This window comes from Eschscholzia californica, unplaced genomic scaffold (genome assembly GCF_041429995.1).
Source record: "Eschscholzia californica isolate CP2 unplaced genomic scaffold, dmEscCali1.0.p SCAF_6, whole genome shotgun sequence".
Classification (NCBI taxonomy): Eukaryota; Viridiplantae; Streptophyta; class Magnoliopsida; order Ranunculales; family Papaveraceae; genus Eschscholzia; species Eschscholzia californica.
Window position 1 is genome coordinate 12566463 of NW_028238483.1, and position 144179 is coordinate 12710641.

A 144179-nucleotide genomic window follows, 5' to 3' on the forward strand; every position below is an offset into this window, starting at 1 on the left:
AAGACGCAATCTTGAATTCACTTCTTTACTCTTGTAGTATTCAGTCCCAGTTAGGTTTTCTTGATCTTTGATTTCAAGATAAACTTTATAGGGTTTTAGCTCTGATACCATGAAAGCAAAACTTGAGCTTTATTTATTAATTGATTCTGTTTATACATTCAGATTACAGAGAGAGAGAGAGAGTTAGTTAAGGAGCTAATTATCTTAGTAACTAACTTTATCTACTTAACCGACTAATTACATACACACGTGCCACTCAATGCATATGAAATGCGTGTCGATAGAATTCTTGAGCTGAGCCCTTTCTAATTTAGAAGCCCATGAGACAACCCTATTACAAAAGTAGGTAATTCTGTTAACACCCATCTCCTTCTCCTTTCTCTTCTTCTATCTTACAAGTTCTAACTCCATGAAATTCTAACAATATTAAATCTAACGTGGTTAGTTCAACAATCTACTGCTATATTATGAACTTAATTTTAAACAATTCAAAAATATGCTAATTAAATAAGAACCCAATACTAAAACATACATTCTTTTATCACAGTTGTCCACTGGTCAAGTACTCAAGTTAAATCAAGCTGATTATTGTGCTCTTTTTTTTTGTTGAAAGGCAATACATTAACATAAAGAGTCTATTACAATAAACAAAGTAGAAAAATAAAACTCTAATGAGTAACGTAGTAAAACAAAATAACAGAACTGAAGAAGTGCATAATATAACTTCCATTTGTAAAGCAATCTTTATTCTGTAGCATACGAGTGTGGCAGCTCTTCTCGAGAATGATATGATATTTGATCTTGAGAGTCCGTCTGGTTGATTTACCGATGAAACTTGTACCTAACTTCCTGTAACACTTAAGATGGGTTAAACATACACCCAAAGTTTCAAAAAGAAACGAGGATGTCTGCAAGATGGAATCAAAAGATGATTCTGGGTTATCCCGCCAGTTTTCTCCATATAAAGAGACCATATCCGATCGAATTCTACAAAGTAGAAACAGGTCAGACACCTGGTAAATGGGATCTCCGTCATAGCCCGAGTATAAATACCCAGCTAATCCGACAAATGATCGCAATAAAATTGCGAAAAGGGGTGGAAGCGAACATGTTATGGAACTTGGATTAAAAGTTAAATCTATTTGGTAACCAAAGACACCTGTAATCAACAAAAAGTGAGTTGGATGATAAGTAACATAAACTTCACGACAAAGATGGAGATTAATATTCGAAATAGTGTGTCGACCGGGGTCGAAAGGAAAGTGAAGATGAATGTTTTTTATTACCGGTCTGATTGATAGGCAAAGGTGGCTAGCAATTGAACGATTAATGTTCCTAGACTGATAATGGTTAAAGATGGATGAAACTAAAATGGATAGCCCATCAAAATGATCGTAAGTAGTTCGACAACATGGAAACACCATATAACTAGGAAAAGATATATGATCGAAGTGGACATAAAGGTTCAACATGGTAGATTGACGGAATCGAGATCAGGATATACCATTGGGGTACATGACCTTAGAGGTCTGTTAAGATTAAAGAAAAATATTAAAATTAGGGTTTGTTCATTAATTGAGTTGAGATGGAGAAAAAACCTCATTTGATGAGCTATAAGCTCGACCACTAGTAGATAATATCTAATAATCGAGTCTCGGGATTCATGAGTGAAAACAACAGTAAATCAGGCATGCAAAGGGTGGAAAGAGGTCTGCCTCTAAGATTGATTTAAAGATTATGAGTGATTATAGTGAGAAATATTACTTGATTATAAGAGAAAACTAAGCTACTATAGAAGGATGTAGAAAGATTGAAACTAAAGCCTAGAAGAGACAATCACAAGAGTAATATAAAAGGAAGAGATAAGAGATTTTCCCTGTTTTCAGTGCTATGTAGATTTGTCCTTCTGTACTTTTGCTTATTTCCCCCTTGATAAAACCTCTCTTGATGTAACCTAGTAAATCCTAGAAATTAGGGAAAATTTTTCAATGGACTATGGTTGATGAGGGAAATCGTGGGGGGATATTTTTGGTGGTTAGTATGAGTTTTAGTAAAGGGAGTTGAGTGATTCCAAGTTGATCGATGAGTTATTCTGCATGTGCTTCACCGAGAAGATGATGGATTCGGTGACTGCGTGAAGAAAGAATCTCTATTCATAGTTTGGTTGGGAGATCGATTTGATTCTAGATACTAATTATAGAACCTCGTACTAGGAAGGATGAGGTATTTGGACTTGAAAACCAGTCAAGATCTATGAGATTAGAAAAAGAGTACAAAGGAGAGGATTACTTTTCTCTCCTAAAAAAACTCTTAGTCTATTTAGCCCGAGTTTAAAGTTCTTTTTTTGTTATAAAATTAATACTGAATAGGAAAGTGATGATGATCTGTGTTGCTAGGATTGAAGATTTTTGTGTATAATTTAAGGCACAAAGTATAGATGGATAATCCTGATTATTGTGCTCTTAGTTGGAGAACTTAACAAGCACACAAACTGTTTGAGAAAACAAAATTGAATGTGAGTTTTTAAGGGAATGTCCAAACTTGTTAATTGCAATGTATTTTTCACCTCAGACTTGGTCAAAATAAATTGCCCAAGTATGATTAGAGGCAATGCTCTAACTTGAGGGTGTTTATCACCCACCTCTACTTTTTCACTTTTTCTGGCAAATGTCATCGGTTGGCGATCTCCCGCCGATGATTTTACTTTTTTTTTCTCTTCCTCTTCCTCTTCCTTCTCCTATTCTCTTTCTTCTCTCTTTCTAAACCCCCTGGCGATGGGACTCCGAAGGCAAGGGCGGAGCCAGGGGGAGGCTACCCATGGTTGTAGTCAGGGTGTATTTGTAGTATAAATAAAATGATTGAACATAGTTAGGGAGATAGCCAGGTGGTCTTATGCTTGCTCTACCATCCATGATGTCCTGCGTTCAAGTCCTCACTCTCTCATTTCCAATTTTGATTTTTGTTTGTTAAGTGAATTCCGAATTGACCCTTACTTATACTGTATTTTCACTTTTAGTCTAAAGTTGTACTCCCCCTACTTTTGAACATAATTCTTTTTTAACCTTTTTTTTATGCTGAATCAAGTTTTACTCCACTTTTTAGGTGTCAGCTGGGTTATGTCTTAGTTATTTCTTTGTCCCTAAATTACTAATGATCACATACGTTATAAACTATTAAGGTTAATTCTTCTTTAAGTTTTTTATGTTTGAAGTATTGCTGAAAGCTACATATTCGGAAAAAATTTGGTTTTTAAATACTACTTGTTAGTGCATCAACGTCAGAAATGAAATTTTTGCACTCTGAGCACTTTTAGGCTAGTCCGAAGTAATTTTAAATTCTAGCTTCACTCTTGTTCGGAGGTATGAAAAAGCTCTCTAAAAGAGATTTTTTTTTATTGTGGTCGTCGGCCACCCTACATTACACAGTTAGGTCAAACATTAGTTAGGTCATTGCCTACTTTACACAAATTTCCTTCAACAATTTTAAGAATTGCCAAGTTTGTCTTCAACAAGTTTGGGGATTACCTATAAAATCTCCAAACTGAATATGCACTTAGTAGGCAGTAGCTTATTTAAGAAAACCGCGGTATAAAATTTACTAGAGAAATGATAGAGAACAAGAAAGTTCATACATACTCTAGACATACATCCTATGTGGCTTGCCGTAATTCGTTGTCTAGTGAATTAGAATCATCAAAAACACGAATCACGGCAAGCCACATAGGATGTATGTCTAGAGTATGTCTGGATTTTCTTGTTATCTATCGTTGTTGAATTTACTATTTAATCTAATACTAGTCTTTACAGTAAAGAAAATCTTATTGGGCCCGACCAAAACTGGCCCCACGTGGGTAAGTTGATGATGTCATGATGGTTGTGCGAACTTGGCCTTGTCAAGCCACTCGGGCCACTTTTTGTCGCGTCATTTTTTTTTTTTTTAAAACAAAGAGACATTTGGTCAATGATGTTCGAATTAAAAGACTTAACAAATATTTGTTTATCCTATTTTGACCCGGGGACCAATTAACCATTTTCCTCCATACAAGTATCTAACAATTAGATTTGGTTCTAGTCGTGTCCGACAGTTCGATTTGACATCTAATTTTTCTCAAATTTTATGTTTCTACCCTATCACATGTTTTCATTTAATTTTTTTTATTTGTCCACATCATCTCTTAATCTTTTCAACCTTACTCTCTCATTCCTTTCATAAAAAAAAACCTTACTCTCTCATTACACGTAATCTTTCCCTCTCCTCCACGTGGCCTTTTTCTCTAAGTTCAACTAAAGAGGCCAATGACTTTCTGCAAACAGCCTAGATTTTTAGAAGTATTTTCTTTGAACTGTTCTCTCACATTCTTTTTCCTCTTTTCTCTCTCTGTTCATCGAAGGGGTTCTCCCTTTCGTCTCAACAAAGAAAGGGGTTGAGGGATAGATGGAGAGAGAGAAAGGGAGAGAGAGAAAGGGAGAGAGAGAAAGAGAGAGAGAGAGAGAGAGAGAGAGAGAGAGAGAGTGAGAGGAAGAAGAAGAATGAGAGAAGAGTTAATACTATTATTTCAAATTTCAAAGTTGTTGACAGAAAGTCACAGGCCACTGACCTTATGTCAGTGACTGTCTTAGATTGAAGAAGGCAAGCTAGAGGAAAAGGAAAGATGAGGTGAAGGAATGAAATAATGAAATTGAGGAGTGAGAGAGTGAAGTGGAGGACTGAAAGAAATCATTTTTTCAACAAAAAAAAAAGTTGTCGTCAACAATGAAATGAAGGGTTATTTATAGGCTTAAAAGCCTAAAAGTAAAAGTCTAAAAATACCAAAACTCTTTAATAACTGAAACTTAGAAACTGCTAAAACTAGAAAAAATAAAAAAAAATCCTCCCGTAAGTCATATTAAAAGCACTTTTTGGGGTCAATCTTTTGAGACCTTTTGTCTCTTAGTTACGTGTCCTAGACCGTCTTTTGATACACTAATTTTGGTATATTATAAGCCTTAATTCGAGATCGTAACCTTGAAGCTTCAACAATGTTCGTTAAAGCTTCATTGTAAAAGTTACGATTGTTTTAATGAAACAATGTGTAACGCCCCAAGCCTTAGCAGTTATAAAGTGGTATCAGAGCCGAGGACGGCTCTTCGCTGAGGGTGGGGCATTGTAATAGTCCCGCATTGCTCACAAGAGTGTCCAGAGACTGGGCTATATGTGTAAGCTCAAGCTTAGTAAGTACCAAGGCCTTTTGGGTGGGCTTGTGGTGCCTTCGCCAAGAACAAAACCCCGTACGCGTGTGGGCTTGGGCCTGGGTGGTTAAAGCGGGGACAATATCGGCAACTGCTAAGGCTTGGGGCGTTACAAAATATCTATCTTTTCAAAAACTACTTAAAAAGAAGGGTCATGATTTACAAAAGAAAATTGGACGACCGAGATTTATAAACCAAAGTTACGACATGACACCAAAATCTATGTCATTTGTTATATAGATGTACATATTGAATGTAGTGACTCATGGAGTCCATACCAAAACCATAACTGACAAGGTGGGAATTTAAAAGACTTACCTTCTGTTCATGCTTCCCCATGTTGAACAATCAAAACCAAGAGTAGGTTTCGATTGATTATTCACTTTTGAGATAAAATTTCGAAACTCCCTTAAGCCCTAAAAGTAACCGACCCTTGAGTATAATAATTTTCATTAAAACCAAGTTTCATATAATCGGTACAAAAATATAAAGGGTTTATTTGGTCTTGGCCCGCTAAAGATGACCAGTCGCGAAATGACTCTTAAATCTCTTTTCTGTCAGAGACACCTGCAGACGACCTTCATACGAACACAACAAATTTTATTTGCTTCTACCACCACCACCACCACCAAAAGACCTTCATATCTCTTCTCTTCTTTTGTCTCTCAAGGAGTAAGAGCAAAACACGCTAGCTAGGACATCAAGTTGTCATACTTCCTCCTGGTCTTTAAAAGACCCGAAATCAATCTTATCATTTACTATTTCACTCCTCTGAATTTCCATAAAAATTGAGGATTTCTAATTTTATGTTAGTTTTCTATTTTTCCTAATTTCATTTGTGAACATGAAGAAACGTGAAGAAGATTGGTTTCGGGGATTCAAATTGAAATCGACGTACTTTTGTTGGATTCCAATTTTCAGGTTCACATTTTTCACTTCTTGATGCACCCGAAAAGGTTGCACACCCAAGCGGAGGTATCAAGTAGTAATCCGGCAAAGCCGGGATCGATCCAAGGATAGGAAGGTAGTTTGGATGTCGAAGGGTCTTATCCCCCGGTCTAGATATCAAATGCTAACTTAGACTAAAAAAGAAGAAACAAGATAATGGAGGGTTTTGATTAAATAAGTAAATAAGAGAAGAACTAAGTAAAGCTAACTAGATAATCTAATGTAAATGGGCGAGAGAGATCCGAGAGAAGAGTCGAAGGAAACAAGAGTCAGGAGGCAACAAGAGTCGGGAGATAAATAAGTGAGAGAGGTGTCGAACCGAAAATCCGATAATTATAAACCTACAACTATATATGATCCGATCTAATGTTCAAAGTAAAACCGATGTTCGACTCCTAAGGTGATGTCTATAAGCACTACGTATATCCGGAGATCATACTTAGTTAAACAAACACGTTAATCGGTTGATCCCGAGTCAACGAAAGTGTTGTCTAATCGCCTAACTATGTGAAGTGCATGACAAGACACATGAAATTTGGATCTAGACTACGATCGATATCGATCACTTTGCCTAATCGATTAACTATGCGAAGTACTTGATAAGACACATGAAAAAACGATTGAAACAAGTAATCAAGATAAGAAAACATCAATTTATTATCAAAACATTAAATCATCACATAGATAATCACAAATTCATCACATTTCATCTCATTAACGACACACTTGATTTAGCTAACATAGTGAATAAGTAATAAATGAAAAGAAGATGATGAGAGGATCTCCCTTTTCCGATAAGGCGCATGGCTAAGATCGTCGGAAAATATGAGTAACTAGGTGCAGGCGATCTTCCCTTAGTAAAATTCTGGATTTCCCTTTAACAGTGCATAATGGGTGTCCCCAAACAAAATTCAGAGTTCCCCATAGAAACATAGTCATCTTCTTCATTTAGAAATCACCACCATTAAAGCTTCACCCAAGCTTTCTCTCTTTAGGAAATCAACACCAAACAACAATCAAACACAAGAGATATAAAGGCAAGAAGGACCCTACTAAAACCCCTAAGATTTCCGGCCAAAAGAGTGGCCGGAAAAACCTAGAAAACCCGGCCATGGTTGAAGAAGGTTGTTGTCCCATGAAGTCCGGCCATGGTAATGCTCTTCCCGAGCCTAGGTGCGACCTTCCCGATCATCCATAGTGTTGTCCCGTGCGGCTGAAGACCGAGCAGCTGCTGCCGGCGTGAGATCCGAGCTGCTCTAATGGCAGCTCGTGTTGCTGCAAGAACGGCCGGTTGCTGCTGTGCTCCTTCTTCGTCCCGAGCTCTCTGTGGTGCCGGCCAACTTGGCCGACACTCCTCCTTCTCTCCTTCAAGCTCTCTCTCTCTCTCTAACTTTTGAACCAAGAACACCAAAACCCTAACTCTTTCTCTCTCCTTTGATCCCCCAAATCAGACTTAGCCCTCCCATAGAAGATGACCCCCCTTTTGTCTAAAAGACTTCAACTTAATTAAACCCTTGACCAAGACTTGGTCTTTCAGAATTGACTTTGTCATCTTCAAGGAGGGTGCTCATAAAATTCACTATTTCTTCTTCGTTTCAAGTTTGGGTTTTGGGATTCCAAAGGGGTGCCTTCATCTTGTCTCTACATTTATAACCATGGGGGTGCCTTCATAGAATCCTTGTTTCAAAACCGAACCTCGGCTTCTTTCATTCGCAACTTCTCCGTCCGAACTCCGAATCAACTTCCGTTTGTTGTTTGACTTCTGATTTTGACCAAAATGACCAAAATACCCCTGGTGTTCTTTTTTTCCCTTTTGCCACATAAGATGAAAATGTGATAATTCGCTCTCTTTATTCCGAATTACACGCCAAACCCCAAATAAACTACCTAGCAATAAAAACACATAAGTAATTAAAAATAAAACCCGAAAAGAACTAACTAATCAAAGTTAAGTGACCTAAATGTGGCATTTTCACGCCACATCACTTCTCCAGCAACACCTTTTCTTAATCTACACACAACTATATAAATTACTTCGAAACCCATCTTGCTTATTATTTTTTTTGGATATTGACTACAATGGTCATTACAAAGGCATTGATACCTTGATACGATGTGATAAGCATGATAACTGTCTAATTACTACTGCTAAGGTCCGACGAACTTAAATGAGACCTAAAATCCCACAAAAACTACTTTATTTACACTTAAGTTCAATATTCTTCAATTTGCGCTTCCATCCGATCGAACCTGGGACATCCGCATTGCGGAATAGATGCACTTACTAATGGGGCTACTAGTTTATGGCCCATCTTGCTTTTGCAACTCTCCTTTTTCCTCTCTAAGTTGTAACAGGTTACAGGACGGCAAGAAGTCATAATAGAAAAACTACAAACAATTTTACCAACACGATTGCAGTAAAATAGGAAACATTTGTTTCTCTTTACTAATCGAAATTTCCCTTATTCTTGACTGTCTTTTTTATTGTGTAGAAATTAGTCACTACTTTAGTTCTAATTAGGGTTTCAAAATTTTATTGTAAAGTTTTGGTTGCACTACAGTATCTTATGATGATAAGAACTGGTAATAACTCTCTAGTTTGTTAATGTAGCTTCTGTGGTAACAAAAAAAAAAAGAAGAAATTTTCGTTAACCTCCTAAATGTCTCTTAACTTCGAAAAAGTATTCCCTCCCTTCTTTATTTTGTAGAGGGAAGGAGGACAATAACATTTGATATCTCTCTATAATGTAGAGGAAAGGATAAAATATTCTCCTACAAATGGCTTTGATTATTTGAGTGCAATAAGGTTTGATATCTCTCTAAATATGTAGAGGAAAGGAAGGATGTGGAAGCTTAAGGTGGCCCATGGAGAAGGTCCATTTAGTAAATGGCTAATTACTACAAATAATTTTGTGGGAAGGCAAACTTGGGAATTCGACCCAAATGCAGGGACTCCTGAAGAACGAGCTCAAGTTGAGAAAGTCCGCCAAGAGTTCTATCAAAATCGTTTCGAAGTCAAACCTTGTGGTGATGCTTTACTACGTCTGCAGGTTAGACCATCCAATTCTAGCACCATATTTCTTATAAATTTTGCAGCACTACCTTTTTACATTTAAAGAGATATGGCGGACATTATAATGTCACCACATCTCCGCAATTGGTTAGAGACCGTTGAAAGATTTCTAATAACTGTTCGTTGATTTGAGATGTTTCAAATTCCACCAATGTCTTTGTTATTTGTTTGAAACAATTTATATGCCTACCAATGTCTCTGTTATTTGTTTCAGCAATTCGAATGTTCTCTAATGTATTTGTTATTCGTTTGGGATACGAGATCACGAATTTTTGGAGACACTTTAACTTCATAGACATTAATGAATATTTCAATAGTTTTTTGAGTCAATTTAGATAGGTTTTGGAGATGGGATGTCTTCCATAGTATGGGACAATAAAACAATAATAATAACAGTCTATTGTTAATAATAATAATGATAAAATACCTAACAAAAGAAAATATAGTAATGATATAGTTATTGTAATAGTATTAGTTATTGTAATAATAGTTATAATAATAATAATAATAAAATATCTAACAAATTTTTCCCAATATGTAACAATATAATAGTAAAGATCTACTGATTGTTTATAAATGTCCACATATATCCAAGAAAGTCAAAAGAACATATCTTCAAAATTCATTATAATATGTTACTTAACATGAAACATTAATAATAGCCCTATAGTGACAAATATCCATAAGTTATGCACAAATGTTCACAATGTTGACGAAAGTCTGTGGATACATTTTTGAAATACCAGTAAAAATATAATAAATCGTAAAATAATATAATTATAATAATAAATATTCATGAATTGTCGATAGCTGTCCACGAACGGTCAAGAAGATATTATTGAAATTTCAGTAGAAATATGTTATTTCATACGATAATAATATAATAATGATAATATTAATAATAATAATAATAATAATAATAATAATAATAATAATAATAATAATAATAATAATAATAATAATAATAATAATAATAATAATAATAATAATAATAATAATATACCAATACCTATTTTGATTAAGTAAATAATAATAATAATAATAATAATAATAAATGTCTTAAGAAACTGTCTACTACACATTTTGTCTATAGAATCAATGTCTATAAAAATATTTTGTCTATGAATTCAATATCTTGAAATGTCTTGACATATATGTACATGAATTTTGTCCTTGAATGTTCAATGACTATATCCATTACACTTATTATTCTCGTGAGGGTTCAATTAAGATGAAATAGTGTGCACTAGATACAATAGTTGCTATAAAATTTTAAATTGTTCCTATAAATGACGCTGTAAACGATTTCTCTAAAAGCGTCCTTAAAAGTTTTGAAATTCCATCTGGATGTCCTTTTGTGTTGGGAGCAGCTCACTTCTCTTCTTGAATGAACCAGTTTTCAGCAAGGTCTCTCGTCAACTCTTAGTAAACCTTGACTGAGCCGATTTTAAAGACACATAAGGTCTGTTTTGAATTTGTATGTGTGGTATCTGGCAATCTTTCCCTGTAGTGTAATTATTAGAAGGATTTTTAGTTTTTTGATATTCAAAATAGGTAAAAAAAAAACGACAAATATTTAATAATTTTTATTTAGATCAAAACAATATTTGGAAGAGTATTTCTCTTTTACTTTAAATGTATGTAACGTTTTTGATAGATGTCGGGTTTCGATAAAACTTATATATTTAGAATGTATTTCTCATGACCTTTAAAATGAGATCCACTTTCAATACTTTTTCGCAAAAGCAAACGCAGAAAAACGGTATTATTTTTTTTTTTTTAATTTTGCAAACAAGGTTTAATTTTGCAAACTAAGTTTCGAATCTCGCAAAGTAGATTTGAAGATGCAAAATGTGGTTTAAATCTCACAAATTCAGTTTGCGGAAGCTCGAAAACTAGGTTAGCAAAAGCTCACAAATAGGGTTCCCCAAATTCGTGACGTCGTTCGCAAGTGCGAGCACATCGAAAACTAGAAAAAAAAAAATCCAACGAAAAACATCAATACATTAAGTATCATCATCAAAGTCCTAGCTTTTAAGGTCACTAATAATATTATTACGAAGATCATGAAAACTCTAAATATTTCTACTTTCTCTCTCGAGACAAATTAGTAACTATGACATAAACAACTCTCCCACTATAGAAGTGAAAACCTTGAGTTTCTTATTTGACTATTCTTGGTTTTGATTCATTGGTTGGAGTGAGACTTTAGTTGTTTTGTTTCAATTATGGAGTCGAAGTTGTTCATACTCATGTCGAAAAAAGGTGAAATTATCAAAGTTCAGGTTTGAAATACAACAGGCTTGGAACAATAACCTTTTTTTCTCTTTCTTGCATGGGTGTCCGAAAATTTGATGAGTTACAAAGTTTTTTGTATTCATGGGTGTTTCTTTGTTTGATTTATCCGAGATGGGTAAGTAATAAACTGATTTAGGTGAATGCCTAAGATGGGTTTTACTAGTTGAACTTTGTGTATGTCTAAGGAAAGTAGTTTTTTAGTGAGGTAAACTTAAACTTGCTTGTTAGAACTAAAGGACACGGAAGCTATCGAACCTACCTAGAAATTGATCCGATTATGAAGATTAATCGAAAAGCTAAGCCAAAATCAAATATGCGAACAAAATTTAACGAGGTTCGGCTTTAAAGCCTACGTCCTCGGGCGAACAAGAAATCTTTATTGAAGGATAGATGAAGACGACTAACACAATCCGCAAGTTCGTCCCAAGATGGTACCGTATAGTAATAACCCTCTATACTAAATCTTCGACGACCGAGAAATTTAACACCGCTCAAAAACTATGAAAAATTTCTCTCACTCTTGCTCTCTCTCTAGCTCTCTAAAGAAGAGTTGTTGTTTGTGTTGGTGTGTTGATTACAAAGCACTCAACCCCTATTTATATATATTATAAGCCAAAAAATTGGAAACTGCCTATTGAGCCAAAAAATTGGAAACCATCCCAATTTTTGGAAACTGCCTATAGCTGCCTCTTAAACCTCCTCTTCAATTTTTTAGAAACTGCCTCTTACAATTCTCCACCTCGTACACAATTTGATATACTTCAAATTTTGGACGAACACCAGGATACTCCTTGTAAGATATATCTGCTTCTTGTAACTTCATCCGACTGCACCATATGTCCATGGCTGCCTACGTACCCTTTTATAGGATCAAGCCTACCGTAGTTCTACCAACCCTTCACATAAAGATTATCTTGTCGCCATTACGCCCTTTCGGGCAACTTAACACGAGCCGATTTGTAGCAATTCCAGGCAATGCTGAAACTTGCTACACGTCACCACTTTAGTCAACATGTCCGCGGGATTCTCATCTGTGTGTACCTTCATAAGAGAAACATCACCTTCCTCTATGACATCTCGTACAAAGTGATACTTGACATCGATATGCTTAGTACGAGCATGATGAACCTGATTCTTCGCCAAGTGGATCGCACTTTGACTATCACACCATACATCCACGCACTCCTGCTTAATCCCTAGATCATCCAGAAGACCCCACAACCACAATGCTTCCTTCACACCCTCGGCCATAGCCATATACTCGGCCTCCGTAGTAGATAACGCAACTGTAGATTGTAACATCGATCGCCAACTAACTGGAGCACCATGTACCCTAAATACATAACCAGTAGTAGATCGTCTTCTATCTAGATCGCCAGCATAATCTGAGTCAACATAACCGCTTACCTGACATGTGTCTCCACCAAAGCACAAACCCGTATCAACGGTACCCTTCAAGTACCTCAAGACCCACTTCACAGCTTCCCAATGTGTCTTCCCCGGGTTTGCCATAAACCTGCTAACCACACTGACCGCCTGTGAAATATCTGGACGAGTACACACCATAGCGTACATCAAACTGCCAACTGCACTAGCATACGGTACACGATCCATATGATCCTTCTCCACCGTAGTAGTGGGAGATTGTTTTCCCGAGAGTCTGAAGTGTGGTGCCAAAGGTGTTGACACCGCCTTCGCATTCTGCATCCCAAATCGAGAAACTACTCGTTCGATGTAACCTTTCTGTTTCAAGTACAGTTTCTTACTTGACCGCTCTCTCTTAATCTCCATTCCTAGTATCTTCTTTGCAGCGCCCATGTCTTTCATCTCAAACTCTTGACTGAGTTGAGATTTCAACTTATTTATCTCCACCATGCTTCGAGAAGCAATAAGCATGTCATCCACATACAAAAGGAGATAAATAAAGTCACCTTCGCGAAGCTTTTTGATGTATACACAACAATCATAGTCACTTCTGCGAAAACCATGCTTTAGCATGAAAAAATCAAATCGTTTGTACCATTGGCGAGGGGATTGTTTTAATCCGTAAAGAGATTTTCTCAAACGACATACTTGATTTTCTTTACCCTCAACCTTGTATCCCTCAGGTTGAGCCATATAAATTTCTTCTTCCAAATCACCGTGCAAGAAGGCAGTTTTAACATCGAGTTGTTCCAGCTCAAGATCACTGTGAGCAACAATACTCAATAGCACCCGAATAGAAGTATGTTTCACGACCGGTGAGAAAATCTCATTGTAGTCGACCCCTTCTTTCTGTGCATAACCCTTGGCCACTAGTCTTGCCTTATACCTTGTACCCTTGATCTCGGAAGAATCCTCTTTCTTCTCGTACACCCATTTACAACCAATAACATACTTACCTTCGGGCAATGGGACAACCTCCCATGTCTGGTTCTTGTGAAGAGACTCCATCTCTTCTTGCATAGCAACCAACCAACTCTCTCTTTCCTCCGCGGTAATAGCTTGTTTGAAGGTGACCGGCTCGTCGTCTTCCACCGAGAGTGCATATTCAACCAGATTTGCCTGCCCGTAATGCCTAAGAGGTTTGTCTGACCCTAACCTCTGTACCGGCTTATATAACCGTTTCGGCCTAGTGTGTACCGAAACATCCTGCTGTTGTTGTTGTAAAACTTGTGTACCTTCCCCTTGAACCTCCTCATGATCGGGTTCATCAATTTCCTCATCTTGAGTATTATCCCGATGCTCCACCTGATCATGATTCCTAGAAACCCGTTGGTCTTCGGCTTCTACTTCCACTACTTGAGCTTTAGTAGACCCAACATCACCACAACTAGGCACCGTAGCTTTCGCCATAGCTACAATAGATGACTCATCAAATACCACATCTCTGCTGATTACAAACTTCTTGTCTTCCGTACACCATAGCCGATAACCCTTGACTCCTGTAGCATATCCTAAGAAAATTGCCTTTTTTGCTCTATTGTCAAGTTTGTTACCTTTAACATGGTAATAGGCCGTACAACCGAAAACCTTAAGTCTCTCGTAATCTGCATGTTCACCTGACCACACCTCGTAAGGTATGCCGCCATCTAAAGAAGAATGTGGAGATCTATTCACAATATAACAAGCTGTAGCAACAGATTCTGCCCACCATTCTACGCCTAATCCCGAATTGGAGCGCATACATCTAGCCTTCTCAAGTAGTGTACGGTTCAATCTCTCTGCGACTCCATTCTGCTGAGGTGTGTTTACTACTGTCCAGTGCCTCACAATGCCTTCCTGATTACAAAACTCCTTGAATGCCCCATCCGTGTACTCGGTCCCATTATCCGATCTTAACGTCTTCAGCTTTCGACCAGTTTTGTTCTCAACCATTGCTTTCCACACCAGGAATGTGTTGAATACCTCATTCTTATGCTTCAGAAAATAAAGCCAGACAAATCTCGAATGATCATCAACGAATGTAACAAAATACCTGGAACCACCCTTGGAAGGTAACTTTGCCGGTCCCCAGACATCGGTATGTACGTAGTCTAATACCTCTTTGCTCTTGTACTTACTTGAAGAGAACGTTACCCTGTGTGCCTTCCCGAACACACAATGCTCACAAAACTCCATGCAAGGCTTCTTCATGTCCTTCAACAAGCCTTTCCCGCACATCAAAGATAGACCCTTTTCTGACATATGCCCAAGGCGCATATGCCAAAGCCTCGTACTAGCCGTTGGATCCCTTCCACTGATTCCTACTGCTACATCTCCAGTAATTGTTGTCCCCAAAAGTTTGTATAAATTACCGTAACGAGTACCTCTCATTACCACCAAAGAACCCTTAACGACTTTTATGGAGCCATTCTCTATAATTATCTTACAGCCGTTCCGCTCCAACACACCAACGGAAATTAGATTTTTCCGCAAATCGGGTATGTGTCTTACATCCGTCAATGTTCTCACCACTCCATCGTGCATCTTGATCCGTATTGTTCCGAATCCCACAGTTTTACATATACTATCATCACCCAGTATAACTGTACCACCATCTATACTCCTATAGGTAGTAAACCACTCCCTATTTGGGCACATATGGTGTGACGCCCCTGAATCAAGCATCCACTTATCGAAGATCTTCTCAGACACCTCTGTCACCGAGAAACATTCGTCCGCCTCTTCTGACACATATCCCGCCTCTTGCATCTCTTGTTTCTCCTTGTAGCCTTCGTTCTTTTGCTTCAACTTTCTCTTTGGACAAGCCGCTTTAAAGTGGCCAAGCTCACCACAACTAAAGCACGTTTTCTTGAAAGAGCCTCTAGATTTGGATCTAGATTTCCCGCCCTTTCCCTTTCCTCTTTCATTACTCCTCCCCCTTGTTACAAACAACCCTTGTGCTTGTTCCTTGTCTACTCCACCCGACGCCATACTGCTAGTAGCAACCTTACGAAGGTCATCCGCTAATAGCGAATTTCTCGTCTCTTCCATGCTTAGACTATCACCAACAAGCATCAAAGTTTGAACAAGGTTTTCATAAGATTTTGGCAATGAAAGTAACAATATGAGGGCTTGGTCCTCATCCTCAACCTTAACATCAATATCCTTCAAATCTGAGATAATCCTGTCAAACCTATTTACATATTCCTGAATAGAAGAACCTTCTTCCATTCTACATGTGAATAATTTGGATTTTAAGTAGACTCGATTCGTTAAAGTTTTCGTCATGAAACTGCTTTCTAGCTTTAACCACACACCCGCCGCCGTTGTTTCTCCGTCTACTAGGAACGCCACGTCCCTCTCAAGACACAACATAATGGTAGCCCGTGCTTCGAGATCTAACTCCTCCCAATCCTCATCTGACATATCTCCTGGTTTCATTCCCGTCAACGTCTTGTGTAATTTCTGCGAGATTAGCAGATTCTTCATCTGCATCCGCCAATAAGAAAAATCGTTTTTCCCATTGAACTTCTCTGTCTCATATTTCCCTGATTTGACCGTACCACTTCTCGATCCCATCTTCTCTTCGTTCAATCTCAACAAGGCTCTGGTACCAATTGTTAAAACTGAAAGTCGCGGAAGCTATCGAACCTACCTAGAAATTGATCCGATTATGAAGATTAATCGAAAAGCTAAGCCAAAATCAAATATGCGAACAAAATTTAACGAGGTTCGGCTTTAAAGCCTACGTCCTCGGGCGAACAAGAAATCTTTATTGAAGGATAGATGAAGACGACTAACACAATCCGCAAGTTCGTCCCAAGATGGTACCGTATAGTAATAACCCTCTATACTAAATCTTCGACGACCGAGAAATTTAACACCGCTCAAAAACTATGAAAAATTTCTCTCACTCTTGCTCTCTCTCTAGCTCTCTAAAGAAGAGTTGTTGTTTGTGTTGGTGTGTTGATTACAAAGCACTCAACCCCTATTTATATATATTATAAGCCAAAAAATTGGAAACTGCCTATTGAGCCAAAAAATTGGAAACCATCCCAATTTTTGGAAACTGCCTATAGCTGCCTCTTAAACCTCCTCTTCAATTTTTTAGAAACTGCCTCTTACATTGCTTGCCCTCTTTTTCCTGCTTCATCTCTGAAGGAAGAGAAACAAAAGAGGAAGGAGAGAGAGAGGCATGAAGGGAAATGGTGATAATGGCCGGAATTAATAGTGGAGGTGTCGGCGGAGATAATGGTGGAGGTTGTTGGGGTCCCTCCTTATAATAAAAGGACTCCTAGTTGAAATACGATTTCTCTTATTCTTTATTTGGAGAAAAAATAGAAACTTCTAGGCCATGTTTGGCGCGCGGGAATGGAATGTGATTCCTCAGGAATTACATTCCCGTAACGTCATCCCCAGAAATCACATTCCCGTAGTTTGATGTTTGGTTTAACCATGAATGAGAATTTGATTCCTGACATATTCCTAATTAGGTGTTTGGTTCGTATAGGAATAGGAATGTAAATATTTGTAAAAGTTCACTTTTACCTTTACTTAAACTACATAAAATACATATCAACTTTTTTTTTTTGCGTGAAATATACACATCAACTTTGTTATATATTAAAATTCAAATCAGCATTATTTTTTCAAATTAGTAGATATGAAACAATAACACGATACATCAAAGGGTTAAAATTTAAAGATAATAAATAAATGTCTTAATAAAAATTTGTCTAAAATAAAATTTTGTTCGTAAACCTAAATAGGAATTTATCTAAAATTAAATTTTGTTCATAAACATAAATAGTACTTATTAATACCAGATCCTACAAAAAAATAAAATTGGTTATTCAATATTTTGTTAAGGATATATTTGTCAATAAATATTAATATATGTGATTCCGGCGAACAGGAATCACAAACCCACCTGCCCCTTGGGTTTGTTATTACCCCTTTTTGTGGGAATCACATTCCCGGGCCCACACCATTCCCGCGAGCCAAACAATGATCTGGAATGTGATTCCCGGGAATCACATTCCATTCCCACGCCATTCCCGCGCGCCAAACACGACCCTATTTTTCAAGCCTAAAAAGGAATTTCTATTTTTATTGGTAAACCTCCCTATTTATCATTAAAAAAGGGAATGAAAAGGAAGAGATTATTCACAACTTTCTAAACAAAGGGAAGTCAGAGAAAGAGAGATTTCTGAAGTGGTTCTTTCAAGCAAGATTGAGAGAAAAGAATATTGAAGATCAGATGTATGATCTCAGAAGCTAAACTGCCTAAAAGCTTATGGGGTGAGGCAATGCATACTGGATGTTATCTGATCAATTTATCACCTTCAGCACCATTAGATGGAGATGTAGCTAAGAGAGTATGGGCTGGGAAAGAAGTCAGTTATGGACACCTAAGGGCGTTTGGTTGCAGAGCTTTTGTGCATATACCTAAAGATTAAAGAATAAAGCTTGATGATAAAGCCAAACAATGCATCTTTTTAGGGTATGCATATGAGAAATTTGGTTACAGGTTATGGGATCTAGTCGATAAGAAGATTATTAGAAGTAAAGATGCGGTCTTTCTTAAAGATCAAATTATTGACGACTTCGGGAAAGTTGAGAAACATGAGAATCATAGTAATGATCTCATTGATCTAGATCCACATATGTCTTCTAAAGTTATGCATGATAATGCAGGTGAAGAACAAAATCATGAAGATGAAGCTCATGAAGATGTTCCTATGGGTGATGATGTTAAGCAAGGAATGGAAGTTCAACATAAACCACCAGCTGAATTGAGAAGATCGACTAAAGAGAGAGCACCGTTTACCAAGTATCCTCCACACGAGTATGTGATGGTTACAGATAGTAGAGAACCGCAGTGTTATGAAGAAGCCATAGATGATGTACACAAGGAGTGGTTGAAAGCTATGCAAGATGAGATTGAATCCTTGCATAAGAATAACACTTTTAAGTTGGTTTAAAACCCTAAGAACAAGAAAATTATTAAAAATAAGTGGGTGTTAAAAATCAAGACCGAAGAAAGAAATTTACAATCACGGTACAAGGCACGCCTAGTGGTGAAAGGATTTGGGCAGAACAAGGGTATTGGTTTTGATGGGATTTTCTCCCCGGTGGTGAAGATGTCCTCTATACGGTTAGTATTGAGATTGGCTGCAAGTATGGACCTAGAAATTGAACAAGTAGATGTCAAGACCGCTTTCCTTCATGGTGACTTGGAGGAAGATGTGTATATGCAACAACCAACAGGGGTTGAAGTTAAAGGTAAGGAACACTTGGCTTGTAAGTTAGAGAAGAGTTTATATGGGCTGAAACAAGCACCAAGACAGTGGTACAAAAAGTTTGAATCATTCATGGACGATCAAGGGTATCACAGGATGACTTCAGATCATTGTGTTTTCGTTCATAAAGTTCCTGATGGAGATATTATTATACTTCTGCTTTATGTTGATGATATGTTGATTGTTGGTCAGGATGCTGATAAAATTAGCAGGTTAAAGAAGAAACTAAACAAATATTTCAATATGAAAGACTTGGGTCCAGCAAAACAAATTATTGACATGCATATATCTCGTGACAGAAAAGCTGAAAAACTTTGGTTATCACAAGAAAGATACATTGAGAAGGTTCTAGAAAGGTTCAAGATGGACAAGACAAAACCAGTGAGTTGTCCATTAGCCAGTCACTTCAAGTTGACTCGTGATTAGTGTCCATTAACTAGAAGTGAGAAAGAAGAAATGGAGAAAATTCCTTATGCTTCAGCTGTAGGAAGCTTGATGTATGCAGTGGTGTGTACGAGATCGGACATTGCATTTGCAGTTGGAGTAGTAAGCAGATTTTTTGCCAATCCAGGCAAAGAATCTTAAAGGTACTTCTAAAGCTCGTATATATTTTGGTAATGATAAGCCAGTATTAGTCGGTTACACAGATGCAGACATGGCAAGAAATGTAGACTCCAAAAGGTCCACATCAGACTACCTATTTACATTTTCAAGGGGAGCAGTGTCATGGAAATCTAAAGTACAGAAGTGTGTAGCTTTATCTACTACAGAGGCAAAATATATTGCCATCACAAAATGTTGCAAGGAGATGTTATGGCCGAAGGGACTATTAGAAGAACTTGGTATGAAACAGGATAATTATGTTATTCATTGTGATAGTCAGAGTGCCATCTACCTCAGTAAGAATTCTAGTTTCCATTCCAAGTCTAAGCATATAAATGTGAGATACCAGTGGATCCAGAATCTTCTTGAAGAAAAGGTGTTGAAGATCGAGAAAATCCATACTGACCACAATGGTTTAGATATGATGACAAAACCATTACCCAAAGGAAACATGAGCTATGCAGCAGGGTTGCAGGTTTGGGTGTGGTAAGTCCCTCTTCATAAGTCGGGAGAGGGAGTTTGTTGGGGTCCCTCCTTATAATAAAAGGACTCCTAGTTGAAATATGATTTCCCTTAATTCTTATTTGGAGAAAAAATAGAAACTTCTACTTTTCAAGCCTAAAAAGGACTCTTATTTCTATTGGTAAACCTCCATATTTATCATTATAAAAGGGAATGGAAGGGAAGAGATTATTCATAACTTTCAGAACAAAGAGAAGTCAGAGAAAGAGTGATTTCTGAAGTGGTTCTTTCAAGAGATTGAAAGAGAAGAATATTGGTTTGAAGAAAAGAAGATTATTAATCTTGTGAAGAAATTTAGGTTGTGGTTATCTTCTTCAGCCTTCGGTAATCTAGGATTTGTTCAAATTTTAAGGAGTAAGAGATTTCTATTTCATTGTTTCTTTGTTCAGTTTATCCACCATAATTTTGGTGAAGAGTTGTTATCTAAGAGTGTTTCTACACATCTTGAAGAATTGGTTAATCCCCTATTGCTTTGGGAAGATTGTAACCCATTATCATCATTATAGTTGAAGATTTCTGGACCAGGTCCCATGGTTTTTTACCTTCTATCTTGGAGGGGTTTTTTGCCACGTTAAATTATCTTGGTGTCTCTGATTTTACATTCGCATCGTTTATCTTCATATTCATGAACAAGTTAGTTAGGTTATTTTTCCTAACAGAGGTATTGCCGCTGTTAATGGTGTTAGTGGGAAGGCAAGGATGGGTGGTGTTCAGAGGAAACAAGAAAAATTACAATATTTTTATTTCCACTAAAAAGTTTGACTCCGGAAAATTAATTATTTCCTAGAAACATTGACCTTAATTTATCTGTGGATGTAAGTCGAGATAATGAGGTGTATCATCGACTGAACCATGTATCGTGTGAACTATTTCAGTTTATCTCTCTGATTATTACATAACTGTGAAATTAACATGGTTGCATAGCAGGTCTCAATTTCAATCTTGTTTCATATTTAGCTTTCATATTTAGAGAGATGAAGTGGTGGGAAACCGTAGAGGATTTGAAGGATGAATTCATTGTCGAATGAACACCAAGTTAAGAACTATTAAGGATCATGTTTCTACTAATGGTCAGATAAAACATTAAACAGAAATAATTACACCAAGTTTAAATAAGATTATACTCTTATTTGTTGTGACAAAAACAAGAAATCCAGAAAAAACTATAAAGAAAGTAAACAATCATGCAAAACACAAGAGATTTACGTGGGTCGATCAGTTTGTTAAACATACTCCATGGTGAACATCGGCGCGATGATTCCCACTATGATAAGAAAACAACTTAAACAAGAGATTCATGAGAGTTATTTTTATTAGATATCCCTAGGATTTTAGTTTATATAGCCACTAAAATCCTAATCCCACATATCCACCGCCTCATCGATACTTTCTTCTAATTTTAAATTACACGTGGACGCTAACATTAATAACCACTTATAAGCCATCCCTTGCATACCAGCTCTGCTGAACGGGTCCAAAATTTCATGCCGAAGGCTGCGTGTTAGTGGGTTGCAGACTACGTTAAATGTCGACCCGTATTCCCACCTTCAACAATTCTCCATCTTTACTTGAATACGCCACCATCATATGATCAAAGCCTCTTTGTCGTTACCGTAACAACACTGTAATGGGTTGCTCTCTAGAGGGCCCTTAACAGTTGTAGATCCCGATCAAGTCTAAACAATGCTTAAACTTGATCTCCCTTCTTTAATGTCATCTAGGCACTTATGGAAGGTTGAGAAGAAGAACTCTTCTTCTTTGACTAGATAGATAGGATGGGAGCCTTATTTCTAAAATCTCTCTCTCCACTTGAAGTTGTAGAGATCGATTTTCTTTAGAGAAAATTCCACACGTTTTTTGTTTTATAATGGTCCTTACATAGAGAACCCTAATTGGAATCATAATCAAATTAGGATTCAATAAAGACCACAGAAAAGATAAGACTCAGAATCCTATTCTGAGTTCGATTCCTAGATGGGAGTTCTGTCCATCTGAGATTCCTCTTTGTTATGGCCAGCCAGGGTAGCCCCTTGGTGGGCTTGGTCTGATCGGCCCATTACTCCAGCTGGCCATCATATGGCCGACCCCTGTAGCTTGACTCGGGCCTCCTTTTCGGATCCGGTTCTTCTTATCTTTGTCCGGATCCTATCCGACCTTTTTAGGCCTATTTAGTGGGATCTAATCCAACCTTTTGCCTTATTCCCTCTAATCAACTCTCTCCGATCAAGCCACAACTCTTTGGTGTAACTCGTTGTAGGATCCGACCTATGTTAACCGCAAATCACTGAAGATCTGACGATCGTAGTTGGCTTCTAGCTAAGCATTACGATCCCTAATTCGACCAAACTAGATGACCTTCTGGATAAAGTCATCATAATCCTATTTAAAAAATTGAGCACATTGTCATCTTGGTCGAAGGACACACCTTCATAAGGACATCTCCTTCAGAACGAAAGGACATATCCTTCACCTTCTCGTTCAACCTTTTAGCAAATCCTGATGAACTTGCAAAACTCGTATCTTGATCTACCATAGATTAAAATCATTACTCTTATCAAACTTTTTTATCTAGTACTTTTCCATCATCAAACATAACCAACCTCTAGTCCTAGTTTGTTATGAAGAAATTAAGAAACCCAAGTAAAGTAATAAAGAAAGTAAACAATCACACAAGAGATTTACGTGATTTGGTTTGTTAAACCTACTCCACGGTGAACAATGACGCGATGATTTTCGCTATGATAAGAAACAAATTTACGCAAATATTCGTGAGAATTTTTCGTATAAGATATGTTTAATGTTTTAGTTTACATTGCCACTAAAACGCTGATCCTACCGACCAACCTCTTGACTGCCTTTCTATTTCTAGTTCTGACATACAAATGGATACCACTAACATTAATAACCACATTAACACAAGTCCTGCCTCGCCATACCACAGATATTTTCAAATCAATTTTCTCTCTCTTCTTTACAAGTTTGGAAACCAAATCAATTTTCTCTATCTTACTATGTAAATTCTTTTTTCGATACAAATCAATTTTCTCTCACTGAACTTTCACATTTGGAAAGAGTATATTTTCTGGGATCAATTTAGCGTGATTTGGGGGTTAATATACAAAACATATATATCACTTTCTCTCACTTAACATTCAGATTTGAAAATAGTATATTTTTCTGGGAACATTAAAGCAGCATTTGTTTTCGTTTTACCTCGTACATAAATACACATTGAATACAAATTATGAAACAAATACGTAAATTATCTGTTATTTAAGACGAGGAAACCACCATTTGTCATGTATACAACGTAACTTATCAAATGTATGTGGGTCTTGTTCAATAAATTACACAAAATTTCTTTTACATTACACATCGTTTACATTCTGTTACAAAAAAAAAACGTACAAAATCTTCTGTGGTTCAAAAATGGTGCTCATCATGTACTCTCCATTTGTAGTCTTAAGCAGGACAAACAACAATTACACTATATTGTCGAAGAGCATATCCAAATGCTTTTGCACCACCAGAAAACAACTGACCAACTTCAGTAAATATTTTATCCGAGCCGTCAGGTTTTAGTTTCGTTGACTTACCTTGATTTGATGATTTTGTTTGACTGTTATATCAAATCTACACAAATAAATACACATACATTAAAAAAGAAATCATATATTGTATTATAAACTACATGTACAGTTCCGTAAATTATATATAATTTATGTCAAATTTTGACACTAATTGAAGGTTTTGAGTAGTTTGGAAAGCTTAACAAGGCTACTGTTTTGTGTGAAAGTATGCGTAATGGTAAATAAATAATACATAATTTATGTGCACTTCTGGTAAATGTTCTGTTAAAAAAAATGACGAGAAATGTTGGATAAATTTTTCATACTGTATGAACTTTTGGTAAAATGTTTTTGATATCATTGATAAAGTACGTATAATTTGTATGATAAATACACATATATATCATTCAGTAATAATAACAACTTACTGAAAATTTTGTGTAATATAGTGTAAAGTTTGGGAATGTATCGTACATTACCTATATTGTATATTCTGTTATGAGAAACCGTACGGATAATCAACAGGTTCCAAAGTTGTACGGATGGATAAATCTGATCAGAAGAAATATCATAAACCACAGAAGATTAAACATAAATCTAAAGAAATATGATATTATCATTGAATGCAAACATAAAATATCAAATATGAAGGAATCGTTGAATAAGGAATAAACATCAAGATCTAAAATAGTTATGAAAATTTTAGAGAGAGAAAATAAACATCATACATTAGAAGTTAATGAATTAGTAAACAGATCTTATAGAATTTGATCATAAATCTGATATGATCCATAATAGAGCAACATAATCTGATAATTTAACATGAGAAACAATATTAGATCTTAACAATGGTGATTATAATGAATTTCACAGTGTCAAACCTGATAAAGGATGAATGTTTGCACAATAATCTAATGAAGATGAAACAAGATTTCTCAGTTTAATGAAGATTTATTAAGTGAATCGATTTTAGTGAGAGAAAATAAATTGTTTCCGTTACTGAAGATAATGAAGCTAACATTACTTTGAATAGAAACGTGACTGGAGAAAGAATGTGAGAGATAAGAATGGAGAAAGATAATAAAGGATTTTGTTAGTAAATCAGTTATAATATATGAGGAAGGTTATATTAGGTATAATGAATTAATATATATTCTAGGGATTTGTGTTTTCTCTCTAGATGTATACCAATGGACTAGATATCCATTTACAATATTATTTTGGATTTCAAACCCTTAATGGGATTAGAGTGGACTAAATTTCATATTAGGTCCATTTTTTTTGGCTATAGGCTCAAAAATATTAAAAAAATGCATGTAAATTTATGTTAAAAAAAATGAGAGACTTTTATCTTGAAAAAGAATCCTCATAACTTGCGTTCTTTAAATAAGTTAGGAGAGTACATAGGTAACATAGCCGAGAAGGTAGAGAGAGACTTCAAAAAAAAAAAAAAAAAAGGTAGAGAGAGAAAAAAATATTGGTTTAAGAAAAAAATATTGTCACAAAAAAGTGAACATATCAAGATAAAGAGAGCACAAGATAATACTCCTAAAATGCTTAAATTCGAGAGACATATTTATTTGGGGTCTATGCACACACGTGCCTCCCAAACCCCAACTTCGGTACTCCATGTATATATATATATATATATATATATATATATATGTATACCAAAAATTGTACCAATCTACTTATGTCCCCTCCCATGAATCCATACCTGTTCAAGTAAAAGTTATTAAAATTCCTTTATTTGTTAGATGAGACACGAAAAAATATACATATTTATTACTTTGTTGTTGAATGTTAATTATATATTGTACGAAATTACAGCAATTGAGACAAAATAAAGATAAATATGATTTAAGCATACCACAAGTAAAGATTGGTGATAATGAAAACTTAACTTATGAGGCGACAACAACCACATTAAGAAGAGGGGCTCGATTCTTCTCAACGTTACAGTTAGACGATGGCCATTGGGGTGCTGAGATTGGGGGGCCATTGTTTTTCACTCCTCCCTTGGTAAGTTATCATCTTACCATCTTAATCGCCTCAAATGACGTTTTATTCAAATGACAATTTTTTTTGTACTTTCTAGCAAAATCTGTACGTAAATTGACAAAAGTTAAAAATGCATATAGGTTTTTGTTCTGTATATTTCCGGAACTCTTTATACTATGTTATCATCAGAACACATCAAGGAGACTCTACGCTATATGTACTATCATCAGGTATGTACAAAACTCAAATACGAGAGTCTCATTATTTGTTTTTCTTGTTGAATCTAAGTAAAGATAGACACCTCTTCACCTTTATTTATATAAATTAGAGAGTTAACAACTGTAAAGTAAGATTTAGAGATAAATATAAATTAAAAAGATAGACAATACTGGAAATCTGAGGTGACTGGGATTGGAGTGAATTAGGAAGCGTCCAAATCCACTCAAATCGGTCGATGTACCAATCGCCCTTGCCAAACCCTATGGGACTCTTAAAGTTCTAGCAAAAAGTTTTTAACCAACAACATGCACGCCCTAAGGAAAATGTGATGTGTGTGGAATTAAAGTGACTTAGAAATTCTAATTGATCGAGCTTACCATCCGTGTGGGACTATTCTAGAGACCCACCGGTAATATGATTCCTATCAATAAGCTAATTGAATTTCTCAACGTATTTTGTAGAATGAAGACGGCGGTTTTGGATTTCATATTGAAGGGCATAGTACTATGTTTTGTACCACCCTTAACTACATTTGTATGCGTATACTAGGAGAAGGGCCAGATGGTGGTCAGGACCATGCCTGTGAAAGAGCGAGCAAATGGATCGTTGATCATGGCGGTGTAACATTAATACCGTCTTGGGGGAAAACTTGGTTGTCTGTATGTCTGATCTAACTAATCAAATTCATATATCTTTCTTTAGATTTTATGTATATTCATATGTTATGGTCTTGTTGATGCACCAAAAACAGATACTTGGATTGTATGATTGGTCAGGTTGCAACCCAATGCCCCCGGAATTTATGCTTCTTCCATCTGTTCTTCCTCTGCACCCTGGTTTGTACCAATAACTATTCTTGGTTTATCCTAGCTAATACTGTGCACCCTAGTTTGGACCCTAAACCTTGAATGGATACTCTGCAACACTATATGAACAATAGTGTCCAATTTATTAACTGATATTGAATTGGTAATATGATTCTTACGATCCCTTGGAGTATTCTTACATTACTAGTAACCAGTCATATTTATGAAAATGCAGCTCAAATGTTGTGCTACTCTCGATTGGTTAACATGCCAATGTCGTATTTATATGGGAAGAGATTTGTCGGTCCAATCACAGATCTAATTTTGTCGTTAAGAAAGGAGCTTCACATTCAACCTTATAACAAAATTAAGTGGAAGAAAACTCGCCATTTGTGCGCTAAGGTTCGATACTAAAAATACTACTTGCAGTTAACATATACTATCATAAATGTACATTCTTTAATACTCATTAGAGTTATATATTTATGTACTATAGGAGGATCTCTACTATCCCCACCCTTTAATTCTGAACTTGATCTCGGATTCCCTCTACATATTAGCGGAACCTCTTTTGACAAGGTGGCCTCTTTCTAAAGTTAGGGAGAAGGCTCTTGAATTGACTATGAAGCACATCCATTATGAAGATGAGAATAGTCGCTACATCACAATCGGTTCCGTAGAGAAGGTAACACTATGACTTATAATGTTATTAACTTAAGATATTACTTGTGTGAATAGTTTCTAAAATTTGTTGTTCAACTGAATATAATTGACTTACTGTCTTTGAGTGAACATCAAAGACTTATTAATTGAGGACTAAGATATATTTGACTTTTGTTTATGACAGTCATTATGTATGCTTGCTTGTTGGGTAGAAGATCCAAACTCGGAAGCATTCAAGAAGCACCTAGCCAGAGTTCCTGATTACTTGTGGGTAGCCGAAGATGGACTAAGAATGCAGGTATGGAATATTAAAAATTTATTGGTTTTAAGTAGATTAAGTAATTGTAAACTTCATTAACTAAGTATATCTTGCTAACTGCTAATTACAGAGTTTCGGAAGTCAGATGTGGGATACTGGTTTTGGTGTTCAAGCACTTCTTGCAAGTGATCAAATCGATGAAATTGGTCCTACTCTTAAGAAAGGACACGATTTCATCAAAGCTTCACAAGTACTAACTATTACACAACTTCTTACCGCATTTACTTTTTTATGAATTTATCATGTGTGGAGTTAACTAATCTTCTATAAATGTGTGTGAGTAGGTAAAAGATAACCCATCGGGAGACTTCCGAAGCATGTATCGTCACATTTCTAAAGGATCGTGGACTTTCTCAGATCAAGATCATGGCTGGCAAGTTTCAGACTGTACTTCTGAAGGACTATTAGTAAGCACCAACTAACCAATTCAGAAAAGGGAAAATAATTTCTTTGAACATTTTTCTTCTATTCCTATACACATCACATTTTGCTATAACAAATGATGATACTGATACAAGTAATTTGATTCTTGGGTATCTGATAGAGTTGCCTCTTGTTCTCACAAATGTCACCTAAAATTGTCGGTGAACAAATGCTAGTAGAGCGATTGTATGACTCTGTTGATCTTCTGATTTCCTTGCAAGTAAGTGTACAAAAACTATCGTTGACTGAAATAAGTTAAAATATTTAGTTTCCCTAATCTTATATCGTTTTTAGAGTCCAAACGGTGGCTTGTCAGCATGGGAGCCTGCATCTTCGCATCATTGGCTGGAGGTAATGGAAACGTCTTCATCATTTACACAAGCACACGTTCACGCTCACACACACACATATATATATATACTTAATCTCATCACTTATTCCAGTTAATTAATATTGAGAACAACTTTGACTATTAGGGTCTTAATCCAACTGAATTCTTCCAGGACTGTGTTATTGAGCACGAGTAAGATTCCTTTCTTACATTAGATTCATTTAATTTTGATGTGTTAAGATCTATGCCACTAATCGTGAAGCTGTGAAACATTATTGTAGATATGCGGAGTGTACGGCATCATCAATTACAGCACTAGTGTTGTTTATGAAGTTACATCCTGGATATCGGAAGACAGACATTGAAACTTTCATTGCTAAGGCCGTGCATTATATTGAAGAGCAACAAAAGCCAGATGGTTCATGGTACGTACATAATTAATTCTTAATTTCATTGTTGTTCATGATATCCTTAATTAATTACTATATATTTTTCTTGAAAATATTGTGTGGCAAAAGTTGAAACTTTAAGTAAAAATTATTGTATACGGATTAGTCCGTTGACAGCAGGAACCACATTTCAAAAAGTTTGAAATGTTCCGTTTGTGTTTCTTTTGCTGCACACACAATATATAATTAGTCATTCTATCGTCTATTTCGGGGCTTAAAGTGAGGTTTAGCCATGATGTAGATGGCTTCTGGTTGTATGCATACTTCGAAATAAATTAATAATAGGCAGATGATTAAAATGTTTACTAACTTGCAAAGGTATGGAAACTGGGGAATTTGCTTTATCTATGGCACATGGTTTGCTCTTCGAGGTCTAACAGCAGCTGGAAAAAACTACCAGAACAGCTCGATTGTTCGTAAGGCTTGTGAGTTTCTGCTATCTACACAAAGGGAATCCGGGGGGTGGGGAGAGAGTTATCTTTCATGCCCTAAGAAGGTAATATACACACATTATTTTTGTTCCTTTCCATCAAATTAATTTCGATTGAACCGAGTACGTTGAAAATATGTATAAAGAAGGGATATTTGGCATTTGGGTCAAGGAAAAGTATAAGAATTAGCGTTTGGATCAAGAGTTTGTCCGTTACAGGGTCTGGGTCACGGACTAAACCCTTGACCCAGTTGACTACTGGCGGTCGTTAACAACCGTTAGTCTGTGACCCAAATGCTAATGTCAGTACTTTAGGTTGACCCTAAAACTAAATATCAGAAGTAAATTATAATGTCAAAATAAAAGCATATTGATCAATCTAACAAAACTTCAATGTAATTGAAAAACATAAAGTTCACCGAATTCAATATGTCGATCGTAGAGGGATCATGCTTTATTCTGCACTTAATGCGCGTCCTCAAATCATTGCTTCTTTTGAGATGTGAAAATTGTTTTGCTAGTGCCTTTAATATGATATTCTTTCCAAAATTCTCTAGATCACTTTCTCTATACGCATGGCACTTGTCTTTCTCTATATTTTTCACAAATATCACATGGACTTAATTTTCTTTCGTTGCCCTCTGAGAATCTCATTAGACGAGTTCTTACGACTATTTTCTTGATGCATTGAAGGAGCTTATGCTAAGCATTAGATCGATTAGATTGATCTTTGCTAACACAACTTGTCGTCAAGGTCCATGACTCTCTATTGGCGGGTTTGTCGGTTAAGGTTTGTGTCTTTCGTAGCGCGAACGATGGTGGAAGACCTAGCCTAAGACTAGGCTCCGCTCTACATCTGATAAGTTCTCCACCGAAATGTGTACATCCCTGAAACCCATCCCTGAAAACCCACACATCTTTCACCAACTTCCCTTAAGACGCCCACGTTCCAATGATTAAAAGGTAAAGTTAGCATTAGGGTCAATGAAAAAGTACCGGCATTAGCATTTGGGTCACAAACTAGCGGTTGTTAACAGTCGTCTCTAGTCAACTGGGTCAACAGTTAGTCTGTGACCCAGACCCTGTAACGGACATACTCTTGACCCAAATGCTAATGTCAGTACTTTTCTTTGACCCTAACACTAAACATCCCTGTAAAGAATCCCAAGAATCAATCTTTCGGGTAGGAAAACTATTAATATGCTAAATTTACGACAAAAAAAAAGTCACCAAAAAAAATTTAGAAATAAGGAACTTTATTTGTACCAATAGCTTTTTTCTTGGTTTGGTAATAATAAATTAAAATTTGAAATATTTTAAGTCCTGATATATTTTATAGTCGTACTCAACACATTTTTTCTTTGGAAACTATTGCATAATAAAATCATCGATATATCAAATTCTTATAATTTTCTCACTGCATAGGAATACGTCATAATGATCGATATCTCTTTCATAAATCAATTTTAAGATGTTCATATCTAAAAAAATTCGTGTCATTGTGAAATTTGTAAGTGATATGGCATTAAAAAATCTCAATATAAATAATCGATGTTATATAGAAATCATTTAAATTTAATATGACCAATTTTATATAAAGTTAAATTGGATTTAAAATAAGAAACATATATCTATATAATAAGGGAGGAGGGTATCTATCATCTTCCTCCTAATGGCTAAGGTTTGCTCTATCAAAGTTTGAAGGTTCAGATTTGATTAAGAATCAACCAAGGGTTGAGGTTATAAGAAAGAGCGTCTTTCAAAGATACCGTTTTTCTTTGGGAAGACTTAAAGACACCCATATTATTGTTGTAGGCGTCCCATATACATATGGATTCCTTAAAACTTTAGCCTTTGAGGGGCGCCTATAGCTGCAATGTGGGACGCGTATAGGTCACCTCACGTGATACATTGGATAGAACTGTTTGTGCCTGGCGGGCACGGGTTGTACCCTCGTATACATATATTAGGGAATAGTTGGGAGGAATTTCTTCTCCTGGCTCGGTTAATAGATTTAAGGGCTTGGTACTAGCATAAGGGATTGTGGGGGTACGTGCCCCATAGGTTCCGTTGTAGCCTTGTCCCTGCTCAAAGCATACCTATCTCTTCATCTCATAAGCACGGTATTTGTTTTGTTTCACTTTTGAGATCACGAAACTTGGAAACTTTGCTTTTGTACTACTTATCCCTTTACATTGATGAGTTGCTTTGTTAGAATTTTTACACTTTAGATTGGAGAGAGAAAGTGACTGGTACGCCAAAACTCGAACCTTCATATAGATTCTTTCCAGTCAAATAGTTTTCTATTTGAAATTGTCAACAGATTGAAGGCCCCGACCCTTTAGAAAGAAAGAATAAAAAAAATTCAAACAACCAACTGTTTAAGTCAACTAAAGTATTTGAAAGAAAACAAGATAAATCAATTTTATCCCTAATTTCAATCCTATCCCTAAACAATATCATTTGACTGTCTGCACTTATGCGAACTTAAATTAACTTAAACATCAAGCTTCAACAATTATTCCAAAACTTCGAGAGGCACAAAAGAGAATGAGGAATCAATAGTATTTTTATTGATCCATTTTCACAAGTATTTATAGACGTTAGATGAAAGTGATTTAAAAGTTATTGATACATGAAATAGAAACAATACAACTTCCTGAGGAACACTAATATGTGGGAAAATCGATGATCGATGGATTGAGACTTGTACACCACTGGATTACTTTCATTGTTTGAAACATATTTACATTGAAGTTGGGGCAGGAAAAGAAATCTAACACAAACTCAACGTGGAAAAACCAGTGAACCGGTGGACCAATTAAACTTTGGTTTCGTCTTAAGAAGAACAAATTCAAGTTTCTTTCTAACAAAGTGACAATTGAACTCGATATGTTTAGTTCGTTCGTTAAAAACAAGTGTCACTGTAATGTGAATTTCCGCCTTGTTGTTGTAATAAACCAGAAATGGTTCTAGAACTGGAATGCGTTTTGGCTATTGAAGTTCTGAGATAAGGTAACCAAGGCGGGATCTTTTACCTCGGTAGGCAAGCAAGAAACAATCAGTTGTTTTTAGTATTTCTAAGGCGACAGACTCACACCAAGCATAATGAAGTAGTTAGTGGTAGAACATCGAGTAATAAAGCAATGGGCTTAATCAAAGACGTAAGGTCGTCGTAACATTACACAAAAAAATATAGTCAAGCCAAAGTAGAAGACTCCTTGTACGAACTAACCAACAAGGAGGCATATCAACTTCTAGGTGTTCGATCGAGGAGAGCAAATGTTATAGTGCCAAACTAGAGAATTAGGTGTAACCGTGGAAATAGGAAGGTTAGATGAAGCGTGATAGGAAAGTTAGTTTTGACAATGATGGATGGAGTTGGGTTAGTAGAATCGAGGAAAACCGATTAAGTTGGCCATCGAAGTTGAATTAGTGGATGGTGAACAGCGCGAGACGCGTCAGAGGATAAATTAAGAATGTATTAAAAAGTGACGAAAGAAGTGATTATTATTGTCATTATATTCATAAAAAAAAAATCATCGTCCACAAAAAGGTGTACGCGACCGTGCCAAATAGGTGACTAAATCAATTTGTAAAAGAAAATTTTAAAATTCATGATTAAAATTTGGAAAATTAAAGGTCTGAATAGAACAATCGATTTGGATGAAGAACAACTGAATGATTACAAATGGTCCAAAACACACTAGAATGTTGTTGTCGATTCGGTGTGGGCTCCTTTCCCGTATAGGCCATGATAAAATTTAGAGAAACTGGTGGGTTCTTCTCCGTAATGAATTTAGAAAGTCGTCGACAGAGGCAAAAAAGAAATCGACAGACCAGATAACATCGTCATTGGTGTTTGAGGTGAGTGTGAGATATATACCGGTCAGAACACGACCAGAATGTTGAAAGGTGGCTTTTAAACCAAATTTAGGTTTGGGCCCAATATAAAATGTGGGCTTGAGTAAATGGCTTTATCAAACTAGAAGGGGTAAAAAAGAAAAAAGTCTCATGAAATTAATTAAAAGGGTGTAGAGAGTTCTTTTGTTGGACTAGTTCAAGAACAATCTAGAGAGAGAAAGTAAAAGGAGAATAGTGTAGAAGAAACTTGAAGAAGAAGACATATATGTATGAATCTTGTGTTTATGGTAAGAACTAACTTCAACATCTAGTTTATTATTGTGAGAAAACTTTGTATGATTTGCTTATGAGATTGTGTAGATCAAAAGAAACTTTATTATATGAAAGTATGTTGATGAGAACCTTTTGAGTTTATTTGATTGTATTGATGTATCTACACCTCTAATCTCCAACAAATTGGTATCAGAGCCATATTACCTTATCATTTCAACATTTTGAGGATTTAGGGTTAGTAAAAAAAAATTTGGGGATCTTGTAAGAAATATGGCAAATATGGTACGATCTCAAATACTAGGTTAACAAAGGAAAATTATGGATATTGGTCTATCCAAATGAGTGTATTGTTGGGATCTCAAGATTTGTGGGATATTGTTCAAAATGGTTATGTAGAACCAAGTTTAGAAGAAGAGGATATTATGAATGATCTACAAAAAAATGTTCTTAAAGAATCAAGAAAAAATGATAAAAAAAAGCTTTGTTTCTCATATATCAAGGAATTGATGCTCCTACATTTGAAAAAGTGTCTCAAGCAAAATCATCGAAAGAAGCTTGGAGTATTCTTAAGAATTCATTTAGAGGAGTTGAAAACGTTGTAAAGGCTCGTCTTCAAATTTTGCGTGGTGAATTCGAAAAGTTAAGCATGAATGAAGGAGAACTTGTCTCCGATTATGTTTCAAGAGTATTGTGTAATGTTAATGAAATGAGAAGGTGTGGTGAAAAATGTGATGATGTTAGGGTGATGGAGAAGATCTTACGCTCTTTGACACCTAAGTTTCATAATGTGGTCATTGTTGTAGAAGAGTCTAAAGACTTGGAATCAATGACAGTGGATGAATTGATGGGAACATTACAAATTCATGAACAAAGGGTGAATAGAAATGTTGCAAGCTCTTCAAATTATTCGATGGATCAAATACTTCAAGCAAAAGTCACTTTAGAAGAAAAACAATATTCGTCCCAAAAAGAAAAAGACTATGAGGATTATGGTAGAGGTTATGATAATAGTAGAAGTGGTTTTGGAAGCCAAAGAGGAAGAAATTTCTTTAATAGAGGAAGAACAAATGAGCCAAGAGAAAGGGAAAACTTTACTAGACCTTATAATAGGCAAGGTAGAGATAAAAGTGATATTGAATGCTATAATTGTCACAAACTTGGACATTATAGTAATGAATGTTGGTATAACAAAAAAAAATGAAGTACGTGAAGATGTAAATCTTGTTGAGAATGATATAAAAATTAATGTAGATCCTACATTGATTTTTTCTTGTGATGGGCTTGATGAATCACAAACAAATACTTGGTATTTCGACACCGGTGCAAGTAATCATATTTGTGGGAAAAGAGAATTGTTTGTTGAAGTGAATAAAACTGTGAAAGGGTGTGTAAAGTTTGGTGACTCCTCGAAGATTCCGGTGCTAGGGAAAGGTAATATCCTCATTCAACTCAAAAATGGAAAACATAACTATATTTCCGATGTTTATTATGTTCCCGCAATGAAAAATAACATTTTAAGTTTGGGGCAACTTTTGGAAAAAGGCTATGACATAAGATTGAAGGATCTTCATCTCACATTAAGAGATGAAAGTGGAACTCTAATTGCTAAGGTGAAAATGTCAAAGAATAGATTATTTCCTTTAAACATTTAACATGGTGATGCAAAATGCTTAAACTCTATTGTGAAAGATAAATTTTGGTTGTGGCATTTGAGACTTGGACATTTAAATTTTGATGGAATGAAAGCTTTGGCAAGCAAAAACATGGTAAGGGGTTTACCATATATTGATCACCCAAATAAAGTGTGTGAAGGATGTATCTTTGGGAAGCATCATAAAACAGCTTTCTCTAAAGAAGGAAGGTGGAGAGCTTACAATCCTCTAGAGCTTGTGCATACCGATGTTTGTGGTCCATGGAAGCCAATGAATGGAGGTAACAATTACTTTCTCACTTTTATTGATGATTATAGTAGAAAAACATGGGTATACTTCTTGAAAAATAAATCCGAAGTATTTGAAGTGTTTAAGGAATTCAAGAGTATGGTTGAGAAACAAAGTGGGTATGTTATCAAGAAACTAAGGTCGGATAGAGGTAGGGAATTTACTTCAAGAGACTTTGATATGTTTTGTAAAGAACATGGAATTATTCACGAACTTACCCCACCATACACACCACAACTAAATGGAGTAGCCGAAAGGAAAAACCGCACCATATTAAACATGGCAAGGAGCATGTTAAAAGAAAAAAGTTTGCCTAGAGAATTTTGGGGTGCAGCCGTTGCATGTGCCGTATGCTTGTTAAATAGATGTCCCACTAAAAGTGTTTATATGAAAACACCGCAAGAGGCATGGGGGTATTACAAGCCTAGTGTATCTCATTTAAAGATATTTGGATGTATTGCTTATGCAAAGATACCAGAAGCAAGAAGAACAAAACTTGATGACAAAGGTGAAAAATGCATCTTTCTTGGTTATAGTTAGCAAACAAAGTGTTACAAATTATTTAACCCAACCACCAATAAAGTTCTCCTTAGTAGAGATGTTGTATTTCAAGAAGAAATGGCATGGGAATGGAGAGGAAAAGAAACTATTCAAGTTCAACTTGAGCTTGAAGGTGAAAAAGAAGAAGAAGCACCAAATGAAATCCAAAGAGAGCCACAAACACCAATGTGTAGAGCATCATCACCACCATCATCTTCATCTCCATCATCCTCATCATCGGAACGAAGTTCTAGTGAAAGACCAATGAAAACAAGAAGCTTGAGAGAGATTTATGAAGTTATTGATAATGAAGAAGAAGTGAACTTATGTTGCTTTCTCATGGATTATGATCCTACTAGTCATGAAGGAGTCATTCAAGAAGAAAAAATGAAAAAAAACAATGGATGAAGAAATTAATACAATTGAAAAGAATGACGCATTTGAGTTGACAAAGAGGTACAAGTCTATTGGGGTGAATTGTGCATACACACCAAAGAAGAATGCAAGTGGTGAAGTCCAAAAGTACAAAGCAAGGTTTGTAGATAAAAGTTACAAGCAAAGAGTTAAACTCGATTTTAGTAAGGTATTTATTCCTTTTGTTCATATGAAAATATGGGTCTTTATATCGGGTAAATATTCATGGAAAAGTTATCAATTTGATGTCAAGTTGACAATTTTATATAGTGTTCCCTAAGAAGAAAAGTTTGATGAACAACTCTTGAAGCATGATGTATTTGAAAGATTGAAGTGAATGTTAGGTATGAGAAGCTATGGAAATTTGGTTTAAGGCTGAATGTTGAAAGGTGGCTTTTAAACCAAATTTAGGTTTGGGCCCAATATAAAATATGGGCTTGAGTAAATGGTTTTATCAAACTAGAAGGGGTAAAAAAGGAAAAAGTCTCATGAAATTAATTAAAAGGGTGTAGAGAGTTCTTTTGTTCGACTAGTTCAAGAACAATCTAGAGAGAGAAAGTAAAAGGAGAATAGTGTAGAAGAAACTTGAAGAAGAAGACATAGATCTAGTATGAATCTTGTGTTTAAGGTAAGAACTAACTTCAATATCTAGTTTATTATTGTGAGAAAACTTTGTATGATTTGCTTATGAGATTGTGTACATCTAAACAACTTTATTATATGAAATTATGTTGATGACAACCTTTTGAGTTTATTTGATTGTATTGATGTATCTACACCTCTAATCTCCAACACAGAAAACTGCTCCGGATTAATCGAGTTCTGCGACTGTTTGTCTAGCCACGAGTAATTGAGGACCAATGTAGTTCTGGTTTTACCCTGGTTTTGGTTGTTATGAATTCGGGCCAGAACTAGTGGATTAGGTAAGATCAGGTTTTGGTTTGTTTCAATTTTTAAAATTGGCAAAAAATCGCTCTGGTTCCATGTTAGGGACAAATCACTAAGGGTCTGTTTGATACGTGTGTTAATAGGGATGACAAAGTCATTTTCGTGCGAAAGTTTCCGCTGTTTTGTTAGAATAAAAACGTGTGAAAACCGGCTTCTGAGGGCAAAAAAAGGTAGGTAAAAAGGTTGGTTTATTTTACCACAGAAAAGGTGGGAAAACCCATTTCCCACCTTCTCTCGAAAACACGTTGTCTTTCTACTCGTAAGTTTCTTTCGCATCACCCCCAAATCTCATCTTTCGCGACTCTCTCTCTCCCTCTCTAAAACCATGAACAGATTTTTCACTCATCTATCAGAATCTGTCTCTAAAACATGAATAAATTTCTCTCTCTCATGCATTTCTCTCTCTCTCTAGAACCATATTCAAACTCGTAAACCCACATGATTCAATTTCTTTATTTTATCATAGTTTTACATTCATGCGCAACCGACTCACAGGGCCGGCTCAATCATATTTGAGGCCCAAAGCCAAATGAAGAAATTGGGCCCTTTTACTATAGCAGAAATTTAACAAAAAATGCTTAATAATGTTATTGGGATGGAGCGAACCCTTACAGTTGACCTTACGATCAAACTTCCAAACCATTACGCTATTGCATTATTCTTGTTAAGATTTTAGTTATGTTTTTTATTAAAATTGAACTACTCCTCGTAAACTCCATAAAAGAGGCTCTTAAATCGGTTGGGGCCCAAAGCAGCCGCTTTGGCTACTTTGGGTCTGGGCCGCCCCTATCGACTCATTCAGTCCCAAATACGAACTAGAGAAGAACGGAGTTGATTGAAGAAAATGGTGACTACAATTGTTACTGAAAAACCACTATATCTTCTTCCTTCTTTGTCCCTCCCTCTCCAAAGGTCACCTGTATCAGACCGTAACTCCTAAAATCAAATCCTAAATTAGTTTATCCAGTATCAGATCATTATCTTCATTTTAAAACCCTAAATAACATTTTGAGATACAAAAGAACAAATTTTAGTCTTCATTCAAGATGATAAGTACCTAGAAAAACTATTATAGGTTGAAGAAAATCAACAGAAATCGGCCTTGCTACCTTTACCCGTGACGCCTCGTGTTCCGAGTCACGGTTTTCCACGCAGTTTACAAAACAAACTACTTCTCAGTCTCACTCAGACAAAGCTTATAAAGTAAACCAAAGCCAACACACTTATCGCTGTTTCAAACAAATAAATGAGGCAACAGAAATCCAATAGTCTCTTCCACCATTTCTGGCCCAAGCAAAGATCTTCCAGCCTCTGTCAAGCAGACTGCTGATCGGCATGGTCTACCAGATAAGCCTCAAAAGGTGTCATTCCGATTCTAGACTGTGTGCTATTATTTTAAGCAAACTCTACTAAATGTAAATATCTTTGCCATGTTTTTCTAAAATCTAAAACACAAGCAAAAAGCATATCTTCCTAAACATGAATAGTCCCCTGTGACAGACCATCAGGCTGAGGATGATACACTGTACTAAAATTCAATTTAGTACCCAAAGCTCTCTGCAAACTATCCCACCATCTAGAAGTAAATTTTGGATCGTTGTCTAAGGTAATCGACACTGGAACTCTATGAAGTCTTACAATCTATTCAGAATATAGCCAACCGAGCTTCTCGAGTGTATATTTCATATTAATAGATACTAAATGGGCCGATTTGGTTAGTCTATCAACTATAACCCACACAGTCCATCGTGATATGCTCCCATATCAATTCTGGTATCTGAAGTGGTTGTAACTCTCCAGTCTGTTTCTGATCTGCTGCATTAACTTGCAGACAAGTGTTACACCCGCTTACATAACCGCAATATCCTTCTTCATATTTGGCCACCAAAAATTTCTTCGTAAATCTCGAGACATCTTCGTTCCCCTTAATACTAAAGGTGCATGAATCCAAAGCCGTCTCTGAAATTGCAATTCCCCATCCTTAGTCAAATTCCAATCAGGCTGATCTTCTCTGTCTGCAATAGCTTTCAGTTTTGTGTATTCGCAGTCTTTCTGTTGAGCCTTTATTATTAAAGGATGAAGACGAGGATAAACTCTAATGTGTAGACCATAATTTTCAATGGAACATCGGTTGGTTCATGTCTCGTATCAAACTCATAGTCAGAAACAAAATGTAACAGAAAATAGTTGAGCGATCAATTTAACCGAATTATCTTCTCATTTCCTACTCAAAGCATATGCTGCAAAATTAGCCTTTCCAGGATGATAACGCATATCAAAGTCATAACCCTTCAAATACTCCATCCACGTTCTCTATCTCATATTCAACTCTTTTTGTGAAAATAAATATTTTAGGCTTTAATGATCAGTACACAACTCAAATCTTTCCCTATAAAGATAATGACGTCATATTTTCAAAGAAAATACAACTGTTGCTAACTCCAAATCATGAACTTGATAGTTACGTTCATGTATCTTCAACTGCTCGAACCATATGCTACTACACGGCCATCCTGCATCAAAACACAACCTAGTCCACTATAAGAAGCATTGATATATAACACATATCCTTGCCCTAGAGCAGGTAAGACCAAAATAGGTGTAGAGGTAAGCTTCATTTTCAATTCAACGAATTCTTACTGGCACCCAGGAGTCCACACAAAAGGAACATCTTTCTGAATCAGCTTAGTCAAGGGTAAAGCAACCTTCGAGAAACCTTACACAAACCTCCTATGGTGTCCAACTAAGGCCGGGAAACTCCTAACATCAAATACTGTTTTTGGTTCAGTCGATTTCATCGTCGCCTCAATCTTAACAAGATCAACTGAAATACCTTTCTAAAACACTACATGACCAAGAAATTGCACTTCTTCAAGCCAACACTCGCATTTTGATAACTTACCTTATAATTTCCGATCTCGAAGTATTTGAAGTGTGACCCTCAAATGTCCTTCATGTTCTTCGTTTGTCTTAGAGTAGATTAATATATCGTTGATGAAGACCACCACAAACTTATCACGATAATCTTTGAAAATTCCATTTATTAATGACATAAAAGCTGCTGGAGCATTGTTCAAACCAAATGACATAACTTAGAAATCTTGATGCCAATATCTCGTTCTGAACCTGTCTTCGAAATATCTTTTCCTTAATTCTTAATTAATGATAATTGGACCATAAATCAATTTTAGAAAACCATTGAGATCCACTCAATTTATCAAATAAATCATCGATTCTAGGTAATGTATATTCAGTCTTGATAGTCACTTGATTTAATCTTCTATAGTCAATACATACCCTGAAAGTACCATCTTTCTTCTTCACGAACAAATTGGAGCTCCCCACGGTGATACAATTGGTTGAGTGAACGCGTTTTCCAACATATCTTCAATTTGTTTCTTAAGTTCCTTTAGTTCTGTCAGTGCTGTCCTGTATCATGCAGCTGAAATAGGAGATGTACCTGGTAACAATTCAATAGTAAAATCTATCTCACTGGAGGTAACCTTGGTACTTCTTCTGGAAACACATCCACAAATTCTAATACAACCATATGTGTCATTGATGTATCCCCTTTATCTACCTCTATAACCTGAGCTTGATTAACTACCATCAACTGTTTTTGTGGAGTAGTCCCTATCCCATAGTATCTCAATCTATGACGGATGCCTCTAAATCTCAGTACAAGAAATCTGGTTGTCTCAAAGTAATTATCTTTGCATAACAATCTATGTTGGCATGATTATACTCCAACCAGTTTATTCCCAAAATCAGATCAAATCGACGGCTATCTCAACTTCCTCTATACGAACAACTTGATCTCGACACATCACCAACAAAATATGATACACCTGACCAGGGGTCTTCATGAGTAAAGTGCGACTCATCCTCTCCATTGGCAATTCTAACTCTTGCATTAAACCCTCTCGTATAAGACAATGAGATCAACCTGAATATATTAATGCATGAGCACAAAAACTACAGAAAATAATATTACATTTTACTACATCGGGGGCTACATTGACTTCCTTTGTGATAATGTTATAAGCACGAGCTTGCATCGCCTCAACCTGACGTTGTCCTTTCAAAGGACAATTACGAGTTGCATGTACTTGTACACCACACTCCCAACAACTAATAACAAGAGTTGGTCTCGGTGTTGGTGGTGCTAGCAGACGTTGTTGTTGTGGTTTTTGTCGATGTTTTTGTTGAGGTTTTGGTGCAAAATAACTTGTATGAGGCCTGATATTACCATGGGGTCTTTCTTGTCTTGAGGAGCGTCCTACCTCTGACCAGATCGGACGCTACCCCACAAGGTAATTAAATAACCATTCGAAGAATACCCAAACATATGCATGAACATATAATAATATTAAATGATCAGAGTGGGTCCCAAAGCTATAAAAACCCAACCTATCTAACAGGTAACATACACCAAAGAAAAAGAGCGCTCTTGTGTCTCAAGGTAGGGTAAACTCTGTTTAAAGCCAAACTTTTACAAGTTTCCACTTTCAGGGAATAAGTATTTTCTTATTAAGAAAACTCGGGTAAATACCTCTTTCATTTCGGTGACAACATTGTAAGTATCAATCACAAGTCATAACTGAATTCAAACCACACATAGTCGCTTAGCTGGATAAATAAACAAACATGGCATTGGGTCAGTCCCGTAATAACTCTAAAGGTCGGAATACCCCAACTCCCAATCTCTCTCGGGCCCCATTCTGGGTAAACTGGAATGGTCATACCAAAGGGTTGGCCACGCACCGAGTGTAACCCTTAACATGAATACATGGCTAATTCATAACAGAAAAATAAACAAGAGGGCCAACACATGCCCGACATATCATTACACGTTTACAACTCAAGCGATTTTGCCAAAATGTTATCAGGCTGCTCAAGCGATTCCGCCACCACATGTTACAGTTCCCATAAACAATCACGCAACTCAAGCAATTCCGTTACCACGTGATTACTTTTAAAAAATAAGCAATTTATTTTGAAAAGATAAACATCCATAACATAGAGCACACCGCCTACATCCATAATTTGAACTAGAAAAAGATAAAAAGAAGATGATAAAGTGGTGAAACGGAAATACCCGTGCTCCAAGTAAGACTCATAGGGTCCTACATCAGATATAGTACGTCTCAGGTTCGATGTCCTCCACCTAGGACTCAATCTTTTCAAATTTCTCTTCTACGTATCGCTCCCCTCCTGCTGAAAGTTCAAAGAAACGAGATGGTCAAGTGATAGTTAGAAAATTGTCATAGGAGATCTTGTAAACTTAGAAGACACTAAGGCGCATGTGAATAAACTTGAAAGAACTTTTGCAAGATATAAGATTAAGTATATAACTCTGTCGAATACTTAGCTTGCATTATAAACAACTGGACAAGTCCATATAATTTTCTTAGCCAAACCCTCTTTATAACAGTGAATCCAACGTATAATAGATACCCATTATATCCCAAACTACTTTAAAACTGTGCGTTATACGGATATTTGCTATAAGAAGTAATTCGGCAGCACGCCGTTTCCATATGGGTACTCCCAATGAGTCTATAACATTTGAAACGAGTTCCAAAACATAAATCATTGAAAGAATTTAAGGAATACTCATACTCATCTCAATATCTTTAATATATGAATCCACTGTAAATTAGAATCAACTAGATTTCGATACTACCATCCAAAACTATCAAATTGGGACGAAATTAATAATTTTAAACAGCTAAATATGTGGAATGATCCGAATAGAATACTTGGAAGAAATGCACAAGTTTTCGACTCCCCATAACAAAGCACCTAAGCGAGGAAAAAATGGAACTTTAGAACCTTAGGTACCCTTCTATTTCTATTCCTCCTATTGGTTGCAAATGAGAGATAAAGAAGTGGGGTTCGAAAGTGGGTTGGTTTTTAAAGAAAACAAAAGTGAGGTTGCCACATGTTACTTTGCAAAAGTGATGGGGCCCCACGACCCTCAGTTAACTTTTTCTTCTCTTTTCAACCTCGTAAGTGGCCGTGCATTTAATCCACTATTTCAACCTCGGTTAATTACCTCACGACCCTCGGTTAACTTTTTCTTCTCTTTTCCCTCCCACAACTAACGAAGATGAAAATCTATAAATCCTATCTAACTAGCTATCCTAAACAACGAAAATAAGTATCCGGAATCACATCCTATAAATCACCAACTCAACTCGACGCTCTTATTCATCTGATTCTCTAACTCCAAAGTTTGGGGGTGTTACAGTAACCCTAATTGGAGTATGGAGGTGGAGAAGAGGTTAATCTAATCGATTTTGGGATAGATTAGGTTTGTTGTTTTGGGCTCTACTCTATAGATGCCCAACCTTACTGTACTCAATGTCCCTTCTAAGTGTAAAAGAAGGCGCAAATGTATTATTTGTGTGTTCCTTTAAACGTCTTCGTTTTATTTTTCTCATTGCCTGTCAAATACCGAAATATGAATTTCTATAGCAAAATTTTCGTTTTCTTTCCCAACCAGAAAAGATGGTTTTCACATGTATCAAAAGGACCCTAATAAAATAGAGTTTAGGTCATATCGTTTTTTTTTTCATTTCCTAACTAAGAAAGATACGGTAAAAAATGGTTGTGGTTCAGTTTAGTCAATGGTTTCAATTTTGGAACTATTTAGGTAAAAACAACCAGAGAGAATGTGACACTAACCTTTAAAGAGGATGATTGAGTTACAACAAGAAAATGAAGACCTTAACACGGTCCATTGAACCACAACCAAAATATTCAATGGACCATGTAAAACTTTGAGAGTCATAAGGCAGAGTAATAATAATCCAAGGCAAGTTTGTTGATTCATTTACACAAGTATTTATAGAACTTACAAGAGAATTATTTACATAATTAGAAATATAAATACAGAACCAATTCAACTTATTTAGGAACACTAATATATGAGAAGATCGATTACTCTTGGATCAAGACTTGTACATCGTTGAATTAGTTTCATTATTTGTGACATATATACATTTTGGTTCCTTTTTTTTTATTGTGTTCTTGAAAGAGTTCTTATTTAGTTTAGAATATATTCTAGTTATACGATTCCAATATACATGAATTGACGAGTTATTCACGTTCTATATTATGTCTCCCAATAAAATAAAACAGGCGAGATCTCCTCGAAGGTCTGATCTTGTACTGAACTGTGGAGACAAAGAAAATGAATTTCAAGCTTTCTGAATTTTTTCTTTAAATTTTATGTTTGGTGAAATAGGAATTTATACCTTTAGAGAACAACAAAACTAATTCGGTACATACTGCTTGGGCTCTGATGGCTCTTATCTATGGTGGTCAGGTAATTTCTTCACAAGATTTCAACTTTTGTAAATACCGACTAACCGTCATCCACCTTTCGTATTTCTGTTGTGGTATATAGGCTGAAAGAGATCCAATGCCTCTACATCGTGCAGCCAAGGTACTAATCAATAATCAAATGGAAAATGGGGACTTTCCTCAACAGGTAGAGCACTTTTGTCTCGTTTCTTACATAATTTTACCAAGGACTTGTTTTTCGTCTTAGTTATGTACAGTAATGTCATCACCATGCAATATAAAGTGTTTCTCATCTCAATCGGGCCCGAGGTCTCTCATAGGAACCTTAGAGCATAGGGGTCGGAAACATTATTCAATATCGGTCACTAACGTAGTCAAGTCTGACAGCCTAACTGAAAGAAAAGATTAATATATCGGGTTGTTTTATTTGGGCATATAACAAGATCAGGCTGTCCGCTACACTCTAACAAACACTAGAGTAACTCAACTTCACGGGATTCGAGCCAATCAAGCGTCCCGGAGCCAGAGACTAAAAATAATAAGATCAAAGGGAATAACTTTAATTTATTAATCTAATTTTCATGTTTCAAAAAATAAAACACTATCTTGCTTACTTTTTTGTGGATAAAAGTCTACACCCTAGACTTTCAACAAAAATAAGTCTAAACCCTAGACTCTTCCTAATTTCTACCTAAGTACAACAAAAATATAAAAAAAGTAAGAACGTGAAGCTAAATTAGCCCACCTTTAGAAAAGTGGCTCCCTCATGTTTTTTCAGAAGAAAACTTTAATTTCATTGATGATGGAATAAAATCCAAACATCTTACGTGGCTTTGATACCATCATGTGGTTACAAAAGCAAATTACAACATGATAATTTGAGAGAGCACTTTCGCAACCATCAATACAGATACTTGGACCCTAAAGGTCATAGCAAAACAATGTAAAGCTATAACGAGACCCTTAAAGGCCATTACAAGACCTCACAAAGATCTGTGCTTATCTATACCATATAGTCACAAATTTTTACACATGAGTAATGAAGACCACCCCTTTGAATCGAACTCATGACCTCTTGGATATCTCACCTAGCAATTAGTGGAGAATTTAGAGATTTGATGAGTTTGTAGATTGAGGTTGTTGTTCGAATACGAGATTTTCTTCTTGATGTCGTATTTTATTTGAGTCATTTGATTATCCAAACCTAACATATAAAAAGACTAGGCCTGTGAATTTGAAGAAACCATCTTTAGATTTGGTAACCCTAAAAGAGATAGAGGATGCCCAATACCACTTGAAGATATTTTCATTGGTTCATGAAGATGGAAATTATTTTTCAAGATCTAAAAAATCTTCACCCATGCTAACTTCCTCTTTCCTTTTCTCTTCCACCTCTTTGTTACTCCAAAAACTGAGACTAGATCTAAAAATAAAATTAAAACGGGAACTCCCTCTTCGTAAGTGAAGCAGATTTCGGCAAAGGGGTTCTTCCCCCCGAAAACCAAGCCTCCGAGATGTTGATTTATCACCGAATAGTGCGTCGCTTCACATTTTTTTTAAACAAGATCATGCAAACTTCAAGAACATTAATCAAATTTAGAAGTAAAAGTTTTAAGAGAAAAAACATAAAAATAAATTACCAATTAGTCTTTTACCTCGAGCTTGAACATTAGGCCCACGGTTAGACTAGGGACCGCATGAGCTCAATAGCTAGATGGTTGGAGGGAAAGTTGCAGGTCAAGGGCAGCTTGTAGCAGGATCAAAGAGGAGAATAAGGAACACCGACATTCCAAGGATTCGATTAAAACATACTTACCTTGAGGTGAGTCTTCCACTAATGTTGGAGAGACATAACATTCTAACATTTCCGGACAAAGACTACTCCTGTAGTCACCTAAAATTCTTTTACCAAGAGAAAAAGTGGACTATATCGCAACTTTTGATACAGGATCATGTTAGGAAAAATAACCTAATTAACTTGTTCAGGAATATGAAGATAAACGATGTGAAAGTAAAAGTAGAGACACCAAGATTATTTAACGTGGCAAAAAACCCCTCCAAACTAGAAGGTAAAAAACCACGGGACCTAGTCCATAAATCTTCCACTATATGATAATAATGGGTTATACAACTCTTCACCAAACTTATGGTGGATAAACTGAACAAAGAAACAAAGAAATAGGATCTCTTACTCCTTAGGATTTGAACAAATCCTAGATTCCTAAAGGTTGAAGAAGATAACCACAAACTAAATTGCTTCACAAGATTAATAATCTTCTTTTCTTCAAACCAATATTCTGCTCTTTCAATCTCTCTTGAAAGAACCACTTCAGAAATCTCTCTTTCTCTGACTTCTCTTTGTTCTGGAAGTTGTTGTGTATAATCTCTTCCCTTTCATTCCCTATTTATAATAATAACTAAGGAGGTTTACCAATAGAAATAGGAATTCCTTTTTAGGCTTGAAAAAATAGAAGTTTCTATTTTTTCCCCTAACAAGGAATAAGGGAAATCCTATTCCAACTAGGAGTCCTTTAATTATAAGGAGGGACCCCAACAAACTCCCCCTCCCGACTTATGAAGAGGGACCTACCATCCCCAAACCTGCAACACTGCTACATAGCTCATGTTTGCCTTTGGGTAATGGTTTTGTCATCATATCTGAACCATTGTCTTCAGTATGGATTTTCTCGATCTTCAACACCTTTTCTTCAAGAACATCTTGGATCCACTGGTATCTCACATTTATATGCTTGGACTTGGAATGGAAACTAGAATTCTTACTGAGGTGGATGGCACTCTGACTGTCGCAATGAATAACATAATTATCTTGTTTCATACCAAGTTCTTCTAACAGTCTCTTCATCCATAACATCTCCTTGCAACATTCTGTAATGGCAATATATTCTGCCTCTGTAGTAGATAAAGCTACACACTTTTGTAATTTAGATTGCCATGACACTGTTCCCCCTGAAAGTGTAAATAAGTAGCCTGATGTGGACCTTTTAGAGTCTACATCTCCTGCCATGTCTGCATCTGTGTAACCGACTAATACTGGCTTATCATTACCAAAACATATACGAGCTTTAGACGTACCTCTAAGATACTTCAGAATCCACTTCACTGCTAACCAATGCTCTTTGCCTGGATTAGCAAGAAATCTGCTTACTACTCCAACTGCAAATGCAATGTCCGGTCTTGTACACACCATTGCATACATCAAACTTCCTACAGCTGAAGCATAAGGAATTTTCTCCATTTCTTCTTTCTCACTTCTAGTTGATGGACACTGATCACGAGTCAACTTGAAGTGACTGGCTAATGGACAACTCACTGGTTTTGTCTTGTCCATACTGAACCTTTCTAGAACCTTCTCAATGTATCTTTCTTGTGATAGCCAAAGTTTTCCAGCTTTCCTATCACGAGAGATATGCATGCCAAGAATTTGTTTTGCTGGACCCAAGTCTTTCATATCGAAATACTTGTTTAGTTCCTTCTTTAACCTGCTAATTTTATTAGCATCCTGACCAACAATCAACGTATCATCAACATAAAGTAGAAGTATAATCAAATCTCCATCAGGAAATTTATGAACGAAAACACAATGATCTGAAGCCGTCCTGTGATACCCTTGATCCTTCATGAATGATTCAAACTTTTCGTACCACTGTCTTGGTGCTTGTTTCAGCCCATATAAACTCTTCTCTAACTTACAAACCAAGTGTTCCTTACCTTTAACTTCAAACCCAGTTGGTTGTTCCATATACACATCTTCCTCCAAGTCACCATGAAGGAAAGCGGTCTTGACATCTAGTTGTTCAATTTCTAGGTTCATACTTGCAGCCAATCCCAATACTAACCGTATAGAGGACATCTTCACCACCGGAGAGAAAATCTCATCAAAATCAATACCCTTCTTCTGCCCAAATCCTTTCACCACTAGGCGTGCCTTATACCGTGGTTGTGAATTTCTTTCTTCGGTCTTGATTTTGAACACCCACTTATTTTTAAGAATTTTCTTATTCTTAGGTTTTTCAACCAACTTAAAAGTGTTGTTTTTATGCAACGATTCAATCTCATCTTCCATAGCTTTCAACCACTCCTTCTTGTGTTCATCATCTATGGCTTCTTCATAACATTGTGGTTCTCCACTATCTGTAACCATCACATACTCGTGTAGAGGATACTTGGTAGTTGGTGCTCTATCTCTAGTCGATCTTCTCAATTCAGCTGGTGGTTCATGTTGAACTTCCATTCCTTGCTCAACATCATCACCCATAGGAACATCTTCAAGAGCTTCATCTTCATGATTTTGTTCTTCACCTGCATTATCATGCATAACCTTAGAAGAGATATGTGGATCTAGATCAATGAGATCATTACTATGATTCTCATGCTTCTCAACTTTCCCAAAGTCCTCAATAGTTTGATTTTCAAGAAAGACCACATCTCTACTTCTAATAATCTTCTTATCGACTGGATCCCATAACCTGTATCCGAACTTCTCATCTGCATACCCTAAAAAGATGCATTGCTTGGCTTTATCATCAAGCTTTGCTATTTGATCTTTAGGTATATGCACAAAAGCCCTGCAACCAAACACCCTTAAGTGTTCATAACTGACTTCTTTCCCAGCCCACACTCTCTCAGCTACATCTCCATCTAATGGTGTTGAAGGTGATAAATTAATCAGATAACATGCAGTACGCATTGCTTCACCCCAGAAGCTTTTAGGCAGCTTTGCTTCTGAGAGCATACATCTGATCCTCTCCACAATCGTGCGGTTCATGCGTTCTGCTACACCATTTTGTTGTGGAGTTTTGGGAACTGTCTGTTCATGTCGAATACCATGGGTTTTGCAATACTCTTCAAACGACCCGATGTATTCTCCTCCATTGTCAGTGCGAATGCACTTCAACGATTTTCCTGTCTCCCGTTCTACCATGTTGTGGAAATTCTTGAAAACTGCAAGTACCTGATCTTTGGTCTTTATGGCATATGCCCAAACTTTCCTGGAAGCATCATCTATAAAAGTAACAAAATACAAAGCACCACCAAGTGTTTTGACCTTTAAAGGTCCACAAACGTCAGAATAAACAAGCTCCAAAACACTGGATTTTCTTTCAGATGCATTCCTTTGAAAGGATACTCTATGTTGCTTTCCTACTAAACAATGAGAACAAGTGTTTAAATTTATACCTTTTACGTTCGGTAAGTCTTGTCGTTTAGCAAGGATTTGAAGTCCTTTCTCGCTCATGTGCCCGAGTCTTCTATGCCAAAGATCAGTGGAAGAATCTTTTTCAACTGCATTCAATTCTCCTTTACACAGTTTTACTTGAGTTCTGTATAAAGTACAACACTTCTTCCCTCTTGCTATCACCATTGACCCTTTTGTGAGCTTCCACTTTCCATCACCAAAGTGACTGTGGTACCCTTCATCATCTAATACTCCGGTAGAGATTAGGTTATATCGAAGATCTGGTATATGCCTCACATTCTTAAGAATCAATGTACTCCCTGTGCTCGTCTCAATTTTCACTTCTCCAATTCCTACGATTTTTGAGAAACCTAAGTTTCCCATCCTGACTTTGCCAAGGTCACCAGTTCTGTAAGAGTTAAAGAAATCCTTACATGGAATAGCATGATACGAAGCACCTGAGTCAACCAACCATGTTGTTTCTGGTTCTGACTCAGTCATACTTAAGCAAGTGTCTCCACAAGCTGAGAGTAAGATAATGTCATCACCTGAGGCAACTGCCGCAACATTATCTTGTTTTTCATCATCCTTTTTATTTTCCTTCTTTGGTTTCCTGCAATCACTCTTGTAATGACCCATTTTTCCACAACCAAAACATCTAACTTCTTTCTTTGGTTTTGATCTCCCCCTTGACTTATCACGATTATGAGGTTTTCTACTTTTACCTCTCCCCTGTCTTTCTGTAACAAGTGCCTCTGAATGAGACTCGTCTGACGATGATTTCCTTCTTGTTTCTTCATTCAACAAACTACCTGTTACGTGATTCATACGCATTATGCCATCAGGAGCAGAATTGCTAAGAGACACCACCAATGTCTCCCAACTATCTGGTAAAGAATTTAGAAGAAGTAAGGCCTGCAACTCATCATCCAAAACTAACTTCATTGCAGAAAGCTGGTTTACTAGACTTTTCATCTCATTCAAGTGTTGAGCAATTGAGGTTCCTTCTTTATATTGTAATTTTCCTAGCTTTCTGAACAAGTAAGCCTTTTTGGCAGCTGTCTTTTGATCATACAATTCTTCTAATTTCCTCCATAAACTATAAGCGGAAGTCTCCGTTGATACATGATGAAAAACACTGGGTTCTACCCATTGTCGAATAAATCAAACAACCTTACGATCTAATACCTTCCAGTCTTCTTCATCTATCTTCATCGATTTTGTACCGTGATTTTCAATGGGTGCAGCTAGGTCTTTGCAGTATAACAAATCTTCCATTTTTGCTTTCCACATCAAATAGTTTTCTCCATCTAAACTAATCATGCGATTAGTATTCACTTCCATATTTCTGAACAATAAATCTAACCTTAGCTCTGATACCACTTGTTAGGAAAAATAACCTAATTAACTTGTTCAGGAATATGAAGATAAACGATGTGAAAGTAAAAGTAGAGACACCAAGATTATTTAACGTGGCAAAAAACCCCTCCAAACTAGAAGGTAAAAAACCACGGGACCTAGTCCAGAAATCTTCCACTATATGATAATAATGGGTTATACAACTCTTCACCAAACTTATGGTGGATAAACTGAACAAAGAAATAGAATCTCTTACTCCTTAGGATTTGAACAAATCCTAGATTCCTAAAGGTTGAAGAAGATAACCACAAACTAAATTGCTTCACAAGATTAATAATCTTCTTTTCTTCAAACCAATATTCTGCTCTTTCAATCTCTCTTGAAAGAACCACTTCAGAAATCTCTCTTTCTCTGACTTCTCTTTGTTCTGGATGTTGTTGTGTATAATCTCTTCCCTTTCATTCCCTATTTATAATAATAAATAAGGAGGTTTACCAATAGAAATAGGAATTCCTTTTTAGGCTTGAAAAAATAGAAGTTTCTATTTTTTCCCCTAACAAGGAATAAGGGAAATCCTATTCCAACTAGGAGTCCTTTAATTATAAGGAGGGACCCCAACAAAAACATGGATGGAAATTCTGGACACAACTAGAAATCATTTCTTATTCACACTCCACTAACTCAATATATCAAACTCCTCAAGATTATCTACATTAGGCTCACGTTCGGAGTGATATCGAGAAATCTCTTCAGAAGTAGATGCTAAAGGATCCCTTTGAGCTTTACTAATACTTTCCTACAACACCCATCTATTACAGGACTCAGAAGGCTCAAAGATACGAACATCAGAGGAAACAAAAGATGGAAACGTAAAAACATTCATGGTAGAGGTGTACTCACAAACTAACGTATTTTACTATGACAAAAGATTATGAGGCAGAACAACAATTGACATGTGTCGCGCGGTCAAAGCAAGATTAAAGTGTACGGAGTATCATATAAATTTCCATCTATCCCAAATTGGACATGGGGTTCCCCCAATTTTCCACAAATTTTGCTTCCGTCTACGAGATAATATCAGAGAATATAGCATTATTTCGATAGTCACGAAAAACCATCCCAATATCAACCAAATAATGTAAAATATAACTGAAATAACATAATCAAATACAAAAGTGCAGCTGGTTGCATCAAAGAAATGCTTCGACTTAGAATAAATCAAATGGAGGAGATCAATAAGACAAAAAACTATTGGTCACGTGTCAATAAGCCAAAGTATCTTTTTCAACGTAAGATTAGTGAAATTCCACATTTACTTCACATCAAGGTCAAAGTGCTAAGATAACAAACTATTTTGCCTCACATAAAGTTTTGAATCGGGCTTTCTTGTTTCAGAGGTAGTTTTGTACTCTAAATTGTCTTTCATGGGAATATCTTTAAACTAAATAATCCTTTATTCCACCTTGCACGAAAAGATTCAAAATGCGGCAACATCTACAAACACAAAACAGCTCGCCCTTTACTTGCGAATGGGGCATCAACTTAACCAATCTCGGCATAGAGACATAAAGTGGGATTAATTTACATAAATCATCCAATCATTAGACAACTTATTAAGAGAATGCACGAGTTATTTCTCTTTTGAATGCATCAACTTTGATCAACGTATTAAGCTGTCAGGGACATATAACTTACTCTCTAGCTTGAATTACAAATGTCAAAGGCCAAGGCAGTATGTCCAGAAGCATTAAAGATCATCAATCTAAACATATCATTCCTGGTAGTTCCCTTGATAAGGATTTAAATCTAGGATGAAAACTATCATTAATGTAATGCTAAAAATAGAGTTTCTCTACAAATTAAAAAGGCAAGTCACGAAGAATAATGAGCTTTACAATATTACGTTTAGCTCTTAGTTGTTTGAACTAAAAAGAGTCTACTTTCCAAGTCTGTTTTGACATATATATATATATGATTGAGAGAGATCGATGCCAGTAGTTGTTTTTAGATCTCTGACTTGGCCACAAATATATTTTTTAGAGAAGGCAAAATTGTTTCATTGATCAAGGAAAATCAAGGTGGTAGCTAAGGAGGCTAACCATCCCTGAAACAACAAAATAAACAGAAGATTACATTTGAAATAGCTTAGAGCCTGATCATAACATCCCAATTATTAACAAATTGACTGAAGTGAGTATTGCTAATCCAATTCTGATTCGAGGCCGAAAACTAAATTATGCTCTGCACCTTGACGATTGAATTCTCTATTGATTGTTCAGTTCGTCTTCTTCCTCCACAACTCGGTGGTTTCTCTCTAACCAGATTGTCCATATGATGGCTTGAGGGATACACAACTGAATAAAACACTTTATGAATCTTCTTAACCTTCCAATCACTAAGAACTTAAGAAATGATATCGATATTAATCCAGAATGTGCGATTAGGATATATTTATTCCCAAACCTTAGTTGTGAATGGGCAAAGAAGAAAAAGATGAGAAGAGGTTTCACAGTTTAACTTACAAAGAGAACATCTATTTGGCATAATGGATCCTCTTTTTATCAACCTATCCATGGTTGGGACAACATCTAAAATAACAACCTAGAGAAGAAATGACACATTTGATGGGATGAATTTATTTCAAATCCATTTTTGAATTAAACTTTCGTGAGCCATGGATTGTTGTTGGAGTTATAGAAGGAGTTGACAAAGAAACCATGTTTAGAGGGCATCCATACCCGATTATCTATCGTGGAGTATAAAGAACTTGAAGCTTGAGTTGTCTCACTAAGAAGAGTTGAAAGATTTTCAACCTCGTTACTCCGAATGGGTCCTGAGAGATGAATATTCCAAGAGTCATCACTAAAATCACTACCAAAGAAGAGTTGGGAATCGAATATTGAAAGACCCATTTTTGGTCCAATTGTCTAGCAAGAAACTTAGGTGCTTACCTTTGTTAATCTCTATATTTTTGGATACTTGGGATAATTTTGGTGATTGATTTCCAAGGGCCTGAGTGCTTAGGTGCTTTTTGATCTGTGGGGAACCATAACAAAGAGTAGCTTATGTATTTTTAATCTATTGGTCTTCTCCAAAAGCTGTTAGGTTCTTGACCATATCGCCAAATCCATTTTCCTATGACTACTTTGTTCATAAGCTCCATATTCTTAATGCCTAAACCTCCAAGTTTCTTTCTCAGACTTAGGTTTGACCATGCCACCCAGTGGTGTTTTCTCTTGTAAGAGGAGGATCCCTGAAAGAAGTTTCTGATTATCTTATCAATGGATTTTCTAATAGATACCGACATGAAGAAGAGAGAGATGTAATACAAAGGTATAACAAAGATAATACTTTTAATTAAAACCATTCTTCCTCCTTTAGCAAGATACTGACATTTCCAAGTAGCTAGCTTTTTCTGTAGCTTTTCTATGATTGGAGAATCTGATGACCGACAGGAGAATCCAACCATGAGCAGAATAGACAGGCCACTAAGAAACCAACAATGGAATGATTTCTTACCTCACACCACCCTCCATATGCTTACTTGTGCAATCTCAGATCATTCTTTGATGTCCATAAAATCAAATGGCTTGAGAATGAGCACTAAGAATCCAAGCTAGCTTTGCCTTTGCTAAGAAACTTCAAGTTCTGAAACCCATTCTTAAGAATTGGGCCAGATAAAATCTCAACAAGCTAGAAGAGCAATTCCACATTCTCAATTCAGCAGTTGCCAAATTCAATTCAATAAAAGAATCAAAAAATCTGAATGAGAAGGAAATGTTAGAGAAATTCATTGATTACTAAATCAAACAAAGTGGTGTCTGATCTTGAATAAAATGGCATCAAAGGGCTAAGACTAAATTGGATAGCAGATGGAGACAAGAACACAAGATTCTACCACCTAATAGCTAACCATAAGAAGAAGAAAGGATTAATAAGAACAATCCAAACAAATCATGGGATGACTACAGAACCAGATGACATAACGAGATCCTTCGCCGACTATTTCTCTACTCTTTTCCTACCTCCCTATCATTCTCCTCAATAATCTACACTCCCGACACTCGATAAACTTTCAGAGGAAGACTCCAATCTATTAGAGAAGCCTATTCGTTTAAAAGAAATCCTTACAGTTATCAAGCCCTTAAAAAAAAGGAAAGCTCCTGGTCCTCAAGGATTTACAAATGAATTCTACAAAAGAACTTGGGACATTATCAAGCCTGATTTTATCAAAATGGTAACTGAATTCAACAACATTGGCTTCATAGGCTGGAGACACAATTGTACTTTCATCACCCTCATTCCCAAAAAGAGGTCTCATGTCAACCAAAAGATTTCCACCCCATAAGTCTCATGAATGACATACATAAAATCTTCAATAAGGTACTTCCTAATAAATTAAAGCCATTTTTGAACAACCTTACATCATATGCACAAGGTCCTTTTGTTGCCAAACCCTCGACTCAATTCTAATATCGTCTGATGTTATCGATTCTATTACTAAATCTAAGCTCTCAGGGTTGATCTTTAGGATTGATATTCAAAAAGACTTCGAAAATGTTAGATGGGACACAATTGACAGTGTTCTAGATTCTATGGGATTAAATGGAGGTGGAGAAGATGGATACAAAGTTCAGTTCACTTTCTATGACAAAGCGAATGTTTTTTCAAAAGCTTCAAGGGACTAAGGCAGGGAGATCCTTTGTCTTCTTTTATCTTTATTCTAGTCAGTAAAATCTTCTCTAAATTCATGGTAGAAGCTTTATACTACAATAATCTTCATGGGTTAACAGTTAAAGATCATGGATGTGAGATTTCACATTTGCAGTTTGCAGATGATATTATCATCTTCTTGCAAGCTGATCTTCCTCCGGTTCACACTCATAACAATATTCTGCTGAACTTTGATTGTTTTACAGGGCTAAAGATTAACAGAGAAAAATCATCCGTTATTGGTATTAATAGTGATAACGAGCTATTGCAACATATTAGCAACATTCTTGGGTGTAAGATATAGAAATTCCCCTTTGCTTGTATATCTCGGTATTCCTTTAGGAAAATCTTCTAAGCTCAAATATTTCTGGGACTTGACGACATATATTACACTTAGCCATTTGAATATTTTTTTCTTGGTTATGCTGATGTAGGCTAAGAACCAAAACAAATGTAAAGTTTTCCCAAACCACATATATTATGTATGTCTTATAGGACTTCAGAGCTTTTACCACTGGAGAACCTGGAAAAGGGAAAACATCAATACCGGATAAGAGTGAACGATATGGAACCTCAACAATGCCCGCAAGAGATTGATATGTCGGTTCTCACCGCTACATGTCTCTAGGACATCAACCTAAAGTTAAACCAGGATATCATACGAAAATATCAAGGAAACAATAGACTATATCCTTAGTTACTTAAAGAATAAACTAGGTCCACCAAGGCACCTACCTCTCCTTTATGAATGCTTTTATAATTGTAAATCCAAATGATCAGGTTTTCTTTTGTACAAAAAGGACATAATATGTTTTTTTGAGAAGTCGACTACGATCTACGTTAGTCGTTACAAGGCATTGATACATCATGAAGATGTGATAAGCACGATAATCGCCTAAGTTAAACCAATAATGAAAGAGGCCTAAAGCTAAAAAAACATGAAACAAGTCTAAAGCCCAACAAACTTATTACATTATTTATTCCTTTAACAACCTCGACTCAATAATCATGGATACCACCTCCTGCGAGAATCGAACCTTGGACCTCTACGATTTTAGAGTTTATGTCAACACTATCAACCACTGGGGCAACCAAGTGTTGACTAAAAGACATAATATGTTGATGGTAATTTCACTTTAACAAATTAAGTCCATCAGAAGAAGGGACTTGCATATCCCTAATAACTTCACATGGTCGAGTGAAAACACATATAATATTTATAGTAACACACAAGGTCTCTTTTGTTTAGTCACAATATTCTTTTGTGATTGATCAAAACAACTAGAGAGAGATTAATCCAAAACAAAGAATTACATGTTATACCCAAAAAAACAAAATTTAACAAATTGTCTGATTTGTTTGATCAAACATATACTCAAGTCAGATTTTTTTTTCATCAACTTCATCGAACACATCAAAGTTTTAAATGTGGTCGATCAAACATATCACAGACAAATTTATTTGACCGAGAAAAGAGAATAATGATATATAACAACTATCTTTGAAAAATTTAACCGAATCGACCTAACCCCATGAACGAAACATTTCATCTAACCATCATCAACATTTTGATATGAAGCTTCAACTTCATTTTCGTAAAATAATTGAAATACAACAATTGAACCCAGAGAAGTGAGATATCATCGAATTTTTTTAATGTTGATAGTATAAAGAAAAAACTTTCCTGTAGTCACAAAGACTCGTGAACCATAAGAACTAGGATTTGTGCAAAAAGTTTGAAGATGATGAACAGAAGAAGAGCGAATAGAAGGTGTGAGGAGATTCAGAGCTGATAGGGGGACTCCACCGTACACTCCATGTTGTACTCCCTCTAATAGGGCCAAGGGTGTTTTAGTCTATCAGAATATGAAAATACTATGAAAAGACTAAACTACCCCTTCTCCCATTAGCCACTTCAACAATGGAGTAGTATGTCGGGGAGTATATGGGGAAGTCCTCAATCATTTTTTGGGGAGATTAGGGTTTGGAATGAAAAGGTAAACTGGTTGTATAATGGTGGTACAGGGGCATCAGTTAGGGTTTTGGGTAGACGTTCTTTTATATCCAACGACTGGGATATAATCCTGAAGAGGCATACTATACAGTCGTCAGATTAGACTAGGTTGACATACGGGTGGTAGGGCGGGTGAGTAGGTCGGGCAAAACCGATCAATCATATGCCGATTTTCGGGTGAGTTTTAAGCCACTTTATGCGTGGCCCTTTCCTGTCAGTCCGTTTTCCTAACCCTTTCACTGCATCAGCCTTTCCCACATTAGTGGTGCTTGTATGTTATCATAGTCTCGATTTGGATTGTATCTATAAAATGGAATTCAAAATCAACCTAGATTAGCGATTCAGACGAGTTCGACATCACGAATGAAAGCAAGTAATTTGGAACCATACTAAAGTTGATTTGTACATCGAGTGAGATTTTAAATTCGACATTTAAGAGGAAAAATAAACACTACCTTAAGGCCAATGTGAGAAAAATAATAAGTAGTTGGAGTCCGGTTGTACATGATGAATGTTGGTCTTTGTTGAATGATTTCTTCTATTGTTTGGTTATTTATTCTAATGTTTGTTGACAGGAAATAACTGGAGTTTTTATGAAGAACTGTATGTTGCACTATGCAGCATTTAGAAACATTTTCCCGTTGTGGGCTCTTGGAGAATACAGTCAAATCTTAAGAAATCATTGATATAAATGAGAACTTTATGTAATATCTTAAGAGAATAGATCACCTTAGTTAAGGAGCTACGAATTTCTATAGTATCAACATATAGTAATGGATATTTACTTCATTTTCCTCATAATCTATTATTTGAATTAAGATCCTTCTGCATATCACACATTTTGAAAATTTCGAGATGAAAAGTGGTTAAAATTGCAAAACCAGGGTCCAGAATTATATTTGAAATTCGACATCTTTGAGGCGAGCCTGCAAGAGATAGAATAAGGTAAATCTAATATACATAATTTGGTAGTATCCTTATAAGAGCTGCATCATAGTTTTGAGAAGAACCAATTCTTCACCTTTACAACATGTCCCATGCTCATAGCGAAAACTATTTCAAAATAAGAAGAATGGAAAAAGTAAAAAAGGTCCTGGAATCTATTGTATGTCACGAAATCGGCAATTGGTCCCCGCTCAGCAAAAATACATACATTTAGACTAATCTTAGTTTTAGGCAAAATTATTTGTGAAAAAAACCCATAATTGATGGGACGTGCAAAGTCGATTTTTTCGGACAAAAATGCCTCACCGCTTGTGAAATCATGTGAATTCCCTAATTCTAATTATACGTTGTGAACAGAAATATGCGTGCTGAAATGAAATAGTACGTTATTATGCGTGATGAATATAAATTCGATTTTCTTCCCAAACCATTTTTTCTCGTCATTATGCGTGATGAACAGAAATAGTACGTTATGAACAAGGACAACACGATATAATTTTTCATAATACGTTCTAAGCATAAAATAAATTTCTCAACAAAAAAAACATAAAATAAATTCGAAGTAGGGTATCAAAATAAATGTCTTCTTCCATTTCTTTTTGACAAGCTTTCAACACTTTGACTAACCATTAAAGGTAAGATTTTATCATCAGTTCATCATTAATTCAATTTTCCGCAAGACAGTGATTGATTCGAGAAAAAAATCAAGAAAATCATCATCAAATAAAGCTTCATTAGTAGTTTCTCTCTTGAACAATAACTGTTAGACGTACCTAAACAATTTCAATTTTTTCGTTTGACGGATTCGTTTGTCCATTATAGTAATATATTGACAATCTTTGAAAGGCTCTTTTGATATATAGTTTCACAAAATTTTGTTTATCTCCTAATCGAAATGATTATATTCGTTTTTAGGTTGCTCTTTCTCTCTAGAAATCTCACATTCCTAATAGAATATGAACTATCTACTACATAAATAGTTGTCCATAACCTATTGCCAAATCTACTTTTTAGGAGCAAACTATATCTACCGCCCAATTTGTAGACATGGGATGGATTTTTTTGCCCAATCTTGTGGGAAAAAATGAAGTTGATTCTAATATACATATAATTGAAAAAAAGTATTAAATGACACATACAATCACTATACATTTAGACTTCATTTATATTATGATTGTGACTTGTGGACTTTTTGCCAATTAAATTGTATGTTTGGACTCCATACTCATATTTTCATGAGACTTGAGGGTTAATTACTGGTGTTTTTTTGGCCCTTCAATCCACTTTTACCAACTCTCAAAATTCGATTTGAAATCTGATATAGAAGGGAAGTTCAGAAAAATACTCAAACGAGATTTCAAATCCATATATCATGTCAAACTGGATTCTTGAAATGGTTAACTTTGTATTGCCCCAAATTGTTACCAACCGATCATTTTAGCCTCCAATTGTGTTTGAATTTCCATTTTGGCCCCAAGTTTTATCTCAATTTCCAATTTTGCAATGTTCACATTTTTGTAAATTCCTTCTTTAGGTTTTCTTGATATATTTCGAGATCTTTTTGGAGTTGTTACGGATTTCTTCGAGAAAGATGAGTTAAAAGATGAGGGTGGTGGTAGTTGTGGATAAAGATGGGGGATGTAGTGGTGGAGAGCACAGTGACGTCAGCAGTGCACCCTCTACACTTTCCTTTCCATCTCCGAGAAAACCCTAATTTCCAAAACCTTCCAGTTTTTATTCTTCCATTAATGCATCATAGTAATCAACCCTAACAGCAATTAATAGTTCCACAACCACCTCCACCGTAATCTCCATAAACGACAACTTAAATCTTTAGTTAAGCACGCGAATCTTGGCTTCTCGAGCAGAAAAATCTTGGGATTAGGGGTAAATCACGTCGGATTTCTGCTCGAGGTTCAATGAACCCCAAGTCCAAGACAAGTAATCAGGTAATTACAACACGTAAGCTTTCTTCTCCTTTTTTCTATTCAGGATTTAGTTGTTTTTGAACGGCTTTAGCTGGTTTGTCTCTCTCTCTATCTCTTGAGTTTTTTCTTCTTCTCTATCACTCTCTAGGATGTCGCCGGTCTCAACCGTTTCAGGTGAGTAGACGGCTCTGAGGTGTAGTGGATTCCCAAACCCCTTGCATGTCGAGTAATGATGTTCTTTTGGCTGAATCTTTTCGTCTCCTTTCTGCCTCCTCCTCCCTATTTAATCCAGGGTTCCTTCGTCTTCTTCTTCACCTTTCGCTCCTACCTCATTATTTTCCTTGTTACTATTCTAAACATGGCTTCTCAATATTCCCTTTCCGCTCGTGGAAAACTCACTCTTAAGTTTACCAAACCCTCATCTAGACAAGAACTTCAACCTATCAACTCGGGTTTCATTGGTAGATGGGTTTGTCCATAAGATGTAGGTTTAACTTTTATCAAGAGAATGCTTTACCCTCAATCTAAATTCTTCCGAGATTGTGACTACTACCCTACTCAAGGACCTGTGAACACGTTTTTAATCAAACCTAAAAGTCAATTTATCCTTGATGCCCTCAACTTCGTTCGCCCTTGGATCCTTCGAGGGATGATGTTAGTTCTCCAAGAGGTTGAGTTTCCTCTTATTGATTCAACTGAAGATCTGTTCTTTGAACCTATGAGATGCAGTCTCTTTAAGGTTCCTCAATCTCTCCAAAATAGGGAAGACTTTGATTTCATTTTTGGCTGCATGGGGAAAATCATAGACATCAAGCCTAGAAATTTTGGTAGGGTTAACAACAATACGGTTAGTGTTCATTTTCTATATGATGTTCGTTCACCTTTATTGGCTGTGATCAACCCCATCTTCTCTGATGGAGAGAAAGAGATCAAAATCAGCTATCAAAAGTTTCCAGGGGCCATTTGCCAACTCTGTCGTATTGTTGATCATCCTCTTAATAGTTGTCCTATATTTGTTAATTCCTCAGAGGATGAGGATGACTCCAACTTAGAAGCCATGGAAACTAGAATGGAAGACTCTCTCACCTTACTTTCTAAACCTCCCCAGTTGCTTGCACCCCCACCATCCCCTGTTCACAATGTCATCCCCCCTCATCAAGGTGGTGGTAAGAATTCGCGGGTCAAGAAGTCAGCGGAGACCGGGTCAAGAAGTCAGCCGAGACCGGGTCGTTGACCGGAAGTCGGACCTCCACATGTTAATAATTATGCAGGCACCGACAACGTCTTTGGGCTTAACCTGTGACAAAAGAAACAGCAACGCACGTGAACGTGAGATCTTAGGGGACACCAGGATGGTGCCGGCCTAAGGGGGCTCCGACGGTCAAGTCAGTAAGCTTGGCAAAGAGTAAATAAGAACTGTAAACTAGAGTTGGAGCTATGAAGTTAGATATGCTGATTGATCAAGTCGGTCGTTGGGAGAAAAGGTGAAACAACCAAGTGTATGCCTGCCGTAGTTCTCTGGTCGTCGAGCAAATTAAAGCGCCTGCACCCCTTAGTCGTGTGGAGAGAGAAATGAACGAACGTCTGGTCGTCCTTCCTTGGTTGTCAGGTCATTAGGACAGAAAAAGATCACCCATCTTCCTTGAGCAGGTGATCGTTTAGGAGAGAAAATGATCGCTCGTCTTCTTTCAGCAGGTGAGGAGATGATGGTAGTAGCAAGCGTTGGTTGCCTGCCAAAGGTTTGGATGATTGATATAAGAGAGAAAATAGGTGGTTAGCTGATTGCAAGTGAATTTGGATTTCGAGTGTTGTTACCCGTAGTTGAATGCCGTAGTCGATTACCAGTTGACCCTTACGTAGAGTTTTGTGGTCAACTGTCCGTTTTGGTCAACCGTCACCTGGTAGTGAGTTGTTGTCTTGAGTATGGTAACGCACGGAGTTATTACCATGAATGGGGATATCGCAACTCCCATCCAACGGATATATTGGGGATATTGTCATCTTGAATGACCGTAACGCTTCCCCAACGGAAATACGAAGAGAGGTCAGCTGAGGAGGAGAGGACGGACCTCTTATATCCAGAGCTGTTGCATTTCTGTATTTTGGTCTGTTGAAGGAGTGAGGACGGACCTCTTTACCCAGAGCTGGATATACTCCCGTACTTTAACGTCGCTTCAGGATGCCTGAAGATAAATGGGTCGGGCCCATTGGTCAATAATTCATGGGCTTGGTCGCCGCGTAAGCCCAATCGAGGATTTCTGGGGGCGCCCTTGCTGACGTATTTTGGCCCATACAATTTGTCCTCCACTGTCTAAGTCGACGGAGTGCGGAGGCTTAGAGAGTAGTTTTTCAGAGTCGTAGAGACTGATTCGGAATTCGATCCCGTTACAATTGCGGTAGCGATAAGTGTCGCTTTTTGTGAGTCGAAGACGTTTGGAGATCGATAAGCTTTTGTCAGAGCGATCTGCTGCTTCTGTAGAAATTTGCGAATATTTCTAGTGGGAGCGGTATGAGTCATCACTATAAAGCTTCAGAAAAAGTGTTAGCCTCGTGACAAAATAACGTGGCCAAAGTGTTTTGTAGAAAACATTTGACCGACAAGAAGTTGGCTGACCCAGACAAGTTGGGATTGACGGTTGGAGATGGTCGCGGGGCACAGATCAACATAGGTTGGGAAAGGTAGGCGAAGGAGCAAGGTAGCATAGGCTGACCGTCAATTGTGCGGTCAGCACATGTTGACCCGGGGTTAGGTGTGTGATCCCGGTCAGCATGCTGTTGATCGCGTAGCTGACCCGTGGTCAACTGCGCAGTCAGCGCGTGTTGACCCGGGGTCACGCGCGTGCTAACCACAGGTCAACTGCGCGGTTAGTGACTGTTGACCCGGGGTCACGCGCGTGACCCTGGTCAGCGTGTGCTGACCCGCGCGCTGACCACAGGTCAACTGCGTGGTCAGCGATAGTTGACTCGCGCGCTGACCACGGGTCGACTGCGCGGTCAGCGACAGTTGACCCGAGGTCAAGCGTGCTAAAGGGCTTGTTTTTTTTTTACCCTGTATATAAAAATTGCTTTGACCATCTGTTGGTCACTTGACTCTTCCCCATAACTTTTGTCTTGTAGCTATTTGGTAAGTGAACTCCTTTATTACCTTAGGTAGTTGGATGAACATTAATCTTGGGAATGTCACCTTTTGTGTAGTCAACAACATAGTTTTGGTTTGTAAGAAACCACTAGTTTTGGGAAGGTTACCTCTTGTTTGGCCTACAACTTAGCCTGCACAAATGACAATTCCATTAATTTTACCTTGGGTAGTTGGATGTGGTTGTCCATCTTTACTCTCTCCTCCTTTATAAGAAGGAATGTCTTCCCTTCTTTCTTTCTTAAGTACCTCTAGACTTTCCAGGTGATAGCAACTTTGTGGGATTTTCTTAATCTTCTTCATTTTCTTGGACTTTCCAGGTAAGTTTTCTTCATCGCCACCCGCTAGATTTTGACTGTCGTGACCACGCCCTTAAACATATGATTTTCTTGTTGTAGGGAGAAGAAACCATTGTCTTATCTTCTTTAAGTTAAGTTTGTGCTTGATACTTTTCGATATTAACTCAAAAGATGAATTCTCGTTCACTCGTAGCGGGATCTTCCGGTTGTAAGTCCAAGACGGGTTTAGGAGAGAATCCTCTTTCCAAGTTAAAGGAGGTTGACATAGTTACCATTTGATATTTAAACAATGCCCCTGACTTGGTAGAGCCCGGACCTGGTGAGCTTGTTACTAGTAACTCCGCCCCTTGGGTAGCTTTTAATGAACTCCCGTTTAGTTTTGGGTTTCGTTTTCCTATCCCGGATATTGTGCGTAGTTACTTCTCTTATTACCGAATAGCTCTGGCTCAATTGATGCCAAATGTGTGGAGAACTTTTATGGCGTTAGAGGTCTTGTGTCGTCTTGAGAAAATTAATTTGACGCTGTCGGATGTCGCCCAATATTACGTCTTAAAGAAGCACGACCATGAGGAGGGTCGATACGGACTTAGGATGAGGCGTAAGCAGCAACCTCTGATTGCCCGCCTTCCTTCTGCCGATCGTCAATGGAAACATAAGTATTTTTTTGCTAAGGGTGCCTCCGTGCTAGGTGGGTCACCTGAAATTCCTTTCGAGTGGCAGGGTGGATGTAAGTAGCTTGTGTATATTACTGGCATATATTGTCAACTACTTTTCCCTTGATAATCTTTATCTTGTTTTGGCAACCATCGTTGGTCCATGCAACGAGCGACTACATTCCCAAGGATCGGTTGATGTTCTCAGGCGGATTCTTTCGCTTTCTGAAGATAAAAGAGACTAGAGATTCTTACTTAGTGAATATACACTTGTTAAGGTGAACTTCTGAAGGTCCACAAAAGAGTTCTTTCAGATTCAGTTTCTCCGGACGTCGTTAGCGAGTCTTCTAATAATTCCTCCAGTTCGGGGGAGAAGTCCTCAGGTTTTAGAGGTATATTCAGCGCTATGAGGGGGATAGGTAAAGAATTAGGTAAGGGTTTCGAGTTTAGTCCCTTGAGTGCTGAGGAGGTTTCTCGACGACGCGAGAAAAAGAAGATGGGTCGACCAAGTGACGAAGGGCGCGTGTCGCCTCACCCCCCCCCCATGGTGGGTTCCATACCGCAACCGGTGGTTCATGTTTCTCAAGAGATGGGATTTGCAGCGCAGCCCAGTGTGCTATGGAAGGCTCATCGTCCCGACGGGTCGGTTATGTGGGCGCTACCTCAATCGACCTTCGTCATAGAAGATCCGTCGTCTGTTAATAATATTGGGGATTCGTTTCTCTCTAGTGATATGGAGAAGTTTCGTGACTTGGGACCTAGTATGACCGCAGATATGGGTGCTCAACTGAATATGCAGGTACAATGTTTATTTTATTTGCACGAGTTTTTAAGATTCTATCTTATTTTGTTCCCCCCTTTTTTGTAGGCATTTGTTGCTTCTCTTAGCACGAGGAGGGAACTAGCGCTTAGCGAGGCTAGGGACGCTCAGTTAACTCAGTCTTTGTCTCAAGTGGAATTACAGGCCACTGAATATGTTCGCGAGCGAGATATTTCCATTCGAGGGAGGGATGCCGCTCTTCAAGAACGTGACGCAGCCAGACTTGAGTTAGGAGTGCAAACTCAAATGGTGGAGGAGCTACGGGAAGGAATGGCCCAAGTCTCCGACGATTCCATTCTGGCTACTAAAGCCTCGTCCAGATGTGGTCTGGCAAGCAATTGGGATAGAAGCCTCGTCCAGATGTGGCAAGAACGGGATAAAGAGATCGTGGCAGAGCGCCAAAGGAACGCTCACTTCCATAGTGGCAGTTCGAGTCGGGGAGGTCATAAGCCTTAGACGCATGCGACCCTTCTCTTTAACTGCTCGTTCTTTTAACTTTGTACTCTTGAAACTTTTTGTGTTGGGAGGACGTGTGCATCCTCGTTTCTTTTCAAGTACTGTCTTTTTTGAGCTTTTTGTGTAAGGAGGACGTGTGAGTCTTTGTTTATCTCTTTCCAAGTGTTGTCCCTTTCTTGTCTACCTTGCTGAGTGATGTTAACACGTCAGGTGAGAGTTGGTGAGGCGACGTCATGTATTTTTGGCGAAGGCTGTTAGTCGAAAGTCAGACTAGTTTGCCTAAGGTTGCTTGATGTCTACCTTATAGTTGAGGTGAGCTCATGAAGTGGGACTACCGATAGTTCGGGTGGTCCTGGCGTGAATTTTCAATGAGGCAGTCCCAGAGCTCTTGGCGAGATGGATCAGGTGCTCTTGGCGAGGCACATTATGATGCAGGGTTGTCGGTTAAGGCAAGGCTTATACGCCGAGTGCCCTTGACGCACACTTAATAAAATCTACTCAAATCGAGGCAGGATTATAGAGTAGGGCTACTGATCAAGGCAAGGCTTATACGCCGAGTGCTTTTTGATCGTAGACTTATAATAAAGCCTGCTGTAGTTAAGGCGGGCTTGTAGAGCAGGGCTACAGATCTAGGCAAGGCTTACACGCCGAGTGCTTTTGATCGTAGAATTGTAATGAGGCGGAGCTGGTGCTCTGATCGAGGCACGCTTTTTAAAGGCAGACTCATCGTTCAAGGCCAGACGAGTTTGCCCAGTGTTTTTTATGCGGACTTAGTTGTTCTGCTGGGGTGGAGCTCTGCCGATGAATGCTTCTTTTATCCATAAGGGTATCGCCCTTTATAGATAGTTTATATTATTTGCCTCTTTCTGTCCATAAGGATATTACCCATTATAGACGGTTTAGATTATACCTGCTTGTGTATGGCATGGCCCAAACTTAGAGTATTTTGGCGAAGCGTGGTTGGCCTTGTTTGAAATCAGTGTATTGATGAGACATGGAAATGTCCCATCTGAGTATCTTAATTTAGACGAGTTAGTCTCTCTAGAGCAGTTACTCTCACGAATTACTCTCTTTTATGTTCAGGTACTTTTTTACAGAGTTACGCGTGCAAAACGGATAAAGTCGGAAAGAATACAGACTAGGGGCATTTTGGTCATTTGTTGATTCTAACTTCTTGGTCAAGATTAGTGTTCGGATGGAAAGTAGAGTCCAAGACGAGCCCGTAGGCGAAAACGGAAGTCAAATCGGAGTCCGGATCAATAAAATAGAGAAGGTCAAAGTTCGGGTCAAACTTGGTGGACTAAATGACAAGATGGACACATGGCATGCATCCAGGAAACGATCGCACGGACCAGAAGAGACGCGGGCTACATTCGGGTACAGTGGGACGGCTCCCAGGATTTCTAACGTCTTTGATACCGTGTTTCTTGAAGCAGTGTATTTGTGTGTACCCGAGTGCATCAAACGGATGAGAGCATTCTCGCTGACGTGATCTGAGCCGTTACACCTTTCTTCATCCAGCCGCGAAGCACCGAATCTCCCATCTTTTTCAAACAGAACCGTACGTGATTCTCTCTCCCTCCCTTATCTTCTCAAATTTAAATAGAAACAGAGAGAGAAGGAGATATAGGGAGAATCGAAACAGAAGAGAGAGACCCGAGAAGAGATAGAGAGAGAAAGAGATTTTCTCTAATATCATGGGAAGATTGATTCGAATTTAAGGAAGGAGAGTTGGGTCTATAAAACAGGAGGTATCATCACGGTTTTGGGTATCGGTTTCAGAACAGAAAAGTAGAGAGAGAAAGAGGGAGAACCGAGATCATCACCATCTTTATATTTCGATTTCTTTGTTTTTGTTTTATCTCTTTAATTGTGGTTTCTTTATTTGTGAGAGATAGAGAGATTACAAAGAGATAGAGAGTTTTACAGAGAAAGAAAGAGAAAGAGATTGTAGAGAGACAGAGAGATTAAGAGAGCTGAATTATTGTAGAGAGAGAGAAGAACAGAAACTCAGTTTCGTTTTGAAATTAATTTGATTTTCGATTTTCTCTTTCTTTTTGTTGTTTCCTGTTTAGTGAGAGAGCAAGAAATAACATAGATAGAGAGATTAAAGTGAGAGAAACAGGAGGTTGAAGAAGGTGAGAAAATAAATTTCCAGAGAGGAAAATATTTCCGGGAAGACGAGAAAATCGTTTTCCCAGAGGGTGCGTTTGGCAGATGTCCAGGAAAAACAGAAGGAAATCAATTCCTTAAGGGTCTGTTTGGTGGGAAAAGCGCAGAAAAGTAAGTTTTTTTTTTTTTTTTTTTTCTTCTATTACTTCAAATATTTATCGTTTCTAGCATGAGTAGCTAAGTCCTTTATATCTAGGGTTTTAGATGAAGTTTTAATAATTATTTTAATGATAAATTTATTACAGTTTTTATTATTTTAACGATAATATCTTCCGGGTTTTTAGACCGTTCATGGACTGAAAATCTGAGTTATACAAAGAACTATCGAATTAGACCAAAATTAATTTGTCCTTAGAATTGTTAGGAAAACGGATTCGAAAACCCTAGGTTCCCTTTTTCTGAATACCGACTTATTTCTTTGTTTATTTATTTTTCTTGAGTTTTATGTTATATTTTTATTTTATCCCCATCAAACCAATTTTAAATCTCAATAGTTTTAAGGTTAGAATTTAGTTTAACTTAGTCTCTAAGGAACGAACCGGTCTTACCGGGACTATTACTTGACGCCCGTATACTTGCGGGTGGAGCCCTTTTAGGGTAACCTTTTAGGCCCATCAAGTTTTTGGCGCCGCTGCCGGGGACTTAGTTTAAATTTAATCTAATTTTATTTCTATTTTTTTAGTAAGTTTATATTTTTGGACACTTTTACTTGCTTTTCCGTTTTTGGTGTAGAAAAACACTAAGCAGCAAAGGAGAAGACGCAACAAGGAGAGGAGCTCAAAAAGAAGAATTTACAATTTTTGTTATTTTTTATTTTTATTTTTGGTGAGAGAGAGACTTTCTTTTTATTTTTGGTTTTAAAGTTTTGACCCTAATTTGGAGGGCTTAATTAAATTGTAACCGAAAATCAAAACGGAACCTGGGGTCGGAACATTCACGGGTCATCTACAAAGGTCATCGCCCGTCTTGAACGGGAGGTAAATTTCTTGAACACCCACGAATCTCCTGTCAGTGGGTTTTTGGTGTGAATTCGTGTGCCTAATTGCTTTGACCGAACTGTTTAGTGTAATCATTCTAGTAAGGGCACTAACCCAGTTACAAGATAAGAAACGGATTTCATCACCGTTCTCTTGCCCACATAGGTAACAACATTCACGAACCCAAACCTCACTTAAAAAGCTAAAATATTATTTAGACATCAGCCCCTAAGGTATCGAGCTCATAAGACCCTTCAAAAACAACTCGGGAAATTGACTTTTATCTAGGCATTCTCAGAGGAAAGTTTGTAAACAATTTTTGTCAAAAAGGCCGCCTCGAGAAGAGGAAACGTTTGCCGAAGGAAGACGACTATCACAACGTTCATCGTTGGTTGTCTTCCTGGAGAATTGTCTACCGACTACTCTGGTCGAGTAACCTTTATAAACAGTCAAAGATCAAGTGTTGTGGAGAAGTAGGAGCTGTCTAGATTTGTAGGGTGAATCTAACAAACCTGTCTATTGTCTAGATTTTGTTTAGGTTGCTTGGTGGAGTCAGACTGTTTGTGTTTGCTTTCCTATAGGTTCCTCGTAGTGATTCTTTGGTTCGAATATCCTTGGTCGTTGGGCTCTAGTTTATGCCCAAAAGATATCGTGATAAGAGATGTCGTTTCATCAGTAGAGAAGCACATTTAAGTAATCTTTTAGCGAATCTCTCTTTGAGTGACACTATGGGTGAGAATCTAAACCAAGCCAGGGATGGAAATCAGCCTATGACACTCAGGGATTACATGAATCCCACTAGAACGTGTCAACCGTCATGCATACAGTTACCCCAATGCACGACTCAATTCGAGTTGAAACCAAGCACTATTCAAATGCTCCCTGTTTTCCGTGGGGTTGAGAACGAGAATCCCTACTACCATGTTAGGGATTTCGAAGAAATCTGTGGGACTATGAATTTCCCCAATATGCCTGACGAAATATTGAGACTTAGGTTGTTCCCTTTCTCACTGAAGGAGAAAGCAAAATCTTGGTTGTATGCCTTACAACCCCATTCCATTACTACATGGGAAGAATTGAGCAGTGCATTCCTGCTGAAATTCTTCTCGAAACACAAAACTACCTCTTTAAGGCAAAGTCTTAACAGTTTTGTGCAGCAAGAAGACGAATCTCTCTATAAATATCTTGAGAGATTTAAAGAAATCTTACTACAGTGTCCACACCATGGTTTTGAAAAGATAAGACTAGTCCAGATTCTCTATGACGGACTAAATTACCCAACTACATCCATGGTAGAATCATTCTGTGGTGGCGGTTTTACTCATAAATCCGCCGATGATTGCATGGCTTTTCTAGAAGATCTAGCTGAGAAATCCCAGCAATGGGAAACTTCTAGAGGACCTCCTACTAGGGCTAATCCTACTCCGAATAAAGCTGGCATCTATAGAGTTGATGAGTCAGATCTTAAACTCGCCGCCATAACGAGAAGGATAGAAGCCCTAGAACTTGGTCAGCCTAAAGCATTCAGGGAGGATCCCACTCAAGTCATGAGTGTTGGAAATGAATCCATCTCTTATCCGTGCTCGGTCTGTGGAGACCCATCACATACTGGAAATAAGTGTACCCTATTTTTTGTTCCTGACGAGAAAGAGCATGCTAACGCTCTTTATCTAAACTCTAGGCAAGATAACCGTCAGAAATATGATCCTTATTCGAACACTTATAATCCGGGTTGGAGAAATCACCCCAATTTTTCTTGGTCAAAGGGTCAGGGTCAGGGCCAGATTAGTAGTTCAATGAACCCTCCTGGGTTTAATGCTCCTAGGAATCCTTATGCTCAAAACCAGGGTCAATCTAGTACCCAATATCCTTCTCAGAACAAGGAGTCTTTAGAGGAAACCATGAAGCAGCTAGCTAAGGCCCAAATGGAGTTTGCACAACAGACCAACCAGACTATATCTAGTCTAAGAACCGAGGTAGGTCAACTTACAGAAGCCCTTAGGCAGAGAGAACAGGGTATATTTCCTAGTCAACCAGAGCCAAACCCGAAGGGAAAAATGTCTATGGACCAGGCCAATGCAATAACCACCCTTAGAAGTGGTACGGAAATTGACAATAAGGTAGGAGTTCCCAAAGATAATGAACAAAACTCTGAACCACCAACCTTACCAACTAGTACCCCTAGTAAAGAGCCTGTGAAGGCTCCTGAGTCTGAAAACCTGCCCATTGTACCTAAGCCATATGTCCCTAGATCCCCTTATCCTCAGCGTCTGGTAGAACCTAAGAAGAAGTCTCAGTTTGAGGAGATAATGGAAATGTTCAAGCAGGTTAGTATTAACATTCCATTATTAGATGCCATTAAACAGATCCCGTCTTACGCTAAATTCCTTAAAGACATATGTACTAAAAAGCGTAAGATGAACGTGCATAAGAAAGTCTTCTTGACTAATCAAGTGAGTTCTATTATCCAACAAACCCTTCCATCTAAGTACAAAGACCCAGGAAGTCCTACATTACCATGCACCATAGGAGAACATGAGATCGAACGAGCATTATTAGATCTAGGTGCTAGTGTTAACCTTCTTCCTTACTCGGTGTACTTACAGTTAGGTTTAGGAGAAATAAAACCCACTCCTATAGTTCTCCAGTTGGCGGATCGGTCTATTAGACGACCACGTGGAATAGTGGAAGATGTTTTAATAAAGGTCGGTGAATTCATCTTTCCTGTAGATTTCATCATCTTGGATACCGACCCTGTTCGTGATACCCAGAGTCAGATTCCAGTCATTTTAGGACGACCATTCTTAGCCACATCTGATGCTGTCATATATTGTAGGAGTGGACTCTTAAAATTGTCTTTTGGAAACATGACTGTGGAGATGAACATCTATAAAGCTGGACTTTTTCCAGATGATGTTGAGGATTTTACCGAGTTGAATCTGATAGATATGTTTGTTCAGGATTCTTTACCTGAAACTTTATCCGAGGATCCCTTAGAAACACTGTTGGCTCATTTTGGCTTAGACTTTGATGAGGAGGGAAGTATCAATGAGGTAAATGCTTTGCTGGATTCTACCCCATTACTGGATACTGATAAGTGGAAAGCGAAAGTTGAACCCCTCATTTTGTCTAAGCCAATTGACTCGCCAACTTTAGAGACAAATCAACTATCATCTACCAATGAGTCCTGTGGTCCATCTATCCCAGAGTTGTATACATCCACAGAAAAACCACCTTCCTTAGAATTGAAACCCTTGCCCGACAATTTAAAGTATTCGTTTCTAGGCCCATCTGAAACTCTACCTGTCATTATTGCTTCTGAGTTAGAAAAAGAACAGGAGAGTAGACTGTTAGATGTCCTTAGAAACCACAAAGAGGCCTTAGGGTGGTCAATATCAGATTTAAAGGGTATAAGTCCTTCTGTTTGCATGCACCATATCTACCTAGAGGAGGATGCTAAACCGTCAAGGGAAATGCAACGTAGACTTAACCCTCACATGAAGGAGGTAGTTAGAGCTGAAGTCCTGAAATTATTAGGTGCGGGTATCATATACCCTATTTCAGATAGTACTTGGGTCAGTCCTGTTCACACTGTACCCAAGAAATCAGGCATTACTGTAGTCAAGAACGAAGCAAATGAGTTAATACCCACCAGGATGACCACTGGGTGGCGTGTTTGTGTTGACTACAGGAAATTGAACACGGTCACGAGGAAAGACCATTTTCCTCTTCCTTTCATTGATCAGATGTTAGAGAGACTAGCTGGGCATAGCTACTACTGTTTCTTAGATGGCTATTCTGGCTATAATCAGATTCCTATAGCCCCTGAAGACCAAGAGAAAACCACTTTTACCTGTCCATTTGGAACTTATGCTTATCGTCGGATGCCTTTTGGGTTGTGTAATGCACCCGCCACTTTTCAAAGATGTATGATGAGCATATTTTCAGATATGGTAGAGAGGTTTCTCGAGGTCTTTATGGATGATTTTTCAGTCTTTGGCTCATCATTCGATCAATGTCTGCATCACCTCACACTCGTGTTGGTTCGATGCAAAGAGAAGAACTTAGTTCTTAATTGGGAGAAATGTCACTTTATGGTTCGCTCAGGAATAGTTTTAGGGCATGTCATTTCTGAAAAGGGCATTGAAGTAGATAAAGCAAAAGTTGAGTTGATAAAAAGCCTCCCAGTCCCTAAAACGGTCAAAGATATTCGATCGTTCTTAGGACATGCTGGATTTTATCGGCGGTTTATCAAAGATTTCAGCAAGATATCTAGACCTCTTTGTAATCTTTTGGCAAAAGAGAACAAATTTTTCTTTGACGGTCCTTGCTTAGAAGCCTTTGAAAAACTGAAACTTATGCTTACATCCGCCCCTATTGTTTAACCTCCCAACTGGAGTACTCCATTTGAGATCATGTGTGATGCATCTGATTATGCCATTGGAGTCGTGTTAGGTCAACGTGAGAATAAACTTCTTCACGTTATATACTATGCCAGTAAGACGTTGAATGATGCACAGCTAAACTACTCTACCACTGAAAAAGAGTTGTTAGCTGTAGTGTATGCCTTAGAGAAGTTCAGATCATATCTCGTTGGGTCTAAGGTCATTATATTCTCTGATCATGCTGCATTAAAATACCTCCTTTCTAAAAAGGATGCAAAACCTAGGCTGATTAGATGGATACTGCTGCTACAGGAATTTGACATAGAGATTCGGGACAAAAAGGGTTCCGAAAATTTAGTAGCAGACCACTTGTCTAGACTTGTGGTCGAGTCTCTCAAAGACAAGTTACCCATGAGAGAGAGCTTTCCTGATGAGCAACTCTTTAGTGTCTCCCGATTACCTTGGTTTGCTGATATAGTGAACTATCTTGCTACTGGTCAAATACCCAAACACTGGACCAAGCAAGATCGTGATAAATTTTTATCTGAGGTGAAACGGTTCTTCTGGGACGACCCATACTTATTCAAGTATTGTCCCGATCAGATCATTAGGAGATGTGTTCCTGATGAGGAACAATTGAAAATCATCTCCTTTTGTCATGATCATGCATGTGGAGGGCATTTTAGTAGTAAAAAGACGGCTGCCAAAATTCTACAATGTGGTTTTTACTGGCCGTCTATATTTAAGGATACCCATGCATATTGTTTGGCATGTGAACGATGCCAAAAGTTGGGAAGCATTTCACGTAGGAATATGATGCCCCTTAATCCTATTCTGGTAGTTGAGGTCTTCGATGTGTGGGGCATCGATTTCATGGGTCCCTTCCCAAATTCATTTGGAAATCTGTACATCCTAGTGGCAGTTGACTATGTGTCTAAGTGGATAGAGGCGGTTGCTTGCAAAACGAATGATCACAAAGTTGTGATCACTTTCTTGAAGGAAAACATACTTTCACGTTTTGGTACACCGCGGGCAATTATTAGTGACGGGGGCACACACTTTTGTAATAGGCAGTTTGAGCTTTTAATGAATAAATATGGTATTACCCATAAAGTGTCTACCCCATATCATCCACAGACTAGTGGTCAAGTCGAGGTATCGAATAGGGAGATTAAACGCATTCTGGAGAAAACGGTTAACACCAATAGGAAGGATTGGTCTTTACGACTAACCGATGCACTATGGGCTTACCGTACAGCGTTTAAGACCCCTATTGGAATGTCTCCATATAGACTAGTGTATGGCAGAGCATGCCACTTACCCGTTGAGTTAGAGCATAGAGCATATTGGGCTATCAAGCAATTGAATTTTTCGCTTGACAAGGCGGGTATAGAGAGAAAGTTGCAACTAAGTGAGTTGGAGGAGTTGAGAAATGATGCATATGAGAGTGCTAGGTTATATAAACATAAGATGAAAATGTTGCATGATAAAATTATTTTAAGAAAAACATTTTCACCGGGTCAGAAAGTTTTATTATATAACACACGTTTGCATTTATTTCCTGGTAAACTCCGTTCTAGATGAACAGGGCCTTTCACGGTCAAGTTTGTGTATCCTTATGGTGCGGTTGACATTGAAGACAGAAATGGTAGTGTGTCCAAAGTGAATGGACAACGGCTGAAACCATTTTTAGAGATGTTGACCGATACAGAGGACGTTCCTATCGAAGATCCTGTCTATCAAAACTGATCCGCTATGATCAGTTTCGTCTGGCTGAAGACGTTAAACTTAGCGCTTTCTGGGAGGCAACCCATGCATAGGACTTCTGAATCTGGTAACATCTTTCCCTAATCCTGTTATTTTGCATAGTCTTCAGAACATTGAGGACAATGTTCGGTTTAAGTTTGGGGATGGGGGATTGAATTTTTAGTCCTTATTTCAAAAATTCAAAAGGGTTCAAAATTTTTTTATTTTTGGATTAGAAACGGGAGTTTAGTTGTTTTTCTTGTTAATAGTTATAGAGTCTAGTTGGTTGTACTATGCTTTTGCTAAAGGTTTTTCCATGAATTTCGAGTCTTGAAGTTGTCTGTGCACTAGCCATGTGAGTATTAGATAGGTGAAGAGTAGACTTTTCTAAGAGAACTTAATCAATCATTAGTGGAGACTTAACCCATGTGAGATTCTGAGCCTTTCTTTTTGTTTTGAGTGATCTCTTCTGAGCTAATTCTGAGTAGAATGAAGAGCTACTCAACCTCGCAGTATTCCTTAGAACTCAGTTGATCTCTTGAGTTCAAATTTTACAACCATTAGGGATGTCATCAGGAATGCAGACCTTCTCTTGTAGTCTGAGAAACTTGAAAACAGTGTCAACTAGAGGAAGATAGGAATACCATCATTGTTTAGAACCCTGAGAATAAGGCATGAAGTAAAGTGAATAGAATTTTACCCAAGGAAAGAATAATGTGAAGAAAGTATGTATTACCAAAGTCAGTAGCGAAAGAAAAAAAAAAAAATGAAAAAATGAAAAATGCAAGAAAAAAAAAAGTGTTTATCCCTTGAAGTAGTTCTTGAAGATTTGAAGACGTCGAGTTCTCAGGAGTTCTAGTCACATCATCATTAGTGTCTATCGACCTCTAGGAAGCATTGTTAGATAGTAGATCAGGTGAGAAGAGTTGGTTAGCTTCCCCATTCCATATTAGTGGTTGTTTCCTTCTTTGAGATCAGTCGTCCACAAAATTTTAGTCCGTCTTTTTCATGTGTTTAGTTTTCCTTCATATTCATACTAACACGTAGAGTGAACCATTCTTGAGTGACTTTGATATTTGAGTGTATGACCGTGAGGCAGTAGTCGAGGCGAAATGTATCGAGACGGTAATCGAGGTCTTGTCTTTTAAGAACCGAAATGATACTTATATTGGCTGGTCATGTGCACTTCGAGTCTTGATTACTAGTGAAAAGATTTTTAGTGTTTGTATGGTTCGATTGATTTAGATTTCATTTCTATTAACTTTCGAAAATCTACCGGATGAACATTTCTAGTCTACGTCATATTTAGACCCTTTTGCATTTTTGATTTTTGAATTTTGTGGGTATATTCACTGCAAACCCTCACGAGACAAAACTCGTCCTCTTGGGTAACCTAGGGGTTTAACGGCTTGTTGCATATGTTAAATGCAATCGGGATTCCTCCGAAAGTGAGTTAGGATTTTACTTTAAGTTTGTTTGCTCGAGGACTAGCAAATTCTAAGTTTGGGGATGTTTGATGTGGCGTTAAAATGCCACATTTGGATCGCTTAACTTCGATGAGTTAGTTCTTTTCGTGTTTTATTTCTAATTATTTATAAGCTTTTTTTGGTAGGTACCTTATTTGGAGTTTGACGCTTCATTCGGAATAAAACGGAACATTTATCACATTTTATCTCATGTGGAAGAGACCGGAAGGAAAGAGAGACCAGGGGTATTTTGGTAATTTTTGCAGAGATCAAAGGTTAAGTGGCAAGTGGAGTTGATGGCGAGTCCAACGGCGAAGACGGAAGTCGAATCGGAGTTCGGACGAAGAAATTACGGAAGAAATAAGTTGGAGGGTATTTCGGTCTTTACCAAAAGTTAGAGGGTGTAGAGAATGATGAGGGTGCCCCCTTTGGTTTATTTATCTAGGACCAAATCCAAGCCCAAAGCTAAAGAAGAAGGTCAAGAAGGCTTTATGAGCACCCCCAAGACCAAGTCAATGGGCCTAAACCAAGTCAAGGATTTGTATTTGGGGGTCCATGAGGAAAAAAAACAAAAGCTGATTAAGGGTTTATCATCTTCTCAATTAGGAGCTAGGGTTTAGAGGAGTTTAGGGAGAGAGAGAAAAGAGGGTGAAGGATTCCGGCCAAAGCTCGGCCGGAAAGCTAAACCGGCCAAAGCTTTGGCCGGCACGAGAAGGGACGAAATACCATAGCACGAAATACCTTAGCAGCTCGGGTTCATCAAGGAGGAGCTCGGTCCGGCTCGGTTGGAAACTCTTGACAGCAAGGAAACCTCGCCGGAAGAAGCAGCTCGGGCTTCATTGAAACGGCTCTGGAATCATCTACAGCAACTCGGTCGGAACAACAGCAGCACGGGAACACCATTAGAGTTGCAACTCGGTCGGAACAGCAGCTGCTCGGGAAGGACAGAGCTTGCCGGATCTTGAATCTTCACTTGGCCGGATTTTATCTCACTCTTGTGGCCGGAAAGTTTTGGGGTCTTACTTGAGATTCTCTTGGGTTGAGTTTTATGTGATTTCTTTGCCATTTGATTGAGTTTTGGTGTTCAAATTCTAGAGAGAGAAAGCTTGTAAAGCTTTAATGGTGGTTTTGTAATTTGAGGAAGAAGAAGACTGACTACTAAGGGGAACTCTGGTTCTGCTGAGAGGACACCTAGTGTATTCTGTTAAAGGGACTCCTGCATTCTTTTACAGGGAGATCGACAGCACTTCAAGTAGTGGTGGCCAACGGGTCGTGCCGACACGGAAACGGACCGGCACGGCCCGTTTATTTGAGGACACGGAACGGCACGGAACGGTCCGTTCCGTGCCGTGCCGACCCGTCACGGGTCTGGCGTGCCGTGTCGGGGCTGGGATTTTAGAGCCCCAGACCCGTTAAACACGGCCCATCAGACACGCGGGAACGACACGGAACGGATCGTACACGGCACGACCCGTGGGCACGGAACGGCACGGAACGGAAACGGCAACAACGACACGTTAGCAACGGCCCAATTTAGTTATTTGAATTTTTAAACATTACCTAGGGTGTACTAACAGCCTCAAAACACTTTTAATTTGTTTATAGTTCTACTTCATTCATCTAATATTCTAATGTGTTTACAAATTGTTAGATTTTCATGACAACTACTTTATATTACAAAAAGAAAAAACATTAAAAAAAACGTAATACTTGAATTAAAAAAGAAGTAATACTTAAAAAAAAAGTAATACTTGAATTTAACAAAAGTGGTTTTACTTTATTTATTTTTACTTAGATTTTTTTTTTGTTGAAACAAATTAAAACTTTTTTCAAAAAAAATAAACAAATAAAGTGGTAAAGATAGTCCCACACCTAAACCACAAAATATAAAATAAATGTGGAGAGTCTTTATACAACTCTTTTTCAATAAATAAACAAAGATATGACATAGACAATAAAGTTTTTGTACATCACAATTTTTTACTTGAAAAAAAATGTAATATTTCTTTTATTACTTTTTTTTGACAAGTAAAAAAATATTTATGAATGGGTCGGAGTCACGGGAGCGACTACGGGAACGGCACGAAACGGCCACGGGAACGACTATGGGAACGCCACAGAAACGGCTAGAAACGCAACGGAAACGCCACGGGAACGGCTGGGCCGTTCCCATGGGCCGTTTCTGTGCCCAGACCTTTGTGGTCTGGACACGGCACGGAACGGCACGGCTTAAGCCGTGCCTGACGTGGCCGTGGCGTGTCTGACACGCCACGGCTGCCAAACGGGCCGTGCCGACACGGCACGGCCCGTTGGCCACCACTAACTTCAAGACATATATTTCCCGTCGATCTTAGTCTCGCGCCTCATCGAATAGGGAGATTCTCATCTTAACTCGTGTCTTTCTTTATTTTCTTCTCGTTTATTATGTGCTCCACCATGTCTAGCTAGCTTTTGTAGTCGGATACTCGTGATACATGTTTTGATGTGACAAGAGTTTTATTGCTTTTAATGATAAAATCTTCCGGATTTTTAGACCGTTCATGGACTAGAATCTGAGTTAAACCAAGAGTTCGTTGACCCATCCAAGTAAATGGGTGAAGTTAACTAACTTTTCATGCTTATAGATCATTAGTACTAGTCACTATCGACTTTGTGGATCGAAGTATTCTCCTCATTCGATTCTTGCTCGACACTCTTCCCGAATCTGTCTCATCTCTCCTTATATAGTTTAGTTTACTTTTCGTTGTTTCTTATAAATCAATCCAAAAACCAAATTATCACCTTTAATTTTAGTCTAAGATAGTGAGTGACACCTAGACCGGTGGCTAGACTCTCTCGATATCCGAATTACCTCTCTATCCTTGAGGATCGATCCCGGTCTTACCGGGTTATTACTTGACGCCCGTATACTTGCGGGTGGAGACCTATTTAGGGTAACCTTTTAGGCCCATCAAGTTTTTGCTTCCTAAAGGTCAACGGATACAAGTAATGAAATGGAAGTGATGACAACCCGAGAATGTCGACGTCTTCAATAAAAAGAACGCTCAAACAACTACTAAATTTAGCTTTTGCTTTGAACACTTTATTATTCACAACACAAACAAAATAACAAGTAAACTCAATCTTTTTTTTTTCACTTTTTTTTCCGTTTTTTTTTTCATTTTTTTTTTCATATTTTTTTTTTTTTACTTTTTTCATAACAAAACAAGAACACTAACACTTGTATTCTCAACAAACAACTTTTTCTTCATTCTCACTTTGTTTCACATTCTTCTTTCTATACTTTCCAAGTCTTCATTCTCGGGAGTAGTATGTGAACGGGTGGTGGAGTATCCGTTTCCCTAAAGTTGACACTATTGTCGGGTTTCATGGACTACAAGAGTAAGGTCGTTATCCTGATGTCACTCCTAGTGGCTAAGAAAGTTGAGCTCATTAGATCGTCTAAGCTCTTTGAAAAGTATACTTGCGGGTGGAGCCCTTTTAGGGTAACCTTTTAGGCCCATCATGTATGTTGAGTGTCGTGAAGCATTTGAAATCCGTGAAGGATGACTCTCCATCTGTCCCCCTAGTCTGAGCCTAGAGCTTGAGAAGGTCCAGGGTTAGACTAAGTTTCGTGTCGTGAAAGCCTTTAGTCTGTTTTGCACGGACAAAATTTGAATGGAAACATCACTGTATTTAAAATAATATTGAATTACCAGAGATACATGTGGTACGAGCGGTGTCGTTTTAGTAAAGAGCTCTTGACATCAAGACTTTTACATGTACTGACGCGAGTAGAACTGAAGTCTGAAGTAGTACGGAGCTGGCTTGCAGAGCTGAGCTGACTTTTGGAAGAGTTGGAGTCTGAAGCAGTGCAGAGTTAGGGTTGCAGTTCTGGGTAGTAGGCCGAATCGGAGTCTGAAGCAGTGCGGAGCTTGCTTGCAGAGCTGGTTGTCTTCCAGTGGGGTAGACGCGGAGTGGTGTTTTATCCTTGTTTGTCTCTTGGAGAGATAAAATGATGTCGTCGACTTTTGCTTGGCGAAGTTGTCGTTGTTTGCTTCCACTTGTCCCCCAGTCGAAGCTTGGTTTGCCTGCACACCCATTAGTGGGGGGAGGTCGATGGCATAGCCATCGACCCTCCGACGCCCAAGTCAGTAGGTGATATAAAAGATAATGACAACTTAGTGAAATTGAGTTAGAAATAGTACCGTTTTAGGTGTCTTGCATTCCAACTGTTGTTGATGTCCAGACCTTCCTGTGAGCGGAGCTTGTATGCTCCTTGTCCCACTACTTGGGTGATCATGTAAGGCCCTTCCCAATTGGGAGCTAGTTTGCCTGCTCCTGTCTGCTTGGTGTTCTGAAAGACCTTTCGTAGTACAACTTTGAAGGATCTGATTCAGACATTTCTGTTATAGTGAGAGGCTGCTCTCTGTTGATAGACGGTGTTTCTAATGGCCTCTCTGTCTCTTAGCTCATCAATCGTGTCGAGGTTGTGATTAAGCTCGACCCAATTGCTTTCTTCTTTGGTCCACTGGTACCGTGCAGTAGGAACTCCTGTTTCAGTTGGAATCACAGCTTCAGAACCATATGCTAATTAGAAACAGGTTCACCTGTTGGCGTCCGTACAGTTGTGCGATAAGCCCATAGTACTGCTGGTAGTTGGTCTGCCCAAGCTCCTTTAGCTTTTTCTAGCTTCTTTTTTAGAGAGTTCATAATTGTTTTGTTGGATGACTCGGCTTGGCCGTTGGCTTGAGGGTACCTTGGGGTTGAAAAGCTGAGTTTTATTCCTAATCTTTGCAAAAGTCTTGAAAGGCAAAGCTAATGAATTAAGATCCATTGTCGGTGACTATCTCTTTGGGTACTCCGAACCTACAAATTATATGCTTCCACACAAAACTCATGACCTCTTTGTCTTTTATTTGATGGAGTGCCTCGGCCTCAATCCATTTAGAAAAAAAATCGGCCATAGCCAACATATATACGCGTTGGCCTAGGGTGGTGGGAAGTTTTCCCACTATGTCCATGCCCCATTTCATAAAAGGCCAAGGTGATAGTATGGAATTTAATTTCTCTGGAGGGAGGTGAGAAGTTTGTGCGAACGTCTGGCATTTGTAACAACGTTTGGCATGACTGATTGAATCAGCCCTCATGGTCGGCCAGTAGTAGCCGACAGTCAGAGCCCTATTGGCTAAGCTACGACCACCAGAGTGGTTGCCACATTCTCCCTCGTGTAACTCTTTTAAAACGTACTTACCTTCTTCAGGAGTGATGCATTTGAAGTAAGGGCCTGAATACAATCTCCTGAGTAATTAACCATCGAGAATACAAAATCTCGCAGCCTTCGCTTTTAGTCTTCTCGCTTCATTTTTGTCCGAGGGAAGCTCGTCGTTGGTCAGGTACTTTATTACAGGGGTCATCCAGGTGTCAGCTGTATCTGTAGTTGCTACTTCTGGTTGTGGATTCTTCCAGACTGGCTGGCCACTAGAGCAGGACCAGGAGTATGTTCCGAGCTACCTTTGTCTGGATGGACGAGCCAAGATTCGCCAAAGCATCCGCATGTCCGTTTTCAGCTCTGGGTACCTGTTCAGACTTAACCTCGTGGAAATATTATTGCATTTCCCTTACACGTTCCAAGTATGTCATCATCCTAGCATCTTTGGCTTGGTATGTACCTTGAAGTTGGTTGACCACCAACTAAGAGTCAGACCTTACATCAAGATTTTGGATTCTCAATTCTTTAGCCAAGGTAAGACCTGCAATTAAAGCTTCGTACTCTGCCTCATTGTTAGTTGCTTTAAATTCGCACCTGATTGCTTGTTGGACTATGTCCCCATGTGGGGAGGTCAGGATTACACCAAGACCGGCTCCGTTCATATTACTTGACCCATCCACGGATAAGGTCCATTTTTGGGGGTCTGGATCAGTGAGACAAAGCAATTCCTTTTGGGCCTGCAATAGAGAGTCAGGAGTAAAATCGACAATGAAGTCAGCTAATACCTGAGATTTGATCCTGTCCTTGGTTGGAATGTGATGTCGTGCTCACTTAATTCGACCGCCCACTTAGTCAAACGTCCTGACATGTCTGGCTTGTGTAGGACATTCTTCATCGGGAAGGCAGTGACGACCACAATGGAATGACATTGGAAGTACAGTCTCAGTTTCCTGGTAGCTGTTACCAGAGCTAAAGCCAACTTCTCCAGTTGACTGTACCGAGTTTCGGTATGGAGTAAAGACTTACTGACATAGTAGACTGGGAGTTGCTTACCGTCCTCTTCTCTCACCAAGACGGCGCTGACAGCGGGCTGTTTCAGACACTGCCAAATAAATGTAAAGGCGCTCACCTGGCTTGGGTTTTGAAAGCAATGGAGGTGAAGTGAGGTACTGCTTCAGCTGTTGAAGTGCATCCTGGCATGCTGGTGTCCAATGGAAGTCTTTAGGTTTCTTCAGAGTAGCAAAAAAGAGGTGACATTTCTCGGATGACCGAGAGATGAACCGACTCAGGGCCGCTACTCTTCCGGCAATTTTTGCACGTCTTTCACACACTTGGGAGAAGGGATGTTTACTACCGACTGTATTTGGGCCGGATTCGCCTCGATCCCTCTGTATGCGACTACATACCCTAGGAACTTCCCTGAAGATACACCAAACGAAACCCTGGTTTTGGCCTTTTTGTACTATCTTTGCCTAATTCCTTTTTAGGCCTATGAGATATGTTTATGGGACATTCCCATTGTTATATCTCACTTCCACTAGTCATATCCTAGATCAATTTGACACTCCTGTGTGTAACCCGTTGTAGAATCCGATCGAAGTTAGCCGCGAATTACTTCGTAATTCGACGATCGTAGTTGGTCTCTAGCTACAACTCTACGATCCCTAAATCAATCGGACATGATGATCTTCCACATCAATTGTCCTATGCGACAAATTGTTCGCATTGTCACCTTGGTCGAAGGACATCTCCTTCAGATTCCCACTTGGACTTAGAACAAGTACTATGCTCGATTCCCATGTCACTTAGTATCCTGTCTGATACGTCACGTCATTCAGACTTTCTTGATCTCAAGTACAACTGTAAAAAAAAATGATTAACTTTTAATCCATTTGAGCACGGCCATGCATTTTCAGTAGTTGCTCGTCAAGTGGCCCGAGGACACTGCATCCTAACATGGTTACGAGGACATAATCCATTCTTGCGCTCCCACTCAACTACATGTCTATCCTGTCCTTCCCAGTATCCGTTTTTATAACCTCCTTTTACGGCGCGGCGTTTAACGGAACCAAAGTCAGACATTCTTTACATAAGATGAGCTGAGCACCCATGTTTTGAGGAATCTCTTCAATCTTGTCTTTATGAGAAGTTTGAGGATTCGTCATTCTTTGGATGAACTTCTCATGTTGAGGGTTATTCTAGCGTATAATCCCTATTATGCACTCACGTAGTCCAATCGAATACATTATTCCTATAGCCCATGAAACTGCGCTATCCCATCGACTCCCGTACTAGTCTTCGTGAGTCACTGTTGTCCATGCAATGACCTGGACTAAGGAATTGATAATGAATCACTCTAAGTTCACTTAGTAGGATTTCATTCATCAGATCATGTATCTGACAAGCCTACTCGGAGTGCTTTCTTTATCTACGGACTGTCTCTTAAATACAAAACCAAATTTTAAGGACAAAAATAAAATTCCTATTATTTTATTTATCGAATGTAAGTAATTAGGTACATAAACTCTTTTATGAATCCAAATTACATTTGTTGCCATTCCCCAATGCGCTTTATACCAATGCCCCTCATGTGGAATCATGTTTGGGCTGAGGTAACGGTTTAGTCAACGGATCTGCAACATTGTCATCTGTGTGAACCTTGCAAATGACCACATCTTTTCTCTCTATGATTTATCTAATCAAGTGGTACTTCCTTTGGATATGCTTGGATTTTTGGTGTGCTCTTGGTTCCTTGGCTTGGGCTATCGCTCCATTGTTATCACAATAGAGAGTCACTCCCTCTTCTATGCCAGGTACGACACCAAGTTCTATTATGAACTTCTTTATCCAAACTCCTTCCTTTGCAGCTTCCGAGGCCGCTAGGTATTCTGCTTCAGTGGTAGAGTCTGCAATTGTGCTCTGCTTGGAACTTTTCCAACTCACTGCTTCTCCATTCAGACAGTAGACGTAACCGGACTACGATTTGAAGCCGTCTCTATCCAAGAAGTCTAAGGAGGAGTCGTAGCTAAACTAGCCAAGCTCAAGCTGGCGAAACTAGCTCTGATAGCGGAAGTTCCGACCAGAGGTTTAAGGAGAAGTCCTAGTTAAACTTGATAAGCTCAAGCTGGCGAAATCGGCTCTAGTAACGGATGTCGTGACCAGAGGTCTAAGGAGGAGTCCTGGTGAACCTACTCATGCGAAGACAACTCTGGCAAAGACAACCAGGGGCAGAGCTAAAAGCTCTAACATTATTGAAAACTCTTTACGCAGGACTAATTCGGGTTCTATCTTGCAGAAGGAAATAGTAAGGCCTGCTAGACTAGGTCTGAAATTGTTTCTCTTGCAGGTGCGATCATTCGGACATGCGTAGTAAGCCTAGGAAATTGCATTAGTAAGTTAAGATGGACTAACTGTATCCTGCTTTGGGAGGTTCTTATATGTGCAGCAACAGAGTATGGAAGCAAATCAACTCCATTGAGATTAAAACAGAAAAAAGCCATTGTAGCAAGGTCACCATTCAGACAAGAAAAGGAAGAGCATGCAGAAGATAAAAGAAAAACAAAAAACAACTACGGTTCTTCGCCAGAAAGGATAGGACCAGAATGACCATCAAAACCAGGAACGGAGGAAGCAGAGCCTTCGTCGGAATCATCACCCACATGGACCACAGAATTGGTGACCTCCTGGTCCCATTCGTCCTCACTAAAGGGAAAGTCTTCCTCCAACCCTCGATCAACAACGGCGGCATTAACGGACAAGGCGACTCGCTCTTTATCAAGATGACGCAGGGGAGTAGTTCCCTTAGGAACGTAGACACGGCGAGCTGCATCCTAAGCAACCTGAAACGCGGATTTACGTTGCTGCCTCAAGATCGCCGAGAACTCATCCCCCTCTTTGAAAGTCGCTATCGCCCTCTGACGGCTCACGTCGGTCATCTCAAAGATGTTCTTGCAACAAGCTTGAAGAGCGGCCTTATCTTTGTCCCTCTGCTGAATCAGAGTAGCCTCCTTCTCCTGAAGGGCATGAATCCTCCCTTCTAGACTAGCAACACGAGCATCAGATTGAGAAGACCGAAGTTCAGCACTGGTCCTGGATTGCTCCGCTTCCAGCTTCCACGAATCCCGTTCAGCGGAGACAATCTTCACGTCGTTGGCCAAAATCTCGGCTTCAGCTTTGTAAGACAAGGCATCCTTCTCGGCTTCGCAAGCTGGGATTCTAGGCGCTCGATCGAGGATAACTGAGATGCAACGCTATGATTAACTTGATAACTCTGAAAAAGGCAGAGAAGATACGCAAGATTGGGAAAGAGAGCATAAGGGAGAAAAGAAGGCAGAAAAATAGCGTTGGAAGTACCTCATTCTGAAAATACAAATAAAGACTATCGATCAGGGAGGACACACGATAGGGGACATCTTTCGGCAGAGAAGACACCTTCGCCGATAAATCTAGGCCGGACAAGGAATTCCCTTTGCCGGCCAAGGAATGAACGCTCGCTTTGGTCCTGGAAGCAACAGCACCACGACTGATCAGAAGAGGAACCGGAGGGGAAGAGCCGATAGCGACCAGAGGAGAAGCCGGACCAACAGGTTCCCGAATAATGACACCAGTCGAACTCCTTTTGGTACGAGATTTTTTCACACCAGAAGAGGATGGCATATCATCAGTCCTACTCCGTTTTCCCAAGAAAGCTAGAAAAGAAAAAGGAGATCAAGGATATCAGACGTATAAAGAATACCAAAAAGAAAAGAAGGGAAAAGAGACATCTTCAAACCAAGAGTTACTAGGAACAGAAGGGAGCTTCTTTTGTTGATAAAGAGCTTGCAGATCAGCATTGCTCTCGGGAATAAGACCCTCCTTGTCTCTGACTAAAGCATTTTGTCGGAGGCCTCTCAGCAGAGCTGCGAAAGCGACTTTTGGTTCTTGGTCGGGGACTTCCACCATGAGGTTACGGAATCTTTGCCAATAAGTTGCCAAGGTCTCTCTTCTCCCCTGGACTACATTGAACAGCTCGTCGGACTTTCTCTTGATTGTGGTGCTTCCTCGGAAGGCGTCGCAGAAGACCTGGGCCAGTTGCCCGAAGGACTTGATCGAGCCCGGGGCCAGTGGTCGGTACCATGCTTGGGCTGGGCCTTTCAAGACTGTAGCAAAGATTACGCACCATATGTTCTGGTTGGTCGTATATAGGGTCATTACTGAGGTGTAATTGTTAACGAACACTACCAGGTCCTCCAGGTTGTGGTAATGATCCAGTGCTGGACATTTGAAATTCTTCGGCTTCTCAGATTCCACGATTTCTTAACAGAGGAGAGGTTGATGGATGACCGCTTGTCCTCGCAGCTTTTCTCTCGCCCTTTCTAGAGTCAGCTCTCCTATCTGATGTATGAGTATCTCACAAACGGTTGGGTCGTCCATGCAACCTCGTCGATTCCCTTCTTTTTATCGACGTAGGGTCGGTTGGGATCTAATACTCCATATCCTTCTAGGACGCTCTCCAAACGCATTTGATCTCCCGACTGTAATGCTAGATCTGCGGAAGAGAATGCGTTGCCTGGTCAGAATTGTGTTCGTGCATATTTCCCGATTACTTCTTCTCTCTTTTCGAGTGTTTTAGCGTTTTTTGCCGTCTCTGCCTTACGAAGCTTCTCCTCCAATTGTCTCACCTTCTCATCGTTCCAGATGTAGTCGGCTTTGACCTGAGCTAGCTCAGTCATGAGCTCGTCTGTGCTGCGGAGTCTGTGTGGCGACCCGCGCGCTGTGTGCTCCTCGGAAGACATGTTTGCTTGAGGGGCTCAGAGAAATAATTAGCCTGAAAAGTTTTAAGTAGGGTTCGGGTTACCGAAGTGATGATTTCGCTGGAGATCCCCTCCTTCTAGCGCCAAATGCTGATGTCAAAAAAGAGCTTTCTACCAGATCAACATGAAATAGGGAGTTGATGCATGGCAGCCTCCGTTATGTTTGATTATTCTGTTAAGTTGGGTGTTGTTAGCTTAAAGTTCCTGCTTCCTGCTCTGCCTCCTGCTCTGCCTCCTGCTCTGCCTCCTGTTTTGCTAATCTTCCCCGCTCATCGCTCCTTGCTCCCTGCTCGGGTTCTTGTTCATCTGTTTCTAAAGGGGGAAAAACCCTGCAAAGGGTTCGAAATCCGCTCCGACACTCAAGCCAGTCAGGGTACTCTTTGCAGTAAAAGAATGAATATTGATTGAACCTTTTGTGGCGAGTTATGGGAAATATGAGTTTTTGGGTGATCTTTTCGGGTAAAGAGATCGTGTCCTGGGAAGGACGATGTGGGGGGCCTTTTATAGGCGATGTTAGGCCGACTATGATTTAGTGGCAGTGGTGAGGCGGTTGCCGTCAGACCAAAGAGAAAGTTTTCTCTCTTGAGTATCTAGGGTTTTTCTTACATCTATCTCGGATCTTGGATAAGTGGAAGTTCCTAAGTTCAAAGATACTTCGTAGATATCTTGTCGATGTGATAAATCCTAGAAGAGAAGTTTCCTCCTTTAGTTACGTGGAGTTCAATTTGGCTTAAACACTTCGAGATGTGTAGCCGACTGAGATATTTCTGGAAGATTCGGGATTAAGTCAGTAGATCGCCTAGCGCTGCTGTCTCCCAGTTCTTGGCGTAAGACATTGGTCGGATCTGTTTGGACCCCCCTTATTCCTCTGAAGACCCCAGAGTTGATCTGTCCATGCCAACAGCGTTCTGTAGGGTTGGTGTCTTTTGACCGACCTCCCAGTTAGGGGAATATTTAGTGGACCATAAGGGGCTCAGCGATCTTGCTGCCTTAAGCCGGGTTAACCCAGTAGACTTCAGGTTTGATCTTGACTCTTCAGACGTTGGTCAACGTCTGTAGATTTTTTGCATCATCAGCTACAACACCCGAAAAGAGAGAAGATATAATCAGGAAATATGCACAACAACTCTTCTCACCAGGCAACGCATTCTCTTCTGGAGATCTGACATTACAGCCGGGAGACCAGATGCCTCTGGAGAGCATTCTGGAAGGAGATGGAGTATTAGATCCCAACCGACCCTACATCCCTAAGAAGTAAGGGAATTCGCGAAGGATGTATGGATGACCCAACCGTTTGTGAGATACTCATACATCAGATAGGAAAGCTGACTCGAGAAAGGGAGAGAGAAAAGCTGCGAGGACAAGCGGTCATCCATCAACCTCCCCTCTGTCAAGAAATCTTGGAATCTGAGAAGCCGAAGAGATTCAAATGTCCAGCACTGGATCATTGCCATGGCCTGGAGGATCCGGTAGTGTTCGGTAACAATTACACCTTAGTGATGAACCTATATACGACCAACCAAAACATATGGTGTGTAGTCTTCGCTACAATCCTTAAAGGGCCAGCCCAAGCATGGTATCAAGCACTGGCTCCAAGCTCGATCAAGTTCTTCGGGCAACTGGACCAGGTCTTCTGCGACACTTTTCGAGGAAGCACCACAATCAAGAGAAAGAACGACGAGCTGTTCAATGTAGTCCAGGGGAGAAGAGAACCTTGGCAACTTATTGGCAAAGATTCTGTAACCTCATGGCGCAACTCCCCGACCTGGAATCATAAGTTGCTTTCGCAACTTTGCTGAGTGGTCTCCGACAAGATGACGTCATCAGGGACATCTCCGGAAAAGAACCAAACACTCTAGCCGAGCTAACAAAGAGGGTGCAAGAACTCATCAGGAAAGAAGAAGACTACCAGCGGATGAATGAGGGAGGAAATGTCCAGATGTTGACTGACGTCTGAAGAGTCAAGATTAGATCTGAAGTCTACTGGGTCAACCCAGCTTAAGGAAGCAGAACTGCTGAGCCCCTGATGGTCCACCAGATATTCCCCTAACTGGGAGGTCGGCCAGAAGACACCAGCCCTACAAAATGCCCTTGGCATGGACAGATCAACCCTGGGTCTTCAGAGGAGTAAGGGGGGTCCAAACAGATCCAGCCAATGTCTTACGCCCAGAACTGGGGAGCGGCGCTAGGCGATCTACTGACTGAATCTCGGATCTTCCAAAAATATCGCAGTCGGCTACACATCTCGAAGTGTTTAAGCCAGATTGAACTCCACACAACTAAAGGAGGAAACTTCTCTTCGAGGATCTATCACATCGGCAAGATATCCACGAAGGATCCTTGAACTTAGGAAGTTCCACTTATCAAAGATCCGAGATAGACTTTAAGAGAAACCTTAGATACTCAAGAGAGAAAACTTTCTCTTTGGTCTGACGGCAACCGCCTCACCACCGCCACTAAATCATAGTCGGCCTAACATCGCCTATAAAAGGCCTCCCACATCGTCCTTCCCAGGACACGATCTCTTTACTCAAAAAGATCACCCAAAAACTCAGAGTTCCCATAACTCGCCCCAAAAGGATCAATCAATATTCCTTCTTTTACTGCAAAGAGCACCCTGACTGGCTTATGCGTCGGAGCGGTTTTCGAACCCTTTATAGGTTTCCCCCCTTTAGGAACAGACGAACAGGAACAGGAACAAGGAGCGCGGAGCATGGAAGAGGAGTAAAACAGGAAGTAGAGCAGGAAGGAGGAACTCTAAGCTAACAACACTTAACTTAACAGAATAATCAAACGTAACGGAGGTTGTCATGCATCAACTCCCTATTTCATGCTGATCTGACGGAAAGCCATTTTTTTACATCAGCAGTAGTGACCTCTTGATATTTGTTGTTCTTTCTGTTATTTATAAATCTTATACATTCAAAAAATACAAATGTAATTGAAATTATGAGTTAAACGAAAAGTTAAAAATAAAATTACTAATTGAACTTGCAAATTAGATTGAAAAATTGTAACACCCCTATTTTTCTTATATATATATATATATATATCAAATTAAGTGGAAATAACAAAACTCTAGGTCAATTTGGGTTTGTGCCTAATATGAAGAATAAGTTAGTGTGAGCTTAAGTATCATAAAATAAAGTGTGTTAGAAGGAAAAATAGGGTTGCTTGAGTTAATTATATAAAAGGGGTCTAGAGCTCTTTTTTGTAGATCTAGAAGAAAAACTTAGAGAGAGAAGGAGAAATGGTATTCTTTAGAGAAGATTTTGATGAACAAATTAAAGAAATCTATGAAATGTTTACGTTATAGTTGGTATATCTTCTTAATCTCCAACAAACCACTCCTTAGTGAAGGAAGGATGAATGAAGAAGAAAAGAGGTAGAGATGGAGTTCTCTAGAGAGTGCCAGAGGCATGATTGTAGTCTTGAAGACTTCTAAGACGAAAATAGGTAAATTTCCTATCTCTTAATTCTTTTGTAAGATCTTTCAATGTATTCCATGATAGGTTTAGTATTGTTAATCACGTAAGTTCTATAAAGAATGATTGACTGGTTTAGATATTAGTTCTATCTTGAATTCTATAAAACATATATAGAGTATAATATTTTGGTCTAGATTAAAATTGAATCTGCTATTGATAGATGATGAATCTCGGTTGTTTCTTATATGGTTGGAAAGGTCTGTTTGTCTACTTTCTAGTGGTTCAAACGGTACGTTAATTGGAGTTCAAAGTGAGGATTTATAATAGTTTTCGTACTAGGTGTCAGAACAGTCCCTACTGTATTTCGGTCTAGCTTAAAATTGAATCTGGTATTGCTAGATGTTGAATCTCGGTGTGTATCCTAAATTGTTGGAATGGTATGTTTGTCTACTTTCTAGTGGTTCAAACGGTGCATTCATTGGAGTTCCGAGTGAGGAGTTATAATAGTTTTCGTACTAGGTGTCAAGACAATCTCCAACAAACGAATTTATTAAGATAATTTACATGGTTCCTATTCTTTAAGCAACCTCCTAGGTAGATGGTACCTTATATTGTTGAGTCTATATTTGTTGACTATTATTATTATTTGTTTTGTTTTAGGTTGCGATCCACGTGAGGATCTATTATGAGCATCATCCCTTTTGACTTGTCATGTGTTGTTGTCTGGAATTGTTTGGTGAACTCGTTAGTAATTCTTTATAAGAGCCAATGTTTGTGGTGTGTGTGTGACGTGACAGAGTTGGTGGAGGGTTGTATGAGTTTTTGTAGTTGGTTCGACCATCTCTACCAGATATTTATTGAGGTGGCTGACGGGTTCGCATGGTGAATGCGTACGGAGGTACGACCTAGGTATGGAGCGTATGGGATCGACGCTACCACAAGGGTAGCCTTGTGGACCACACTCTCATTCAACTTATGTTGTAGTGTGATGCTATTATGTGTGTGTGATGTGATGGAGTTGGTGGAGGGTTGTATAAATTTTTGTGGTTGGTTCGACCCTCTCTACTAGATATTTATTGCGATGGCCGACGGGTTCGCATGGTGAAAGCGTACGGAGGTACGACCTAGGTACGGAGCGTATAGGGTCGGCGCTAACACAAGGGTAACCTTGTGGACCACACTCTTATTCGACGAGGGTTTGATGATTGTGTCTTTTGACATAATGTTTTCTCGACTTACATGTCAAGTTTCGGTTCTATAAAGGTATATCTTAGTTAAAAGTGTGATTTTTTTATATCTACTGAAAAGGAGAAAGATTGTTGTATTATGAGGGTTAGTATTGGATTAGAATACGAGAACGTTGAAAGCCTAATAATCAAGAACATAAATTATTAGTTTCTACAAGCGTGAGGTAAATCTCGTTGTATTATATTACTTGTCACTGTTAAATTTCAGATAATGCCAATAATGAATATGAATGCAATGCTTCCTTGATTGGGGATTGAGCTTACCTACCCGAGACTTAGGTTTGTGGAAATCTACAGCAGTTGGTTTTAACCCAACTATTTTGTTTTTTTCAGGTACTGATTGTGCACTCATGGTAGGCGTTGCTCATGGATCCAGTTTGAAGGTCTCAAATCTTCGATTTCAAGGCGGTTAGCTTGAGATTTGGGATTTCAGAGCCGTGGACGACTCTTCGCTGAGGGTGGGGGATCTTAATAGTGCCACATTGCTTACAAGAGTGTCCAGAGACTGGGCTATAGGTGTACGCTCAAGCATAATAAATGCCGAGGCCTTTTGGGTGGCTTGTGGTGCCTTCGCGAAGAACAAAACTCCGTACTTATGTGAGGTGGTTAAAGCGGTGACAATATCGACAACTGCTAAGGCTTGGGGCATTACAAAAATTCATAGAAAATCGAAATTAGAGTGTTATGTAGACGTGAATTTACAAACTAGATAGAAAAATCATGGGAAGACCGAAGTTAGAGTGTTATGTCGGTTGTAGTGATATGAGATGGGAAAAAAGAAAATATAATAAGTACAAGGCTATTTTCGTACTATTAAGTGAAAAAACGGGGTTTCACTAATATCGAATTAAAAAAGGGGTACCACTAATTGGACATAAGGGATGACGGGGTATCGCTAAATTCCCCAAAAGAAAAAGAAATAATGAGGTAGAAAATTGTTAGAGAGAGAAAAAGAGAATTGATATGAAATAATGAAAAGAGGGTCTTTCTAGAGAGTCACCAAAAATGTTAACGATCAAAGGACGTACATAAAAATAGAATAGGGGGTCATTTGAATATTTTCGATAAACTAGGGGGTCATTTGAATATTTCGAATGTTACCCACATTACCTTGAATCTCCATAATGAGAGGTCTAATTTTCCAAGGAGTTTCTTCCAAATTCATCGAGCAAGCATCAATCACAGTCTTCGCATCACCTTCAATTATACACTCGTACTCCGGGAGGTTTAAAGCCAAATATGTCGCCAACTTTGCAGCTCGTGCTTCTGCTTCCATGGCTGAAGTTGCTGGCCAGGATTGGACCATATCCATTACGAACACTCCATCATTATTTCGACATATTGCTGCCCCCACAGCCCGTCCATGAAGGACTGAAGCATCAAAATTAATCTTCAATTCGTCTTCATGTGGTGCTGCCCAGAACTGAGACTTCACAAGAGGATTCCAGATTTCGGTACTATTTGCAGTGTGTTCAATACCCGAAAACTCTTGTTGTAGTAATTGTGCTTCTCGGATAATCCTATATATATTTGGTTGAACACTATCGAATGTACAGTTATTTCTCGCCTTCCATAAGCACCAAGCAAGATAGATTCTTAGTTCAATAACTTCATGTTCTTCATCTCCTGCCAACCATTTGCAAATAATTGACTTAAAATCTTCATCCCCATCTACTCTCATTTTTATGGATAACTCATCCAAAGCTCTCTCGAAACTCTACATCTTCGAAATAAATGATCCATGTCTTCTTCCTCTTCTTTACACATTGCACATACCTTCGAAACATTAGCACTATATTTCAACGCTCTTGCCTTTGTTGGTAGAGCATCATGTAACACTCTCCAAACAAAGGTTTGGACCCTAGGTATCAACTGAGTGTTTTTCCATATTTTTGTCCATGCTAAATCATGCGGTAATTCATTGATATAGGACGAGCTCGGTTCATTCTTTGCTATATATTGAGGTATATAAGGATTTAAAATCACAAAACCTCAAATCTCCAAAAGTTTGCCTTAATATTGTTCAAATTAACAAATAAAATAGTAGAGAATCTCAATAAACCAAAAACTGGAGTGGCTCCGATCAGGGACGGAACAAGGATTAGGAATCGAGGGGGACCGATATTAAACAATATCTCTTTATATTTATGGAATTATAGACTAAAAATTTTAAAGAAAATTTTAAAGCGCAATTTAATTCATATTTTACTACTTGCTGGTGCTAAGAAGTGTGATCGTTATAATAAACTACAAATTACCATTTTCTCGTTTCATTTAAATTGTCTTTTCAGAAAACTTAAAAAATAAAATTTTGAGTTAAAATTTGAACTTAGAGGAAAACATAACTGAAATAATAAGAATTTGTGTCTTTATATGAATTTTTCATTTATTTTAGAATTGATTCATGAAATAAATTAACATTGACTAATAAGGTATTAACAATAAAATTTTATACAAAAAAAGTATTATAAGTGATTTATGATGTAAATAAAATATAAGCCTAGTATTTGAACCCACGTCCTCTGTTGCTTAATAAAACTACCCATCTCTGCCATCCCAACCATACCACTCACCTATTAAACTTTACTTTAACACGCTTTATAAAAGACACCAACTGACACATTAAGATTAATGGACCTTGCAGCCAGTTCAGGGGGGCCATGGCTCCCCTTGGACTGGCTGTTGTTCCATTCCCGGCTCCGATAATACTTTCTAGAAAATATAACCGCTCAAATCGTGCTTCTAGGATGATTAAGGCCCAATCAAATAACAGACATAAACTCCATTAGATTCAAGGAGATTAAAGAATACGAAAGCGAAAGTGAACCTTTTGATCAATAGACTTATGTAATTGTTTTGATCAGTGCAAAGAAGACAGTGTTTAGTTACGCCCCAAAACCATAGTAAATAAACCACAATCCATACCTAAACACTATCAGTAACGGACAACATTCCGTGACAGAAACTGTTGCTACGACCTGTTAGTTATGAGCTTTCAAACATACTTAAACATTCTATTGTAGCTATGCCGCAATCCACAGAAAAAGTGAGATTTTGTAGACAATTTTAATGCTACGTATTTTTTTTTTTTTGGAATCAAACTTTATTTAAAGGGCGAAAGGCTAATGAAAATTACATCATGAAGTTGAAAAACAAAGACACAACCAATACAGACAAAACAAGTGAAAGTGTGCCCAGTTACGGTGCTTCTAGAGTTGCTTAGTCCAACTAGTGGGCTGCTTACTGATGCAGACACCACGCCCATTTATGGGTGGTTTACTAACCGCTGCTTCTTCCACTTTCTTTTCTTCTCTTCGTCAACCGTTGCTGTCAACCTTCGCCGTCAACCGTCGGCGTGTAAATCGAGTCCCCGCCTCCCATAATGGTAAAGTAAGAACTCCTCTTTGTATTGTGGTTGTTCCTTGCCAATTATGAGTTCTTTTCTAGCATTGTCAGTGGTTTCTTCCATTAACTGCAGCAACTTGAGTCTCCTACTACAAATATTATGAAGAGAACCAAAAACCACAACGTGTATAGATAACGGATTGAAACTTCGTGGGATGAATTTTGGGTTATGACTGGTTCCGATGCATCGATGGAGAGAGTTGCAAGTTGTTGAAGAAACTCCCAATGGTTTTCAATGGCCAAACACTCGATCTTGAAAACGAAAAAAACAACAAAATGATCCTAAAAGATTAACAAAACATGCCCTAAAAGACCAACAAAGAAACAACCTTTATTAGAAACGGAAAGGGAATCCGGCGAAAGGAAGACCCTTCGCTCGAGAATCAAAAACCTACTTAGATCTATTGTTTATGGTTATGGGGAGAGGGAGTGAGGGGGAGCGGTAAGAGAGAGAGAGAGAGAGAAGTATAACCGTGAAGGTTTGTGGTGGCTCAAAAGGATGGAGAAATATAAGGATAGGATTGCGGTGGCTGACATGAATGCTATATAGTTACGACTTAGGCCATAGTAAAAGATCTATCATCTATATATATTATTGAAATTTTGAGCGTATAGACCAAAAAACGGGTCCTAATAACAGTTTTAGTCCACTCTAATCCCATAAAGGGTTTCAAAACTAAAATATTAATTTAATGGATATCTAGTCCATTTGTATACATCTAGAGAGAAAACACAAATCCCTAGAATACATAATAAATTTTAATACCTAAACTAACTTTCCTTATATATAAAAACAAATTTACCTTCAAAATCCCTAAGTATCTTTTTCTATTTTTATCTCCCACCTTCTCTCTCCAATCACGTTTCTAATCAAAGTAACCTCTATCTTCATTATCTTCAGTAACCGAAACCTGTTTATTTTCTCTCTCTCTAAATCCAAATCATCTGATAATCCTCCATTAAACTCAGAAAGCTTGTTTCATCTTCATTAGGGCAGTTGTAAACATCTTCATCGTTTATCAGGTTTTACACATTTCGAAAGTCTTTGTTCGTACCGTTGAAACAGATTCTGAATCAGATTTAATATTGCTTTTCAGGTTATTGAATCAGATTGTCTCTCTCTAAAGTTAAACATATATGATTTTGATTATGATCTCAAAGATTTGTTTACTATTTCATTAACTTCGAATGTTTGTTGTTTATTTTCTCTCTGTAAATTTTCATCATTGTTTTTGATCTTGATGTTTAATAGATACTTACTGATTAGTTCAAATCGAGTATGTTATGTTTTTATCCGATTATCATATCATTTTTCATTAGATTTAGGTTTAAGCTTCTTGATTTTCTGATATTTCTTCACCTCAAATCTTTGGTTTCGTACAATTTTATGAACCAGGTGTTATTCTGTACGTTTATCATAACAGAATATACAATGTAGGTAATTTACACTAAATTTTGATACTTTCTAGTACATTACGCAAGCATATTTTTTACGATGTTTTTATAAGAGAATGTAAAATACGCGTAATTTGGTATACATTATATATAATTTATAATAAATTCTAAAACATCGTATAAGTGAACATAAATTATGTATTATTTATTTACCATTACGTGTACTTTTCACCTAAAACAGTAGCCTTGTTAAGCTGACCAAACTACTCAAAACCTTCAAATAATGTCAAAATTTGACAAACATTATACATAATTTACGGAACTATACATGTAGTTTATAATACAATATATGATTTTTTGTTTAATGTATGTGTATTTATGTGTGTAGTTTTGATATAACAGATAGAATTTCAAACAGAATCATCAAATCAAAGTAAGTCAACGAAACTAAAATCTGATGGTTGGGATAAAATATTTACTGAAGTTGGTCAGTTGTTTCCTGGTGGTGCAAAAGCATTTGGATATGCTCTTCCACTATATAGTGTAACTGCTGTTTGTCCTGCTCAAGACTGCAAATGGAGAGTACATGGATGGGCACCATATCTGAACCAGAGAAGATTTTGTACGTTTTTTTTGTAACAGAACGTAAACGATGTGTAATTTAATAGGAATCATGTGTAATTTATTAAACATGACGCATATATATATTTGATAAATTACGTTGTATACATGACAAATGATGGTTGCCTCGTTATAAATAACACATAATTTACGAATCTGTTTCATAATTTTGTATTCGATGTGTGGTTATGTATGAGTAAAAACGAAAACATATGCTACTGTAATGTTCCTAGAAAATATACTTTTTCCAAATCTGAAAGTTAAGTGAGAGAAAGTGATACATACATTTTGTATATTAACCCCCAAATCACGCTTATTTGATCCCAAAAAATATTTTCCTTCCAAATCTGAAAGTTAAGTGAGAGAAAATTGATTTCGTTTTCCAAATCTGTAAAGAGAGAGAACATTGATTTGGTCAAGGTTTTTGTTTTGAATCGATTTGGGAACAGATTTGCTTTCCAAAATGGTTTAGAAGAAAGAGAGAAAAATCACTTTTGGGTTTATACCGTTAGCTGCTATAAAACCTCCAAATCATGCCCACATTAGAAACTTTCCAGATTCACCCCGAAAAATTAAAAATCCTGCGAATTTTGTAGGAGGGACATGGACGATAGTTATTTAAAAAAGAATGGGTTATTATGTCCATAATGCAAAAGGACTAAATATCCATATTTTGGGAAGATTGGATCATAAACCTTTTTTGAACATTATTTTGGTCTATATACCCATGGACCCTATATTATTTCATTAAAAAAATATTACGTTATTTCACTGGAATAATTAAAATTCATATATAAGGACATACGAAGAATCCATTTTATTCATTCCTTAATAATCCATTCATACATTATAATATATTTGACAACGACTAGTTTTGAACAAAAGTAATACTAAACATAATGTAAGGTTCAAATAGAAATACTCATAGTACGTCTTCTATCCTATATGTTATCCAACCTTTAGGTAGCTCTACATAAAGGCTTACACCATCCACTGACTCTAGTAGAACTTCTTCTACAACATCAATATATAAAATGTAATTACAAAGGTATGATCAAACAAACATAAATTATACTCAAATGAACTAAAATTTAAAGATCAGTTTACTTAACAATAGAATCAAGGGTTAATTTCGTTTTAGACCCCAATTTGTGACCAACAGATCATTTTGACCGCAATAAGTGTCGGACAGTTCGTTTTGGCCCTCAATTGTGTCCGACAATTTCGTTTCGGCCCCCTATTTTTGTCAAACATACTTATTTTGCCTTTGTGGCATTTTTGTAAATTCTTTTATGCTTTTTTTTATTATTTTGCAGAATTTATTCCTTTTCTTTTTATACTTTATTAAATCTTTTAGGGGCTATACAAGGAACTAATTAATTCCTTACGCAAACTCACATAAACTTTATGTAATAAGTCATGAATGGCTATGATAGAGTCCACAGTAACACATACTTGATATATACGTAAAAGTTCCCAAAAAGAATTTTGAGTAAAGTTACCCAGAATAAGACACCTGCTGAGCCCTTGTTCATCGATGGTGGGTCTGCCTCCACTGGGTGTCATCTTTTACCTCGGGACAGTACGGGTAGATCTATGAAGAGGTTTACATGTCTAACTGGTTATTCTCAACGAGTCAGCAAAAGAGTTTTGAATTTTGAGACAAAGGATGAATTGAACACATAAATGTGTTATTCATCAACCAAGAGTCATAGGAGTATGACCAGTAAACAGTTACTCGCCCAGGACGACGGGGTTAAGGTTAGTGTCTTAGTACGCTTAACCTTGAAGAAATGGGATTTTGGAATTTCATTATTCAATGGGGGACGGTTTTCATTGAATAATGTGGCAAAAACTGAGTTTTTGCAATAATAATAAGTTTTAGGATTTTGCTTTTTCTTTTAATGCAGAGTACCTATATTACTATTAGAAAATAGTTTTCTAACGTTCGTTCATTCCTTGAGAACGAATTAAACAAATCTTATTTCCTTGATTGGATTAGAATCCGAGAAAAGCTCTCGAATTCGTAACAAAAAAAACGTCCGAGAATATCTCATTCCTAATGTTCGATGCTACCTCAGTTTGTGAAGACAACTGAAAAGAACATTGAGGAACGTTGAATCCAAGAAACAAGTTCTTAAGCTTCAGCAACAAAATATAAGAAGAGTTCTTATGATTCATAGAGATCAGAGTTTTTAAAAGCAATGGCCAGGCCATTACTAGAAACTATCCTAAATACCTGGGAGACAAAGAAATGGAATTGAGAATTTCGATTCTCGTATCTTGTCAACAAAGTTAATTTGGCAAGTATAGTAGACTCCCTTCATCAGGTTTTTAAAAGGAGAACTTTTCCAAGAGGAAGCAGAAGCAAGTGATTGCTAAGGATGCTGAATTGGATCAAAGTCTTCTAAGGATGCTGAATTGGGCGTAGCTAAAGTCCATGTGTTTTGTAATGGATTGAGTTGATTTGATTTTCCATTTTGGTTTCTTTCCTTGAAATTTTTCTTGTGATGAAAAAATATCAAACTTTACCGAAAAGTTTGAGGGATTGGGAAGACTCCAAATGAGGACCATGACCACTATATATTTTACCTATTTTTAACTTGGTCTCTCATCAAATTAGAAATCACCTAATAGTCTCTACACTCCATGATACTTTCATGCCTTATATCTATACTTTACACATGTGAGCCCACATATGAGATCTAGCGACGAAGAATATAATGTCTAGGTCATCTCCATTCATCGCCAATTAGTTTGGAGTTGGATGACCACAAATTTAACATGTTATCAGAGCTAGTTCCACACGTGATAGGCTTAAAAAGAACACGTGCTCTACTTGACCTGAAAAAAAAAAACAAAAAAACAAACAAAGATACGTGTTAGCTTAAAAAAAAGGGTTATTTCCCTAATGGCCCCCAACTTTGTGACCAACTTCCTGCCTGGCCCCCTTCTTTACGAGAAATACCCATATGGCCCCCTTCCGTTATAACACCGTTACTCTCTCTCTTCCATTTCTTTTCTCTCTCCTCCAACATGTTTTCTCTCTCTGCCACCTAGGTAAACAAGCCATATCATCGTCTTCACCAACAGGGTCGCCGGCCGGCGACCTTCAAATTTTTTTTTTTTTTCTCTCTCTCTCTCTAAAAAAAAAAATTTTTTTTTTTAGATTCTCTCCTCTCTCTCTCTCTAAACTCCGGCGAAGGGGGTTTCCCTTCGCCGGAGTAGGTCGAAATCGACCTTGAACAGATCTGTTCAAGGTCGAAGTCGACCTAGTTCGACCTTGAACAGATCTGTTCAAGGTTGCGAAATGACCTTGAACAGATCTGTTCAAGGTCGATTTCGACCTACTCCGGCGAAGGGAAACCCCCTTCGCCGGAGTTTAGAGAGAGATAGGAGAGAATCTAAAAAAACAAAATTTTTTTTTTTTTAGAGAGAGAGAAAAAAAAAAGTTTGAAGGTCGCGCGACCGGAATTTGGCCGGCCGGCGACCCTGTTGGTGAAGACGATGATGTGGCTTGTTTTACCTAGGTGGCTGAGAGAGAAAACATGCTGGAGGAGAGAGAAAAGAAATGGAAGAGAGAGAGTAACGGTGTTATAACGGAAGGGGGCCATATGGGTATTTCTCGTAAAGTAGGGGGCCAGGCGGGAAGCTGGTCACAAAGTTGGGGGCCATTAGGGAAATAACCCTAAAAAAATGCCACACGTGAAAGGGCGTAGCGATCTAGCAACCAAGAATATAATGTCTAGGTCCCCTTCCTCATTCCCAATTTGATTTGGATGACCACAAACTTAACACAATGAAAACAACTATTTAAAAGTATTATAGTAATTTGTTTTAATATTCTTTGATTAGGTTGTGAAAAGGAGAATCATGTCTTCTCTTAGATTTTGCATTTTTTTTTGAGAAATCGACTACGATCTACGTTAGTCGTACAAGACATTGATATATCATGAAGATGTGATGAGCATGATAACCGCCTAAGTTCAACTATCAAGGAAAGATGCCTAAATTCCAACCCAACAACATGAAAGAGGCCTAAAGCTTGACAAATTTATTTTTATTATTTATGCTTTTAATAACCCCAAGTTCAAATATTCAAAAAAAAAAATAATTTTACTCAAGTTCAATAAACGTGGATTCCACTTCCTCTGGAATCAAACCTGAGACCTCTAGGGTTTTGGAATTTATGTCGACACTTTCAACCACTTAGGCAAATAAGTATTGACTTAGATTTGTATTCCTAAGTGTATGTAGTTTTGCAAATAACTTTTAATTTATACTATAAGTTTCTACATCTACCTCCACAAGACAGTTAGCCTACAATCTCAAACTATCCTACCATATATAATCTTATCTTGTTATGATATTTGAATTTTTTTTTATCAGTTACTAGAATAAGTGCCCCAGTACAAAATTATTCTTCAACTTCATCATCGCCAAATTGGTTGGCAAAAAAAATCAAGAGAAATTCCAAAACACTTCTTTGTAATTGCTTTCTAAGTAATTGGTGGTTTCTCCTAAAATGATTAATTGATTACTAATTTGTTTATTATTACCATTTTTTTTTGTGTGCTCCAGTTTATCAGTTATAGAATAACTTAGTTTACTCTTATAATATAAGAATAAAATGATTTGATGAACATAGGAAAAATGGGTAATTCCTATAAAGGTCAAAATAATATAGAAAATGAGTAGAAAAGCACAAAAAATTTGAAAATTGTTATTCAGGTCAAAAAGTATACAAGTACTAAAATACCAATTTTTATCATTTTGTGTCACTAAATTCTTTTATTTTTCTTTAAACTTTAAATCGATATAACTTTTGTTTGAGATGTTGGATTTCTATAAAAATTATATATTTAGAAATGATTTTTCATTAGCTTTCTAACAAGATCCACTTCTATACTTTTTTTTCGAAAAAAAACCCAGAAAAAACGACGTTTTATCCCTAAAGTTTTTTTGCAAACACGTGTTTGCAACGATCTGTTTTGCAAACACGTGTTTGCAACGATCTGTTTTGCAAACACGTGTTTGCAACGATCTGTTTTGCAAACATGTTCTGCAAACATGTGTTTGCAACGACCTATTCTGCAAACTGTGTTTGTAACAATCTATTCTGCATACTATGTTTGCATAATGTAACTGCAAGCTGTGTTTGCAAAATATAGATTGCAAACATGATTTGCAAACTTTGCAGAATATAATCTTGGGTTGCATATCTTGCAAATTTGATTTGCAAATCGAGAATATAAACTAAGAGTATGTATCTACGAAATTGAGTTTCGAATTGATTTCATCATTCATCATATAAAATTGAGATCTGGATCGTTTGAAAAAAAGCTGGAGAAAAGAAAAAAAAGATTGACCAACAACTCATTCCCTTCTTGGATCAAGAGAAGTAGAAAATGACTCTTACTATGTTTAATACTCACAACCATATTTATACACAAGTTAGAATAAAAATCTCATCAATTGAAATTGAAAGATATACCAATACATAACTAACAAACAGATAGTAATTGTTTGTTTCTTAATTTCACTACCAATTCTATTCTCCACTGATTAGAGTTCGATTCCAGTAATAAAAGTACCAACAATTTGAACAATCGAAAGACGAATTGAATCTCTAATTCTCAATTCAAACGCTTGACACCCAGACAAATAACACAATTTCCCATCTAATTCACATCCTCTAACTATAAACAACAAAAACCAACGAATTAACAAATTGATCAAATCAAAAGGTTTTCTTCTTCTTATTTGATTGATTAGCGAAGTTGTGGGTACTGTGTATTTACCTTTGTTCTTTTGATTTCGGTTGCAATACAAAGATTTAGGGAAATTGATAAAGATTTAGGGAAATGTTGTTTGGAACGACGTTGAAAAGTGATGTGAAAAGAAAACCAATTGGAGTGTGACACCTGGCCAAAGGAGTTCAATTCACGTGCAACTCTAAAATTATAAATAATTTATAGTTAGGTCCTCGACTTCACCGTATTTTTCTTTAAGTCCCCCGTCTAAAATCTGATCAGGATCGTTGGGGAGGCCAACGGTCCAGATTATTTCACTATACCCTTCCACGCCCTAACAATAGCTCCATCTTCTCATTTGGCCGCAAAATCAATCTTCTGTTCATTATTTAGTGCTACCTCTTAAATTCCTAATTACATTTTATCCACTAAATCAAGACTCAAAACCTACAAAAGTATAAGAAAAAGAAAATCACAAATCATTTTACCCTTCCAATCGTCCTATATCATTTGTATCTTTACACACAAACTATGTAAAAAAATCCAAATAAGGAATGAATGCTCCAAAAAATCCCACTCATCAAGAAATCAACTTGTTCTCTTACTCCATGATTAGTTTCTTTCTCTCTCTACTTTTAGTGTTTTCTTCCTTAGGTACCCACCAAACTCTCGAACTTCTATCAAGACCTCTACTGTAGAGGAATAATCCACCACCAACATTATATAATGAAGCTTGTAAACATTTTGGAGTTAATTCCTATTTGGCCCCCTACTTTGTGACTAGCTTCCTTTATGGTCTCCTATTTTCTTTAAATTCAAACATGACCCCCTTTTTTGATGTAGATATCCTAACTACCCTTCCATTAAATATTTTTTCAAAATAAAATTAAAAATAAAATCTTAATTCCACCTCATTTCCCTCTCCACCACACATCTCTCTCTACCCCACCTCTCTATCCAACTTAGCTCTCTCTCTCTCTCCAACTCACTTCTAAAGAAGTTGAGATCTATAACGTATATACTAAAACATATAAGTTAGGAAAGATAAAGAAGGAACTCACCTTGCATTAGAAGTCAGGGTTCGAACAATCTTAAGTTATTACTCTGTGAATTAAACTAAACTGACATAATAATAGAATTGTGATAAAAATAATGGTTTTATAATAAAGAAAAAGAGGTTGATTGCCCCATAAATGTAGAGGGAAATGCTATAAGTTACATCGGTAAAAGAACGGTCCCGATCAATATCAAATGATCTGTTCTCTTTCCGATTTTACGATCAGTACTGCGATTCAACTATCAATCATCTGTTCTAGATAACAGATTAACAGACATTACTTATTAGAAATATGAAACATTATTTTAGATATTATCTTCTATTATTTTTCATATTTATCACGTAACTCAAATTAGTGACACAAACACTTGAGAGGACTACATAAGAAAGGAGAACAACATGACAACCATGATAATCATCAATTCATCATCATGAACATAAAACTTTACACAAATTTAGTAAAGTAAACAAAATAATTTGAGTAACAGATAGTATTCACATATCTGAGAAGATTCTAAAAGTTTAGTTTTACATATCATAAAATGAAGATACGTAGAAAATAATTGTATCTCAGATACAAAGTCTAACAGTCGACTTTATAAACGACTAAATACAATTATACAACGTACGGAAAACATCTATGTGCAGATGTGTATAGCTAATACCCTTTTAAACAATCCTCCCTTTCTACTTTATCTTGTAAAGAGAAGAAGCTCTCTACTAATAGACCTTCGTATTAGTGGTGGTGAAACAAAAAAAGAAAAAGAAACCGAAGGAAACAACAAAAAGGGCTTTACTACTACTTCCAAGTTGAGGTGTTTTTTTTTTTTTTGTAAACGACTAAACACAGATGTGATTCATTCTCATGATATTTGTTGATATTTTAGGAGCAATTCTTATATGTTTTACTTCTAAGGCGTGGTTTGTTCCAAGTTTGGGGATGACGCGAGCTTGGCATCAACTTGGAACCTCTTTATACATGAGCCTTGGTAGTATCATCTTTTATCTCCTTCGGTTATGGTAATATCTCTCCACTCTTCTCTTTAAATTGATGTGCCTCTTTATCTTTTGGTGAGTGTATGCTTAGAACATTGAGGACAATGTTAGTTTTAAGTTTGGGGATGTGGGATATGACCATAACCAATGCATGACCATGGGTTTCAAAGACAAAAGGGTTCAAATTAGCCAAAATTTGAAAATTTTGAACATTTTGAGTAGATTTGCATGTGATTCCAGTGATAGTTTTAAGAATTTTGATGCATATGTGTCGAGTTGATGAGTTTTGTGATTGCTAATGGCCTTTGCATGAAAGTCGAGTCTTTTAGTGTTTGTGTTGTGCCATGTGAGTTACATCTTAGTGAAGAAGAAACATTTCTAATAGACCTAGAGTAGTCATTAGTGGAGACTTAACCCATGTGAGAGCTCAAAGCCTAAATTGCCATTCGAGTGTACTCTTCCGTGCTAACTCCGAGTAGAATGAAGAGCTACTCAACCTCATAACTTATAAAAGAGCTCATTTGATCTCGTGTGCTCAATTTCCTTAGCCACTAGGAGTGACATTAGGATAGCGAATTAACCTTGCCCTTGTAGTCCATGAAACCCAATGAGAAAGCCAACTAGAGGATAGCAGATACTCCATCACCATCCATCATCTTATATCCTGAGAATGAGGACATTAGAAGAAAGAATGAAGAATGTCAAGAGCAAGTATGAAATGAAAAGTTGATTGCAAGAATAAAGTTATGTGTGTTTTATTTTTTTTTGATTGATTGTATTTGTGTTATGAAAAAAAAAGAAAAAAAAAAAGAAAAGAAAAAAAAAATGATATGCAAAATAAAGAAAAAAAAGTGAAATAAAGTGATTTTTGTGTATGTTTGAGCATGTGTTAGCTCTTTTGTGTGAGTGATGTGATTGTATATATGTGTTGGTGTTTTTGTTCATGAATAAGTATTCGAAGCAAGAAACAAATGTTGAGATGCTTAAGAGGTTCTACCATAATGAAGAGGTCAAAATTCTCGGGAATCCACCATCGTCATCCATCTCTAGTATCCGCTAAACTTTAGAACGCATTTTTAGAGGGTAGAATGGGTGAGAAGGGCGAGTGAGCTTCCCCACTCTATTTAGTGGCTAATTCCTTTTCGAAGATCATTTGTTCCAAAATGTTGTCCTCACCCCTTTTTATGTGTTGAGTTCAAGTTAAGTGATCACACTCACACATACGAGCGAACCATTCTTGAGTGATTTCATATTTGGAGTGTATGTCCGTGAGGCCGAAGTCGAGGCGAAATGTACTAACTTGGGAATCAAGGTTTTGTGACTTCGGAACATAGATGTGCTTATTATGGTATGACACTTGCATTTTAGGGTAAGACCATTGGTGAAGAGATCTTTAGCTTTCACATGAACTTGTTTACTTGATTCATTATGTTTTGACATGCTTAAACCCTTCACTATATGAACTATGCTTATTTATGATGTGGTTGTTGAACCCTTGTGTATTTGAAACCTTGATGTTTCTGGGTGTCATCTATGGAAACCCTCACGAGACAATACTCGTCCTCTAGGGGTAACCTAGAGGTTTAAAGGCTTGGTGCATACGCTAAATGCAATCGGGATGCCTCCGAAAGTGAGTTAGGTTGTTGTTTTGTTTTATTTGCTCGAGGACTAGCAAAGTTTAAGCTTGGGGATCTTGATGTGACACGAAAATGTCACATTTGGAGAGCCTAACTTAGACTAACTAGTGTTTTTCGAGTGTTATCAATAATATTTTATGTGTTTTTCTTGTTAGGTACCTATTTTGGAGTCAAGCGTGTGATTCGGAATAAAAGGAGTGAATTATCACTATCATTTCATGTGCCCAAAACAAGTGAAAATAACTTCAAGCAAATCAAATTACAAGTGGAGGTAATGACGAGTCCGACGGTGAAAACGGAAATCAATTTGAAGTTCGGACGGGAAAGTTGTGAATGAAAGAAGCCGAAGTCTTGTCTTGAAGTTAGATGGTAAAGAAGAAGCTAGAGGCACCCTCTTGTTTTATAAATCAAAGCCCAAAACTAAGTCCAAGCCCAAGAAATACTAAGAGAAGAAGAAATGTGTAGAGATTTTATGGGCACCCATTTGTGGTCTAAAGACTTAGTCAAGTTTGACTAAGTCTAGGGTTTTAATCCAGTTAGAGAGAGGGGTCAAGGGGACTATTCATCATCTTCTTCATTCATTCAAGAACCAAAAAAAAAAAGGGGAGAGAAAAGGAGGGTAGGGTTTGTGTTTTAATGGAGGTTGAGTTCTAAATGGAGAAGATGATGATGGTCGTTATGGGGAACCCATAATTTGCTAAGGGGAGATCGGCTGCACCCTAAAGACTCATATTTTTCGACGATCTTAGCCTCGAACCACATCGAAAAAGGGGGATTTTCTCATCATTTTCTTTTCCATTTATTGTTCATTCAATATTTTAGCTAACTCTTGTATTCGAGTACTTGTGAAGCATGATTTGATTTGTGATGAATTACTTATTATTTCTTAAATGCGAGTTCAACAAACTTCGTCTAATTTTATGAATTAGAGGCCTCAATCTTAATCGTTTATTGACACTTAATTAGATAGTGCGTACATAGCTAGATAGTCGATGCATAGTAACTTGTGATCGATTATACTTGTTATGACGCATTATACTTTGGAATGTCATATTAGTTCATTGACACGCAATTAGATAGTGCGTACATAGCTAGATAGTCTATGCATAGTAACTTGTGATCGATTAATCTTATTGTGACGCATTGTACTTTGGAGTGTTAATGTATGTTGGTGAAGTTAATTAACTTTCCATTCTAGTAGATAATTAGTAGTAATCGTTATCGATCTTGTGAACCAAAGTATCTCTCTTACTTGACTTTCACCCGAATCTTGTCTGACTTCTCGTGACTCTTCTCCTGAATCTCTCTCACCTCTCTCTTAGATAGTTTATTTAGTTTTATTCGTTTTCTAATTTCTTACAAATCAATCATCAAATTTATGAATTGGGGTGTGTGTGTGTTTTAGTCTAAGTTAGCGATTGACATCTTGATTATTGGGTTAAACCCGCATTCAATATCCGAAGTTACCTACCTATTCCTTGGGACGATTCACAAATTTACTAACTTACTATAACTTGACCCCGTATACTTGCGGGAATAGACCTATTTTAGGCCTATCAAGTTTTTGCGCCGCTGCCGGGGATAGGTTTAGTAGTTTGGATATCGTTTGTTTGTTTGTTCATTAGTTTAGTGTTATTTTCGTACTTAGACATTTTTGCTTTATTTGTTTTTCTATTTTCTTAATTGCGTTTTCTTTTAGGTACCATTTCAAGGAAACAGCCAGAAGAGACATAGGAGCAAAGGAAATGAAGGAATTGAGAAGCGAAAAGTCGATAGTATCGCATTCTATCTCTTCCTTCTTACTTGTGTGTGATTGTTTAGTTCTATAATTGTTAGTTCCCATTTTGTGATTGCGTGTTACCATCTTTGAATACTGTGAGATCATGGCCCGTTCTTATAACGGTTGGCCATTCGATGTTGATGATGATGAGCTTGTTTCGAGGATTCCCCGCACTAACCGACCTGATATGACCTTAGGTGAATACCAACGGATGTGTAGGGCTGTTTCGATTAGAGAGGGGAATAAACCATTTGAGCATGATCGATCTCGTGTGACACTAGCTGAATACCGACATATGTATAGAGATGGTCAAATTAGTGATGGATATGGTCCGACACTAAATATGTATGAGAGACCTTATAGCCCACACTATTCTGAGACCAATGATTTTAGAGGCAGGTATGATCCTAGTATGTACGGTGGGAGTTATTATCAAAAGTCTTCATTTAATTACACTTGTGAGCCTTATCATGAAGAGACTCTTGAAGATAAATCTCAATTAGAGTCTGTGAGTCGTCTGACTGAAATGATGTTACAACTTGAAGAGACACAAGATCGATTTGAACAGACACAGATTCAAATGCAACAAGAGTTACATCAGAGGTTTGAGTCTCTAAATCATCCATTAGAGATGATTGCTTCACAGTTATTAGCCGACGAGGAAGGGGTTTTACCACCCCAAACTCAAGAGGGTACTAGGTCCGATGGCGAGGGTAATACGTCTAACCCTAGTACTAAGTTAAATGTTGACGAATCAACTGAGAGGACCCAAGAGCTTGAACAAACTGATAACCTTGTTGTCTCGTTTCCTCACTATTTGTCGTCTCATCATGATAGGACTACATTAGACTTTGAGATTCAGGATGATGGCTCCATGAACAAGTTTAGGGATGACACTATGAACTTTTCGATTTTCGACACTTGTAGGGAGTCAGTCTTAGATGCCAGACATGATGTTATAGCTGACTATGAGGCTTTAGATGCCTTTGAGGACATCGATGACATAGTACCTAGAGAAATGTTGGATAGTTTGTCGGACCATTTACCTAAGGAAACCATGGACCTTGACTTGGTCCCTGAGCCTATGTGTTCACTGTTACACAACATCTTATGTCGTACTCAATCTTTTGTATGTACTCTGCATACGGACCCGGAAGGTTTGTTTCTCCCACTTACCTTCTTGAAACTCGTGATTCAAGATTTTTCTTCCTTCCTCAGGAATCAAATTTCTTTGATTGCCTCTTTGAATCGAAGATTCTAACTCTTGCGTGTTCTTAATCCGTCGATGGATTTCTGAAGCATGCCTATGGACATAACTTCATTGGAAGAATCTTATTCTTCTTGTCTAGTTTCAGGAAACATGAATGTTTCCATCCTTCTTAGTTTTCTACTTTGGAAAACCAATTTAGGTCTTCCGTTGACTTAAATAATCAAGCTTCATGTCTTGACGAGATATGGATTCCATAATGATTTTGGCTTTTAGACAAAATCTAGAGTCAGTTTTCGTTTCTGCGCAGGTCTTTTATCTCTTCAGAAATAACCTTTATTTTCTGAGTCTTTGATATTTTACTTTTGACCTTTTAGGGCTTTTGAACAACAATTTGGAATTTTCTCAACTACTTTGATATATTCCTATAGAGACACTTTCACTTGCTTTGAGAGTTCTCCTGCAAATGACATTCGCATTTGTGCGGTGGGTTTATAAGATCATATCTTTAACCTTTCCTTATCGGAGGAGCCGCAGTTTGTTGCTCTTGGTCGAATTTAATCGTCTTGTACAAGTTCCTTGATTGTTCTTCATGACTCTTCATGATTTTTCTCATGATCGAATTAAATCGACTTGTACTTTTCTCCCACTTATTCTTGTAATAGTTAGTGTTTTTCTCCCAGACTACTAGGTGTGCTAATTACTAGAAGAATACTATCATGAGCAACAAACACTTTGTTCTCTTGATTTGGTTGTGAAGAAGCCCAAATTTCTTTCAAAAAGAAATTGCGTCAGATATTAGCTAGTTTTGTAACGCTTTTTACAAATTTTAGCTTTAGACAGAATTTTGGTAGTTTTGTGGAAGCTATGTCTAGACTAGTGGATTTTGGAGGATAGAGTTTGATTCGTGTTCTTCATCTTAATCCTTTTGGACACTCCAAATATGGATAGGTTAGAAGTACGTTTTGAAGATCAATCTCTGTTTCAGACTCAAGACTTTTTTTTTTGTCAGTTGATTCATGTTTTGGTTATTTGAACCTATCTTGTAGGTGTTTAACCAAGTTTAGAATCCTTAAGTATAAATTGTTTAATTTAGCACTTTTAATAACATCTCAATTTAGAAATAAAGTTCTTTATTGATTCTCCATAATACTTAGTACAGAGATGATGTTAAAAACTAGAAAATCGCTTAATCTAGATTAATGCCTAAAGTAGACTTCAATCCCTTTCAGCATCCTTAGCAGTCGAGGCTTCTGCTTCCTCTTGCATCTTGTCTTCCTTAGTCAAATACTCAGTTCCCAGCTGCACCTGTACATTCACAATGATAGGGCAATTTTAGGTATCATATACCAAAGTTTGGGAATGTTACTGTATTTGATAAGTTAACTGTTTATACCTGAATTGGAAGCCACTATTCCATTCTTCTTGTCCTCCAAGAACTTAGGGCATTTTCTTTTCCAGTGGCCCTTGCCATCACAGTAGAAACATTTGGTGTCAGGAGGAGGACCTTTGTCTTTAGGTTTGGCAACTCGTTTGCCTTTTCCTTTTGACGCGGTTTTCTTCTTCTGTTTTCCACCTTTCTTGAACCCTTTGTCCTTTTGTACCATAAAAACTTCCTTCTTAGTCTCCACTATAGCGACGTCCTTTTCGGCTATTAGAAGCATAGAATGAAGTTCCTCCAACATTTTGTCCCATCCATTCATGTTGTAGTTTATCTTAAACTGATTAAAACCACTATGGAGGGAGTGAAGGATAGTGTTGGTAGCCGTCTGTTGGCTATAAGGGAAACCTAGTTTAGCCAGCTTGCCCATGAGCCTGATCATTTGACGAACATGAGGCTCAACTGGTTTTCCCTTTTCAAGGCGCATGTCCATAATTGCTTTAGAGGTTTCAAACCTCTCCAATCTCGACTGTTTCTGGAACATTTCCCGAAGTTGTCGTATCATGGAGTAAGCATCCATGTCTATGAACTGCTCTTGCAGAGTCGGTTCCATGGTTGCTAGCATTAAGCAAGTTACAGGCTCTGCCTTTTTCCGCACACTCCTTTCTTCATCTATCTCTTCTTTAGTCGAAGTATCATCCAATACAGGAATTGGAGTTTCTAGTACATGTTGCTTTCCTTCCATCCTGAGAACTATTCCCAGGTTCTTCTCCTAGTCGAGGAAGTTGTGCTCATTCAGCTTCTCCTTGTCGAGAAGTGAGCGGAAGTTGAAAATATCTTTTGTCATCTTTGAACTACATAAAAGAAATGGCAAAGTTTTAAAACTCTTTATCATTTTGAAAACTTAATTTTCCCACATTATTCAATAAAAATCGTCCCCGATTGAATAAGTGATTCCAAGATCCCAGTTCTTCAGAGTAAAGCGGACGAAGGCCCTACCCTTTGACTCCGTCGTTCCTGGTGAGTGAACTACTTCATTGATCATACCTTATGACTCTTGGTTGATAGATTTCATTAATGAATGACTAATCTATCCTTTTGCCTCGAGTATCCAAGACTCTCTTGCTGATCTCGTTAAGTAGAACCATTTAGATGTGCAGGCATTTTCTATAGACCTACCCGCATTGTCCCAAGGTAGAGGAGGTACTCTGCGAAGGCCGACTCACCTTCCTCGAACAAGGGCGCAAACGAGTGTCTTAATTTGAATAGGCGATTACTAAAGATTACGTTTTGGGGACTTTTACCCGAGTCTGGCGTTTGTATAGTGAACTATTTAGCCTAACTAACATCCACGACATAAAACGTAAATAAGTAAGTAAATGCGCGCGAGAAAATAAATCAAGCAGACATGGATCCTAGTATGGCCCCTAACCTAGAAGATCTAATCTCCTTTGGTTTGCTTCTTGTTTTGCCTTTTGGTTCGTCTAGATCTCCATCTTTGAACCTCCATTGATTTCTCCCACTCGCCTTTGGATTCCTTCCTTGAGTTTCTTCAATGGACTAATAGACCCTAAACTCTAATTACAAGACTTTAACGATTCGCAGAGCGTATAAACTTGAAATTAAAATTAATTACAAATATGCACCCATCCGTGCTTAAAACAAGAATATAAAAACAAAAGTGTCTCCCAAGATAATCATGCATATATAATTCTTAGCCTTAATATATTATATGAATGCATGTGACGTGAATGCGAGAAGCTACCTTAAGTCTAAATTCGAAGAATTCGATTAATGGTATGTTCCGGTTTTATCTTTTATGATTTCTAAAATCAACTTTAAGAAAAACTCCGTTTCGGGTTTTGAAAGCCCGGGTCAATTTCGGAAAAAAATATTGGTCCGATTCTTAATGATTTCATAAATCAATTTAAAAAGAATTCCGTTTTAGCCTTCTGGATGGCCCGGATTAATTTTGGAATTATTTGGTTGGAATCGGAAGAAAATTTGGCAAAAACTCCCACTCGAATGATGGTCCCTTTTTATGGTCCGAAAAGCCTCGAAAAAGCCCGGGACAAGTCCTAGACAAGTCCCGACCCATAGGGCCGGCATGTCCAGGCCGAGGCCTAGTCTCGTCCTGGCCGGAGCCAGGACGCTAGTCCATGTACCAGACGCGTCTTAGACGCGTCTGGTGCTGGACCGGACCAGCACTAGGTGTCTCGAACCTAGTCCGAGACACCCAGAACCTCCCAGACGCGTCTCCAAGACGTGTCTGGTCGAGAGCTCTGGACGCATTTGGTTAACTTTTCATACTTAACTTGTAATGTGCTTTGCCGTTTATCTGGTAATTCAATCAATACCTCAGTTTTCAAAGCTTTTGTAGTATCTAAGCACACCTTGATTCAGGCATACTTACCCCATTTATTAGCTTCACCGGCTTGAATAGCTTTTGTTTGTCCGATCATATTACCAATTTTTGTTACTGTATCTTCTGGAAGATACTCAATTGGTAAACCATGTATTTGGACATTAAATTCAATCTTGTTGAACACATAATCAGTTGGTAACTTGTTCTTCTCACATCTTTCCCATATGAGTAACTCATCTTGGATATACCAAGGTGATCCATTCTCTGCTTTTTCTTTATCAGTGGTTGATTCAAAACTAGCAATGTAAGAGTTTTCATACAATTCTTTCAACCAGAGTTTGCCAATAGGTTTTCACGCACTCAATAATTTCTAATTTAGTGTATTTAAGTTCATACTTTTCCCCGAGATTAACTTAATCGCTAGAATTTTCCTTCCTTCATCTTCTGATCTCGCATCATCGTCGGATAACTTCAATAAATTCTCATCTTTCTTCCCCATAAGTGAACCCATCAAAGCCACCATTGGTTCGTAATCCTCATCCATTATTTCTTATCCTTATACCTGGTGAATAACTTTTTGCTGATCGACTACTTCCTTGTAGTAACTTCCGGCGAGGAGAAGATCTCCTCAGCAATCGCCTCAAAGGGCAAACAATTCTAAGACAAAATAGGTTGTAGAGATATAAATGGTGTAAGAACAAAAAGATGGATGAAAATCTCGTTTTTAGGACAAGAATGACTGATTTGGTATGTTGGGAATGGAAAAGATATATTTATTAACTCAACCACAAGAAACCTTTGATTTACTATAGGTAAAATCTTCCATATAACAAAATAGGTTGAAACATGCTGACTGGGACAAACACCCAGATAAATCCAGCCGTCCGTCTCACGTCAGCATTCATCTACACCCTTGGATCAAGCAAATTCTATTATTTGGGTACCCGGGCGCCTATAGCCTTCGTGACTCCTTCCTCTCATTTCTCCGCGTTGATTTCCTTTTTACTCACTAGAAACATCTCCTTGACGCATCTTCTCGGTTCACTAGAAACATCTCTCCTCTCTAAAAGCCACTCTGAAATTGCATTTTCTTCATAGACAGTTTTGAATTTTGATTGAGAAAGGTTTGTTGTTCAGACCACGTCAAGAAAGGTTAGTGTTTTCTCATTTGTTATCTGATTCTCACTGTCCTACTGTTACTGTTTGCTCCTTTGTTTCTCAGCCTTCATAAATTCTATGGATCCTAATGCAATTTTTGCATATATGTTTAATGTTTATTATGATCGAGTAGAAAGTTATTATGATTTTGATGGTTATTATGATCGAGTAGAATTGTGTTTGATGCTGCCATTTATGTGTTTGATGAAATGTCTGATAGAAAGATTGAACCTTCATCATACACTCAAACAAACAAATGTTCCCCAGCGGTTCAGACTTATCTTTTTCGAACACCAATATAGTCTGGACTGGGTTGGATCCTCTCATAACTTAATTGATGAGCAACCATAACAATCTTTCCCATCGCGAAATAAGCATGAGTTGTTGCGTCAGTCTAGACCTTAATAGCAATTAGAGCAAATGGAGGGAGGCCACACATGTCTAGGTTTTAAAAGATTTTTTGCTGCAATACATAGGAATAATATATAAACGTAGTACAAGACAACTAAGCGCATGGTATAAGTTTGACGATGTATAACAACGATTAGAGTCATGTAACTACTTAATTATGGCTGCAAGACAATGCAATATAAACATAATTTGATAGATAGATAGATAGATAGAAGCAAGCCTATTGTATTATTACTAGGAGAATACCCAATTGATCTGTATCATATGTACAAATGCTTTTCTAATGGCTAATGATGCGCATGGCAGGGTAAGTCAATGCACACTAAGAAAAACCTAAATTTCCTAATCTTTTTTTTTAGAAATTTTGATTTTTCTTACATCTTGGGAGATTTTGAGGGTAGGTATACCTCCCTAAGTCCATATATGTGCTTCTATATCCTGCTTCTAGATCCGGAGATATCTGAAAAAAGTAATATTTTAAAATCAAATTCCCATCACTTACATCTTGATAATTTTTTTGTAGGCGAAAAATTTCTTCAGGGATTTTTAATTAATGTATGGCCGTGAAGAGTAGTTTTTAAGACTTTCCATGTCGAAGATTCAATTTCAAGTTGGATGTATATTTGAGTAAGTTCTTTATATGTTATCTCCCTTCATCTCTATTTATCTTTGTTGCCAATTTTTCATGTCTTATGCTATAACCTTTTTGAGATCAAGAGTAAATTGTACTCATCAAATGAGGACTTGAGTTTATGCGCATATGGAATTCTATCCTATCATAAAGATCAAAAGATCACCGATTTCAGTTTCATATAGGCACATATCTCAAAACACTTATACATGTTGCCTATGTACAAACAAGTATTTCCTAGCACATCAGTTTTGATGTTTTTGACTTAATACGTATGCATCGGTAGTTGTCTGCCCAAAATGAATTTGAAATATGTTGTAACTCAATATCATATCTATCACTCGAATCTTTTCGTAGAAAATAATTGTTTTGTTTCTGAATTTTGATTACTGTCTACTTTGTTCACAGAATCTCATCAAACGATCTAAGACCATCAAACGATAAATGAGAAAAACGAATTAGTTTTGATAATGTGACATTCAACACTTCATGAACCGCTTCTCTACAGTTAGCTGGGGTTGGACTCCAGCTGGAAGTGGTATGACCCGCAGGGCTGGAGCCAACTTCATGAGCCACGAAAAACAATGGTTGTCTGTGTAATGTACATGATAAGCATATGATTTCATTTGTTAATTCTCACTAACAGTTTTATGTATGTTTTCTACGAAAAGATGCCCTTGAAACTTGTAAAACTAAAGTTGTAACTTTTACAAATCACTAAAGAGTTAATTTAAAAATTCAAGGAATCCATACTCCACTGTTTGTTCCCATTTGAAGCGCCACTTAAATAGAGGAAAAGAAAATAAGTGATATTGTACGCTTTACCAGATATTGTCGCTTCCATTGTAGTTGCAACTACAGTTGTAGGTGCACCATTGCTTTAGTAGAAACAATTGCAGGTATTTCTCATGACATGAAAAATTATTCGTCTTCAAATTCTTGCATTGTTGTTTTGGGCCAATGAACTCTATATTCACGGGATTTACTGATTTCTCTTTATTGATTTAGCTTTATTTCAGTTTATTTGCTTTACTTAAGTTGATTTTGCTTCATTACTTATTTCAGTAATATTAGAAATTATTTCTGTTTATTTGCTTTATTTCAAATGATTTTGCTTCATTGATTCAGAAATTACAACAATGAAATTGATTTTTTTTTTGTTACTTCAAGTTAGTAAATAGTAAATTATGTTGATTCACAGACTATAAATTTACTGGTTGTGCTTGATTTGATTCATTAAATCGAAAATTAGAGCACTGGAATTGATTTGTTATTGTTACTTAAAATTAGGAAATAGTCATTTTTTTTTCATACATTGGCCTAATGAGTAAGTAGTACCGGAACCTAATTTTGTTTTATAGATTGCTATGAGTTTTCTTATTTTTGGCTCTTTCATTTCACCAGGACTCTTTCAACCTTCTGATTATTAGCTATTTTCTTTCATCTACAGTCGGTGACTTCTATATCTTTCTAAAATTTGTTTTCTTATGTGCTGCAATTTAGTAAATAGTATTTTATGTTGATTCGCTTGCGTAAATTCATTTTTTTAGTGGTCTAATATATAACTATAACTTGTGGCTTAATAATTAGGTGTTTCTTTTAGAATGAGAAATGGAGAAAGAAGAAGGAAATTAGGTTGCGGATGCATAGTCGAGACCTCTTTGTTATTAACTTAAGGATTGTGAAGGTTGTAAATGGTCTCCCTGGTCTAACTGATGAAGAGAAGTCGCGGTTCAGATAGCTCATGGAAATTCACAAAATGCTTTAATCTCTCCAAAGAAGACAATGTCAGAACTATGTCGACACATAACGATACAAACTTGAAGACCAAAAACTGATGAAGAGAAGCCGCGGTCTCTTCCATGCTTTTTGTCATGAGAACAACTGCTTAATTGAAGCTTTGAACTTCATTGTGCATGAAGCTTTGGATAATTTAGGTGTTGAGTTTGGGGCTTGGTTTAACTTGGTTAAGAATTGAGTTGCAGAAATAAATTCCGAGATTCAAGAATTGACTTGCTTTAGCTAAAGTTTTCTGAAATTCATTTCGTACCCTCTGAAAGGTTGCTATGTTTCAGTGTTTGGAAGATAGCATGAATTATTTTTCGTTTTTGTTGGTATTCTTGCATTAGAAATCTCAACAGGAAGGCGGGGTCTTATCAGTCTTAGTGGTTCTTATGGTTTAACACATGGTTGAAATATCTTTCGAGTATCAATCGTGTCGATATTTATGGCGTGATGAGAAGCACAAATTTGGCATTTCCCGTCATAAACACAACCGGAGTATTAAAATAGTTATAGTCCCACATTGAGCAATTGTTTAATGTGAGACTATAACTATTCTAATACAAAGAATCTATGGAGAAGCGGGCGCAATTAACGAAAGGAAACAACATGATCAACCTCTTATTGATATTAACAGAAAGGAAGGGAGTCGTTAAATCTGCTGGAAAATACCATCAGAGGTAAGAAAAACTCAATATTTCTGCTTCAAATTTCTGCTTATCGGTTTAGTTAAAAAAATAGCATCAATAATGCAACCCAAAACTGAGGCACAAATAAGGTATAGATGAAGCCAAATGATTGTTGAAAAGGAAATTTTTGTAAGTAGTGAAATTGATCCCATGAATATTCTTGATAACTTTGGTTGTTACAAAAAAATGTTTTTAGTGGATGGTAACCAACTTGCAGGAAAATATGAAAAATATGTTCCTTATTTAGCTGTCTTTGGTTCAACATGGTTAACTTCTTCAAAGATCAGTTGGTGTATTTAAATTCATCATGTTCCCTAACTGTGCGTATGCCTCGCTCTTTCTAGTGTTGGGTAATACTAGAGAATAGTCTTTTATTAAATGGGTTAATTGCTTGGGAGGGACTTGAACATAATAGAGCACATCATTGAAAGACAGTATAGGTGGTTAGAGAAGGATCAAACCTCTAGACTTTTATTTCCAAAACCTTACGGTACTTCGCAGTGGTGTTAGTTGGAGTTAAATGAACATTGGAAAGATCTTTCAATGGAGCTCCTTTGCATATACTCTCGAGTATTGATGATCAGGCAACAAAGCGTAACAATAGAAAATGGAAACAATGGGTAGTTATGTTATCTTTGTTGTTTAACACTTATTATCTTAAACGTTTCATGTGCTTCTTCTGTTTTCACCAACTTCATGCTTCCTAGCTAGGAAGAACACATCTCGTGGTATAATATAGAAAAAAAATAGCCGCAAATGTTATGTTGATGGGATCAGGTCCCATCTCAGTTTATGAACCAATGTTTTCACTTCAAAAAATGGGTAGACAAACATGCTCAATTAATATATGCAAAAAAAAAGAGAACGGATATCAACAAGCATAAGAACTCTATGGGCAAATAATGTGGTACTACGAAATATTGTTTTCCTTCTTCAATAATGTTGGGCATTGGTCGAATTCATTTCCTTTTAATTAGTTTACATTCTTTTTAATTTGCAGGTTTGTATTTTAAACTTTTGACAAAAACATCTGCAACCTTATGGGCGAAAGTTTCAATTTCAGATCCGCCCTTAGCCGAGAAGATGGATAAAGATTATACAACAATGGATTATTTACTCTGCTTACGCCGTTATTTGAGTGACAAATGTAACTAAAATAGTGTAAGAATATATGGATAAGACTTAAGACAGATACATAAATAGCTGCTTCATTAAATTATTTTACTTCAATGTTTTTGAATGGTCCCATTGTATACAAATAAATTTTAAATTCAGAATTTCAGTCACATTTTATCAATTCTCCATAAATGTTCGTATCTCGCTTCTTTTGCAATAATGTTGTAATCAAATGGTCGAGAATCGAAATATTTAGAGAATAAAGAAGAAATTATGATGAAGAGACGAAAGTCTATATGAGAATTTGTACTTCGAATGACATGTTATATAATGCCGCTTTAAGTTGCATATTACATTAGACCAAACTCCACAAATATATTTCTATTTGTTGTATCGAATTCGGCAAGATGAACTTTGATGGCACTGCATTTTCATTACATTCAGCGAGTAGTTCTGTGCCGGAGGCACGGGCTATACCTAGTTATATTTATAAAAGGGCAATAATGGGAGAAAATAAATGGCTTGAAGCATGGGGCCTATCAAAAAGTACACTTTTGGACTTATTTTCCATATCATGTTTTGTTTTGATCTTATAGTCTTTATTGATTTATGAGTGGATATATGACTAATTACCCCTCCTATTTGTGGACTTTGGACTAAAAAATGTTAGTAGCAGGATTTGAATAAAATCTAATAACTACTTCTATTGAGCTAAAGAGACTTTCACAACACAAATTACTTTAGTCCCACATCTCTCCAAGAGAAAAACAAACTTGTGTTTATAAGGATAAAGTTGGGTGTAAAGGGGTGTGGCCCTTGGGGTTACAATAGTGCTCTCCGGAGGAGAGACCCATCACTTTTTAGAGGCACCCTTACCTTAGGCACACTTAAATTTATACCTTTCACACCCTCGCGGGTCGGGTCGGTGACCCGACCCGACCCGGTCTCGGTCTCGGTCTATCAGAGAAATGCCCTAATTTTTCTCTGACCTTTTCCTCCCTTACTGGCTAGTGGAAAGAGTCCACTTCCTTAATTTTCTCAGACCTATTCTTCCTCTACTGGCTATTTTTTCTCCACCGTTGGATCAAAACTACCCAAGTATTATGATCTGAATTCGTACTCTATAAATAGGTATAAACTCCCAGAAGGAAAGACACAGAAAAACATATTTCGTCTTCTCTCTCTCTCAGTTCTCTGTTTACTTCTCTCTGTTTCGAATTCTGTCAAGATCAGGAGATCAAATTTGAAGTTTGCTTCTTCAATTTTGATTAGGAATAGTTGAATCCTAGGGGACTACGTTCATAGACTGCAAAGCAATACCTAATTCTACGGTAGCAGGGGCGTTTAAAGTCTTCAGGAAAGCGAGTTCAACTTGTGCCTCTGTTCCACCTCTATTTTACTACGGTTTATTGCAGGTTCATTCTTTCTGGTTGGTTCGATTAATACTTGATTCCAGCACTGCAAAAAGATAAGTCACTTATTTAATTTATCGTTTATTGCTCATTAAAATTTCCTGTTTGCAATTCGATTTTTAATACTATTTTATAAACAATCTGAAGACTTTAAATTACATTCCCTTTTCAAAATCGACCAAAACAATTTACTGTTTTACTGAAAATGGAATTTAAGATGAGCAATGAAAAACCAGAGAAATTCGATGGTCAAAATTTCAAAAGATGGCAACAAAAAATGTTATTTTTTCTAACCACTTTGAATATAAACTATGTTTTAACCGAACCAGCTACCACTGTTGTGGGGGAAAATGAACCTGGTAGATCTGGAGCAGTAGAGGCCTGGAATAAGGCTGACTATCTATGCAGAAATTATATTCTGAACTGCTTAGATGACATCTTATATGATATTTACTGCCATACTAAGACTGCCAAAGAATTATGGGACTCTCTACAAGAGAAATATATATTTGAAGATGCAGGTATTAAGAAGTTCGTAGTAAGACGATTTCTGGATTACAAAATGGAAGATGAAAAATCTGTAGTAAGCCAATTTCAGGAACTAAGGCTCATTCTAAATGAAATCAAAGCTGAGGGAATGGTTATAGATGAGGCTTTCCAGGTTGCTGCAGTTATCGAAAAGCTACCACCCAGCTGGAATGAGTACAAGAAGAAACTCAGACACAAAAGGAAGGACATTGACATGCAATACTTGATTATTCAAATCAGGGTTGAAGAAGAACATCTGAAACAGGAGAAAAATGAGGTGGCTGCTTCACTTGTATCTAAAGCTCACATCGTGGAAGAGGTAAAGAAGAAAAAGCTTACCAATTACAAACCTTCTAACCAGCGGAAGAAAGGTAATTCTAAATTCAAAAGGGCTGGTTCTAAGCCTAACTATGGTAATTCTAAACCTTGTTATGTATGTAGTAAGTCTGGTCACCTAGCCAAGGACTGCAGACATAGGAAAGCAAACCCTAACCCTAACCCCCCGACCAAACATCCCAGACCCAATCTTGCTCACGTAGTCGAAACAGAGAACTTTTGTGCAATGGTAACTGAAACCAACTTAGTGACGAACACTAAAGATTGGTGGTTTGATACAGGAGCCACCAAACACATCTGTTCAGAAAGGTCACAATTTTCTTCATATAACCCAGTAAAAACAGGAGAACAACTGTACATGGGTAACAACTCTTCGTCCACAATTGTAGGAAAAGGGAAGATTGTTCTAAATATGACTTCTGGAAAAACCATGACTTTGAATGATGTGCTTCACGTTCCTGAAATTAGGAAAAACTTAATCTCTGTTTCCGTACTAAACAAGAAAGGGTTTAAGATTGTGATTGAAAGTGACGAGGTCATTCTGTCCAAAGGGAGGGTCTATGTGGGGAAAGGGTATTGTACTGAGAGTCTATTTAAGTTAAATGTTGTTTCTGATTCTGAATTAAATAAAGAATTTTCTTCTGCTTACTCGATTGTGCATAATCCTACTAGTAATTCAGATGTTTGGCATGGTAGGTTAGGACACCTTAGTGTCTCCACTTTAGAACGACTTAGGAAACAAGGATACATTCCTACAAATAAACAACAAAAAGAAGACAAATGTGAAATTTGTGTAGAGACAAAACTTACAAAGAAACCATTTAAAACCGTAGAAAGAACAACTAATGAACCGCTAGAATTAATTCACTCTGATCTAAGAGACCTAAAAGTAACTCCTTCGAGAGGAGGCAAACGCTTCTACATAACTTTTATTGACAATCACTCTAGATTTTGTAACATCTACCTTCTAAATAGCAAAGATGAAGCCTTAGAAAGTTTTAAAACCTACAAACTAGAAGTAGAAAATCAACTAAATAAAAAGATAAAAATCCTTAGATCAGATAGAGGGGGAGAATACGTAGGAGATCTCTTCACTCAATTCTGTAGGAATCACGGCATAATACATCAAACAACTGCTCCTTACTCACCTCAATCCAATGGGGTAGCAGAAAGGAAAAACAGAACACTAAAAGAAATGATGAACTCTATGCTAGTAAGCTCAGGGTTACCTTTTAACTTGTGGGGAGAGGCTATTCTGTCTGCCTGTTATGTGCTTAACAGAGTACCCTCTAAAACACAAGATAAAACTCCATATGAACTATGGAAGGGTAGAAACCCTAGCTTTAAACACTTAAAAGTGTGGGGGTGTCTGGCAAAGGTTGCAATACCTTTACCTAAAAGATCTAAGATAGGACCTAAAACTATAGATTGTGTATTCATAGGGTATGCACAGAACAGTAGTGCCTATCGCTTTCTAGTGATAAATTCTTCCGTCGACAGCATAAACTCAAACACGATTTTAGAATCAAGAGATGCTGAGTTTTTTGAAAACACTTTCCCTAGAAAGAGTGAGACTCTTAAAAGGAAAGACCCTGAGTCTAGTCGACCTTCCACTAGCTCAGATACTCCACTCTCAGATGATGAACCTAAAAGGAGTAAGAGAGCTAGGACAGAACACAGTTTCGGTTCTGACTTCCTCACTTACCTGACTGAAGATGAACCCCAAACATACAGTCAGGCAATGACTTCTCCAGATGCTCCATTCTGGAAAGAAGCGGTAGTGAGTGAGATGGACTCCATAATACAAAACAACACTTGGAAACTCGTCGATTTACCTCCAGGTTCTAAAACCATTGGAAGTAAATGGATCTTTAAGAGGAAACGAAAACCAGATGGCACAGTAGAAAAATACAAAGCTAGGTTAGTATCCAAAGGGTTCAGACAGAAAGAAGGACGTGACTTTTTTGACACTTATTCTCCTGTCACAAGGATCACTTCGATTAGAATTCTAATAGCAATCGCAGCAATCTACAACCTAGAGATACATCAAATGGATGTAAAAACTGCCTTTCTAAATGGTGAATTAGAAGAAGAGATCTACATGGACCAACCAGAGGGGTTTGAGGTCAAGGGGTTAGAGAACAAAGTCTGCAAACTCATTAAATCCCTATATGGTCTTAAACAAGCACCGAAACAATGGCATGAAAAATTTGATGAAATAGTATTAGAGAATGGGTTCAAGATTAATGAGTCAGATAAATGTGTGTACACTAAATGTGTAAATGGGTGTTATGTGATTATATGTCTATATGTAGATGACATGTTAATCCTAGGCACTTCCTTAGAGATAATAAACCAAACTAAGGAACTTCTGATTAAAAACTTTGAAATGAAAGACCTAGGACAAGCAGATGTAATTCTAGGGATAAAAGTAATTAGAAAACCTGAAGGGATTATCTTGAGTCAAACACACTATATCGAGTCTGTACTAAGGAAGTTTAATTAATTTGACTCCTCACCTGCAAGAGTACCCTTTGACCATTCCTTAGTCTTAAAGAAAAACAAGGGGGAGGCAGTATCCCAACTAAAGTACTCTAGGGTGATAGGAAGTCTTATGTACATAATGAACTGCACCAGACCAGACATTGCTTACGCGGTAAGCAGACTGAGCAGGTACACATGTAATCCTGGACAGACCCACTGGGTTGCACTAGTTAAGGTACTAAGATACCTTAAATATACATTATCACACGGTTTACATTATTCACGGTATCCAGAGGTTCTAGAAGGATACACAGATGCAAACTGGATTTCAGACTTTGAAGAATCCAAATCCACGAGTGGGTTTGTTTTTACATTAGCAGGAGCTGCAGTTGCTTGGAAATCATCCAAGCAAACCTGCATAGCAAGGTCAACTATGGAATCAGAGTTCATCGCACTTGATAAAGCCGCTGAAGAAGCTGAATGGATACGAAGCTTCTTGGATGATATTCCAATTTGGCCTAAACCAATGCCTTCAATTCTGATTCACTGTGACTCCACGGCTGCAATAGCTAAAGCTAAAAACAACATCTACAACGGAAAGTCTAGACATATTCGCCGCAGGCATAACTCGATTAAGCAATTATTGGCTAATGGAGTAATTTCCATAGATTTTGTGAGATCTAAGGAAAACTTGGCAGATCCTTTGACGAAAGGATTATCAAGAGATGTTGTAAATTTAACGTCGAGGGGGATGGGGCTAAAGCCCATATCAGAGTAAATCATCTATGACGGATACCCAACCTTGGAATTGGAGATCCTATGACCTTGGTTCAATGGGACAACTAAGTTGTAGATGAGAGCTTGTAAACACTCAAGGGAGAAATCTCCTACCCATCCCTATGACAAAGCGAGTGTACCTGTTCAATGTGGGGGATGAGATCTATAGCTTGGGTATACCAAGTGGGGTGGAACAGGACACCCTTGATGGACTCACCAATATGAGTGTGGAAGTGGGGCCGCTTCCTATGAGAATTGGGCTATTCTCTATAGCGCTCATGAATACTAGGATATGCTCATGGCCGATAACGAGCACAACCGAATGATCTTGACAGAAATTAGAGGACTTGTGTGTGAGGTTTTTTGACCGAGTCTACATAACAGAAGTTCAGTTCAAGAACATTATGTTCACTGAACGACTGGTAGTCCCAACTAACCATCACAAAGCAAAGGTTCAAGTCATAACGACACCTTCGCTGATACAGAAAGCCTCGCACTCTTCTCTTCCAATCAACTCTTCTAATTTTATTCATGTGGGGGATTGTTAGTAGCAGGATTTGAATAAAATCTAATAACTACTTCTATTGAGCTAAAGAGACTTTCACAACACAAATTACTTTAGTCCCACATCTCTCCAAGAGAAAAACAAACTTGTGTTTATAAGGATAAAGTTGGGTGTAAAGGGGTGTGGCCCTTGGGGTTACAATAGTGCTCTCCGGAGGAGAGACCCATCACTTTTTAGAGCCACCCTTACCTTAGGCACACTTAAATTTATACCTTTCACACCCTCGCGGGTCGGGTCACCGACCCGACCCGACCCGGAACCCGGACCCGGACCCGGACCCGGACTCGGTCTAGGTCTCGGTCTCGGTCTCGGTCTCGGTCTCGGTCTCGGTCTCGGTCTCGGTCTCGGTCTCGGTCTCGGTCTCGGTCTCGGTCTATCAGAGAAATGCCCTAATTTTTCTCTGACCTTTTCCTCCCTTACTGGCTAGTGGAAAGAGTCCACTACTGGCTAGTGGAAAGAGTCCACTTCCTTAATTTTCTCAGACCTATTCTTCCTCTACTGGCTATTTTTTCTCCACCGTTGGATCAAAACTACCCAAGTCTTATGATCTGAATTCGTACTCTATAAATAGGTATAAACTCCCAGAAGGAAAGACACAGAAAAACATATTTCGTCTTCTCTCTCTCTCTCAGTTCTCTGTTTACTTCTCTCTGTTTCGAATTCTGTCAAGATCAGGAGATCAAATTTGAAGTTTGCTTCTTCAATTTTGATAAGGAATAGTTGAATCCTAGGGGACTACGTTTACAGACAGCAAAGCAATGCCTAATTCTACGGTAGCAGGGGCGTTTAAAGTCTTCAGGAAAGCGAGTTCAACTTGTGCCTCTGTTCCACCTCTATTTTACTACGGTTTATTGCAGGTTCATTCTTTCTGGTTGGTTCGATTAATACTTGATTCCAGCACTGCAAAAAGATAAGTCACTTATTTAATTTATCGTTTATTGCTCATTAAAATTTCCTGTTTGCAATTCGATTTTTAATACTATTTTATAAACAAAAAATTCTAACAAATTTATTACATATAGCATCTTCATACATCTACTAATAAAATTTGTTGTAAATTTATTACAATAATTTTAATAAGTTTCAGTTCTGGACAGTGAGTGAGATACTCACAACAGAAGCTAACCCGTTAGACACCCTTCATGGGATCCATGTCAACTTCAATTATTTTCAAAATTTTAAATTGTGCATTAAGTATTCTCTTGAAAACATGTGTCCCTTTTAGTTATGTTGTAAACTAAAAGTGACTGTGACTATAAACCAATTTTCTGTTAAAAGTCCAAACGTTAATACATTGTCAGCAAATTAATTTATTGTTATGTTTGGATGAATAAAAATATAGTACTAACATCTCAAAAAACAAAAAAAAAAATAAAAAATAAAAAATCTACAGTTTAGAAAATTTTGTAGGACAAACTATGTCCCAGAAATAAGATTCCGTGTGAGAACACAATAAATTGTGTCTCATTCTTCTTCAACAACCCACGACTCCCCTATTAAAAGGAATACAACGACCATCCTGGACAATCAACAACCACCTAAACTCTCGGACACCTGGAAACTGCCTTTACCACGAGACATCTTTTGGTCTTAAAGTTTATTTTCTTCTTCTTCTTTTTTTTTTTTTTTTTGATAAAAAAAAAAACAAATTTCATAAAATTAATGTAGATGGAGGATTTTATGTACGCCAAAGTTTTGTTACATGATAATTTAGACAAGCTTGGACTAGCGTATGAGCTGCCACATTACGCAAATGAGTACAATGATGACAGACCATTAGATGGATCAGACTATGAGTTATAGAGTTAGGCCACCCACGCTACTCATTTATATTAAAACGAAACCTTAAAAAATGTACATATATAAAAAAAAAGGTTATATATATTTCTATCTATATATCTACACAAAAAAATTAGCAAACCAAAATTTTAACATAGTAATCGCATTTTTGTGAAAATAAAATTAAACGGCCCAACTTAAATCAGTTTAACAAAAACATTGAATTTGTTACGATTCGAACAAACTAGATATTAGAAAAACAACTCAATCATTATTTATTGAACCATATTCAATTGAGATAAATATAATAAATTTTTTGATCTTGAACCAAACTAAAACTAATATATCCCAAAAGTCCAAATATACACATTAATTGATCAAATTCGTTTATAATCAGGGTCATGCAGAGTTAAAATTCGGCCTAAATGAACCATATAAAATTATAATGTAACTTAATATATAAATCACATCCCAAATCTCCAAAGTGTGCTGTTAAAACTAAAAGTCGCGGAAGCTATCGAACCTACCTAGAAATTGATCCGATTATGAAGATTAATCGAAAAGCTAAGCCAAAATCAAATATGCGAACAGAATTTAACGAGGTTCGGCTTTAAAGCCTACGTCCTCGGGCGAACAAGAAATCTTTATTGAAGGATAGATGAAGACGACTAACACAACCCGCAAGTTCGTCCCAAGATGGTACCGTATAGAATTAACCTTCTATACTAAATCTTCGACGACCGAGAAATTTAACACCGCTCAAAACTATGAACAAAAAATTTCTCTCTCACTTGCTCTCTCTCTTTAGCTCTCTCTAAAGAAGAGTTGTTGTTGCTTGTGTTGGTGTGTTGGTGATGTTGATCAACCCCCTATTTATATTATTATGAGGCGGTGGGAATTGAACCAAAATTGGAAACCAATTTGGTATGCATCCACCGCCTATACCATCTTTTGGAAACTGCCCATCTATTGGTATACAAACCAAATTGAATAGCTTTTAGAAACTGCCCATCTAAACTGCCATCCAATTTGTCCACCGACAATTGACTCCCACAATTCTCCACCTCGTACATAATTTGATATACTTCAAATTTTGGACGAACACCAGGATACTCCTTGTAAGATATATCTGCTTCTTGTAACTTCTTCCGACTGCACCATATGGCCATGGCTGCCTACGTACCCTTTTATAGGATCAAGCCTACCGTAGTTCTACCAACCCTTCACATAAAGATTATCTTGTCGCCATTACGCCCTTTCGGGCAACTTAACACGAGCCGATTTGCAGCAATTCCAGACAATGCTGAAACTTGCTACATGTCACCACTTTAGTCAACATGTCCGCGGGATTCTCATCAGTGTGTACCTTCATGAGAGAAACATCACCTTCCTCTATGACATCTCGTACAAAGTGATACCTGACATCGATATGCTTAGTGCGAGAATGGTGAACCTGATTCTTCGCCAAGTGGATCGCACTTTGACTATCACACCATACATCTACGCACTCCTGCTTAATCCCTAGATCATCCAGAAGACCCCACAACCACAATGCTTCCTTTACACCCTCGGCCATAGCCATATACTCGGCCTCCGTAGTAGATAACGCAACTGTAGATTGTAACATCGATCGCCAACTAACTGGAGCACCATGTACCCTAAATACATAACCAGTAGTAGATCGTCTTCTATCTAGATCGCCAGCATAATCTGAGTCAACATAACCGCTTACCTGACATGTGTCTCCACCAAAGCACAAACCCGTATCAACGGTACCCTTCAAGTACCTCAAGACCCACTTCACAGCTTCCCAATGTGTCTTCCCCGGGTTTGCCATAAACCTGCTAACCACACTGACCGCCTGTGAAATATCTGGATGAGTACACACCATAGCGTACATCAAACTGCCAACTGCACTAGCATACGGTACACGATCCATATGATCCTTCTCCACCGTAGTAGTGGGAGATTGTTTTCCCGAGAGCCTGAAGTGTGGTGCCAAAGGTGTTGACACCGCCTTCGCATTCTGCATCCCGAACCGAGAAACTACTCGTTCGATGTAACCTTTCTGATTCAAGTACAGTTTCTTACTTGACCGCTCTCTCTTAATCTCCATTCCCAGTATCTTCTTTGCAGCGCCCATGTCTTTCATCTCAAACTCTTGGCTGAGTTGAGATTTCAACTTATTTATCTCCACCATGCTTCGAGAAGCAATAAGCATGTCATCCACATACAAAAGGAGATAAATAAAGTCACTTTCGCGAAGCTTCTTGATGTATACACAACAATCATAGTCACTTCTGCGAAAACCATGCTTTAGCATGAAAAAATCAAATCGTTTGTACCATTGGCGAGGGGATTGTTTTAATCCGTAAAGAGATTTCCTCAAACGACATACTTGATTTTCTTTACCTTCAACCTTGTATCCCTCAGGTTGAGCCATATAAATTTCTTCTTCCAAATCACCGTGCAAGAAGGCGGTTTTAACATCGAGTTGTTCCAGCTCAAGATCCCTGTGAGCAACAATACTCAATAGCACCCGAATAGAAGTATGTTTCACGACCGGTGAGAAAATCTCATTGTAGTCGACCCCTTCTTTCTGTGCATAACCCTTGGCCACTAGTCTTGCCTTATACCTTGTACCCTTGATCTCGGAAGAATCCTCTTTCTTCTTGTACACCCATTTACAACCAATAACAGACTTACCTTCGGGCAATGGGACAACCTCCCATGTCTTGTTCTTGTGAAGAGACTCCATCTCTTCTTGCATAGCAACCAACCAACTCTCTCTTTCCTCCGCGGTGATAGCTTGTTTGAAGGTGACCGGCTCGTCGTCTTCCACCGAGAGTGCATATTCAACCAGATTTGCCTGCCCGTAATGCCTAAGAGGTTTGTCTGACCCTAACCTCTGTACCGGCTTATATAACCGTTTCGGCCTAGTGTGTACCGAAACATCCTGCTGTTGTTGTTGTAAAACTTGTGTACCTTCCCCTTGAACCTCCTCATGATCGGGTTCATCAATTTCCTCATCCTGAGTATTATCTTGATGCTCCACCTGATCATGATTCCTAGAAACCCGTTGGTTTTCGGCTTCTACTTCCACTACTTGAGCTTTAGTAGACCCAACATCACCACAACTAGGCACCGTAGCTTTCGCCATAGCTACAATAGATGACTCATCAAACACCACATCTCTGCTGATTACAAACTTCTTGTCTTCCGTACACCATAGCCGATAACCCTTGACTCCTGTAGCATATCCTAAGAAAATTGCCTTCTTTGCTCTATTGTCAAGTTTGTTACCTTTAACATGGTAATAGGCCGTACAACCGAAAACCTTAAGTCTCCCGTAATCTGCATGTTCACCTGACCATACCTCGTAAGGTATGCCGCCATCTAAAGAAGAATGTGGAGACCTGTTCACAATATAACAAGCTGTAGCAACAGATTCCGCCCACCATTCTACGCCTAATCCCGAATTGGAGCGCATACATCTAGCCTTCTCAAGTAGTGTACGGTTCAATCTCTCTGCGACTCCATTCTGCTGAGGTGTGTTTACTACTGTCCAGTGCCTCACAATGCCTTCCTGATTACAAAACTCCTTGAATGCCCCATCCGTGTACTCGGTCCCATTATCCGACCTTAACGTCTTCAGCTTTCGACCAGTTTTGTTCTCAACCATTGCTTTCCACACCAGGAATGTGTTGAATACCTCATTCTTATGCTTCAGAAAATAAAGCCAGACAAATCTCGAATGATCATCAACGAATGTAACAAAATACCTGGAACCACCCTTGGAAGGTAACTTTGCCGGTCCCCAGACATCGGTATGTACGTAGTCTAATATCTCTTTGCTCCTGTGCTTACTTGTAGAGAACGTCACCCTGTGTGCCTTCCCGAACACACAATGCTCACAAAACTCCATGCAAGGCTTCTTCATGTCCTTCAACAAGCCTTTCCCGCACATCAAAGATAGACCCTTTTCTGACATATGCCCAAGGCGCATATGCCAAAGCCTCGTACTAGCCGTTGGATCCCTTCCACCGATTCCTACTGCTACATCTCCCGTAATTGTTGTCCCCAAAAGTTTGTATAAATTACCGTAACGAGTACCTCTCATTACCACCAAAGAACCCTTAACTACTTTTATGGAGCCATTCTCTATAATTATCTTACAGCCGCTTCGCTCCAACACACCAAGGGAAATTAGATTTTTCCGCAAATCGGGTATGTGTCTTACGTCCGTCAATGTTCTCACCACTCCATCGTGCATCTTGATACGTATTGTTCCGAGTCCCACAGTTTTACATATACTATCATCACCCAGTATAACTGTACCACCATCTATACTCCTATAGGTAGTAAACATCTCCCTATTTGGGCACATATGGTGTGACGCCCCTGAATCAAGCATCCACTTATCGAAGATCTTCTCAGACACCTCTGTCACCGAGAAACATTCGTCCGCCTCTTCTGACACATATCCCGCCTCTTGCATCTCTTGTTTCTCCTTGTAGCCTTCGTTCTTTTGCTTCAACTTTCTCTTTGGACAAGCCGCTTTAAAGTGGCCAAGCTCACCACAACTAAAGCACGTTTTCTTGAAAGAGCCTCTAGATTTGGATCTAGATTTCCTGCCCTTTCCCTTTCCCCTTTCATTACTCCTCCCCCTCGTTACAAACAACCCTTGTGCTTGTTCTTTGTCTACTCCACCCGACGCCATACTGCTAGTAGCAACCTTACGAAGGTCATCCGCTAATAGCGAATTTCTCGTCTCTTCCATGCTTAGACTATCACCAACAAGCATCAAAGTTTGAACAAGGTTCTCATAGGATTTAGGCAATGAAAGTAACAATATGAGGGTTTGGTCCTCATCCTCAACCTTAACATCAATATCCTTCAAATCTGAGATAATCCTGTCAAACTTATTCACATATTCCTGAATAGAAGAACCCTCTTCCATTCTACATGTGAATAATTTGGATTTTAAGTAGACCCGATTCGTTAAAGTTTTCGTCATGAAACTGCTTTCTAGCTTTAACCACACACCCGCCGCCGTTGCTTCTCCGTCTACTAGGAACGCCACGTCCCTCTCAAGACACAACATAATGGTAGCCCGTGCTTCGAGATCTAACTCTTCCCAAACCTCATCTGACATATCTCCTGGTTTCTTTCCCGTCAACGTCTTGTGTAATTTCTGCGAGATTAACAGATTCTTCATCTGCATCCGCCAATAAGAAAAATCGTTTTTCCCATTGAACTTCTCTATCTCATATTTCCCTGATTTGACCGTACCACTTCTCGATCCCATCTTCTCTTCGTTCAATCTCAACAAGGCTCTGGTACCAATTGTTAAAACTAAAAGTCGCGGAAGCTATCGAACCTACCTAGAAATTGATCCGATTATGAAGATTAATCGAAAAGCTAAGCCAAAATCAAATATGCGAACAGAATTTAACGAGGTTCGGCTTTAAAGCCTACGTCCTCGGGCGAACAAGAAATCTTTATTGAAGGATAGATGAAGACGACTAACACAACCCGCAAGTTCGTCCCAAGATGGTACCGTATAGAATTAACCTTCTATACTAAATCTTCGACGACCGAGAAATTTAACACCGCTCAAAACTATGAACAAAAAATTTCTCTCTCACTTGCTCTCTCTCTTTAGCTCTCTCTAAAGAAGAGTTGTTGTTGCTTGTGTTGGTGTGTTGGTGATGTTGATCAACCCCCTATTTATATTATTATGAGGCGGTGGGAATTGAACCAAAATTGGAAACCAATTTGGTATGCATCCACCGCCTATACCATCTTTTGGAAACTGCCCATCTATTGGTATACAAACCAAATTGAATAGCTTTTAGAAACTGCCCATCTAAACTGCCATCCAATTTGTCCACCGACAATTGACTCCCACATGTGCCTCAATATTGTTCAACAAATAAAATATTTTTGTTTGACCAAAATATTACTGAAAAATTAACTTGTTTGACCAAGATATAAGTTTGTTTGAATAAAATATGACTGAGTTATAAACAAAATTCTGATTGGCTCAGTTAGGAATATTTGACAAAATAAAATTTATCATAGTTTTCCAACCTCCCCATATTAATTTTCCAAAAATTTTGTTTTCCTCTGACCTAGTCAGACTAGTTGACAAGTTAGATCGGTCTGACTCTAACGAATTAGTTAGATTTAACTCGGACAAATTAGATGGAGTAGACTATGAGTTATACTGATGTGACTTAGACCGGTCAAATTGCTTTAAACCATGTTAATAATTAAAGAAGGACGTGGGTCTCCCGAACTCCCTTTCGGTGAGTGAGACTTACCATTAACTCGCACATTAAAGTAGGAGTAATGGCGTTGGCCGTCTATTTAATGTCTCACTTTAAGTGGGACGTTAAGTTTTTTTTTCTTTATATTAAAACAAGAATTTTTGGGTATATGGTCCAAAAAACAGACCCTAATAAGACCCTAATAAGAGATTTAGTCCCCTCTAATCCCATAAAGGGTATTAAAACCAAAATAATATTAGAAATAGATATCTAATCCTTTTGGATCAATCTAGAGAGCAATCACAAATCCCTACAATAATTATACTTTTTTAATACCCAGACTAACCTTTCTTAAATATCTAAACAGTTATAAGATCAAAATCGGTTAATATATTTTCCATTTTTATCTCACTATTTCTCTCTCCAATCACGTTTTATATTAAGCAATCGTGATCTTATCATAATAAGCAAGTTTTGTAACTGATATCGTATTGTTTCTAATCATCTTTCTCTCTCTCTCTCCCTTCCAGGGCCGTGCAGTGGGGGGTGCGGGCCGTGCGCCCGCACAGGGCCCCCCACCACAAAGGGTCATTTTCAAGTTATTGGCCATTTATTAACCCTATTAAACCGGGAAGGTTATAGGATTAGCATGAGTTGTGAAGTAGCTCAGCTGGTGCCTAGTTCATATCTTGGGCTAGAGGTCTTGGGTTCGAGTGCTACCGGTAGCACTTTCTCTTAATTTTTTTGGAAGAGGTCACATTGAAACGTTAATGGTCAATGATTCAAGTGGTATATTATACATGTCAACAAAAAAATGGTATAATATATAGTACTAGGTATAGCCCGTGCCTCCGGCACGACCAAAATTGTTGACACTCAATAAATATGGACACAAATGCATATTGTTGAATCTACATACCACATTAAAATTGTCACATGTCCGTTACATTTATAATTTCTACATAACCATTAAATTTGAACTTACGAATTGTCACATGAATTTTCTTCTTTATCTTTAGAATATATTCATCACCCAAACTTTTTATTTCTGACCTTCCAATGATGTAAACACAGTGGGCGGCCAACGTTAAAGTACGACTAATTAAATAAGCATAAAAAAAACTAAATACCGATATATTAGAAAGTTAAAAAATTCTAAAAAATGAAGCATAAAAGTGTTGATGCCTAAAACTGGAGACTCGATGTTACCAAAGTCCTGCAAGTCGAATAAACTTAAAGCAATTACTATGTCAGGTTGAACAAACAACAAAGTAAAACAACAAATGGAATTTTTTTATACAATTGAGTTTTCACATATTTTTAAAGATTTGAACTTAGAAAGACTATTACAGTAAACTCACCAGAAATGTTACGGAGAAGCATACTTGCATCAATTAAAGCTTGCAATAGCCAGAACCACTTTTCACAGACCAAAAGATAAAAAGAAATTTCATATACGAAATTTTTACATCAATCATTTCAGTAACATAAATCAAATGCCCCAAGGTTTGGGTTGTGACATTTGTTGGGTCAGGTTCAGGGTACTTCATGAGGCAAATGCACAGTAGAAATGGTACTTGGCTAGATATAAATAATTTCTAACTTCAAAAACAAACGTTTACCTGCATGTGCAACACTACAAAACTGAACTGTAACAGAAGTTGGTTTAAGAAACTCAAAATCCCAAATAATCTATCAAAATATGGAAAGAACAACCCAAACAGTAGTGCTAAGAGCGAAAAGGTCAGAATAAACTATTACCAACAATTAAAGCTCCAAAAGAGGTTACTTGAAATAATGATTCAAACATAGATGAGACTGTGTGGACTTCATTGTGCTCTTGGTTAATGCTTTCAGCCCTTCGAAAAAAAATTATCCTAAATTATCATCACAAATCTTGCTCAACACTTCTAATCTATAAAGCATTTCAAAAGGACTTAAACTACAAGTAAAACATGTTCTATGTCAAAAAGAACTTCAAATTTGAAACAAAAAAACAAAGTAAAAACACAAATAAAAGAATTTTCTAAAATTAAGTTTTCACATATTTTCAAAGATTTGAACCAAGACCAAACAATTTAGAGTAAGCTCACCAAAAATTATGCCGATAGCCCAGAAGGAGAAACATATTTGCTCCTGCCGAACTTGCAATAGGCAGAACCACCTTTACAATACACAAGAGATAAAGATAAAACTCGGATACGAGTTTTTTTACACTAATTTCTTTAGTAACATAAAAAAATATCTTTAGATTTGGGTTGTGACATTTTTCTAGCTGCAAATAGGTCAGGCCATGGGGTTGCTTCAAAAATCAAAATGCCACTTGACCTCTTTAATGTCACTAACTTATAATTTTTCTATTGAATGAAAATAATTTGAAACATATTTTTTCGTCAAATGAGATAATGTGGGCAAGTATTTTTTTTATCACATCTCTAACAAATGGTTTAGAGGGAAAAGAATAATTACGACAGTAATAGAAGTCAAATGTTTAAGAAACACAGTTTTGTGAAACAGTAAAAAAAATACGAAGTTTCATGATACCAGATTCATCTCAATCAATTCCGCTAATCCATTCAAAGATATCAATAATTTCATCCTACACAATGGAGGACCAGAAATAGGAATATGTATCACAAATGTTACAAGTTACTCACAACTAAGAACTTGGATTCACATGTCTTGGAAAAGTTGAATACAACTCCTGCATAAGAAGACACTGTATACTTAATGAGTTACGAAGTTTGAAGTTGTCATTAAAGTATTAAAAATAAAAGATACAAGTAATGAGAGAGATTATTATCGTTGGTGATATGGATTCTGATGATTTAAACTTGAAGGGCAATATCAACGACTTTGATCTCATGAAAATGCAAAACTTATACTAAACTATAAAGGCGAGAATTTTGATACCAAAATATTATGTAGTTATAGTACTGCTTCCAAACTCTATTGAAAATTTTCACTACATTGGAAAATTTTGATGTTTTAGTTCCAAATCTTTTGTTACTTAAAATCGAAGGAAACGGATAAAAGAAACTAAAAAAAAATTCAAAATGCGGAATCCACTGAAATGTCCCACACTTTCGAAATCATATACAAAGTTACAAACATACTTCTATCAAAGAAAAAAAATTCAAAAATGGAAAACCGCATAAAACTTTACGGCTTAAATTCCAGGGCAGTATAGTATCCCTAACATTGAGAAAAATAACAACTCCTTCAATAAGATTATTTATAATCAATTAACTGAAAGATGGTATCCAGATTCATAAAAAACTTACATTCGACTGGTTTAATTTCATCGGAATGAGAATGCTTTAGGGTTATAACCTATTAACAGACGAAGCAAACTAATCAAACACCAATTAAACAATTCCATCCAAGTACTACACATTCATATTGAATTAAAAGAAATCAGAACCATACCTGTCCTCACCTCGATTCCTTTGAACCCTGAAAACAGAAACATGGAAAGAGATGATTAGTGTAAATCAAAACCCTTGTCAAAGTGAAACCAAAACGTTTACCAAAACCCTAATCAAAGTTAAATGAAAGCTTTCTTCTTAATGGCCAAATCCCGACCTTGAAAATTAATCTAATTGTGGCTCGATTTTGTGATGGAAGTGAATAATCCAAAGAAGCCAGAGAGGTTTTATGCTAGAACAAAAATAGAAAACCCAAGAAAAGAAGTAGATCTTATCCGTTTTTTCGAATAGTTGTGTTTTTGTAGTTGTTCAAACAATGAAGATTTTGGGAATTTGGAACCAAGTAATGAAAAAGAATCATGAAAATTTTACCTTTAGGAAACATCTGAAATAATTATACATCACAATAGTAGCATGAGAGTCTTCCCAAGTCCAGTTGGCAACGCCACTAATGTATTTGTAAATAGAGTTGTGTTGTTGATAAAAAGTTGGTGATCTCCAACTGGTATATTACCTATACAGGAAGAACGAGAACAAAAAAAAGTGAGATTTTATTCTTAAGTAACTTGTATCAAAAACTTCAACATGAAGTAAGTCTCATAGAAATTCTAAACTACTACAAATCCAAAACTAAACCTTGGTAAATCCATTACATGAAGTAAGTCTCATACAAATTCTAAACTACTACAAATCCAAAACTAAACTTGGGTAAATCCATGTTTTTGCTGCCTCCAGACCAACTAATCCTCATTTTTCTTATGAGAAATCAGAACCATACCTTTTAATGAAAAAAGTATGGAAAAAGAAAGAGGTTGGGTGAAAAGTAATTAAGTTAGGGTTAAATTTTGTAACGGAAAGATGATAGGTTATAAAAATTCTATACCTTTAATGGAGGGAGAGAAAGAAAGACCAAGAAAAAAACTGGTATCTTAAATTTGGTAACTGGTGTCATCAATTTTGTACAAGAAAAAAACTGATATCTTAAAGGCTAAAAATAAATATCAACATTTAAGAGGACGATCATGAATTGAGAGGTCCATGTATCCAAAGGACACAATTTGTTAGATTAATTAGACGGTCTAGAGTAATCGTTTTGGTTACTTTCTTGTATTGTGTGGGTGACCATTTATTTTTTTATTAGGTAGGTAATAGATCTAATGATCAAGATTTTAGAAAAATCTCAACGAACGACCGGATTTGTCTTTCGACTTGTCCCAGTCACACAAAACTTTGTGTTTTGTTATATAGATTTTCATCCTAAAGCCAATAAGGACAACAAAACTATTCTCTAACTATAACAAATCTCCTTTCTCTCAGTCTCTCTTGCGACATGATATTTCTATAATTTTTATCGCAACGCAATTTGTTCTTTGACACATAACTTTCTTTTTAATCCTTATTTTTTTTCTCCTCTCTAAAATTTCTCATTCTTTCTATCATATGAATCTCAATCCAAACTCTCATTATCATTCATAACTAAACTATAATTTAATGTGTGAGGTGAAAAAGTTAGCCACAACCTTGACATACACAAAAGCAACCGAATGCGTAAAAAAATTTAGATTTTACGTTTGCTTATACAAGGGGGGCCAACTAAAAAATTTGGCACCGGGCCCCCGGATTCTCAGGCACGGCCCTGCTCCCTTCATCTGATTCGAACGTAAATCCTTCATTAAAACAGAATCATTTGAGTTGCAGCAATCATAATCACCATTCTTAATCAGGTAAAACATTCATCTGATTATAACTTTCTTTGATTTTGTTTTAGTTTATGAAGATGTTGATTATCTATCTACATCTTCCATTAATGCAAAGAAATTGTTAAAACTTCATTAGAGCTAATCAAAATCAGTTCCGTTAGTTTTAATCAGGTAAACAATCTTCTATTTAATGTTTCTGTTTCATATGGATATGAAATTAGGATTTTCTTTCTCTCTCTAAGGATCTATTGAATGATAGCTGGTTTGATGAATTAATTCTTCATTACTGAATCTTACAAATCCAGTTTAATACAGAAAGATTCAATCATCTAATGATATGTAGATTACGCTTAATGAGATTTGTACTTTTTCTTCAGATCCGGTTTTCAATCCTTTTGGATAATTGAATCGTGTTTTTACCGTACGGTTCACCGTAACAGAATTATCAGTTCCTGTACTTTATCATAAAGTATCATATATTATCGTAAATCATGCAAACATCAGAACTTCAATGATTTTGAGCTAGTAAACACCATTTTATAATTCTCTAACAAATTATACTCCCTCCGTCTCAAATTAAGAGTCCCAGACCTAAAATCCTTCAAAATTTACACGTATTTTTTCTTCCACTTATACCCTCATTTAATGTTCAGATTTGTGTGATTCTTTTTTTAGACTAAATCTAAAATGAATTTCTTTACCGAAAATAGGTAGAGGAAAATTGGATTTCAATTTAATGGTCAAATTGTTTTGGGTAACAATATAATTTGTTCCTAATATTAGATGGTATTTTTCTTTTAAATTGGATGGTATTTTTTCTTCCAAGTTAGATTGTTAACAATAATCAAGCAAATACAAATAGACTTCTATAGAATTCCTCCATTGACACAAATATTTTCACAAAAAAATTGTTGAAACTTGAAATTTCTTTGGAGGTAAATTTAGATCCAACTTAAATTTAAATTTTTTGGAGGTAAAATTTGGTTGAAACTTAAATTTTGTTTTTGAGAGTAAAGTTAGATTTAATCAATCAAAAAATATGCGCCAAAACTTGATTTAGACAAAGAATACAAAAATTTGAGCTCTATATATGTCATGACTTTCATCTTCATACACAGTGTACCCTTTAGCTAGAGTAATTTTTTGTTTACCAAACTAGAAATTCAAGTCCATCCTTTCTAAATCTCTTTAGTTCTCGATGTCCGATCTCCACTTGAATCCCTCTAACTTTGGTTCTAAGAAAAAAGTTTCAAATCAAGAACAAAATATTCGTAGTAAAAAAAAAATAAAGTAAGTATTCTTAGTTAAGTAATTTTGATTTAGTTACCTTTTTGGTTGTTGGCCAATATATATTTGAGCACAAACGTGTAATATAGAGATAAAGGGTAATGTTGGAAATTTAATGAATTTTATATGATAAAAAGGGAAACGAGTCTCTTATTTTGAGACAAACCAAAAGGGAAACTGGGTCTCTTAATTTGAGACGGAGGGAGTATATACTTTATCATGTATTTAATGAATGCTATATTATGGCTCATAAATTACCTGTTTGCAATACAACATTACGTATGCTTTAATATAAATCAGTGTTCGTTTCTTTAACATAAAATATTCGCAATATTGTTACACCTAATGATTGATTTAGAATAAAGTATATATAATTTATTCTAATTTATGCTTGATTTATCTTACATCAATATACTTTATGCAAAATTTATTTGTATTTATTATATTTCAACATGTTAGCACAGATGGATTCCCAGGCAGAATCAACAAATCAAATTAAGCAAATCAAATTGAAATCAGAGGGTTGGGATAAGATATTTACAGAAGTAGGACAGCTCTTTCCCGGTGGTGCCAAAGCATTTCGATATGCTCTTAGGCAATATAGTATTAACACATGACATGATTTCAAATTCTTACAAAATGATACAAAGTGTGTTACTGCTGTGTGTCATGTGGAAGATTGCAAATGGAGAGTGCATAGATCGGCACCATTAAAATGCGAATCGATGTTCATTTTGAAAGATTTGGAAATGAAACATGACTGTGCTGATTTCATTAAGAAGATCAAAAAACCCAAAATCAACAGTTCTTTTGTTGGTAAACTTATTCTTGATGATGTAACAAGAAGTCCAGATCGTTCCACTAAAAGTTTGAAGAAAGATTTCTTGAAAAACTACGGCGTTCAACTTCCATATTACTACACTTATGAGGGGAAGAAAGTTGCAATGAACGAAGCATTTGGCCAGGAAGGAGATTCATATGCAAAACTTAAATGGTATGCTGATGCCTTTTCACGTACAAATCCAAACAGCATAGTCCAATTAGAAATCGACGATGTTAGTCGTCGATTTCAAAGAATTTTTATAGCACCACATGCTTGTATGGCTGGATTTAAATATTGTAGACATGTTATATACGTTGATGGAACCTTTTACAAAACTCGTTTTAACGGTTGCATTCTAGCTGCTGTTGCTAAACAATGGTTAGTTCCCAAACTTTTTTCTAAATATAATATATTATGTCTTCAGTTTGTATACTTTCTTGTCATTATTCATAATTTTAATATTCCCTCCATAATTTAGAAAGAAGTTTGAAAAACCAATCTACATTACTTATGCTTTACGTGTAATTTAGACATATATGATTACAGTATTATGTAATTATCTAACATAATTCGTAATTCCAGGTTTGTTTCCCTTTGCTTATGCTGTTGTTGACGCCGAGAATGACATTAATTGGGAATGGTTTTTAGGTCATTTACGCAATGCTGTGGATATAGAGAAGACATATACTTTTATTTCAGACCGTCACAACGGTATTATCAACGGTGTTAAGAAAATTTTCCCTACAGCAAACCATTCTTTTTGTGTTTGGCATCTAAGGAACAATCTCAATTTAAGACTCGCTAATGGAGCTCGAAAATCTAAGTTCTTTCAATCTTTGATTTTCAAGACAGCCAGAGCTATTCCCGAGTCTGAGTATAATAATACTGTTAACCAGATGATACAGATGGGTGGTTCCAAAGTTGCTGCATTTTTTCAATCCTTAGACCCTGCATCATGGGCAGATTCATTCTTCCCCGGTCCAAGGTTTGATCAATATAACTATACAAAATACATTGGTGCAAATCACATATGTTTCTTAATACATTTTTCATGATTTAGGATTTTGAAATCATACTATACCGACATTATGTATAATGTCAGATACATCATCGTAATTTTGAACAATTAAATTATAATGTAAACACCTTTTATAATTCTTTAGATCATGATATAACTATATTATTTTGGTTTTTATAACAGGTACACAGCAATAACTTCTCAACTATCAGAGTCCTTTAATAATCAAATCAGATATGCTCGTGTACTCCCAATTACAGCAATGTTGGATGCAATACGTATCCATATAATGAACAAGATGAATGTAGCACGTGAATTGTCCAAGAAGTGGACTACGTTCTTGTGTCCAACTATCACTGATCTTTTGAAATCTAAACATGATAGTGCAGCTACTTGGAATTATGCACAGGCTGCACCACTCATATTTGAGGTTTATTCTGATCCATCACATTGTGTTGATCTTCTAAATCGGACTTGTACATGTAGAAGGTGGCAGGTAGATGGGGTTCCTAGTGAGCACGCCATGTTGTGCATAAAAACTTTGGCTGACGATCAACAAGATTGTTTCTATGAGTATGGACAACTGAGTCTTATGTTAAGACTTACCAGGAACATATAATGCCAATCCCAAATTATGATGAGCCTCGTTCATTTGATGAAGAATCAAAAACACTTCCACCGTTGATTCGTCGTAGACCGGATAGGCCAAGAACAGTACGGATCGAGAGCTCAGGGAACATTCCCAGGAAATTGAGGATATGTGGTAGGTGTAAACAACCTTCCTACCACAATCTCTCCACATGTAGGGTTAATATTTGATGTTATTTCTTCAGTTACAGTATAAACAATGTATCTCCGGTTCTTATTAATGACAAACAAATTGGAAAATTTCATTGTTTATGATAAATGTGTCATTTTGTTTCCAAATGTCTGCACAATTTACTTTAAAGTATACATAATTTAGTAGAAAGTTGTCAAGATTTTACATACACACTATAATTTATTCCATAAATTATAATAATTTATGGTACATGATGAATTCCTCCGAAGAAATCATACTGAGTTTGTATCAGTACACTATATAAATTGCTTTATCTGGATTATCACTAACATAAATTACTATAATTTAAATCACAATCCAAACATTTATATAATATAACCATATAGAGAATCTGTCATTAAATTGATTTTGGGTTCAAATACTTCGAGATATTACATTTGACCAATAATTGTAGACCTTCCAAAAAAATTAAAAACTACACTATTATAAATTCTTTCTCCACTGATCTTTCGTTTCATTTAGAAGCTCGTACGTAACTTGCGCCCTCTTTCGTTGTGCTAAATCCGTCCAATCATCACTAAGAAATTCTTTTTGTACTCCCCATTTGAAATGTTTCATGAACAACAACTCCATTTGTAGCATAATAAATGGACCACAATCCGCACTGTACATCATTTATAAATTAATGAAAAATTGCCCACCATGAAATAAGTATCATTTAATCAAGCTGTATAATAGTAATATGTAAAATAATATAACAAGGTTGTTACTTACTTCTCTCCTTGTTGATGATCATACGGCGTTTT

At 37.5% G+C, this 144179-nt stretch overlaps 4 protein-coding genes, 2 long non-coding RNA genes and 1 pseudogene across 9 annotated transcripts in view; 5 read left to right on the plus strand and 2 right to left on the minus strand.

Moving 5' to 3' along the window:
* Positions 1–8928: 8928 nt before the first annotated feature.
* On the plus strand, positions 8929–58956 carry LOC147531782 (beta-amyrin synthase 1-like). Of its 3 annotated transcripts, XM_086651101.1 has the most exons (19): positions 8929–9226; positions 25778–25969; positions 26089–26178; positions 26629–26826; positions 26919–27003; positions 27209–27375; positions 27470–27658; positions 27821–27934; positions 28026–28145; positions 28240–28362; positions 28500–28598; positions 28673–28729; positions 28855–28901; positions 28991–29134; positions 29477–29654; positions 44820–44900; positions 44982–45065; positions 52250–52321; positions 58734–58956. In XM_086651101.1, the coding sequence occupies exons 1-19, from the start codon at positions 9020–9022 to the stop codon at positions 58842–58844; spliced, it is 2358 nt and encodes a 785-aa protein (XP_086507227.1). In that variant the 5' UTR covers positions 8929–9019; the 3' UTR covers positions 58845–58956. The 3 variants fall into 3 exon arrangements, 2 of the variants coding, with proteins under 2 accessions (XP_086507227.1, XP_086507228.1); XM_086651102.1 differs by lacking the exon at positions 52250–52321; XR_015228412.1 differs by lacking the exons at positions 44820–44900; positions 44982–45065; positions 52250–52321; positions 58734–58956 and adding an exon at positions 30749–30855 and having other exon boundaries at positions 29477–29796.
* An 11179-nt stretch (positions 58957–70135) lies between these two features.
* Positions 70136–73243, plus strand: LOC147531783 (uncharacterized). Its single transcript, XM_086649831.1, is given in 5 exon segments — positions 70136–71088; positions 71164–71392; positions 71669–72682; positions 72752–73197; positions 73199–73243. Coding segments are annotated over 5 exon segments (2643 nt in total). The 5' UTR covers positions 70136–70179.
* Positions 73244–93868: 20625 nt separating this feature from the next.
* LOC147531784 (uncharacterized) lies at positions 93869–94480 on the minus strand. The gene has a single exon (XM_086649832.1). It carries the CDS (start codon positions 94478–94480, stop codon positions 93869–93871), a length of 612 nt encoding a protein of 203 aa, XP_086505958.1.
* Positions 94481–115251: 20771 nt separating this feature from the next.
* LOC147531785 (uncharacterized) lies at positions 115252–120353 on the plus strand. 2 transcript variants are annotated; one of them, XR_015227789.1, is made up of 4 exons: positions 115252–115548; positions 116489–116592; positions 118187–119058; positions 120068–120353. It is a non-coding gene; the product is annotated as an uncharacterized LOC147531785 (long non-coding RNA). The 2 variants fall into 2 exon arrangements; XR_015227788.1 differs by having other exon boundaries at positions 115360–115548; positions 117005–119058.
* Positions 120354–125082: 4729 nt separating this feature from the next.
* LOC147531786 (secreted RxLR effector protein 161 pseudogene) lies at positions 125083–125721 on the plus strand (annotated as a pseudogene).
* A 9927-nt stretch (positions 125722–135648) lies between these two features.
* Positions 135649–137671, minus strand: LOC147531787 (uncharacterized). The gene is made up of 5 exons (XR_015228326.1): positions 137621–137671; positions 136994–137040; positions 136430–136500; positions 136098–136195; positions 135649–135958 (listed from the first exon to the last, which is right to left on the minus strand). It is a non-coding gene; the product is annotated as an uncharacterized LOC147531787 (long non-coding RNA).
* Positions 137672–141695: 4024 nt separating this feature from the next.
* Positions 141696–144179, plus strand: part of LOC147531788 (uncharacterized) — a 2519-nt gene continuing 35 nt past the window's right edge. The window contains exons 1-3 of the mRNA XM_086649834.1: positions 141696–141849; positions 142157–142559; positions 142776–143088. Of these exons, the coding sequence (XP_086505960.1) occupies positions 141696–141849; positions 142157–142559; positions 142776–143088 (870 nt within the window). The remainder of the gene's footprint in view (positions 141850–142156; positions 142560–142775; positions 143089–144179) is intronic.

What these genes read in the sequence shown, in the direction of transcription:
- LOC147531782 (XM_086651101.1), top strand. Translation starts at nt 9,020, where the DNA reads ATGTGGAAGCTTAAGGTGGCCCATGGAGAAGGTCCATTTAGTAAATGG. An exon ending in TGTTTTTCACTCCTCCCTTG is followed by an intron (nt 25,970 to 26,088) that starts GTAAGTTATCAT and finishes AAATGCATATAG; the next exon opens with GTTTTTGTTCTGTATATTTC. An exon ending in CTCTTATCTATGGTGGTCAG is followed by an intron (nt 44,901 to 44,981) that starts GTAATTTCTTCA and finishes TGTGGTATATAG; the next exon opens with GCTGAAAGAGATCCAATGCC.
- LOC147531784 (XM_086649832.1), bottom strand. Translation starts at nt 94,480, where the DNA reads ATGAGAGTAGATGGGGATGAAGATTTTAAGTCAATTATTTGCAAATGG.